At 42.9% G+C, this 121,896-nt stretch overlaps 4 protein-coding genes across 5 annotated transcripts in view; 1 reads left to right on the forward strand and 3 right to left on the reverse strand.

Annotated features, from left to right (window-relative positions):
* abca2 (ATP-binding cassette, sub-family A (ABC1), member 2) overlaps positions 1-351 on the reverse strand; it is a 150,443-nt gene extending 150,092 nt beyond the window's left edge. For both annotated transcript variants that reach the window (XM_034091098.1, XM_034091097.1), the window contains exon 1: positions 44-351. In XM_034091098.1, the coding sequence (XP_033946989.1) occupies positions 44-109 (66 nt within the window). In that variant the 5' untranslated portion in view covers positions 110-351. The remainder of the gene's footprint in view (positions 1-43) is intronic.
* Positions 352-14,083: 13,732 nt separating this feature from the next.
* On the forward strand, positions 14,084-17,371 carry LOC117452416 (alpha-(1,3)-fucosyltransferase 7). The gene is made up of 2 exons (XM_034091033.2): positions 14,084-14,214; positions 15,373-17,371. The coding sequence occupies exons 1-2, from the start codon at positions 14,136-14,138 to the stop codon at positions 16,455-16,457; spliced, it is 1,164 nt and encodes a 387-aa protein (XP_033946924.1). The 5' UTR covers positions 14,084-14,135; the 3' UTR covers positions 16,458-17,371.
* A 775-nt stretch (positions 17,372-18,146) lies between these two features.
* Positions 18,147-51,703, reverse strand: LOC117452417 (neural proliferation differentiation and control protein 1-like). The gene is given in 10 exon segments (XM_034091034.2): positions 18,147-20,749; positions 22,272-22,337; positions 22,339-22,372; positions 24,141-24,220; positions 25,281-25,362; positions 31,096-31,162; positions 38,516-38,728; positions 38,812-38,901; positions 45,765-45,923; positions 51,281-51,703. Coding segments are annotated over 10 exon segments (1,014 nt in total). The 5' UTR covers positions 51,432-51,703; the 3' UTR covers positions 18,147-20,677.
* Positions 51,704-57,593: 5,890 nt separating this feature from the next.
* Positions 57,594-121,643, reverse strand: LOC117452066 (protein Niban 2-like). The gene is made up of 14 exons (XM_034090513.2): positions 120,244-121,643; positions 96,183-96,313; positions 91,654-91,782; positions 91,473-91,581; positions 75,939-76,106; positions 73,891-74,006; positions 71,718-71,822; positions 71,022-71,184; positions 70,150-70,337; positions 69,824-69,979; positions 60,824-60,937; positions 60,357-60,464; positions 59,901-60,012; positions 57,594-59,569 (listed from the first exon to the last, which is right to left on the reverse strand). The coding sequence occupies exons 1-14, from the start codon at positions 120,296-120,298 to the stop codon at positions 58,389-58,391; spliced, it is 2,835 nt and encodes a 944-aa protein (XP_033946404.1). The 5' UTR covers positions 120,299-121,643; the 3' UTR covers positions 57,594-58,388.
* Between the last annotated feature and the right edge of the window lie 253 nt (positions 121,644-121,896).

Below are 121,896 nucleotides of genomic sequence, written 5' to 3' on the forward strand. Positions count from 1 at the left end.
CCCTCAGAACATTTCACCATCTGTGAACACATGCAGGTCTTACCGGCCCCCTCCTCTTCAGAGAGATGTTCTTCCACAGCAGGAGATGGAGCTGATGCAGGAATCCCATGTTCCACCTCTGCTTCAGGCTGTCGTTAAATGGACCAAATCAGCATAACGGTGCCGAAGGGGGCCTATGACTGTTTTAAAGAACCGGGGGATTTCTATCCCGTTCACACGCATCCCGTCCGAACCTGGAATGGTGCTCTCATGTGTGGACCTGGGCTTTTTAAAAATACTAAGTGGTTAGAAGAAATGTTTCATTAGCTAGTGGCGGCCTCTAAAGGTGCTTCGCGTTCCGCCTGTCATCCTCCGGAGCAGGAAACAAGTGGACACAGCCTGACGTGAAGTTACTGCAGTCAGGAAAAGTCCACTTCCGCCCTGGCCTTAAAAAATAAAAGCAGTTTGGTATCAGTGTAATCGCTTTAAAGGAAGCTGTTTAAAAGCTGTTTAAAAGTAACGTGCAGTGGTGGATGTAACGAAGAACATTTACTCAAGTACTGTAGTGAAGTATGATTTTGACATAGGCCTACTTGTATTTTACCTTCCAATTTGTGCTTGGTTATACTTGCACCACTACATTTTTGAGACAAATAAGTACCTAAAACTCCAACACTCAAAGTTACTTTTTACATACAAACACAGATGATGACGCTTTTATGATACAACTAATCTACTTAGTATTTAAAAAACATATACAAGTGGTTTAACATTGACAAACTCCAACATTAAAATGACATGACATGTATTGGTTGGTGATAACAACTGAATTATATCGTTATGAAATACTAAGAAAAAAGCCTAATTATATGTTTGACAATACATTTGCCGGTTACTGTATATATCCGTACTTCTACTCAAGTAACTTTTTCCATTCAGGACTTTTACTTGTAATGCACTATTATAAGATCGTTATATTGTAACTTCCACTCAAGTAAAGGATGTTAGTACTTCTTCCACCTCTGGTGACCAGTCAAAGCCCCCCGATGCACCTACTAGACCATCAGAAATGTTTGAACAGACAGTTCGTATTTATTATTTTTAGTGTTTTGACTTTTTCTATAATAGTGTTTGCTCTGTTGGATACTGAAATCACTCCTTCACACCTCTTTACATAGACAACAGATCAGATTAAATATAGATCACTGCTTTTCATTGCGTTGGCACAGAATGCACTCATTTGCAACACCTTTCAAAAATAATGAAGAGTTCTCTCAATCAAATCCAACCACCACTTTTGCAGTCATTTTTGCTCATTTATACACACCGTTGTAATGTTATTTATATAGTTTGGCCATTAAAATGCTTTTTGATTAGATTTCTGGCGAGAAGTATATTGTACTTTTAGAATCCACGTCCAGTGGATGTGTAGGATCTATAGTTTGATAGATATTACGAAGATGATTTGAGGTCTCGCCAGGAGAACGTGTATGCAGCTTCCATGTAAAGTTAGCGTGGGTGAAAACAGTTTTTCCGGTCTCGAAGTTTTCATAATGAAACCGGATGTATTCCCCTCACTGTCAAATGATTACACAGTGATATCTGCATTACTCATCCACTAAAAAACATCAGTTTATCCTGGTTAATTACACAATATTGATAGGTTTAAATTGTGTATAATGCTTTTGTGTTTTTAATCTTCGATTCGGAGAAACAAATAGTTTTTTTGGAGTTTAGACACTACAGAGTTTCCGAAGACACTATACCCAGAATCCCCAGCTATCGTTTGGGACTACAACATCAGCCTTGCTTTTCAAACCCCGTGATTTGTCATCAAGCCCTGTGATTGGATGTTGGAGTGGCAGTGCGACAAGGTTACGCTGAGCGTCAACAGCTCTTTGAAATGGAATGGAACCACGGCAGACTTTCCAAAACTGGAATTGGACGGGTCCAGCCCAAGCCCCCAGGAAGTGCGCCGGAGTCTGATGAGAATATTCGTTGTGGCCAAACGGTGGTACTACACTTCCTTTAGGTTGCTGGGCCCGGAAACACTTTTTCCCATTGACTTACATTGGGAAAGAGTGGTCTGTAACTCGTTGGATAATTTTTTTAAACTAAATAAACTATCCAGTATGAACACTTGTATAGCCCTTATTAAAAAAATTCGTTCCTCAAGTTGTAAAAATGTGCTAATAATGTTATTCTGCGAGTTATTTCCCTCAGCATTATGAACGCGGCGCATCTAACCCACGGGCCGTGCTGCCCCGGCACGTTCATGTTACGTGTTCAGCAGGATGCACAATAACAACGGACCCTTACTGCCATCCCACGGAGCTAATAATGGATATATTGCACATGTTTGCTGTAATTCATCATTTGTAAAATATTATACTACATGGGCTGTATGATGTAAATCTTGTACCGTAAATGTTGTATTAAATAAAGTTAATATTACCGACGTTAGATTAACGTCCCTGTAGTTTATTATTGCACTAAGAAGCTTATTGCACTGTATATATATATATATATATATATATATATATATACAGTGCAATAATTCTTTCATGCTAAATTAAGCTCTGTTGGATATCACTAGATCCTGTTACAGCGTAATATAAGTACATAACGATTGATGTGTACATTAGCATAATTACTAGCTAGCCGCTAGCTGCTATCTGCTGTTACGTGTACGCAAATTGTTATCCATGTTATAGCATGGACCAGCATGAAGTTCATGGTGGTCCATGCTGGTATAACGGTTTTTGCGCCAGCAGACCAGCATAATGACCAGCAGTCCATGCTGGGGGTCCATGCTGGGTCCCCATGCTAGGGGTCCATGCTGGGGTCCATGCTGGGGTCCATGCTGGTCCACCAGCATAATGACCAGCATGGACCAGCATGGCATATCACATCATAATGTATCATATATCTCCTTATCTGAATCAGCTGAGCCGTGTCCGTGCAACACTCACAGTGTCACATACTGAATGCAGAAGTATTATTTTAAGCAACACATTAAGTTGACGAAACACTCGAGTCAAATGTAATTAAAGTCAGATCGTGTTTTAGACGGGGCAGTGATATCATAAACCTGTTAATGTACGCATGCAAACACTTGTTCTGTTACCAGCTGTATTCACCTTGCAGGTGCAGCTCTGTGGCTTTGATCCTGGATCAAGTGTTTAAGTCATGGATGTTTAAAGTTTAACTTCTTCATATGTCTAATATTATAGTTCACTTTTCATTCAGGAATTATGACGCTGCGCTGTCAGTATGCTTCTCCATGTTTGTGATTGGTCGAATGCTCCAAATACCACCCCTTTCATGTGAACGTGCACCTAACTAGATAGGACACGGCTGGCTTGACTTGATAACCCGCGTCGTAGGACCATTTAGCGAGAGCGCGTATGTTTTGGATTAGGCCAACCGGCTAACTCAAACATATCCAGGTTAGGTTGAACCAGCTTCGTAATACAGGCCCCAGGACATTGAGGCTATACATGTTGTTGTTAATACTTTTTTTTTTAAATATTAAGCTTCTTCTCTATTTGTCCTTGTGATGAAGGTAACTTCGTCACTGTGGACTGACGGCTTCGGACCTTGTAATATTGCACATGTGGTTTAGTTTGAAAGTGTTTCCCCTCCCGTTTTGTCTGTTGCTGTTGATTGTGTGCACCTGGTGCCCTGTGTTGTCTCCTCCCCCCTCACCTGTGTCTTGTTAATTAGTGTGGGTATTTAGGCTCTGCGTTTCCTGTTTTGTTTGGTGTGTGAGATTCCTTGTGGCTGGTGACTGTGCTCACGTGAACAGTGAGATTGAGGCTGTGTCATGTGTCAGTGAGTAATAAATGCATTACAATATTTTATCGTGTTTTTTTCCAAAAAGTGTTTAATTTTGCACCTGTACCAGTCATATTATTTCATCCAGTAGCCTAATTAAACCTCCACCAGAAAACAGTTGAAAATGGCTTTTATGATGTTCCGAGGGATTCGGCGGCTCAGCCTATAAGGTCTAAGCCTCTCGTGCGCACGAGAAAGTTACCGGTGCGCCAAGTAGGAAGAGGAGCGTACAGGAGACAACCGTTTGATTGCAGACTGTTATGTTTATTTTGGGAAATGGCAGTGCACACATTATTTGAGATATATTTCAAACTCGGACTTCATTTTAAGGACATGTCGGCCAGGGGTGTAGAGCTATTTGTTTAAGCACCAGATTGGCAAAACAGGAGAGTCTGTGAACCAGTCTGCTTTCATCTATGAATTCATGTCCGGGACTCTCAGTATCTGATGCCCACAGATGTTTTATAGAAGGAAAACCTCCTTCCCTTCATGAAATGGCTGCAGCATCAGGAGGCAGCGGGACGTGTAACTCCGCCTCTGAGAAGTGCAGCACCAGCGAGTAAAGAGCTGTGCCTTTTTACGCATCGCCTTCACTGTGTTTACCTTCAGCTTTAGAGTGGCCCTTTCTCATTTCATCAAATCCCCCTCCTCGACTCCTCGACTCCTCGGTCCTCCGGTAGTGACCCGGAAATGAATTTCAGCGCGCCATGTTGAAGGACATCTCATTTCTCTAAATGCACTTCGAGGACCGAGGACCGAGGATCGAGCATCGAGGAGGCTCTCTGGAGGAGCTATAACCGAGGATACACTGATGGGTCCTCCACGGTCCTCCACGGCTGCTTCGTGGATGCATTTCCGGCAACAGAGATGTTTCAAAGAATCGTGACACACGGCCGGACTTATCTCAGCCAATGACAGCTCTGCATGCATCCCCTGGATATTATTTTATTAACTGCTTTCATCGCGACGCGATGTTTACAGTGAGAACAGCTGTGAGGTCCGTGCAGAAAGCAGAGCAGTGTGTATAATATATATCACTCAGTAGAACAGGCCTACTCTTTTTGCTTTAGTTTAGTAGATATCTACAAACAAAAAGTCGATATTTTTCTAAAACCATTTAGTGCTTCACAATAAAATACACCAAGGCTGTAGCCTGTTTTAGGAGCTGTGTGTGTGTGTGTGTGTGTGTGTGTGTGTGTGTGTGTGTGTGTGTGCGTGTGTGTGCGTGTGCGTGCGTGTGCGCGCGTGTGCGCGCGCGCATAGATGCAGCGGACAGACAGGTGTCAGTTGGTTTGGTGTCCTCTGCTTACTTTTAATACTTGTAAATAAAACATTTGGCCCGTAATTTATTTCCCTTATTGTAGCGACCAGAGGGGGGGGGGATATATCCAGTCTCTGATAGTGTTACGTTATTATGAGAGTGCTTTGTTTGATTCTGAAATTGTATATATTTATATAAATATATACATATGTGTGCGTGTCCGCATCTGTAGCCATTATTGTCTCATTATACCGCACTGTGAATGAATCAAAGTAAATATATAAGTCGTCATGAACACATCTGTCCATCAGACAGAGGCTGATACATGAAATCAGCCTCTGTCATCATTAATGGACGTCTCTTTAAAATGACCGCTCAGAGGAGAGGAGTTCTCATTTCTCTAACAGCCTGCTGCTTCCCCTCCTCTCTCCTCGGTTCCCCTCCTCGGCTCCTCTGCTCGCATCTCCTGTGGGCGGGACTAAGTATCGAGTATAGGAGTCGAGGAGGGGAGTTAGAGAAATGAGAAAGGGCCAGTGACTGCAGGCTGCTACGTGTTAACCACACACACACTCCCCCCCCCCCCCCCCCCACGTTTTGGTTTAAAATGAATAAGCGTTAATATGTTTTGGGTGCATATTGTTCTAGTATTTGTTCAGGCTATTACATACAATTAGCCTCTGTTGCTACCTGCTGGTTAGTACATATTAAAATCAGTTAAAATTGACAACCAGTCCGTGATTTTGTTTTCATGTATCTGCCGGTCCTTGGCACAATAAAGGTTGGGAACCCCGGCTTTAGATTATGCTCAGCAGTGTGTAGCTGGGTGGTCAAACAATCTAGTATTATGAAGTGTGTTATATTTGGTGTTAGCGATCGAGAAAAACTGTAAGTAGGATTCAAACCAATTTAGAACTGTTTCCGAAAGTCCCACCCAGTTTTAGTCGGTCTAGTAATATGTTGTGGTCAACAGTGTCAAACGCAGCACTGAGATCTAATACAGTTTTTCTCGATTGCTAACACTTTTTTTTTTAAATTGCTCAGTTTCTCAGAACACTAAACACAATTCACAAAACCACACACCCAAAGTGCAAAACACCTCATTTCTCCTGCGAAGTGAAGAACCGCACTCAAAACTACAGAAACACTTACCAAATGGAAACTTTTGCACCGAATGCACACTTCATTCATAGTAGTAGATTGTTTGACCACCCAGCTACACACTGCTGAGCATAATCTAAAGCACTTTCCTCTGTTATGGGCTGTGCTCGTACATAGAGGTTTCTGTAAAGGACAGAACAAACTTTGTTTCTATAGGTAAATAGGTGTGTGGGAGCTATGTGCAACTCAAGGCATATGCTCGAACGGGAGCTGCCTGGACGCTGCAATCATGTTACGCGCACTGTCTGTGCTGAGTGTGCTGACTGTTCGTACAATGTCCCACTGTCTGGCTTCCTGCATAAAGTCAAGTGCTCGGCGCAGTTGTGGCGAAATGTCGCTCCTCTGTTTTCATTTAAACAGCTCCTTATATCTGTTAGCGCAGCTAGCTAGCACCAGATGCTAACAACAACAATGCACGTAAGGTCTCTCTCGCTCAGGCCTCACATACACACACCCTCCCGGTCCTCCCAATAGCCAGTCGGTGCCTGCCGGTGAGCGTGGAAGTGTGGTCTGCTGTCAGCATCAGCTTGCAGATGGTATTTTAAACTCGATGCGCTCTGAAACTGAAGGTGGCAGAGGACGAAAAAGACACATGCGTTAAAATAATTAGTGGGGTCATTTTTTTTATAGGGTGCCTTTGGTGTCCCCAGTACAAAATATGTTGTTTTTTGTCTAAATCTGGACAAATACTAATTACATTTAGTTTTTAATGTGTGTTCAATTGTTAATTTATTATTAATACAATGATATGCACATCTAAGTTTTTTTATTTTATTTTAAAAGCTTTGGTTAAAGGGATATCGAGGAGTTTTTCCATGTCCCCACTGCTGGTCATTCAACTTAGATCTAAAATATAGCTATTAAAAACAAATTAATTTATAAATATGTTATTATTATTTTATTTAACTAGTCAAAATCTATGTAATCAAATGATGTTTTTATTCAAATTGTAAAAAAATAAAGTAAAAAAATAAGGTTTAATGTTCGTCCCCGCTGGTCGCTGTCCACCCTGTTGAGCTGTGTATCTGTCCCTTTAAAAAAAATACATATTTATCAGTGACATCACACCTATGAACTTAGATGACACCAGAGGTGGGAAATTCAACTGAGGTTAGCTGTGTGGGTTTCTACTGCTCTTACAACTGATTTGGATGTTTCTGTCAATTTTGTTTGATGTGTTTGAACATAACATGTCCAACCTGTTAGGCCTAAGTATGAAGGATATTAATCGAAATCTATTATTTTAAAAAGTTTCTTTAAAAAGTGATTGATTCCTCATAAAGTATCCAAGGTCATGCTAGCAAATATGCTAACACAGGCAGGGTAAAGGCTAACTTTAGCTCAAAATGTCCACCCTGTTAGTGTCCACCCTGTTAGGCTTATTCAACTAACAGGGTGGACAACATCCTAACAGGGTGGACATTTAAGTATTGTTTACTTATTACAACATGTGTTAATATTATATTAATATTATTTATTGTTATATTATTATATTACTATTATAACATTATAATACTGTTTTTATAATATAATAAATGATCACCACCATTAGATCTATAGGCACAACACAAACTGCTGCAAAAAATCCTAGGGAAACACTGATGGGTATATTATCTAGTATATTATGTACACAAGGATTATAGGTATAGTACTTAAAGTAATGGCATGCATTTGTATAGGAATGGCACCCCTGATAAGTGCAGCTGAATCACAGCGGTACTACAGAGCACGCCGTGATGCTGACCCAGAGAGAAGACAGCAATACCTTGAAAAAGAGAGAGAGAAATGGAGGAGGGACAGAGAGAAAGGCATAAAGATGGGTATTAATGAGGTCTGTGAGAGGGAGAAAAGGGCAAAAAGGAAGAAATGGAGGGGGGCAAAGAAAGCCGCGAGGGCCAACGTTTCCAGAGCCAGGGATTCCCTCAGCACTCCCCCTGCAACTCCCGAGAGTCAGTCAGAACCAGAACCAGGGCCTTCAAGGTTAGTGCAAGTTTATAGGAAATGTACTCGGCATATGGAACACAATACACAGTTTTTAACACTTTTTGAGCTGTTTATAAGGACTTATTATGTTTGCTTTCGCTGTGTGTGTGTTTGTGTTTAGGCAGCGCCTTCAAGGGGAAAAGAGGGCAAGAAATGGAAGGAGAAGACTCCAACATGAGCTAGCCTTTTTAAAGGCCAAGCTGGATAGAGAGATAAGAAAGAAAGAAAAGTATAAAAAAAGATTTTTACGGTGTAAGAAAAGCTCCTCATCCCCACGTGCATTGGTGAATAGGATGCTACATGATCAGAGGGTTTCTCCACATGTTCGTAAGAGCCTTATTCAGTCTGCCCTAGTTGCGGACATAGCTCAAACATAGCTCAAACATACAAAGCCTCAAGAAGAGAAAGGGTGAAGCAAACAATAGCCAAAGTGGCATGTGGTAGGCTATTAAAAAAGTACAGACTGCAGTCATTTGCATTCAGGGCTCTTGGATTCTCCAAGAAGAGGGGGATGTTCGACAGGGATGCAGACCTTAATACTTTTCAGAGGAAGAAGAGTTCAAGGAGTCTAGAAAGTAAAGCCAGTAGCCTATCCATACCTTCTTTCTTTCGTGATGACGTGAGTCGTATGACAACTGGGCGCAAGCAGACCATCACAGTGAGGAAGAAGAAGATGCAGAAGCGACTGCTTTCTGACACACTCAAGAACCTTCACAGGAAATGTGGATCCGAAAACTCAGACAACGTCTTTTGTCTTTTTTGTGCATGTCGGCCATTTTGGGTTGTGGTCCCTACTGATGCTGATCGGGCCACGTGCCAGTGTAAAACCCATGAAAACCTCCAGTTCATGGCTGACACCCTCTACAGCCATGGGATTGTCGTCTCCAAGAATATTGAGGAGATGGTTGACCGCACTGTCTGTGCCACATAAATGAAAGCGTGCGCCTATGGTGATTGTGTAGAGTGCCGTCTCACCACTCACCCAAACCTTAAATCAGCCACAGAGGAAATTGTACAAGTTGTATAATGGTCTACTGAAAGGACAGGTGAGGAAGAGAGGAAGACCATTACGCTTAAAAAAGAGGTCCAGAGCACTGAATCAGACCTGGTCAGCAAATTTCAAGAGAATCTATTCAAATTCCGTAAGCACCTTTTTAACATCAGGTGGCAATACAGTGCTTACAGACAGCTACGGGAAAGCCAACGAGTGCTTAATCCACATCGATTTCAGCGAGAATTACTCAACGAGTTACAAAAATGTACACTTTAAAAAATTACACTTTAAAATTATAGGGCCTGGAGAGAAGGTCCTGAAGGCCCTGACAGACTTCCACTGGTGTCCACCCTGTTAGACGTATGTCCACCCTGTTATGTTGGTATTTTTCTAGCATAGTTTAATGAAAATATCAAATATCAAGTGTATATTTGTACTTTTATAAAGAAATGAGAGAGGTTGATTATATATTCTAGAAATTTTTCGTAATTCTTATTGTATTTAAGTTTTCTCATGAAAAACAGTGGAAAAATATGCCACGTTGTCATAATCTACACTTGTTTTTCTCAATATATACTACTTAAAACTAATTGGGTATGAAATATATATCTAATTAGAGTTAGGGACATACAACTCTTGTTAAAAAGTCACTTTAATTGTAAGAATGCACTGAAAACTCATTTAAGCAGTTATGTGTATGTCCTTAACAGGGTGGACATATCCCGGGTGTCATGTGTTGTTAATATATCTATATATATATAAAGATTTAGGTGCCTGAGCTTGACCAACATGTTTTTTAGCAAATTAGATATGTCCTTTATAGAATAGAACATAAAAAAGTAGGTAAATCAACTATTTATTTCACCCAACTTGTGAAGTCCAAATGGCACCCTATAAAAAAAATGACCCAGTGGCGTTAATTTTTTTTTGCCAGCCCTAGTAAATATACATCTGAGTTGACAAATATGACATGTGGGATACCTCAAGGCTCAATCTTGGGGCCTCTTCTCTTTAACATCTACATGCTACCACTGGCTCAGATAATGAAAAACAACAAATGAAGCTTAGCGCAAGTTCAAGCAGGAAGACCAAGCTCTTCATTCATATTACACGTCACTTCTTTAGCCTCTCCTCCCTTATTAAGTGATTGGGGGCGTCACTCCCCAGCTAACCAATCACTCCTCTCTTCATTCTCACAAGCCTATCGTTGCACCCGCTAATCCCTTTATCTGCTCTTCCCTCTTGTCAGCTGTCATTTCCGGTGACAATACGCAACAGCAGCAGGGCTTCGTCCCAGCTCCAGGCATACATTCATCAGCTCCGCAGTCTCGAGGATTAAGCTACAGGCAGCGTTCCCCAGTCGGCTAGCGGTTCCAGCCGGCAAACCCGGACGCGGGAGGAAAGGACAAGGATATCGGGCTCCACGGAAGTTCCTCCGGCTAATGGAAATGTGCTACTTCACGCAAACAATTGACGCACGCCTTCAGTCTCTCGAGAGGGCATCACTGGCATCAGGGCCGCTCAAATGCGGCGCTTCCGGCCTTCACGCGGAAAGGGCCCTCATCGCATGCAAAGCTTTACCCATTTCTGGCTTCAACCACAACCCCCCTTGCAGGCAGGCAGGGAGGGCTTAAACTACACCCCATTGAAGCTACTTCTCCTCCCGGCTCAGTAGCCAGTACTGGGCTCATAGGCGGCTAGCAGGTTCATTGCACAGCCCAGGCTCTCGCCTCTTTTCCCTGCGCCTCACCCAAAACAGGCGTCAGGGTAGCGCTGGCAAGAGGCAGTTTGCAACAAATTCACGAGATGTTCGTTATGCATTACTGCTTTAGTTCAGGGTTAAGGTGAGTTCCAAGCAGTGTCGGGTGTAACGTGTTGCAGTATGGAGTTTCAGTACACGTATTACTTTGCCGTACGAAGTAACGTAACGCATTACTAATGCAGTTTGGTACTACCCGTTACAATGCTCAGTAAGTAACGCAGTTTCAAGCTTCAACACAGTCACGGATGCTGCCCCATCCGTCGGTTTTGGGGGGTTTCTTTCAGGGAGAAAGAGAGGTTCATGTAAGATGATAGAAGACAGTCTAATCACCCAATCAAGCACATCAGCATCTATGTCTCACGTGGTGTAAATAAACTGCTAATTAAGCTAGTCCTATATGATGGGTCATGTTTCAGCATTTACCTAAGCGAACATCATCTTATGCTGCGCATATTGCATTTCATTTATATTTTGGTTTCATGCTCACATGGTTTACGATAAGCCAGGTTATGATATTCATGCATCACTGTACTCATGCTAACAGCTGCATTACATTGTCTACATCTCCCTCTTCGCCCGGACATCGGCTCGCGCCGGCAATCCAAGATCTCTCCAGTTTACCTATGATAAACATGCATATAACTGGTGGTGGTGTCTTAATAGCATTTCAGGGCTTCGTTCAGGATAAGTGCAGCAACCCTGCCGCCAATCAAGGTATTTCTTCCTCATCCTTACAACAACTTGGACGGTGGTCCTCCTCTGCCGTCACATCCTACATTCGCCCGGACATCAGCGCCGTGCGGCCATCCGAAGATCTCTCTAACCTGGTATTTATGCATTCTAGTGGTAGTGTTCATTGTGTTAATGTTTAACCCTGCATCGCAGGTCATCGACCATCATGTCGGCAATGTTTAGTGGTAGTGTTCACGTAAGCCCGGCACTGATTCCGGCTCTCGGGTCAAGCATCTTATGATGCACAGTAAGCCCGGCAGCGATTCCGGCCGTTGTTTAGTGGTAGTACGTAAGCCTGGCACTGATTCCGGCCGCCGGCTCTCGGGTCAAGCATATTATGATGTACAGTAAGCCCGGCAGTGATTCCGGCCGTTGTTTAGTGGTAGTGTTCTCGTAAGTCCGGCACTGATTCCGGCCGTCGACTCTCGGGTCAAGCATCTTATGATGTACAGTAAGCCCGGCAGTGATTCCGGCCGATTGTTTAATCCACATGTTAATCTCTCATTTCATCCATAGATCACCGCAGTCAGCCCACAAGGTAAGAAACTCATTACAGCTCAGTATTTCATACTTCACTTCTTTGGGGGTTTCTTCGGAGCGGTTCTTCCCCTCCTGAATGATAATCCTGCAAACCGGGGCCTAATCGCCAAACACCATTCCATTCCATTCTCCTGTCCTAATTCTGGCAATCATTATTTCATTCATATGACATGTCCCAGTAATAAATATGTATTTCATACATCAACGTCTCTCCTGATTGAACATAAGTTACCATAGCTATGCGGATGACACACACCTTTACATAACCATTTCACAAGGGGACTATGCTCAAATTAAAATAATTGTGCTTTATGTATAATTGTAGTGTTTTAGCAATCGAGAAAAACTGTAATACTAACACTCTGCCACTGTCTGTGTTTAAGTGGATGTCATTAAAGACCTTTACAAGAGCAGTCTCAGTGCTGTGGTTTGGACGAAAGCCTGACTGGAACACATCAAAACAGTTATTTAAATGCAAGAAATTACTCAACTGTTGAAAAACAACTTTTTCAATGATTTCACCTATAAATGGGAGGTTTGATATGGGCCTGTAATTGTTCATTACTGAAGCATCTAAAGCGGCGCACGCACGCACGCACGCACGCAATAAATATTTCTGTGAGTGTTTGTGTGGCTGTGTGAGGGTGTGTGTGTATATGGGAGGGTGTGTCTTTGAGTGTGTGTGCGTGCATGTGTGTGTGTAGATTTTCATTTTGTATGTGTGAGAGATAGAGGAAGTGAGTGAGGGAGCTGACAGCGAGCGAGAGAGAGAGAGAGAGAGAGAGAGAGTTTGGCTCTCAACCTCTGACTGCAGTCAGATTAATGCCACCCCTGTCCTAAAGCATTAATCTGTTTGCATTTTAAACTTATTTATCTTAATCGTTATCACTGTGATAGCATTTAATTTTACATTCAGTTCTTGTTCATCTTATTCTATTTACATGCAAGTACAATATTTAGACTCCGACATTTTCTTGGTCACTTACAACATTCTCTGCACTATTTCGCTTAGTGTATCTTATTGTATAGTCATCTGCATTACATGCATTGATCTTGCAACATAATCTCGCACTATTGTATTTTACTATGTTTCTTCTTGCACTATTTCAATTAGTTTTATTGTCATATATCTTATATATATTATGTTGCATTGTTGGAGCCTGGGACTTAATTTCCATTGACATTTCTACACTGTAGCTTCTGTGCATTTGACGATAAAGCCTTTGAAACTTGAATCTTTGAAAACATAAACGTCAAGTAGGATTTTGAGGGCGAAGCAGATTTTTGAAACGGTGATGATGTGGTTAGTGCCCACATGATCTCTGTCACCACGGGCCCCTTTCCTCTGCAGAGTTACAAGAACAGGAAGAGGACCACCAGCTTGTGGTTTCAAAATGACAATCACGTGTGAGTGCGACTCGCTGCTGGCAGAGCTCATTCTGCAAGCAGCAGACGCATGAGCAGTTTAACACTCTTGTGTAACAGGTGGTTGTGTGGCACCCTTCTTTACCACCCTGTTTCCCGCCTAACCAGATCCGATTAAACACACCCAAATGCAATGTACCCACCAAGAGTCTGAAGTGAAAATGTATATAATAATTCCTTTTGTAAGAAAATAAAGTCATTAAAACTCATCGATTTGAAATGATGTCATGATTTGTTTTGGTTGGTTGCTGCTCACACCCGTCACCCCTGCCTTTCGGAGCTGTGTGTGTGTGTGTGTGTGTGTGTGTGTGTGTGTGTGTGTGTGTGTGTGTGTGTGTGTGTGTGTGTGTGTGTGTGTGTGTGTGTGTGTGTGTGTGTGTGTGTGTGTGTGTGTGTGTGTGTGTGTGTGTGTGTGTGTGTGTGTGTGTGTGTGTGTGTGTGTGTGTGTGTGTGTGTAGCAAGACATGTGTCCGAAATTTGAGGGAGGCGGGATTTCCTTTATATTAAGAATGTGTCGAGTCGGACCGAGCTGCACGGCAGCAGGTAAGTGCCAAGAACTCAGCCACCCTCGATTTTATTGTCCTTCTAATCCACCTGCTGATATCTAAATGTAACTAAATACTGAATACTGGCTTTGTCCTCAGGGTAAAGGAAACTGTTCAAAAATAAGATCTTACAGGAAATATATTTGAAATAGTATTTTTTTCTTTTAATCAGAAATCCTTTTTCTGTCGTGTTATATTACAAGATACTTTATCCTATATATATATATATATACACTATGTCTAGTGTTCATAGTTTGAATATCTATCAGAAAGTGACTCATTTTAAACAATACACAGATACATGTTTGTGCTTTGTTTGATTCAGAAATTACTTTTATCATTAACTATCCGTTAACTAACTTTTTTTTTTAAGCCTGCAACACTTATGATGAAACCCTGAAAACGGGACAGAAGCAGAACTCAGACACAATTGAAGATTTCTTCAAATGTTACGCAAGAGTTGTTCGATCATATTAGAGACAAACTTGATGATAAGTGCAGGGATCGGAGGGTAACTTAAACAATTGTAACCCTTTATAATTATAGTCACCTGTAACATGTTAATGCTAAATACTTTCTGTCAGGTTTTGGATTACGTCAACATCAAACGCAATGCAAATAAATCAAATAGACATATCTATAAGATGTTTTGGCTTGAGTGTATTATGTATGCGAACAGAACAATGTGACCTTAGAAAAGAATAAACCAAGATATTTAGGATAAAAAATGTGTCCTTAAATCCAGACGAAATTTACAAAAAGTGTTTTAGTTTAATATATGAATTTAAAGCAAACAGTATGTTTGTTTTAATAAATCAGTTGTCCACCCAGTCCATAGAAAAAAGTAATAGTAATTACAAATTTAACAAATCTGATTACGTATTTTCTTAATGTAACTGTAAGGGGAATACAGTTACTTCGTTTTTGTATCTTGATTACGTAATCCCGTTACATGTGATCCATTACTCCCAAGCCTGTATAGGGGTTTGTTATGTTCACTTGTAATGAACCTCTGAGCCCTCTGACACAAACATATTCAATGTCTCCCACAGTAGGAAATATGTTGTGTTATACATCCTGCCCTCTGCAGATCATGCACTGATGTGAACATTTAAAGCTTTATATACCTCAGATCTACCCTTCCTTCCTTTCTAAGAGTTGCATACCAGTAAACAGTGCCCTTTTGACCTGAAACACGCCCGGCTGGCTGCCATGAAGAGATCTGGATGCCGAGCCCTCCTGGTCCTCAGCTCCCTCTCAGCCCTGCTTTGTTACATCTTCTTGGACCTGACCCTCTACCTGCGGGACCCTCAGCCAGCTGTCCCTCAGAGAAACATCAGCATCCTGCTGTGGCGCTGGCCTTTTGGCCGCTCCTACAGTCTTGATGGAGACAAATGCCTCGAGATGTACAACATCCATCGCTGTTTCCTCACTGATAACACCTCCACCTTCTCCACTGCTGATGTGGTTGTCTTCCATCACCAGGAGCTGAAAGAAGGATTGTCGGCGCTGCCCCTGCACCTGGACCGCCCAGCCTCCCAGCACTGGGTGTGGCTGTCCATGGAGCCCCCTGTCAACAATGCAAAGCTCACTCCTCTCTCCGGCATCTTCAACTGGACGATGAGCTACAGACGTGATGCTGACATATACATCCCCTACGGAAAGACCGTGCTTGGGGGGGATGCACAGAGCTTCCAGGCTGCTCCTAATCGCTCCTGCCTCGTCAGCTGGGTGGTCAGCAGATTCCGGCCTCAGCAGGCTCGGGCTGCTGTTTACCGAAGTCTAAAGAAGTACATCCCCATACAGGTGTACGGCAAGTGGAACAAGAAACCCCTCTCGGACAAGAAGCTGTTGCCCACAATTGCAAAGTGTGCATTTTACCTTTCTTTTGAGAACTCTGAGGCAAAGGACTACATCAGTGAGAAGCTCTGGAGGAACGCTCTCCAAGCAGGGGTGGTGCCTGTCGTTCTCGGGCCCAGCAGGGCCACCTATGAGGCCATGGCCCCCCCTGGTTCCTTTATCCATGTGGCTGATTTCAAGAATACAGCAGATCTGGCTGCCTATCTGAAGCAAGTGGCTGCAGACAGGCAGGCCTACGAGGAGTTCTTCCAGTGGCACCACACTCACAGGATAAAGACCTTCACTGACTGGAGAGAGAGGCTGTGTCAGATCTGTGTGCACTTCCCCGGGCTGGCAGCCAGCAGAGTGTATCAGGACCTGGAGAGCTGGGTTCACAGCTGACATTGCACCTCTTCATGCCTTCAGGTCGCTTTTTTATTGGGACTGCTTATGATATTTGGTTATCTCATGCAATTGGGTAATACCATACAGTTGTGGTGTGTGATGAAATGTGTCAGCCATGCAGTTACGGTTAACAGAGAACAGAACACAAATATACGAAAAAGCGGAAGTGGGAACATATGGGGATGTGATAAAAGAGCAGTACAATAACAAAAACACCTAAATGTGTATTTTGAAAGCTTTGCTTTCCATTGGCCTATAAGAAGACATGTTATGGAAGAAAACAGATTGAGTGGTGCGTGAAAAAATGATGTTTTTCCTTGTGGTATTTCACCTTGTGAGGAAGCACAAACTCCTTCACTAACATTTGGACATTTTTGCAAGCCCTTTGTCTGTAAAGAAAGGTAGGCATTTTTCTTAAGAAATTCTTTATCTAATTTACTCCATTTACAAAGGCAAATAAATGAATTATGCATTTCAATAAATGTTGCTTCTTAAAATTATGTTTAAAAGACACACAATCATGATATCAATCACCATTCCCTGTGTTCAGTCCTGGGAGCCATCTTGTGTCAGCGCTCAAAGGGGGAGCACACCTCAGAAGTACTCCTGGGTTGTGGTGGAATTGTCCAAAAAAAAACGGCTCCTATCGTCTCTTCCTATCCACTATTCCTCGACCTCTGTATGTCACAGGGTTAAGGAATAGTGGTTAGGAGAATTTAAAAGGACTTCGGAGAAGACGACCGGGCTTCAAGAGAATCCGACTGCACTGACACTATCCGATGTATTAACGACGCGCCAGCAGAGGTCATAAATGTGCGTCTGCTGTCGGGAAACTACAGTTGTATATACAGAGGACTACAGTGACAATATACTCTTCATTAGGTTGGAACTGAAATAAAAAGTAAAGTGAACTTTTTGTTGTCACCCTCCGGTCCACACATGTCCATCCCAATACGTATATTTGTATGAAAGTCTTTAGATGATCCCAGCTCGTTCCCCTGCTATCAGTCCCACCAGGTGGCTTACATTGTTCCTCTGCTGTCTGCTCATGACTTCAGTGAGTTTCAGTGCTCAATGCACACACACTCACAGGCCATGCCATCGGGAGCAGCTCGGGGTTAAGTCTCGCCCAAGGATACATCAACATGTTGACTGCAGGGGCTGGGAATTGAACTACCAACCTTCTGATAGACGAGCAGTTTACCATCTCTTGAATGTAGGTTTGGTTGGGACTCCTCCCCCGTCTCTGTTGTCAGTTGCTTTTTCGTCCACAAGGAAGTGGGGGGGACTTGGGCCCATAAATATCATGAATGCCTGCAGGAGAGGTTTTTAAGTATTTACATCTCTGTATAATAACTTCACTTATTACTAACTTCATATATATTTTAAAAACTGCATTTATTAATTATGCTGACATGTCAATTATGTATTTATATAAATAGAGAGTGGTGCCCTGTAAAGGGGTTAGGGTTGAGTCCTATTGTTTAAAGGAAAATGGTAAGTTTTAATAGTTTAAGAAGAGTGCCAAAGTACAATGTTGGTTCATGGAATGGAATTTCTCACATTGCTGGAAAATGATATAAAAAGTATTTTCTTTAAGACTTGTTCCTGTTTCTCCATATGACATGCTGCCGTTTTTACTTTCTAAGGAAAAGTCGCTGCTGGCATGTGTGGGTCAATGAGCACTTAAAACATGCCTTTAAAATGTGAATAAGGAAAAGAGAGTCAAACCATTTTTCACATCAGATTACATAAATATTTATTTCAGCTCTGGTATATCGACATGCAGGCTAAACATGGTGGTAAAGAAGTTCTCCGTAGTGTGTAGAACTAATGTAGTCAAAAACAGTCTATCGGAGCGAGCATGACCAAAACAAGGCAACCGTTTGGCTCTTTGCACTCAGAGCTATAGGACATGTAGAAAAGGCAAACAGCATGAGCATTGTATCATTTCTCGTCATCCCACATGGCCCTTTGTTTTGTTCCACAAGTTCAGTATGTTTGGATAAAACTGTCTTACAACATAGTTAAATATCTCCTGACAAGCATCCGTCACTGAGGCCAAATACCAACCTGGACCTGGGGTAATATGAGCATACATACAGTACACAGAAAGATAGTTCACATCCAGTCCTAAAAGAATGTACCATGGGAATGTCTAATAATTCAATATAAATATATAGGTTTCCAAACATTTTCTCAGACAGAAGGGTGTCGCCTTGACCATTGTCAGGCAATTATCATATGGATGTTAGGGTTTGAATTACCATGCTACACTTCCCCTTCTGTCTGTTCCCGACCTTTCTTAAGGCTGTAATGTAAACGACCTCGCTGAATGAATGCTCTTCCTGTGTGGAAAGTCATTGTTTGTCTGTGTAACAGGGTCAGGTTCTTGTACTACATCAGTGGTAAAGGTTATCTGTCCTTTCCAGCTGGAAATAGATTGATTATGTTAAATGCAATAACTCTTTATTAAATAACACAACTTTGGTTTAAGCTTGTATAGTGTTCTTTTCTTACCAGAAGGTGATTAAGTCTGGCATTTCCACCACAGAGTGTTTAGGCCAGGTGAGGAGGATAGCAGCTTCAGTAAAGGTAAAAGCAGAGAATCCAAGAGGTCATATGAGTAACAGTACCATCATTTTAACATTCAGCATTTCTACTATTAATTATCAGGAATGGAAAACTTGGATTCATTTGGGGCCAAAAGTCAACGTGACCTTCTGTCAATCACCAACTGGTTAGTGGATTACAGCTTTGACTTTTGCCAACTGGTTTAAAAAAAAAAAAAAAAACACGATGTGAAAGGATTGCATTTCTAAAGTGAGAACATGGTGTTGGTGATGTTCAATCAGAAAGTTGCCCCCCAAAGCACACCCTGCTTTTTGTCTATTTACTCTGACTGGGGAAAAGATGTATGAAATCAACATCCAGCTGTATTGAAGAAGCATGAAAGCGGAGAGTGAAATGTGTACTGAGGTAATAAATCAAGTGAGAAATAGGGTCATTTTCTCATTGAGTTCTATACAATCCGACCTGTTTTTGCAGCCGCATGAGTCGCCCCCTGCTGGCCATTCAATCCGACCTGTTTTTGCAGCCGCATGAGTCGCCCCCTGCTGGCCATTAGAAATAATGCAAGTTTAAGGCACTTTTGCATTGTACCTACAAAGACCTAGTCCCTTTGTCATGTTTTATCTGGTGAAGGTAGGATTACATGTGCGGGAGCTATGCTATACAGTGTGCTGATACCTACGCTCTTATCTACAAAACTATTACACTAAAAACTAACGCACCACAGATAATAGGTGAATTATTTGTTCAAAACCTTGACATTACTTGTTTTCTGAGACATTTGCTGTCCTTTGCACAGGTGTAGGAACTCTTCAAACCCTTCATTTAACAACAAGGAAACAAACAACTGAAGATTTGACACAAACTAGCGGAACACAAGTACTAACACAAGATCTCTGTCCTGCACGTGTTGGCAGCTATTTACAGATCACAAAACCATGGAGACACGCCATGTTTGAGAGATACTGTATGTACACACTCTGTTTCAGAGTTTTAGGTAAAGAGGTTCCAAATTCTTTTGAAATCATTTTATATTATATACTTAAGAAATGTAAATGCATATTGATTTTCAGATTTCATAACACAGCGTCATCAATTCATGCATAGAGGAACTAGATACAACGGTTACATAACTAACATACTGATAAAGATCACGGTGTGTTAATAAAATATTAAAATCACATTTAAAAATGCGTGAATAAAATCAAAGCCTGCAGTGAGAACACATTCAATTAAGGATTATTTAGTTATCAATAAACATGGATATTCATGGGGACCTATCAATCTATGGACTCAGAATTTCTTAGTGGTAGCTCAGTGGTGCAGACACCTGTCTGTTACTGGACTCTGCTTTGTTATTCACTCAGGATATTTGATTCAATGTTTGGGTATGTTACCCCTCTGAAGTTATTCAGAATGTTGGAGGCATTGGTCCCTGCTTCAGTCCTGTTTCAAACAGAAACCTGCCCTGTGTCCATGAACGCCTCACTCTTGATCCTCCTCCTCCTCCTCCTCCTCCTCCTACTCTAAGGACCTTCCACTCTCCGTCCTGTCCTGAGCACAGCAGTGTACGAGGATTATGTGTAACTGTGCCTACTATTTATACACACAATGCTGCATTCAGAGTGAAGTGTCTCGAGTCAGGTTTACTTGTGGATCCTTTGAAGGTAAAGGGTGGAGTCGTCAAACAGTGGGTTCTTCACCTCCATTTCTCCAGTCTAAAGACGGAAACAGAAGAACAGATGCTGCTTTATTAGAAATCTTACTCTGCTATAATCAGTGTCATGTTTGCGCAGGAATTAGGTTTTGTGAAAAAAAGTTTCAATCTTCACGATTTTCAAAATGGATAAAAGAGTAGAGCACATTGGAATTTGGATAATGGCAACACAACTGATTTTGTTGTTTTAATTGCAATACATGAGTGGATGGTTGAAAGCAAAAAATCCAACATATTATCACATACAAAAAAAATCCCAGCCCATTTATCCTTCACAACAGACTTGTTGACTTATCATAACGGAGAAATAATATCTGAATTCCTTTAAACAAGCATTTCAAAATCTCTTTGGCCAGCAGGGGGCAGCAACACAATCTGTAAACAATACCTTTGAGCCAGTATTTTGTTTTCATAAGAAAGGCCACCTAATGTAGTCAACACACTATAAAAGACTACAATTCCCACGGCGCCTCCTCTAAAGTGACAGTGATGGGCAACCTGCTTGAAAGACACCGTAGAGGAACAAGTTATTAAGTTATATAAGCATTGTCAAGAAAGAAAGAATACCTAAGTTGTCTGTTATTTTATTTGAGTTTTGCTTATTTGTTTTGAATATTGTAAAGGCCTCTTTTCTTTGTTGCACATGTAAAAGTTTGTTATTTTATTTTGAGCAAACACATCACTTAAAAGGTAGGGTAGGTAAGAATTAAGGATGCTCCGATCAATCGGTCACCGATCGAGATCGGCCGATACTCACTCTCTACCGATCGATCGGTGCTCTCTAAACATGCCGATCGAGAGAGTCGATCACATGACGTAAAATACATGACACTTTTCTCTGTGTGCGGCAAAACAAGCTCGCCAGAATGGCTTCACCGGTCTGGCAGTTTTTGAAGGTGTCCGAAAAAGACAGTAAAATAGCGGTATGGAACGTGGGTGAAGCAGAAATCCTGCTGCTCCGCCCGCCGGACCGGTAAGCGCAGCGAAACACACACACAGGGAGAACCAGACTCTCGCGTTCATTTCCTCATATTCCAAACGAGAAATTACGGTACCAAATCACCCGGTTCTGTACGACCAGAACTATTAACGGGATACAAACCGGAGGAACCAGGCATGGAGGGAGGTGGCAGAGACAGTGGGTGAAACTGGTAGGTTTTCGCCTGTGGGGAGTTTATTTATATATATATATATATATATATATATATATATATATATATATTGCGGGAGGGGGGGGGGGGGGGGGGGGTGTCTGGTGCGGGCAATGTTCTTTAAGTGGAAGAAGGCGGTTTTTGTGACCTGGTTAACATGAGGGAGGAAAGTGAGGGCGGGGTCGAGGATGATACTAATGAGGGACATCTTTTGCTTTACATATGCCCATTTTATGATATGACTAGAAATAAATGATAGGTTATTAATATAAGTATTGTTCCTGAAATATGGTAGTTTTTTTGGATAATTATGATGACCAAATAATACACACAGTATGACTTTACGTAAAGTAACATGTAGAGTTTACTCACAGGGGCCAGTCCAGGACACTCGTACACTGTGAAGTCTCCGTCCTCGTTCTCCTCATCTGTTGATGCTTCCTGAGTCGGGAATTTCCGGCTCATCCCTGTGTCTGCAAAGGTCACACACAACCACACACACGCTTCATATGTAGGGGGGTAACAGATTGGAGGAGGCAGAGGGGGAGGGGGGGCATGTTCAGTGCATCCGGAAAGTATTCATACCCCTTCACTTTTTCCACATGTTGTTATGTTACAGCCATATTTCAAAATTGATTAAATGCATTTGTCTTCTCAACATTCTACACACAACACCCCCATGATGACAAAGTGAACAAAGTTTTTAAATAATTTTTGCAAATGAGTTAAAAATAAAACACTCAAATATCACAAACATAAGTTTACTTTACTCAATACTTTGTTGAAGCACCTTTGGCAGCCATTACAGCCTCAAGTCCTCTTGAGCATGATGCTACACGCTTGGCACACCTTTCTTTGGGCAGTTCCTCCCATTGTTCTTTGCAGATCGTCTCAAGCTCCATCAGCTCGGACGGGGAGCGTCGGTGCACAGCCATTTTCAGATCTCTCCAGAGATGTTCAATCGGGGTCAAGTCTGGGCTCTGGCTGAGGCACTCAAGGACATTCACAGACCTGTCCTGAAGCCACTCCTTTGTTATCGTGGCGGTGTGCTTAGGGTCGTTGTCCTGTTGAAGGGTGAACCTTCGCTCCAGTCTGAGGTCCAGAGCGCTCTGGAGCCGGTTTTCATCAAGGATCTCTCTGTACATTGCTGCATTCCTCTTTCGCTTGATCCTGACTAGTCTCCCAGTTCCCTGCCGCTGAGAGAAACATCCCACAGCATGAAGCTGCAGCCACCATGCTTCACTGGAGGGATGTTGTTGGCCAGGTGATGAGCCTGGGTTCCTCCAGTCCTCTAGGTCAGTGGTTCCCACCTGGGGGGCGCCAAAGATCGCAGGGGGGGGGTGCCAGGCCTCAGATGATTTGACGCCAAATATCTATCTTTTTTACATATGATTATAACGCAACTTCCAACAGGAGTCATTTGGGGGGGCTCTTGGGAAAAAAGGTTGGGAACCCCTGCTCTAGGTGCTCCATGGGGGCTTTCATGTGCCTCTTGCTGAGGAGTGGCTTCCTTCTGGCCACTCCACCATAAAGGCCTGATTGGTGGAGTGCTGCACAGATGGCTGTCCTTCTGGAAGGTTCTCCCATCTCCACAGAGGAACACTGGAGCTCTGTCAGACTGACCATCAGGTTCTTGGCCACCTCTCTGACTAAGGTCCTTCCCCCCGATGCTCAGTTTGGTTTGGGCGGCCCGCTCCAGGAAGAGCCGTGGTGGTTTCACACATCTCCATTTGCAAATGATGGAGACCACTGTGCTCGTTGGGACCTTCAATGCTCAGACATGTCTCTGTACCCTTCCCCAGATCTGTGCCGTGATACAATCCTGTCTCTGAGGTCCACAGTCAATTCCTTGGACTTCATGGTTCGGTGTGTGCTCTGATATGCACTGTCAACGGTGGGACCTCATATAGACAGGTGTGTTCCTTTCCAAGTCATGTCCAATCTATTGAGTTGACCACAGGTGGATGATCAGTGGAAACGGGATGCACCTGAGCTCAATGTTCAGTGTCATAGCAAAGGGTGTGAATACTTATGTACATGTGATATTTCATTTGATTATTTTTAACACATTTGCAAACAATTCTTTAAAAACGTTTTCTATTTGTCATGATGGGCTATTGTGTGAGGAATGTTGAGAAATAAAATGAATTGAATCCATTTTGAAATAAGGCTGTCGCATAACAACAACAATGTGAAAAAAGTGAAGGGGTATGAATACTTTCCGGATGCGCTGTAACTCACTTCTCCATAGAGAGCATCTGCTGCTTCTGATGCTGGTAGTGGTACATCTGGGCACTGTGGGCCAGCTTCCTGTCCCCAGGCTGCAACACAAGGGGCAGAGATGGTCATCCACTTCCTGTCAAATGACCTTCACTTTACATGCTGTGACCGTGGTCTCAGACTGCAGGCAGGGCAGCCATGTTTCCTCTGAGGGTTCTAAACGTATCAAACGGTCAGATAACCTTGTTAAAGGCTAACTTCTCATTAGCTGCTACATAATCTGGACCTCAATCAGAATCACAATCAGAATCCCTTGATTATTCCAGACAACAAATTAACATGAGTGAGAGTTGGAGTGTGGACATGAGTAAGTGCATTCTAAAAGAAGGTCATTGTCACAGTCAGACAATCACAAGCTCTTTATAATGAATAGATGTTGATGTGATAAGTGTGTGCGGGAAAGTGTACAGTGGGTTTCCAGAGCATTTCTTATCTGCATGGTAGTGTGGTGCCTTTCTCAAGGGCACCACGGCAGGGCCCAGGAGGTGAACAGGGACCTCTCCAAGTATAGCCAACACTCCATATGTTAGGTCTGTTCTGGGACTGCTCCAGCGACCCTACGGCTCACAGACCAAGCCCCTACTGACTGAGCCACTGCCGGTCGTTTCACTTCCAAAATAAGTTCAGTAGTTCCACTTTAAACTAAGTTGACAGTAGTAATATTGATACAAGTAGACAATAGTCTATATAAAGATAGGAGGCAAGGACTGGTCAATATTATATCAATATCAGGATATAAGATGAAATATTTAAAATTTGATTTTGGGACTTTTGTAATATAGCACATGTTGTCTTTGTCTGGTTCTTAAAGGCTGCATGACTGTAACATGATATGTTTCAGTCTGTTGTAGCTGTTCTGTCAATGACCTTCCTCCACTTCATATCGATCAAACTATTTAGGTAGAAATACGATATTTCGTCTCATTCAAATCGCCATGTAAATGTGCTAATTAGCATTTAGAATAACAACATTGATTTCAAATTTGCCAAACATGTTTTTATTTGGAAATCTAATAAATGCTTTTTCATGTTAGCCCCCATCTTTCCAACAACTCAGTGGAGGTTTCTTCCCGTGTAACACTCCCAACTTATACTACTCACCAAATTGTCGAAGGCCTGTGCTCTCATCAGTCTGTATGCAGGGTAGTCCGCCTTCGGAGTCAGACTCGCTCCTTTCTGCATTCTGAAAACAAGTTTTTAAAAGTCACTCCCTGGCAGATGTATACGCATTTTTATTTACATTTTGATATCTAATGTTAAAAAACATTTGTAATTGATTTGCATGAGTTTATTTGGATCCAAGAGTATGGGCTTAGATTTGTCTCATGAATATTTGTGTGAACATAAAAATAATTTGTGTGTAAATATGTGATTTGTAAATGTAAACCATCCACATCCACAAATGCATTTAAAAGATTTGCAAACTCACAAATAAATGTTCAAATGTTAAACAGATATACAAAATATTTTCACAAATAAAAAAGATCTGTGAATACTATAATTAATTTACAATAAACAAAAGGAATTTGTGAATATCTCTTTAACATTGACAACTTTCGATCAGGCATTTGTGAATGCATTTTGCATTTGTCGACCAAAAATGTGCTTGTGGATCTCAAGTCCCTGCTCGTGGATCTGAAATCTCTGCTCGTGGATCTCAAATCTCTGCTCGTGGATCTCAAGTCTCTGCTCGTGGATCTCAAATCTCTGCTCGTGGATCTCAAATCTCTGCTCGTGGATCTCAAATCTCTGCTCGTGGATCTCAAATCTCTGCTCGTGGATCTCAAGTCTCTGCTCGTGGATCTGAAATCTCTGCTCGTGGATCTCAAGTGTCTGCTTGTGGATCTGAAATCTCTGCTCGTGGATCTCAAGTGTCTGCTTGTGGATCTGAAATCTCTGCTCGTGGATCTGAAATCTCCGCTCGTGGATCTCAAATCTCTGCTCGTGGATCTCAAATCTCTGCTCGTGGATCTCAAATCTCTGCTCGTGGATCTCAAATCTCTGCTCGTGGATCTCAAATCTCCGCTCGTGGATCTCAAATCTCCGCTCGTGGATCTCAAATCTCTGCTCGTGGATCTCAAATCTCTGCTCGTGGATCTCAAATCTCTGCTCGTGGATCTCAAATCTCTGCTCGTGGATCTCAAATCTCCGCTCGTGGATCTCAAATCTCTGCTCGTGGATCTCAAATCTCTGCTCGTGGATCTCAAATCTCTGCTCGTGGATCTCAAATCTCTGCTTGTCTCTGCTCGTCTTTTTACAAACTTTCCGCCGGTCTCGACCGAAATCTGCTCGTGTCACTCGGTTATTTTCGGAAACCACGAGATGGCCTGCTGATGACGACATTTCCGCATTTCAAGGTTTCAAAGTAAGAGCATGATGGCTTCCCTCTGGAGTCGACGCTCGCAGCGCCGTGTCGAAGTGCACATATTCTACGTATTTAATCAGATCTTTTCGATTATAAGGAGCACAAATATCATGGAGATAACCACCGAATCGCTGGAACTGTAGCTTTCCAACGGTACCTATCGTGAGACTTTACCAGACGACTCACAGCAGCCAATAAGGCCGCTCAAAGCAGCTTGACTTTGCGTTACACTGTGTGGGATTTGGTTGTATCGTATGTCGGTCAAGTAAATCTTGGCCGGGGCAGCTGCAGCTATGCTGGTCTGAAATGACAAATGGACACTCAAGAAATCACTAAGGACCTACTGACCAAGAACAAAACCACGTGTGTCCCATCAGTTAACGTATGTGAGGAAACAAGAGAGAGACTGAGAAAATGGCTAAAAAAAACATAACAGTTACGGACGCGCTAGAGATTATTTTCGCTAGCACTCGTGAAAATTGTGTTGGTGTGGAAATCACACTGAGGAAATGTCCCTCACCATGATTTGCCTGTATCGACAACCCACCGCTAAGGTGGATTTCTATGACCAGGTAAAACTCATGCTGAATTCCTGTGACTCCAACAAAGAGCTAATTATTCTAGGAGACTTTAACATCAATTGGAATGACCAACAAAATAGAAAGAGCTTAAAACGGATCATGGATAAACACAACTTAATACAACTAATGGATCAACCGACTAGAATAACCAAAACCTCCAAGACTATGATAGATGTACTAACAAAGCTGACAGAATAGTTAAAACATACAACTTCCTGACTGGTCTTTCTGACCATAATCTTGTTCTTTTTACCAGAAAACTCACCAAAAAAAGGTTCATGGCCGCACCTAAAACCCTGCCTTGGGTTCACGCTTCATCCCCAAAAACCTGCAACAACGTTTTATGGAGGCAGTGACAATGATTGATTGGGCGGGACACTCTCTCCTCTGAAGATATTGGTGAAAACAGTGTATTTTTTGTAAAAAATGTAACGATACAATGTCTTCCTTCTCAAGGAACATCCCTGCCTTAGGGACAGGAAGGAACATCATCTCCCCTGGCTGAATCTACAGTGCAGGAATCTAATGCAATCCAGAGACCAACTACTAAAGCAGAGCTTGAAATCCGGACTATCCACTGACAGACAGAGATTCACTCATGCTCGTAACAAGGTAACAAACAATAAGACAGGCCAAAGCTAACTTTTTCATCAATATAATTGAAGGTGCGAAAGGTAATGGTAAAAACGTTTGGAAAATCCTAAATAAACTATTAGGTAAACATAAGAAACAGGAAAATAATGCTCTAGAATTAAAAATCAATGATGCCCTGATAACAGACCCTGCAGTGTTGGTCAGCTCTCTAAATGAGTGTTTCATAAATAGTGCTCTGGACATCACAAAGCTCTTCCCGCCATCTGAGGTCTCCCATAGCCCGACTGTGGATACACATCCAGTTTTTGACCTGGAGGAAGTCACAGAGGTGGAGGTAAAACATATCATCTCAGGGTTAAGAGGTTCTAAGGCTAGGGATGCAGATGATTTAGACACCAACTTTATAAAGACACATATTGACGGTCTAATAAAACCAATTAGTATGCTAGTAAATCAATCTATCAGCACGAGGGAAGTTCCATCATCCTGGAAGGTTGCCACGGTGACACCGGCCTTTAAATCTGGGCAATTATGTCCAACTGCAGACCAATCAGCATCCTCCCCTGTGTCTCTAAGATAGCTGAGAAATGGGTGTCAAAACTAATCACCAAACATTTAGACAAAGGTTTCGCTCCACTCCACCCAATGCAGTTTGGTTTCCGTGCTCACCACTCCACTGAGACAGCTAACTGTGTCTTTGTGGAAAAGGATAAATGTATGTTGGACACGAGCCCATATGTAGGTGCTGTCTTCCTTGATCTCAGGAAGGCTTTTGACACTGTTGACCACCAAGTGCTCCTACAAAGCTGACGTATTTCAATGTTTTGGCAGATTCAATACAGTGGTTTAAGTCTTACTTATCGAACAGTGTGTTTTGGTCAACGGTACCAAATCCCCCTACCTTGTCAACCCTGTTGGGTAGGGGTGTAACGGTTCACAAACATTTCGGTTCGGTACGTACCTCGGTTTTTAGGTCACGGTTCGGTTCGGTACAGCAGAATTTTTTTTCACAAAACATAACATATATATTTTTTAATTATTATTAAACTGTGAATAATGTATTCACTCAAATAAATATAATAAAATAAACATTCAGGTGCAGCATTTCGATGAACTGCAATAATCTGTATTTGAACTTTACTGTACTAGTACCTAAGCAGCCAGTTTGACATTAGGACTTGCTTGTCATTGTATTCTCATGTTGTTTTAAAGAAAGATGAACTTGTCCACATTGCTTGCTGAAAGGGCAGATCTGCTGGCACTAGCAATGTATCCTGCTGTGGAGAAAACCCTCTCGCTAGGGACAGAGGTAGCAGATACAGCCAGGTAGCGCTTTGCTAACATGGCAACATAAGGATATTTGGCGTTTGTAATAGCTTTGGCTCGGTCTGAAGTTTTTGCGAGTGGTGGAGGCTAAATGCTAGCGGGAGTTGGGTTTGCACTTCAGTCTTTTGGTACCGGTGATATTCACGTTCGGGTGATGCCTTTTCAAGAGTGTGCAAGTTTGATGTATTGCCAGCCGCGTAACCAATGTTAGTTGAACAATGCCGACAAACAGCTTTGGTTCGGTCCACCTGTCTTTGTCCGTCATCCTTGTATGTAACTGCGAAACCAAAATGTTCCCAAACCGGAGACTTCAATGATGCTGGAGGATTTTAGAGCTCAACTTTATCTGCGTTCGCCATCTCGACAGTTCCTCAAATTACTGACTACATTTGAACGCATCCCTCTGACCAGCTCGTCCAATGAAATGACTTGCTCGCTCTATGACGCGTTGAACACAATGGGAGCAAATTACTCTGAATGCTGCGACGCAGCACCTGAGAATGCTTCCAAGAAGTTGTTCACGTTCTCAATTGTTTACGTTTAACGTTATATGCGTTCGGTACACACGTGTACCGAACCGAAGGGCCCGTACCGAATAATTTCGGTACGGGTACGTGTACCGTTACACCCCTACTGTTGGGGTTCCACAAGGTTCCATTCTTGGACCATTACTGTTTTCACTATTAATTACTTGCCCTGATTTGAATGCGCAAATGTATGCCGATGATGCGGTCATCTTTGAACATGGGAAAAAGACTGAAATGATCTCATCCTGTATCTCTAATGTTTTGGACAAGGTTCAACACCGGCTGAACAACGTTTGCTTACAGTTAAACGTAAAAAAAACAGTATGCACGATGTTCAGTAAACGACCAGTCAAAATCTAAGGATCCAACGTGTTTTTAAACGGAGCAGAAATAGAACTAGTCCCCCACTTCAAGTATCTTCAAGTCATATTGGACTCGAACTTGACTTTTAAGAAACATATTAAGAAAGTATCCAATACCATTCAATTCAACTTGCAACATTTTAAACAAATGAGACCTTTCTTAGCTGTCGATGCTGCAGAGTCACAGCTCCACTGTGTGATTCTATCCACATTGAATACTGTTTGACAAACTGGTTGTTTGCTTGAGCCACAAACCTGAACCCCACAGAACAGCTGTTCAAGAGAGCGATCCAGGTGTCTGACAGAAAGCCTCATTCATACCACCTCTGTGCCATCCTGGAGAAACACCATGTCTTGAGTTTTGACAATTTTAAGTCTTTTAAAAGTATGTGTTTTATTTATAAATGTTGACATGGACTGCCCCCCCCCCCACCCCCTCCCTTAGGGGAATTCATCCACAGAAAACACCCTGGACGCTGCACTCGGTCAGAAACCAGAGGAGACTGTGAGGCCACCGCAGACGGACCACTTTTGGACAAAATGTCTTCTCCGTTAAAGACAGCTCTTTGTGGAACAGCCTCCCAGCTGAGACACGGGATCGTCCCACTCTCAATGGGTTCAAAGATCAACTCAGAGAATGGTTGAGAAACAGATGTGCGATCACCGCTAAATGCACTTTAACACACGGGTATCTCCTCGTGCACTGTATGTATCCATGCTGCTATATTGTATTGCCATGTCATACATACTTGTGTATTCTGCTCTTGCTCTTTTGCTCTTTTCTTGCATTTCATGTATTTGTAATTGCTATGTTTGTAAATTTCATTTTCTTAAATGTTTTATGTGAGGGACTGCGGATGGAAAGTAGCTCAAAGCTAAATCCGGCATATTTACGCTTGGCACATTTATTGTTTTAAGTGTTCATTAATGTGCATTGTCCCTACCAAATAAACGATTAAAATAAATAAATAATCAGAATAGAAAATATTGTTAGCTGCAACGTATTGTATAACCACCTGGATGCCTCAATCATAATATGACTATCTTTGAATATAATCAAATTAGATGTAAAAAATCGAATCCTAAAAGCGAGTGACATGATATTTGAAGCGTCTGAAGCCGTAGATTTGAAAGGCAGGAATATATATATATATATCTTACCTGAGCCAACAGGCGCCTGCTGTGATGAGAGCCATCGAAGCCACCACCATGAAGACACTGCAGAGGGCTGAGAGGACATACAGACACAGTGTGAGGGGAAATCTGTAGGCGTCAGAAAGAGACATGATTCTGACCCAAAGCCCTGGAACTGTCTTCGAAGCAGACTATAGAGCATGGGAGAGCTTGTGTCTGCTATGGCCCAGCAGGGACAGAGAAACAGCATTGAGAGGAGAAATGGAGCGAGGCACAACTAAAGGACAGAAACACACCTCTTCTGTTCGGTAGCTCCAGAGTGAATTTGAGGTCAGTCCCGAGATATCACAGCATGGAGTGCTAACATGTTGCCAGACAAAGGAGGTATTTGACTAAGTCTGAGGACTTTAAGGCGCGCGCCTGTCCCCATGAAGATAGATGACGTATTTTTTCTATTTAAAAACGGAAAAAGTTTCACTCAAACTGACTTCCGATTGGTCAACGACCTAAGCTTCATGTTCCTCAGTGCAGGTGCCTTTTCTGCTATTTACTTGCTTCTATAGCTGTTTGCTGATTTGCTGCTTTTGAGATGAAAATGCCAACCGACGCTGCTGCTGACTGGCCATCACAGAAATTGATGAAAGAGTGATTATTATTATTATTAGAGTAAGAACTAAAAGTACATGTATGGTAAATAAACGTGAGCAAACAAACATACCAGCTATCAGCATGTGAAGAGGCTCCTGTGTTTTTAGCCATTATGTAGTTTACTTTTAAAGTATGGCTTACAATTGATCCAACACAGATGTTCATTACATAAATATATGCCTTTAATCACACCATGTCTTAATAGAGAATAACATCTGTGATATGGCCTGTCGTTTTGTTTTCTTAATCAACCAACTTAATATACCGGGTAAAGTGCATTCTCTTCTGCGCTCACTGATGTTTGGGCTGAGTTAGTACTCAGAGTATTCCCACAGTTTCTGTGGATACAGGCCCTGGGCTTTGTTCCTATACATTTGCATTGAGATTGCATCGACTCTATGCAAATGCATAGTAGAGGGTGGTGTACCCGAATGAAATGAATGAAATGTTTTTACAACCTCAAAGATACAGTGCAGTGAAGGCAACTTGTCGTCACAGTTAAGATGGATGTACACTACTGGGTTATGTGTGTTTTACTCTGCCTTGTAACAACAACAGATGCCTTTTTGTTTTCTTTGTTACATCTTGTGGCTATGAGTAGTCCATGTGTTGTTGTCTCAGTGTGCAGACACTGAGTCAGTGTGAAAGGACACCCAGATTAAAGCTGAAGCCACCTGCAGTCAAATGTCTTTATTTTCTCAATAATTAATTGATAAAGGAATTTAGATGTGTGAAACAGAAATTAAATAGACACCATTGTGATGAAGTAACATCACTGTTTAGCGGCAGCCATATTTTAAATGTTACGCTGGCATCATAGAAAATATAGAGCAGCCTGTCTTTAAGAATCCTCCTCCGCTCTGATCAGAAATAAAGATTTCTGAAGGCTCATGTTTTTCTTCATTCTACAAGGAATAAGATCTGTGTGTCTAATGGAGCAGAACGGCCTCTTCAGTTTAGCACTGCGTTTAGTTCTGAGGAGCGACGTGTCTGTATGCCTAACACCAGAAAGGATTCTGAAAGTTTATTACATTTGATTGAAAATTACGTCTGACTATAAATAGCTAGCTGCAAAATGTCGGTGCAGGGGGAGAAACACTATAATTAGAATTATTAGTATGAATTATTCTTTAAAGCATTTGAAATAACATTTCAGATGTTTTAACACCTGGATGAATGAGGTTCAACAGCAGTACATTGCTTGCTTCAGTACTAGTATTCCTGTCCCCTTCCAATAGTTGGTCATATCAATTATTATATTTTTGCTCTTTATGACCTCAGCTGCTGTTATTTTTATGCTATGTCCAGCTTTGGAAATCTGGAGATTGTCCTGCTTTTCTATCTTTGGTATCATAATCGCTTGAGCACCAGGAAAAGCGCTATAAAAAAATAACATGTATTATTATTATTATTATATTAAAGTAAATCTTTAGATTTTGGAAGAAGAAATCTATTTCATTGGACTCACACAGGCTCCGCCCTCTACTGGACTCTATGGGTACTACCTCTCAACCATACTATGCAAGCATTCGTCAACTGAGATATCTAACCGTAGCCGGCCCCCGGGGCGGGCCTACCTGAATGCGTGCACAAGCCCACCGTATATAAGGCGGCCACGCCTCCCGTTCCTTCTCTCTTCAGCGAGCGAGCAACAACTGAAGCAGAGAAAGTAAAACGTTTGAAAGAAGAAGACAGAGTTGTCATACCTCCATGGAGTCGCCACCTCTAGAGACCTGGGCCTGTCCTTCGTGCCCTGGCTTAAATAGCGGGCGCCGATCCCCACCGCCTCTGCTTCGAGTGTTTGGGGGACCAATGGCCGAGGCGGTGCCATTCATGTTCGCCATTCCAGCGGGGCGGATGGCTCCGTTATTTGGCCGCAAGGCCGAATTAGTAGCTTGGTCTACTGTGTGGCCGCCGCCGCCTGCCGTGTGATGTCCCTGGGGGATCACGCCGCATGGCACTTTTCAAAAAGGAGCGTGTTGATCTCCGGGGAGCCCCTGTGTTTACGGAAGGGCTCTTTGGATCGATCTCCTTGGTCACGTGGGTGAGGAGTAGTCGCAGCGTGGCTGCTTCTTGCTCATCCCCAGAGGAAAGAGCACTGTCCCACACTCCCCGCACCGCTGTAAACTCCAGTATTTTTTCACACACAGTGACGTCACGAGCTACCCACAATGCAACACGCGCCATATATATATATATATATACGCCATTTTCCTGGAGGTGCAAATATAAACAGCGAGCTAACGTAGCCAGGCAGAGCGCACAAGGTTTTTTTTCTGAATTAACGACCGAAGAAATCGCTGCATGTCTTCGGATTACATCTCTGGACTTGAGGGGTGTGCTCTCGGTCGTTACCAGCGTAAACTAGAGCTGTGTGGGTTGTCCGAGTGCCCTTACAGACTGCCTGCAGATGTATGGAAAAACGACAGTGGCCTTCGTCGATTTTGGCTGCATCTACGTCTAATTTCTGGAAACACCAGGTGAATACCCCACTTGTCACAATAATATTATCATGCCATTGCATATGATATTTTAGAGTTGACTAGATATTGATTAAGGCAATAGACTATGATATTCAGTACAGGAAGCTTAGCAACACCTAGACGGTGTACGGCTGCTTGCACCTCGCGTAAAACGGCGGATACCGGAAGTACGGTGTCGCGCTCGGCCCAATACCCGTATGTGTGTGTGAAGGAATAGGAGCCAGAAGGACTGTGCGGGTTCAAGAGAGAGTGATGTGTGTGTGAGAAATGCATTCAGTGAAAACGATTGCATTCATCCCAGAGTAAGTCATCTCTCCACATTTCCACTTTTCACTATAACGTCCGTTTCAAAGAGACGGCATTAGGACAGAGCCGCGGCCCCACGGGAGCGTTCAAGGACCTCAGTAGAAAATCGGCCCTTTTCTGTGTCGGCCCCCATGCCAAACTTCCTTTTATGGAAGGTTTGGAAGCGGAGTAGGCCACCAGAGAGTACTACAGCTTCTTAGCTTGGGCTCCACAGCTGCTGGCATGTCCCCTGAACACAGTTGTGTGGGGAATGGAAGCCCAGCTGTGTACTGACAGAGTAGAGGGGCAGGACACTGAGACTGGGTTACTCACTCCAGCTTTGCAGCGTCCCTCCTCCATCCAGGGGCAATAGAGAGGCAAATCTACCATCCTCGGCAGAGATCCAGGCCCTGTTGCAAAAACAGGCGGTGTCTGTGTGCCAGGCGATTGGTTCACAACCATCGACCTGAAAGACGCTTACTTTCATGTCAAAATTGCTCCAAAGCACAGAAAGTATTTGCGTTTTGCCTTCCAGGGGATAGCCTACGAGTGCAACAGACTGGCGTTCGGCTACTCCCTATCCCCACGCACATTCAGCAAATATGTGGCCACAGCGCTCCAGCCGCTGTGCGCCCGTGGCATGAGGGTGTTCTTTTATCTGGACGACCTCATAGTCATGGCCAGGTCCAGGGAACGGGCAGTGTTCCACACAGCCCAGTTGATCCCACACCTAACCAAGTTGGGTTTCACGGTCAATTGGAAGAAGAGCTGCCCCATACCTCACCAGCAGGTGGGGTATCTGGGGATGGTGCTCGATGCAGGCAGGCTACGCGCCACCCTGTCAGAGAGCAGGCATCCTTGCTTCGGGCAGTTCACAGACTGCGACAGGGGGCAACGGTGACAGCACTGACCATTATGCAGACTGGGTCTCATGGCAGCTGCTCACTTCGTGGTACCGCTGGGGTTGCTGCATATGCGCCACCTGCAGCGGTGGTTTGCCGGCCTTCGTTTAGATCCCAAGAGGCACAAACAATGTCTGGTGACCATCCCCCCCCCCTCCCTCAGTGGAGGGCAACCTTTGATACTGGGGGTCCCCGAGCATCGGCGGAGGGGGAACTCCGCTGGGGCGGGTGACCTCCTACGTCACGGGATACATCCGTGACAGGATGGGGGGGACCTGCCTAGAGAGAGCTATAGGTGGTGGCTGGCCTCTGGCACAAACTCGGCACATCTACCTTCTAGATCAGGGGTCGGCAACAGGCGGACTGCGGTCCGGATCCGGACCCAGACGGACCCGGACCTATAATCAATACATTAATAGGGGATTTCTATTTTGACGGGGCAATTCTATTTTAACCGCTGCCGACAGGGGGCGAAAGAGACGAGTGAGCGATACAGGGAGAGAAACACAGAAGAAGAGATGAGAGAACGGCAGAGAGAAGCGGAGAGGAGAGTGAGTGAAGAGAATAATTAGCGATACAGGGAAAGAAGCGGAGAGGAGAGTGAACAGGCGTGTTAGCGGCAGACAGAGAGACACAAATAATGACACATGGCTCGTTGAATTTGAGTTGAATACCCCTGCTCTAGAGCTACGGGCAGTAGTACCGCTCCTCCAGCACTGCAAACCCTTACTACAGGGCAACTATGTGCTGGTGAGGAGCGACACACGCACCACAGTGGCTTGAATCCACAGGCAGGGCGGTGTCAGCTCTGTGGTTGAAGGCCCCCCCACATTCCGGGACTGGAGAACAGGGCGGCCGGCCTCATGTCAAGAGGCGGGCCCCTGCCAGGCGAATGGTGGTTCTCCCTGGCTCGGCAGGACAATCCACCTTGGGGGTGGATGCGTTTGCACACGAGCCATGGCCAAGGAAGCTGCTCTACGCCTTTCCACCGCTGCGTCTCATTCTCCCGCTCCTGGGGAGAGTGAGGCGAGAATGTCTGTCAGTCATCCTAGTGGCGCCGTGGTACTCAGAGATGGCACAGATGAAGGTGGGCCAGCCCTGGGCGGTTCCCCAGTTCTGGGGGGCGATGTCTCAAGAGGCAGGTGCAATCGGGGCGTTACCCACTCTGGGCCGTCCTCTCCAGGCTTGGCTCCTGAGAGGGACAGGCTGAGACAGGGTGGATTGTCTGACAGTGTTATTCAGTCTATCCAGGCAGCTACAGCTGGATCCACCACAGCCTGTGAGTGGCTGGGATTCCAGCGATGGTGTGAGGAGGGGAGTCTAGAGCCCCTATCTTGTACGCTGGGCTCTATTCTTACCTACTTACAGATACTGGTGGACAGGGGGCTGGCTCATTCCACAATTAACGTGTATGCAGCAGCCATCTCGTCCTGCCATGAGGGATTTGGCGGCAGGTCAGCCTTCAGTCAGCCGCTTATGTCGCAGTGTTTGCAGGGGGTCAGGAGACAGCGCCCAGTAGTGCACGCCTCCGCCCCGCAGAGGGACCTGCCGTTGGTGCTCGAGGCTCTGGTCACAGAACCATTTGGAGCTCTCCTCCCTGAAAGCACTGTCATGGAAGACATCGTTGCTACTTGCCTTGACTTCAGCCAAGAGAGTGTGCACCCAAGCTGCTTGTTGATCGTAGTGGGGCGAATTCAGTTAGGGGGCTTTAATCTTCCCCCCCATAGTGGGGCCAGGGAGACTAAATTGCACCTCCTCTGCCCGCTGCGTGTGCTAGCATGTTTTGTGGAGCGCATGGCTGCCACTAGGCACACTGAACAACTGTTTGTGTGCTTTGGGGGCGGCGTAGCCGGTAAAGCTCTGTCCAAGAAACGCCTGGCAGGATGGCTCTGCGAGTGCATCTCACATGCCTACGGACAGGCGGGGAGAGCCTGCCCCACGGGGGTCCGTGCACACTCTACACGGGCTGTGGCTGTGTCAACAGCCTTATTTAACGGAGTGAGTGTGGAGGACATATGTACGGCGGCGTCTTGGTCCACGCCAGGCCCCTTCATAAGGTTTTATCTCTTGGACATGTCTGGCTCCTTCTCATCGTCTGTGCTTGAGGAGTGTCACGGAGGCGATCTCTGGGCCCTGTTACGGGTTGTGTAGCTTCATTGTTGTTGATTGTGTGCACCTGGTGCCCTGTGTTGTCTCCTCCCCCCTCACCTGTGTCTTGTTGGGTAAATTAGTGTGGGTATTTCAAGGTTGTGTCTTCCTGGTCGAATGTACTTATTGTAAGTCGCGTCAGCTAAATGCAATGTAATGTAATTTAATAATGTAATATTTAGGCTCTGTGTCTCCTGTTTTGTTTGGTGTGTGAGACCCTTGTGGCCGGTGACTGTGCTCACGTGAACAGCAGATTGAAGCTGTGTCATGTGCCCGTGAGTAATAAATGCCCACACCGGGTTGTATTTTGGACGTTCTGCCTCCTTGCTTGGTCGGGCCGCTCAATGGTCAGCTTCACATTGAGGCAGCACAGGACTGGTGAGGGGGGGGGGGGGGCTGAGGGTCAGCAGGTATCTGGACATAGTGCCAAAAGCCGGTCAGGGGGAGTGTGGTGACTCCATGTTGTTGGACGACAGGGCGTTTAGGCATCAGAGCTTCACCCACTGTACCCATAGAATCGAGTAGAGGGCGGAGCCTGTGTGAGATATAACGGTAGGTTACGTATTGTAACCCTTGGTATATAAGCACAGGCGGAGCCCTCTACTCGGGGCCCTGTCCGTCCTATGCTGCTCGCTGAAGAGAAGTGTAGGATGACAGGAACAGGAGGCGTGGCCGCCTTATATACGGTGGGCTTGTGCACACATTCAGGTAGGCCCGCCCCGGGGGCCGGCTACGGTAATAGATATCTCAGTTGATGAATGCTCGCATAGTATGGTTGAGAGGTAGTACCCATAGAGTCCAGTAGAGGGCGGAGCCTGAATGAGATATAACATACGTAACCCACCGTTTTAACCTGAGAATATATAGTAATTAAACCAAATCTCACAGCACTCAGGTCACAATTACAGTTTCTACATCAAGCTCAAGAGGTAGAACTCCAAAAGAAAGCTTTGTCATGGCTAAAGTACAGAACAGACTTACTGATGAAGACCTGGTCATGGGGGGGGTACGGGAGGATGATGGGATCGCTGAGCAGAGCAGTGGTGTGGTTTGTGCTGGAGGTGGTTTTGGAGATAGAGAAGGTTGGCGCCGCACTGGTGGGCAGGACACTCTGGCTCCTGGGCTGCTCTGTGGTGGATGCTGTGAGGGGGGGGGCGCCGGGTGACGGTTCAGAGGCAACTTGGGAGGTTGGAGCTGAGAGAAGGAATGAAGGGTTTGGAGTCATTATGTCAGCATGGATGTTCTGTAGAGCTGAATAGGAACGGGGGGTTCAGTACCTGGCAGCCTGGACAGAGTTCTCTGTTCACTGATGATGGCAGACAGGAAGTTGATCTCCTCATCCAGCTCAGGATAGGTGCTCACCTTACCTGGAGGAACAGAAAACTACAATTAGACGCCATGAACAATTATATATTTGGATTTTCAATACAACAATACAAAGATAAGAGAAATAACAAACACGCTTCATCTGTATAATACAAGGTAATCATTTGCAAACATTATGCAGAAAAGAGAAAACAAACAATGAAACCGGCACATTCTCTTGACCATTGGATACACCCAGATCCTTGACATAATCAATGAATGGCCTCCATATGTTCTCGAACGCTGTCTTTATGGCTCTTAATATGTACAGTAGGATATCTCCTCCAATGGGAGGCCTGACAGCATTGGTCGCAACCAATGAGTGATGTTTGAGCTGTGAGCCTTGTTCCAAAACAATGCGATACAGGTTTTGGCGTAGAGCAGGCTGAGGTCTACAAATGTTAGCTCATGTTCATTAGCGGACCCATCAGAAAATACTGGGCCCAGTCAAATCTCTCGTACCTCTTCCCAGAACACTTCTGGTAACCTCAGGTAACCAAATCTGAGTATCACAATATTAAAGCAATGTAACCTGATTACTTTACTTTTGAATAACCTTAATATCAAATGCAATGAAAATAAATACAATCTTTAATCTCTAAATATCTTTTGATTAGAGGACATTAGAAAACTGGTTTACACAGGCTGTCTTCTCCTACCTCTTTTTTTGTTTTGATACAAATATAGAGAATAATATTTTGTATGTAGGTTGTTTGTGTGGAACCCAGTGACGATTAAACTGAACATCACATGTAAAATAATTTAACCTCTTCTTTCTGAAAACATCATGAGCTCATCAAGAAACACAGCTGATCGAACAAAGCCCATGCACGTGAATAGCCTTTTAACCACCTTGACCAGCAGGACTGTGACTGTATAACATCATGGAGGACCAGTGGTAACTATTCTTTCTGCTCTCTTCATAAGCATCCTGCAAGTCAAGACACAGGTTTACAGGTCTGTGAACGCACACAATTAATATAGCACATCAATTCAACACTTTACTGTCAAAACTGTCAAAGAGTATCTCAAAATAAATGGTGTGCGGCTATGCAAGGCCTGCCTGAATCGGTCTACTTTTATCGGTCTATTAAATCAGAGCACACCTTGGCACCAGTCAGTTTTAGGGGCATGCACGTGGCCTTTGTGCCGGATTGGAAAGATAATAATAATAAAGTTATAACATTATAAGATAAAAGGAAGATGTCCTCAATAAAGCCATCATTCTAAAGTCAAGTCGTAGTTCAGTTTGTTGCTATGTGCATCCTTACTGCTAGAGGCCTCTCAATCCAACACAATGTCTAACTTTCGATTGGCCGACGCTTCTGCCGAGGCTTCAAAAGTTGAACATTGCTCAACTTTTGAGCGTCGCTTCCCACAATGCAGTTCGGCCAAAAGTGATGTCGCCCCATTCAAAGTGAATGGTGAAGCGTCAACGCACGCCGCTGTGTGGACGGGCCGTTATGTTTGGGAAGAAGTCCCATAGGCACGAAGGCTTAGTTTGCCATATGTGTGTCCTGGAAGAACAGAGATATAGTACAGCATGGTCTGCAGGTGAAGCTGGGGGAGGTATGTGAGGGGCTGGAGGCGGAAGGGTTTGTTGTGAGTAGAGGGCTGGATGATGGGCAAAATGTGTCAAATCCTTTCCATCAATGCATTTTATAATTATAGTTCCATTTGGTGTGAGTGGATACATAGATGTGTTGTGTTCTGTGTGTGTATGTTATGTGTGCACGTGGAGGGCTCTGTGTCCTACTGTGTGGGTGGAAGCAGCTCAGAATCATGAAGGAAAAGCATGGGCCCAGCTACAGGGGGGAGAGGGGGGGGGAGGAACCAGACTGTCTCTTAGATTTCTGCCTCCACCTTCAAATAACAGATTGAAGAGCAACATCTCTTTCCAGAAACATCTTCCGTGTTACCCATGGTTACCCAGGGAACACTTGGTCTATGTGCTTCATCTTTCAGCTCTGCAGGCACTTCCTTTGACATCCTGCCTTGAGTTTTGCTTTAATATGTCTGGGTAGCTGGGAGACCTACAGGTGTGTGTCTTCCCACATGATGTCAAATCAATCAAATCAAGGTGTAAAGCGTCTTTTTGAGGATCAATAAATAAATAAAATGGTAGAAGTTATTCTGTCATAATGATTTTGATTTGAGCATATGGCTGCAGCATATGACACAAAGTGAAGGGGTATGAATACTTTGTGAATATCCGAGTTCCTTATCTGTGATTTAGAAAACATTTCAAACCTGACCCTTCGAGAGGAGTGAAAAGAATACAATGAAGGACGAACAGCTAGAGAGGGCTGGCAGAGTGGAGTAGGACCAAAGAGCATGGCTGTGCACGTCTACAGTCCCCTGTACAGTGGGGTCAGGGGTCCAACAGCCTTTCTGTTCTAGTGCTGATAGGAAAGGAGCTTCAATACTTCCTCTATAACCTCCTTTAGCTTAGGAAACACTGGACCTTCATTTAGGGAAGGAAAGGAGAACATGCTGTCCCACAATGCCTTGCTGCAACATTTACCACGGCACAACATTCAGTCATTCACGGAAACAACCGATCATGACCGAGAAATGCGTATCATGAACGCTAAGGTGCTTATTCAGCATTGTACAACTTATGTGGACACTTGCTAGAGTGCTTTGTTTTGAACGATGATCACTATAATAATCAAAAGGAGAAATATGAACGTTACCTTTTTACTGAAATGATCAAATAAAGTTTCACGGTGTGATGCATCCTCACAGTCCTCATCATCACCGTTCCCATCAACATCCTTTAACACCTGCCTTGAGGAGATAAAGGCTTCGATGCAACAGAACTTCCTGCAGCTAAATAGCACCAAAACCGAGGCTATTTTAGTTGTCACACCAAACCAGGTCCAGTCTCCCCCATAACCCACATCACCTTTTCTGGCCAAATCAGACCCCGCTCCACATCAGTTACCAACCTGGGTGTACGATTTGACAGACATCTAACCTTTGACACCCACATCAAACACCTGTGCAGAACCTCCTCCTTCTACCACCTCAGGAACAATGCAAAACTCCGTCCCACACTCTCCCTGTCAGATGCTGAACAACTGGTCCATGCCTTTGTCTCCTCAAGGCTCGACTACTGCAACGCTCTCCTCATCGGGACTCCTAGCGGGAACCTTCAGAAGCTCCAATACATACAGAACAGTGGGGTGATACTTTGTCAGCTTGGTTCACTGATGGTCCACAAATAAGTATTCATCAGTGTTAATGGAACTGTGCTTTTAAGCAAGGGTTATGTATCTTTCGAAAATATGTAATCCTCATGCCAATATGATATGCGTTTTATTACTAATACCAACTGCAATGCAATACTGCGAGAAAAAGCTGCAGTTCCAATACAAGGCTATCCAAAATGTCAGTTCATCATTTATCCTATTAGACATTTCTGTGAAATTGAAGATGAACATATTGCATATGTATATGAGTTGTGTAAGGTCACAGTGAACTTGATCTTTGACCTCATCTATTGAGTTCATCCTTGAGTCAAAGTGAACCCTTATGCTAAATGTAAAGGCGTTACAGAGATATCACATGAATGGGCAGACATTAGCTCACCGTGATATTTCAACCTCAAAATACAATCAGTTCATGCTAAAGTATAAGTGGACCACCCCCTTAAGGTGTTGCTAAGATATCCTGTTCATGAGAATGGGACGATTTACTCTTAGCTCTACATCCTACCTTACAGACAGAAAACAGTATACAACTCAATAACCACAAGTCCAGCTGCTCCACTGTTTCACATGGTGTCCCCCAGGGGTCAGTTTTGGGTCCACTCCTCTTCATCATTTACCTTCTCCCCCTTGGCACCATCCTCCGTCACCATGAGGTCCAATTTAACTGTTATGCTGACGACACACAGGTCTACACATCCACCAAACCCAACACTGCCCTCCCCCACCTCTCTCAGCACCTGCCTCGAGGACATCAGGAGCTGGATGAGCCGTAACTTCCTCAAGCTCAACGGGAGCAAAACGGAGGCCCTGCTCGTTGGCTCCAAATCCACCCTCTCCAAAGCTCCACCCCCCTCTGCCCCAGACCTAATTAGATGGTTTCCCTGTTCCATATTCTACCCAGGTCAAGAGCCTTGGTGTCATTCTGGACATCTCCCTCTCATTTGCACCCCACATAAAAAACATCTCCAGACTCCGCCCATCCCTGTCTCAACCCAGCACTGAAGTCCTGGTTCATGCATTCGGCACATCCCGTATTGACTATTGTAATACCATGCTCAAAGGTCTTCCCATCAAAGTCCTTAATAAACTTCAAATCATTCAGAACTCTGCTGCCCGGATCATCACGCGCACCAAATCCTCCGACCACATCACCCCTATCCTCATCCATCTGCATTAGCTACCAGTAAAATACCGGATAGACTTCAAAAACCTCCTGCTCACATTCAAAGCCCTCCACAACCTGGCCCCCACCTATCTAGCTGACCTCCTACACCCCCTCTCGCTCCCTCCGCTCCTCCTCTGCTGGCCTGCTAACCGTCCCCACCCCACGCCTAGTCACGATGGGGGCTCAGGCTTTTAGCTGCACTGCTCCCAAACTATGGAATTCTCTCCCCCCACTCATCAGACAGTCTGACACAATCGCCACATTCACGTCCCTCCTCAAAACCATGCTAAAAACCCACCTGTTCAGATCAGCCTACTCACTGTACTATCATCGTTTCCCCTGAATACCTTTTCCCAATCATGTGTGTCCACATTGTCTTCTCCATGATGGTTTGTTTGTGTTTTTATCATGTTCTGTTGCTTGTACCTCTTTGAATATTTAACAAATTGTATGGTGTCCTTGGGTGTCCTGAAAGGCGCCTTAAATAAAATGTATTATTATTATTTTACTATGTGATCAAATAATAAAAAAAGATTATGAATCTTACAATATATCTGATTCATCTGAGTGTTTATGCTTTGTTAAGTACAAATACATAAGATACAACAAAACGTTTTGAGGTTTGACATCAAGCCATAGCTATTGAATTATGTTTGGATTATTTTCATGTTGTCTTATTTGAATCAGTTCGGGTCATAGACAAAGGGTGTATCATCATGTATCATCTACCAAATAGGGATATGCCGACGGGTTGTACTGTTTCCAGCTTTATCTCATCAGTCATTTTGTCTCCAAAGACTCACTCTTGTGCTCTGGAGAAAGCAGCTATATATATTAGGGATGCACGATATTGGTTTTTTTGAAACCGATACCGATAACTTCATGCTTCTCAAGACCGATACCGATACCCGATAATAATATAATATATATACATACTAAATGTACCTGTAGTTTTTGCACACCTGGTGGTAAAAAAGAGACTAGTAGTGAGCAAATGACATGAGCATTACTACTATGAACAAAACAAAGCCAAGAACAGTTTTGACTCTTCAAAGTGACCATATTTATTTCCCCAAATAAAGTTCTTGCCTTTTTCAAAAGCCTCGTCGATAGGTAAAAGCCCCGGTGCCTTTGCAGCTGGCTTTGGATTTGCCGCTAGTTTAGCAGCGCAGGCGTCTTCGTACGCTTTGAACACACCATCGTAGCGATGGTGATGTTTCAGGTGACTAATCAGGTTGGAAGTATTATAGCTCGTTGCCTTCTTCCCTCCTCGTGGAACTTCTGCAACGCATCTGTTAATACAAATAGCAAGCGAACTATCTAACTCTGAAACTTTGAAATAGTCCCATACTATCGACGACATGTTTGTTTGCTGTCCTGGCTTCACGGCCGCACACCACTTACGTCACAGCCAGGCATGAGTTAGGGAGCGCTGGATTTGTGAAGAACTCCTCTCTTCCTAAACCACTATACCACAGTACTGGCAAAACGGGAGGAGCCGAGTGAAAAACAAGCGCCCCTCATCCCAATCCACCCACACCGCAGGATTTTTTTACCCAAAAAATATATTGTATATTATCGGGGCTATTAATACTTTTATCGGGTTTATAGGGATGACGTCATCATTCCTAATATCGGACCGATAATTATCGGGCCTGTAAGAGAAACTTCTGTTGCAATGGAAATCAGGACTCAGAGAGACACGGGGGGAGCAGGAATTCTGAATGTCAAACACTGGGATTTATTGAGAGATCCAACGGCCGAGAGCATTCACAAGATATTCACACAACTCGCATCATGTGAATTCCAAGTCAACACTGAGAAATACACAGAAAACACAGGCAATTCTACCCAGAGAATCTAGGAGGAGCCTCTGTTCGCGCCCTTTCTATCATAATTAATAAAAGATCTTCAGAGACAAAGAAAGTCTGTTAAAGTCATCTGCGCAGTTGGCCACACTTCCCCCACAGGAAGGCAGGACCTTTGACCTGTGCCCTGCTCTAAGTTGCAGGCAGACACATAGGGAAACACTAACATTTTCCCATGCACAGAATATTAATATTTCCTTCACAGGGCCGATAATTATCGTGCACCACTAATATATATGACTGATCCCATTAATATTTTCTACTTACATACATACTTGTTCTCTTTATCTCCATGGTGCTGTTGCTTAATATGATACACTTGTACTAATATAACGGGAGCTCCACTGATCTTACACATTGACAGCCAAAAGATCCAATCCAATTCAACTTCCTGTACATGTTCACAATGGCTGTGGCTCAGTGGTTAGTGCGCTTGTTTTAAAATGCAATGATGTAAACCAGGCAGGAGGCTCTAATCTTCTAAGTAAGAGATAGAGACAGGGTACAATGACTTTTTCTGATGCAGTGCTTACATTTGATGTTAAATATGTTTGCACTTTGTTGTTCAGGAATTGACACTATGCTGAGTAAGTAAGGCTTTTTGTGCTACCACATACCTTTAGTGGTGTGAGCAGCGTGCCTCCTCTGGACCACACAGCGGCCGTGGGCGTTCTCCAGTAGGGGGCGCAGGCAGGGCCCGCAGTGGGAGCCGCCCGGGGGGCAGAAGCCACGTCCTGCCCGGGCACAGTCTAAACTCCGAGGGCACAGGTGAGATCCTGTGGAGAAATCCACAATGACTTTTCAAGAAACTGAACCGTAGCACTGGGAGACATCACAGAAACAGCACAAGGCAAGTTTATATTAAAGCACCTTTCAACACAAGGCAATTCAAAGTGCTTTACAAAAATGAAAGACATTAAGAAACATATTATAAAATGATATCTAGAAACACTCATTTAAAAGGCAAAGATAAAAAGCAAAGATAATAAAATGTGGAGTACTTCGGGACCACAGAGTGTGAACGTTGTGATCAGCTGTTTTAGCGCAGTTCTCCAGTGAAGGGGGGGGGAAGAGAGGAAGTCTCCCTCCGCAGCCGGTTGGCGTAATTTGCCAACTGTCTGTGCACACGGAGACCGACTGTCGTCCGGTGATCTAACCGCCTTCTGGAAAAGCTTCACAAGTACGTCGGTACGCAAATGCGCTTTGTGACACAAGTGACGGTACGCATTTCAGATTACGCACATAACCTGCTTACCAGTTATGTGCACCCCTGTACTACAGCAAAAGTATTCTCCGTCGGGACTTCCTGCAACAACACCACGCCGTTATCAAAGATGTTCTATTGAGAAGACGATCACTACGTGACAAAAGTTTTCAAAACCGTGGCTACTGAAATCAATCTTACTAACTGCTGTCTGTGCAATTTACTCCGCGCGAGTTGGCGGACTTTATTTAGCTTACTTTAACATCATTTTTCATGGTGAGGCTAAGCCATTTCTTGGTATAGGTGTAGCCTACCCCAACCATACCCTGGCGCTGCCACCAGGGGCGGACTGGGGGGAAAAAGTGGCCCGGGGATTAATGGACAGACAGGCCCACTTAATGCGCGGCATGTATCGGCCGGCCGGCGACGAAAGTATGTTACTTAACAAAAAACCCTATGCCTTTAATGTTATTTTGGACAATTATTCATAGAGTAATCACATTACCTGAGCCCTTGAGTTGCCTAGAGCAAAAATAGTTACGGCATATATTTAGTGATTTTAATGTTAACAGATCATTGATGCAATAACATTTTGACCCAATTTGCCTGACTTGACACATGGAATAAAACATGGGCGACGTACGAAGCATCCTCAATGTGGGTGAGACAATTTAACAGGGGGTGTGGGCAGGTGATGGACCTCACCTCTTCTAGGGGGGTCCGGGGGCAAGCTCCCCCGGGAAGATTTTTTTTTAAATGTCGAAGTTAAATGCATCAATCTGGTCCATCTTGAGAGCAAAATTAGGGACTAAATCTATGGCAGTCAGTAGGGGCTTGGACTGTGAGCCGTAGGGTCGCCGGTTCAAGTCCCCGACCAGACCTATTTGGAGTGTGGACTTCTACTTGGAGAGGTCCCAGTTCACCTCCTGCCCTGCCGTGGTGCCCTTGAGCAAGAAACCAGACAAGGCGGTACCTTTAGTAATGAATATTACATGTTGTGAGGAAATCTTTCCACCAATAATTCCAATAAGTAATCCAAAATGTATTCACTTCAGGTTTACGAAAGTAACTGTAATCAGATTACTCGTTTTTCAAATGTAACACGAGCTGAATACAGTTACTTGATTTTTGTATTCTGATTACGTAACGCCGTTACATGTATTCCGTTACAACCCAACCCTGGCCACACCCCACTGGGCTGGGCTGGGCCGGAACACTTACAAATGTGGGCCGGTAGGATTTAGGCCCACACACAGCACCGGCCCACCGGGGAAACTCCCGGTATTCCCGATGGCCAGTCCGCCCCTGGCTGCCACTGGTGGCACGTATGGGGCGGGCCATTCTGCACATGCGTTAAATGCGTTAAATATTTTAACGCAATTAATTCAAACAATTAATTACCGCCGTTAACGCGATAATTTTGACAGCACTAATATATATATTTCTACACAAACTTAATACTTTTTTTAATGATGAAAATCTTTTTAAATTTTAACATTACCTTCAATCAGCAATCTTCAGAGTGAGAAAAACCCGAAATATCATAATTATTTCACCTCTTTAACGCAGCGTCCACACGGAGGCGTGCATTGAAGCTTGCCGGCGGGCGTGTCTGAAGCTCGACCAACAACCAATCATATGAATCTCCCACCCCCCGGACACACAAGCACGCGGTTTGATTGGCTAGAGCTTACTGGCATAATATTTGATTGGCTGACGCTTCCGTCGAAGCTTGAAAAGTTGAACATTGCTCAACTTTTGAAGCGAGCAACGCGAGCAAAGCAAAGTGACGCTCCCACAATGCAGTTCGGCGAAGTGTGACGTCACCCCATTCAAAGTGAATGGGCAGACGGGCCGTTACTCATATATCACTACAATATTTGGATGTGAAATTAGATCAGTTGGGTTTATTACACACCTTCAATATTTCACTGATTATCTATTGCACTTATTGTTTTGGAATGACATCCAGTCAATTTAATGGACTTTTCATCCATTTATTTTAAGTGGAACGGGACATTGCATTTCAGGAACTGGCCTTAATGATCTGCATTAAATAATGTCATCCCTGTTTCAGTGGAGGAAAGTACGGAAGTGTGACATGATGGTCTGGATTCTGTTCTGATCACCGTCATGTGTTGTAAAACAGTTTGCATCACAGTGTCCTGATGTCAAGCACTATCAAGATGGGAATGTGAGCCTCAGAATAAACTGTGTGACATCATATGATCACCCGGTCAGTAAGAGCTCTTCAGCTCTGGCAGCAGGAATGTGTTTCTGAGGACAACCAGAGCACAGCACCCACGTCTCTATGGTTACTGAGGCTCTGACACCTCAGCATGCCCACCGTCACACCCTAAGACTTCTGCTTTCATCCCCCAAATCATTTCAACTGTCTTATGACGTACTCTCTTTCATATTAGCCCCGGTCCTTCAGCAAACACAGTGTCAAACCACACAAGCCGCTTGAATATATCACCTTGGGCTTTTTGAAGTTCCATTTGACATTTCTTACTATATTCTGACATTTTCTGAATTTATCAAGAAACAAGCCTTATATCAATCACACAACATCAAATATAAATATGGCAAAAAGGGTACTTTTTACCAAAATGTTCAACAATTATAATATTCATAACAAAAGAGTTAAACAAATGTTTGTGCAGATACACTGCAGACCCTCTGAGAACATATAGACAACAGGCTAGAGACCCTAGACCAGGGGTCGGCAACAGGCGGACTGCGGTCCGGATGCCGACCTATACGGACCCGGACCTATAATCAATAGATTGATAGGGGATTTCAATTTTGACGGGGCAATTCTATTTTAACCGCCGCCGACAGGGGGCGAAAGAGACGAGTGAGCGATACAGGGAGAGAAACACAGAAGAAGAGACGAGAGAGCGGCAGAGAGGAAAGTGAGTGAAGAGAATAATTAGCGATCCAGGGAGAGAAGCGGAGAGGAGAGTGAACAGGCGAGTTAGCGGCAGACAGAGAGAGACACATTACACATGGCGCTCTCCAAGAAGAGGAAAGTGGACAGTGAGAACAGAGCTTTTCACCCTGAGTGGACTCATTCATGTTCATCCTGCCCACTGGGAGAACAGAGCCAGTGGGTCTCATTTGTTCAGAGACCGTGGCGCTCATTAAAAGTGCCAAAACGCCACTATTGCCCCTTTCACACCAACGCGTTTTCAGCTCCGGCTCGGAGTTGGAGCCTGAAAAGTACCGTTTTTTCCTGTTCACACCGCAGAGGCGGCGCCTTTTAGCTCCGGAATCCGGTTCACTTCCAGCTCCAAAAAATTGTCGGTCTAGAGGCAAGAGCTTCGGAGCTAAGAGGCGGCGTCGCTTACGTCTCTCTTACGTTGAGGCGGGTTGAAGTATGCTGAAGACCACAAAGAAGTCTTGCATTTCGCATGTGATGTTTGTAAAGTTCCAAGTAGAGTCGTCCCTTGTAAAGTCGTCCGATGCCTTCCATTTCGTTTCGTAAGAGGATAACCAAAGCGAACAGTGCTTCAATACAATCGGCCATTGTTGTTGTTGTCGATTTTACATTACATTACATTGCATTTAGCTGACGCTTTTATCCAAAGCGACTTACAATAAGTACATTCGACCAGGAAGACACAACCTTGAAGAAAACAGAATCATATAAGTACATCAGGGTAGAGCCAAACATTTCAAGTGCTACTCAACTGGCTATAGATAAGCCAGTCCTTTATTTGTATATAAATGCTCTGTTAGCAGTTCTTTGTTAGTAATTATATCGCTCGAGGTGGAGTCGAACGAGACGAGTTTTCAGTCTGCGCCGGAAGTTGTGAGGGATTTCCGCGCGGTTTGGATTTTATGAAGCAGGCACGTAAACGGTGACGTCATGACGCAGCAGCGGCAGCTCTGGGCGGTGTGAACAGAGCGGGAGCAGAAAAGGGAAACCGGAGCTGAACCAGAAAAGCTCCCGCTCGAAGCTAGAAAGGGGAAAGCGCTGGTGTGAAAGCCGCATTTGAGACAAAACATAAAGTGTTTGACCAAACATTCCCTCTCAAGTCAGAACTGAGGTCACAAAAAATAAGCAGTCTCAGAGCCCAATATGATCAGTCCACCAGGATCAACATTACAACTAAATATGGTTCCAGGGCAGGCTCACCGAGGCTAACCAATGAGCACCTGCATGTGTATGAGAATGGCCCTGACACCATTTCAGCCCAGATCTAAACTCCTGGCAGGACAAGCTCCAGCTCAATTCTCACACTGAATTAAAACAAAGTGAGTGAGGGACTGCAATATAAGAGGGAAAGAAAGAGAAACTTTAAAACTGTTCACTTGTTATGATGTGTAAAGACTGATATTGTTCTATAATCGTCTGAAACTGTTAAGTCCTGATGTGAAACGGTTAACAGAGAAAAATGGAAACTCAAGCTGCTGCTACACTTTATTTTATTTATCTAAAATTAAGCACTTTTAAGATGCACATATTTTCAAAAGCTATTTTATTTATTTTCTCTATTTTATTTTTAAATGCAGCCCGAGAGGAACATTACACATATCCACAGTATTTACTGTATATCTGTATAGTTCAATGTTAATAGACAATAAATATTGTTGTTTTTGAATTGTACTTTCTTTATTTGATTGGCAGTCAGTTGTTGATTACATGCAGACGTTGATAAAGCTACAGCTACTTCGATATATATCACACTAATTCATAAAGCAACTTAGACATTTTGATGTTCCGGACCTTTGCATGGGGAGATTTTCTCTAACTGGAACTCGTTGAATTTTAGTTGAATACCCCTGTTCTAGAGTGTGAGTGAGGGGTGATCATGAACTGCTGAAGGTGTCCACAGCAACAATATCAGATGTCATGTGAGCAAGGGTTTCCGAGCACAGAGAGGGCGGTTCGGCAGTGCTGAGGCCCACTGCAGCTTTTACCTGTCAGGCAGGAACTGAGCGCCAGCAGGGCCGCGAGCACCGCAGCCCGGGGGAGCAGGGTCCTCATCCCCGGCAGAGCTCCGGGGCCTGAGCCGGGACACGGAGCTACCGAGGAGGCGGAGGAGGACGGTCTGCGTGGATCATTCCCCATACATCCCCTAGCGAGGCAGGAGAAGACTCGAAAAAACGAAAAAATACCAACAACTGTGAAAGCAAAACTATTCAGGAGCCAGGGCCAGCAGCACGAGTCCTCCGGGGCCTCGAGAGTGTTCACCGCGGGGTCTGTGCTCCCCGCCGTGGACTGCCGACATAGATGCACCGATGACTGGAGTACTGATGGAGGCTGGTGTCTTCTGCTGAGCTGTAGCAGGGACACGTAGGTATGACGTCAGCACGCTGCGCTGCCTTCAGGTGCTGTTTATGATCAGACTGTGTATATAAAGTGTAGGATCCAATTAAAAGATCATCTTCAGCCCACCAGGCAAAACAGTAAAACTAATGATTAAGCGATTGCTATAATGGCTATATTCCCATAAAATAATCCTACCATTTTTTATTATTTTCATAGTTATGTTTGTCTGTAGTAGGCTATTGGTGTTTGAATAACATATTTATTTTAAATTGAAGACCATTTTTTTTTTGTTTACGCAAATATTGTCAGGGTATTTAAAATGCTTAACAATTTACATAAATGTGTAAACATAATTACTGGTATAGTATAAACCATGCACTAGTATTTACTGTACAACCTATAGGAATGCAAAACGACGTTGACGTAATTCTTCCGTAGGTAATAATCCGTGTATCCTACCTGCCTGCTGTATGGAAAGCCCAAAGTGCCACTATTCGCCCGTTTAAACGGGCGTTTTTGTCAGCCTTCCTTCTCGTGCACACATTTATGTCGTGCCCTCATCATTGGTCATGTGCGCGTTCGTGTGTGTTGGAGGAGGGGCTCTGTAAGGTAGTCTGAAGGAAGGGGCAGATTTTTTTCGGCTGCGTACTTTCAAATTCTAGCGCACTCAAGCTGGTTTCTTCGTTCTTCTTACCAACCCTACCTTTAAGAGAATACATTTCATAACATGTAAGAGAACATATTCGAGGGGTGATCAATAACATATCCATACAGACCCGGTGTTGTGCCGTAGATTGAAGCCTTGCCGTAGATTGAAGCCCTGTTCGCGGGGACGCGCAAACGTGACGTCATCGCCTGTATTGAGCGTTCGTCTAGTTTAATAAGCTTTTCTCTCTCCTTTGAATGATATATTTCCCATCAGATTAAACAGCAAACGGCTGAATAAATAATGTGCATACAATTGCGAGGAGGCTCGTTTTAAGGACACTTTTCAGATAGTCACAATCTTCGTATTGGAACAAACTTCCGTTTTTGAGTGCAGTCCCACTCTGTCATATTCCTCCTTCCTACAGAACAGACAATGACAAGATAATGTCATTTGTCAGTATAGTCCTATTTCTTAAAACCTTCTCTGTTGTTTAAGTGTCTGATAACCACGAATAGTAAGCAATTATATGACAGTAATGATATAAAATATGTCAGACACTGTGTTATTTTCAAGCAAGCCTAAAAGATAATGTGTTCAAACTGGCTTCACTGGCTTTAATTGCTCCTTTGAATGTAATGTTCCTCTGTGGTTTCCTACTCAACACATGTTTGTATTGTAATGCCACTCATATTTTATTTTTTATTGTATTTTAAGGTGACATTGAATGCTTTGAAAGGTGCCCTAAAATAAAGTGTATTATTGATCTTATATCTGTGCCTATATCACACTATTAATGTTCCTTATTTTAGATCTGCACTGTTCTCTAACATGTTCAGCAGAGCAGGTATTTCTCTTGCCAGATATGGCACCCCCCCCCCTACAACTTTGTCCAGGACAGTCACAACTTCACCACAATCACACTGGTGTTGCCTGTGGGGGGGGCTTCCATATCCGGCAGTGCAGTTGCTAGAGCTGCCGGATTTTGAAGCGCCCCCTGTAATTTTGGCCAGGATAGTCACAACGTCACCAAAATCACACTGGTGTTTGCTGTTCCCCTCTAGTGTGTGCTCACAAAAGCATTTCACTCTGGGCCTAGCAGGTGAAAAACTAAAGAGGGGCTTCAAAATCCGGCAGATCAGGTGTTGGTGCTGCCGGATTTGGAAGCCCCTCTTTAGTTTTGTACCTGCTAGGCCCAGAGTGAAATGCTTTTGTGAGCACAAACTAGAGGGGAACAGCAAGCACCAGTGTGGTTTTGGTGAAGTTGTGACTATCCTGGACAAAGATATAGGGGGGGTTCCAAATCCGGCAGGAGTAATACCTGCTCTGAACATGTTATGTAGAACAGTGCAGATCTTCCCTATTGACACCAGGATTAACCTAGTCTAAAATAAGGAACATTAATAGTGTGATAGAAAATTAAATGTAATGTAATAGAGGCACAGATATAAGATCAATAATACACTTTATTTTAGGGCACCTTTCAAAGCATTCAATGTCACTTTAAAATACAATTAAAAAATAAATATGAGTGGCATTACAATACAAACATGTGTTGAGTAGGAAACCACAGAGGAAAATTACATTCAAAGGAGCAATTCAAGTGAGTGAAGCCAGTTTGAACACATTATCTTTTAGGCTTGATTGAAAATAACACAGTGTCTGACATGATCATATATGTGATCATTACTGTTATATCATTGCTTACTATTCGTGGTTATCAGACACTTAAACAACAGAGAAGGTTTTAAGAAATAGGACTATACTGACAAATCACATATTATCCTGTCATTGTCTGTTCTGTAGGAAGGAGGGATATAACAGAGTGGGACTATACACTCAAAAACGGAAGTTTATTCCAATACGAAGATTGTGACAGATCTGAAAAACGTGTCCTTAAAACGAGCCTCCTCGCAATTGTATGCACATTATTTATTCAGCCGTTTGCTGTTTAATCTGATATATCATTCAAAAGAGAGAAAAAAGCTTAGAAAAGGGTGAAAAAAGCTTAGAAAACGGCGAACGCTCAATACAGGCGATGACGTCACCTTTGCACGTCCCCGCGAACAGGGCTTCAATCCACGGCAAGGCTTCAACCTACGGCATAACACCGGCGTCATGGGCGGGCCCGCCCATCCAGGACTGGGGCCCGCTGTTTTAATCAGGGCTGAATACAACATTTTAATTGTTTTATTATTATGTTCAGTGGCGGCGCCAGGGTATACTGTGGTAGGCTACAGCCATACCAATAAATGGCTTATCAACACCTTGAAAAATGATTTTAAAGTAAGCAAAATAAAGTCCGCCAACTCGCGCGGAGTAAATTGCACAGACAGCAGTAAATACCGAAGATTCGAAACGGTTTGAAAACTTTTGTCACGTAGTGATCATCTTCTCAATAGAACATCTTTGATAATGTCTTCTGACCAATCAGAATCACGATAACGACGTGGTGATCTAATTTCACTCACCTTTTGAAACTGAGATGAACACTATAGTATTACATAATTGTATACATCCAAATATTGTAGTGATATATGAGTAACGGCCTGTCTGCCCATTCACTTTGAATGGGGTGACGTCACACTTCGCCGAACTGCATTGTGGGAGCGTCACTTTACTTTGCTCGCGTTGCTCGCTTCAAAAGTTGAGCAATGTTCAACTTTTCAAGCTTCGACGGAAGCGTCAGCCAATCAAATATTATGCCAGTAAGCTCTAGCCAATCAAACCGCGTGCTTGTGTGTCCGGGGGGCGGGAGATTCATTGGTTGTTGGTCGAGCTTCAGACACGCCCGCCGGCAAGCTTCAATGCACGCCTCCGTGTGGACGCTGCGTTAAAGAGGTGAAATAATTATGATATTTTGGGTTTTTCACACTCTGAAGATTGCTGATTGAAGGTAATGTTAACATTTAAAAAGATTTTCATCATTTAAAAAAAGTATCAAGTTTATGTAGAAATATATATATTAGTGCTGTCAAAATTATCGCGTTAACAGCGGTAATTAATTTTTTGAATTAATTGCGTTCAAATATTTAACGCATTTAACGCATGTGCAGAATGGCCCGCCCCATACGTGCCACCAGTGGCAGCGCCAGGGTATGGCTGGGGTAGGCTACACCCATACCAAGAAATGGCTTAGCCCCACCATGAAAAATGATGTTAAAGTAAGCTAAATAAAGTCCGCCAACTCGCGCGGAGTAAATTGCACAGACAGCAGTTAGTAAGATTGATTTCAGTAGCCACGGTTTTGAAAACTTTTGTCACGTAGTGATCATCTTCTCAATAGAACATCTTTGATAACGGCGTGGTGTTGTTGCAGGAAGTCCCGACGGAGAATACTTTTGCTGTAGTACATCTCTATATCGATACAACATTACGTGTTGATAGAAATCAACACGTAATGAAATAAGACCCCACGGTTTGATGATTGATAGGTGTGTGGGCTGTCTTTCATTTTGACACACAGAACAATGGGGGCTATCCACCCTTATCCACAATGTAAAGTCATTCACAGCCTCTCCTCTTGTCTCTGTGAGGAGCAGCAGGTTCAGCTTTCAGAAAAAAAGTAACAAAAAACTAAAATGGCATTCATTTTTTTTTTAAATATGTCGTGTAGTAATAGATTTATTTATTTGTCTTCTCAAGAGAGGACCAGAATGTGTATTTTATGTTAGTATTTCAAAAAATCTCCTGGGGGAGAATCCCCCCAGACCTGCAGAGGTTGGGTTTTCAGCATGTCAACGCTTTCAGCTGTGGGGAAATTGCAGGATTGGCTCCAGGTCGCCCTTTTTATTTACTACAAGACAAATGTGCCTTTTTATTTCATACAGTTCAATTTGGATTGAGACAGGGAAATAATCTAAACCTCACGCGTGGCGTTTCACTGTCAAGGGGAGCGTGTATGTAATTACATTGCAAATACTGACTTGAGCCCCACCACTGCAGGGTTAGCCCTACCATAGATTACCCAACACAAACACTCTGGGGCCGCCACTGATTATGTTAATTGTTGTTATTTGTAGGGCTTTATCCTAATATTTATTTTTGTTTTAAACTATGTTGAAAGATTAGTTTAATGTCATTTTTTTAATTTTGCTATGAAATTCTGAATGAAAGGCTGCGCGCGAGACTGGTTTTTCGCTGGGTTGAGTCGTGTGGGTTTTTGAGTGAGATGCGGCACAGCAGCCTGTCAGTTTACTCTTGCTAGGCTAGTTTGGCTATTATCATTTATATTTATCTGCAACAATGGATATCAGGAAGTGGTTCAGACTTATACACTTGAAAGGAATATGGCAACTCAGCGCCACATTAGAAGACATCAGTTATACGTTACCAACGAGCTAGCAAGCCAGCCAGGGACAAGGGAGGCTGGCAATCAATTATATTTTGAAGAGAAATGGACTCAGGCCGGCTCTCTCACAAACTCCTGCTCTGTGCGCAAGCAGACCGCTGCATATGCTCTCTGCCTCGCTCAATCTCTCTCTCTCTCCCTTTATCTCCATCGCTCAACCTCCCTCCACCTCTCCACCCTGTGTGCGCTCAAGTTTGCCTGCGTGCTTGCCCAAGTTGGCACAGCGTTACAAATGTGCCACAAAACCAACCAATGGATGTAGCCTATAATAAGACCGTCAACAGCCTTATGGCAACCTAACCCCCTTGACAAATCTCGAGATTTCCCGGGAAATGTAAGTTTCGGGGTGGGCCCGCCCCCGCCCTGGTAAATCAAATGCCCGCCCAGAGACGTATGTCTGCCGCCGGGTCTGTATCCATAGTTAATTACTTTTCCATGTTATGTTGTTTGTGTGCACTCAGGAGTATCAAACGGGCGTTTGTTTAATCTTTTTAAGATCGGCTTTTATCAATTTTTGCAAATTAACTCTTCATATATGATACATGAGGTAATATTTTTGATTTATGGTATGATGTTCACACATTTCTCTCCATTGTTCTTTCTGCTAACGGTGTCGCAGTTTCTCGTCTCTCCCGTTGTTGTGCTTAGTGCGTACGCATGGGTTAGAGTTTGCGTGGAGGACCGCACATTTTCCCGTCAAGTTAGTATTTTATAAATCGCAAACATTGCGTAGAAACTGGCGTACGCCATTTTTTGAGTGTATATCCCTTTATAAATGAGGCCCCTGGACTGACTGGTGGGGCAATGAAGGCCTGGAGTATACAAGCATAAAGTATAATGTTCGTCTGAGTGAAAACTTATATTCATGTACTTTCCTCCCTAATGAGATTACTTTGTTTGTATGTCACCGATTATAATGCCATTTTTGAAATAAACAAATATAAAAAAAAAACAAGACTACTGATTATAATAAATTGATAATGATTTATTATTATCATCATTGAAAGTAATTTGAATCACACAAGAGTAAACAAATCTAAAAGTACATTGGTGAAAAAAAGGGATGCATAAATAAATGGAGGTCACTTACAAAACCATATCAAATTATGTAAAAGGAAACTTGGTTGGTCCCGGGTCCATAATATTTATACATAATATACAAAAGCTAGATTTGTCTTTTGTGTTTTTGCCACCAACACAAAAGTAATGGTCCCGTCTTTAGATGCCAGTAAGTACTTTGACACAATTAAGGAATTAATGTTCCACATTCGAGAAAAGGATTTTTTTTTTTTTTTTATTAACTCAAGAACTATATCAATTAACATATTTCACCTTAGGCACCTAAACTGGGGTGTCCCTGCAGCCTGTCACTCAACACAACACACCATAACACACCATCATACCAGGTAAAGAGAAAGTAAAGTGAGGAATTTATGTTGACCGAAAGCTCAGAATCTGCTGAGGATTTTCTGTTAGCTGGACAGGTGTGAAAATTATTCTGAAAAAGTGTGTTTAATAATATGACGATACAAACTGCGCCCTGCTTGGTGAAAAGGATGTGCCGATCTGTGATTACTGTGCCTGGAGTTAAAACCAAAAGAAGTATCATTTAATATTTGTCAAATAAAAAATAAAAACCGAACATAGCAGTATCCAGTTCAAATGGAGCTCATTCATCACTGGTCTCTCTTTCTGCGGCAACACTCATCGCCCCCCCCCCCCCCCCCCCAGGTTCCTCCTCCTCCTGTCCCTCTGCCTCCTAACTGGTGGGAGACTGGAAGCCACTGTCGTGGTGTGGAGGCAGGGGGAGGTCTGCTGGCTCCGGGGGGCCCTCTGGGTCCGTGTCCATAGCTCCAGGTAGGCTTTCCTCAGGTGGTGGGGGTAACGCCTCCTCCGCCGCCTCCTTTGAGGCCTCCTCTGGCGACGCCGCCTCCTTTGAGGCCTCCTCTGGCGACGCCGCCTCCTTTGAGGCCTCCTCTGCCGCCTCCTTTGAGGCCTCCTCTGGCGACGCCTCCTCTGGCGACGCCTCCTCTGGCGAGGCCTCCCCTGGCGAGGCCTCCCCTGGCGCCTCCTTTGGCGAGGCCTCCCCTGGCGAGGCCTCCCCTGGCGAGGCCTCCCCTGGCGCCTCCTTTGGCGCCTCCTCTGACGCCTCCTTTGACGCCTCCTTTGATGCCTCCTCTGGTGCCTCCCCTGACGCCTCCTCTGGCGCCTCCCCTGACGCCTCCTTTGACGCCTCCTCTGACGCCTCCTCTGGCGCCTCCTCTGGCGCCTCCCCCGACGCCTCCCCCGACGCCTCCCCTGACGCCTCCCCTGACGCCTCCTTTGATGCCTCCTTTGATGCCTCCTCTGGTGCCTCCCCTGACGCCTCCTTTGACGCCTCCTTTGATGCCCCCTCTGATGCCTGCCCTGGCGCCTCCTCTGGCGCCTCCTCCTGGTTGCATGGCAGTTGTGGCTCCCCCATGGGTCGGCTGTTCTCCTCTCCAGCTGATTGGAGCTTCAGTGGGACTTCTTCTCTGCCCTGCTCCTCTGGTTTAGCTTTCTCTTCACCCACAGATTGCACGTTCTCTGAAGCGCTGGGACTTGCAGATCTATCCTGGTCGTGCTCATCGGAGTTCTCCTCGAAAACTCTATCCTTCTCCTCCGCGATGTCGTCGACACTGGGCACCTCCATGCAGGACTCGCTGGGCAGCACTGGGGAGCCCTCCACCTGGATCATGGAGACCACGTGCTTCATCCTCCTCCTCTGAGACTCCCCCCCCTCCTCCTCCTCCTCAATGGCCTGGCCTGCTGGCTCCGCCTCTTCCTGGGCTCCTCCGTACTCCTCGGCCCAGTCGATGGAGGGGTTTTCTCCGAGCAGGTGCAGGCTGGAGTCGCTGTTGCCGAGGACGATGCTGTCCCTGTAGAGATTGTGTCTCCTCTGGACCGCCACCTCCTTCACGGCTGCAGACACAAGAGGTCAAAATGTGTGTCATTGTGATCATTGGTGGTCTCAAAAACATATATACAAATACTTCTTTCCTGAAAACACAACATTGAATAATTCTGCAATCCCCCACCTCAGGTCTTTTGGGGCGAGGAGACAATTCCCCTTATAATTTCACATCTGCGATTTTGAGTGTTCGACAGTATTGCAATAGTACATGTGTAATACAGTGTCTGTCCACCACCAGTTAGTCAAAACTGCTGGACCAACTGAAAGTCTGCCCAAAGATTGTAGGTCAACCCTTCGAAGCACTCATCAGACAGGAAGGAGGACGAGGAGGACACTGACCCATCATGATGTTCTTCATGACTGAATGCAGCACCACCTCTTCAAAGATGTTCTCCACCAGAATGAAACGAGAGAAGTCCTCGAAGATCAGCTCTCGGAAACGCGGCAGCTCCTGGTGTTCACAACAACAATCATGACTTTTAAAGATGTATAGAAGGACAGATACACTTTATATTATCCCAAATTGGGAATTGATAGTGTAAGAGCAGCAGCAGGTTATCAAGCATAGAGTATCTGTATGATACTCAATTTAAAGAAATAAACTAGACTTCATTATACAAAACTACTACAACTATGGGAAGCGTATATTAGTGTTTTATATTTACACTCTTACCTTATTTCTTTTTACGTTTAATTGTGTTCTCCCCCAGTCTTAAAATGTTATTCAGGATTGTATATACACACATACCAAGTGACGGCATTCATGTCTCATTAATCCTGCAGGTTGGGACTCACCGAGCCGCAGGCCGGGCCGAGCTGCTTCAGCATATAGGGGATGAAGATCTGCAGCAGAGCCTCTCGGAAGAATCGCTTCCTCACTGTGCTGCTGTCATAGTCAAATTTCTGAACCCAAAAATAATTGAACAAAACACTAAAGCATTACTAACACCAAAGGAGTTTTTTAAGAAGAAATATTTTATGAGTCAACTGCTTTGTTCCCAAACTAAATGTGATCAGGAAAAGAGGCTGCAGACGATCAAATTCTGACCTGGGTTACACACCGACTCTGGATAAATACCCCATACACCCCCACTTCAAAACATCAGTTCTTCCTTTAGGTTATTAGTAAACTGTGTGTGTGTGTGTGTGTGTGTGTGTGTGTGTGTGTGTGTGTGTGTGTGTGTGTGTGTGTGTGTGTGTGTGTGTGTGTGTGTGTGTGTGTGTGTGTGTGTGTGTGTGTGTGTGTGTGTGTGTGTGTGTACCTTAATGACTCTGTCCTGGCAGCGCTGGATGGCCTTACAGAGCTCCTCTGTACCCTGAGACTCCAGACTCTGGTGGAGAATCTGCTCAAATGTATACACGAGATGGTCCATTTGCTGGGGACACGCAGAGAGAGAGAAAGAGACCAATACATTACATTAAATAACTTGTGTGAAAATAAATCAGTACATTTGCGAAATTTGAAAAAATGTGCTGCTCTAAGATGACAGTTTGGGGAAACTAGATTTCTTCAGAAGAATGAGTGAGTGAAAGTGTGAGCGTTTGTGTTGGGTCATGGAGATGCTGGATTATAGAGGGCTTTTTAGATCATTAAAAGGACTTCAACATGGCACAGTGATGTGGACGGACGGGAAATGTGATCAGTGACAACCCTACATTGAATGAGAGAGTTAAGGTAATACATGCTGCTTGTAATATAATAAAAAGCATATATAAACTAGGCCGCCAGATCTGGGGGGGCGCTGCGCTGCGCTGGTAACTCTGGGAGGGAAAAAAATAATCATTTTTGATCGTTGGTGCTCATTCTAATTTTCAGCATAGATGTAACAACATTCATAATAAAGTAAACGTAACACCCTTTTCACCCCGGTTACACGTTTCATTTGCCATGTACGATGGGCGCTGTAAGTGATGAAAGTGGGGGATGTTGGCTTATCAGGCGCCCGCAGCTCACAGCCATCATGGCTTCCGGTTGAGAAACGTCTGCAATCTGGTGTTATCACTTTTCTAAAAAATGTCCAATTTAGCAAAAAAATACTGTATTTTTATGATCAAATAGTTTACACAAGAGATGAGCATGACCATAAGACTAGACAAGCTACATCAGGCCATCTACTGGCACCTAAACCCATCTTCTGAACTCTTCTGTGTCTTATAGAGCTATAAAGGAATGTAACTCATTGCCAAACTACCTTGCTGACAGAGTCCAGAGCCTCTTTCAAGAAGAGATTGAAGGGCCATCGACTGATGACCACGTACCCTGTGAGCTGGGAACCCTCATTGAATTTGATAGCATACTTGCACCAGCATACTGGTGGGTGTCTTGTGCACTCATCCTTGGCTGAGATTGATATTGAAAGTGGATGACATTGTTGATGATGATGGAGATTGTTGATAATATTGGTGATGTTGTTAATGTTGTTGATGATGTCAGGACTTATGTCTTGAATGTTGCTGTATTATTGTTGTATTGTTTTAAGTGTCGGACCCCATGAAGAGTAGATTTTGTCAAGAGCAAAAGCTAATGGGGATCCTTAATAAACATAAACAGCCAAAGTGCGAGTGAGCGTGGGAGCGAGCGAGGGAGAGAGAGGGTGCACCGGTACCGGCGCTGTTGTTATTAGCATCTGGTGCTAGCTGCTCTAACGGATATAAGAAGATGTTTCTACAACAAGGGTGGAGGCTGACAGGCTCAGAGAGGTAAAGGACTCCGAGTGTTTAGATAGTTCAATTTAGTCTAAGTTATCTCAGTGGGTCTCAAACGTTTTGATCACAATTTATGTAAACAAATATTTCCAACGCACTCCTTTATAATTATTGGGATAAACAGGTTTGGAATCATTTCAACATACTATAGGACAGTATTCAAATTTGAAAGTATTTAATTTTGGTATTTTCAGTTTATGCTACTCTATACTTCTACTCCACTACATAAATCCTCTTAAGCCCCACGGACCCTTTGGCGGGTCCGAAACCACAATATCTGCAAGCAACAGTGTCTGAGGGCTTCTTAAGATTTAATAAACGATGAATGTTTCATATCTATGTAACGGGAAGAAACTCAGCTAACTGCTGAGCCTCTGAATTAGCCCTGGGCTAAACAATCTTAATGCCGTTAGCACAGAACTCTAGCTATACCGATCGATATACTTATTGGATCTGCACAAACAAGCTTAGCTAACATCCTGAGAGTTCACAGATTATAGAAATATAAGTATCATCACTGAGCGATCAGAACTCGTGACAGGGGAAGCAAATACAGACAACACACAATGTAGCTTTAGGTAGCAAAACAATTTTTGGACGAACACAATAATTTACAGTTTTTTTACTATGTTCAATCTGAATTTACTTTAAAATAAATCTATATTGATTCTGACTCTTCCACATCCAACTCAGTTTTATCATTACTTTGAGAAAAAAGATTATTAATTTTCCCCTTTTAGAGTTATGGTCATTTGTTCTGGAAATGTCATTTTCGAGACAGATACCTGAAAAACAGGCTTGGGGCTTAACAGGTTAAAACTGGAGATAAAAAAAATATGCATAAATTAATGTTAACTAGCCTATGTAAAATAAGATATGAATGAACAAAAAAAAAAAAATAGGCCTAAGTTAGGCCTACATTTATTTATTATTGGCCATTAAAGAGCCTGTGACACCATCCCAACAACTGTTGTGCAATGAAATATTGGGCTACTAGTAATCTCGAACCGTCAGTTTAAAAAAGAAAAAGCGATACCGTTCCGTTAAATATCAATAATTTCGAACATCGCGGGGAAATTCCTTCTACTCATTTTGAAGTTTTGGGGGAAGCCGGAAGTGACGTCAATGCGGGAACGCTTCGAGAGCCAAACACGGACAAAGTGTCTTGTTATGCGTAGAAATGGTGAATTACTGAGTTCAGGCACGTTAATAACGTTTTAATGAAGTTGACTACAGTATATTCATATTTGTCAGTGCTTTCATGTCAATTCGGCGACATAAACATAAATGATCGTGGTGAAGATGATTACATTAGGATTAAAAATCGGGAGTGAGAGCTGCTGAATTTCCTCCTGTCGGATGTGATATAAAAACAAATCGATTATTTTTGTGGTTGTAAACTCAAGTGGATGAAACTACATTTATTAGTGCTTTCATGTCAATTCGTTGAACATATGATACATTAAATGATGAGTGAGGATGATGATTAAAAATCGTTTGTTTGAGCCGGTCTGCATTTCCTGATGAGAAAACAAACCGATGCTTTTTGTAGTTGTAGTACACCAACAACATGGATGCTGTGTGGTTTTTTTTACCACAATGTTGGGGAAATTAATGGATAAAATGCACGGATTATTATTATTATTCCCACTCCGATCGGGACACTAGGTTTACCGTTTCCCCGCAGCGAGGCTCCCCCCGTTGACAATTTACGTGGGCTGGGTGCAGTGGCGGACTGGCCATCGGGACGAATCCCGATGGGCCGGTACCGAAGTGGGCCGGTCGGATAAGTCACTAGCACATCCCCCATAGGCGGCGCGTGAGGCTCAGGTTTGAGAAGGCTAAATAACTTCTTTTACCTGACGCTGCCCGCCTCCGGCGTCTATAGAAAAGAGATCAACTCAGTGTGCGGAGTTTAAATCTCTCAAGTCATATTACAGGATAAAGGAAATAGAGTTTAAACTGCCGTATGCAGAGAAGACGCCGACGTGTCGCACTTATCATTCATATTACATCATCAATCAGATCATCGATCATATAATATCATAATATATCATATATTTCCTTATCTGAGTCAGCTTCTCCAGCCTCATCTGGCCGTGCAACACTCACAGTGTCACAGACTGTATGCAGAAGTATTATTTAACACATTATGTTGACGAAACACTCGAGACAAATGTAATTAAAGTCAGATCCACTCGTGTCTTAGACGTGAACGCGCTCTCAGCTGGAGAGAGAAACCCTGGCTTGATTTACCGAGTTGATAACCAGCATCGTAGGACCGCTTAGCGATATCTCGTTTGTTAGTTTGTTGTTGTTAGTTTGTTTGTTACTCAAACATATCCAGGGTCTGTTGAACTGGCTTCGTAGTACAGGGCACAGGTGGCTAGCAGCGCTAATGTCAAAGACACAGACATTATACATTATATTTGTATTTTACCAGGATGCAGTGACACAAATATTTACATATTTACATTTACTATCTACAGCACCCTGACATCCCCCACTCCCCCCGTTGACAATTTACTAGCGGTACCGAAGTGGGCCGGTCGAGAGTCCCGGGATGATGTGTAGTCCCATTCCACCACTGGCTACATGACCATATGATCGCCCATATTGACGCACCTCATTCCTAAACTTCTAACAGATACAACATAAACCGATCCTTCAGCCTCATATGAGCTCTCAGACACGTTCAACATTAACCTGTCATCGCTGTCTGAGCTTGCTGCTGTGTGCGCCGTCGTGCGTTTACATCTGACTGTATATATATATATATAAAGGTTTACATGCAGATGCTGGGATCCTGGACGGTGCAGCTGGAGCGCTGTGCCCGCAATGACGTCACCCATCATTTGGCGGGACTTGAAGAATCCGCGAGAAGATCCAGAAAATTGTCAACATTGAAGGCAGATTAATGGTTATCAAAGTACAAATATCCAAAATCAGTTCAGTAACGGTTTTCAAGGGGACAATATGTACTCAAATTGATGGGTTTGGATGATGGGGGAAAACCGTGTCACAGGCTCTTTAAGGGTGTAACGGTATATCCGTATTCGTCCCGTACCGTCACGGTTCGGACGTCATGGTTCGGCACATGCAGTCACACGACGAATACGCCTTTTTTTTTACGAGTGGGAAAAAGGTCTGTCATTCAGGGCAGTATCCATTACACTATTTATAATCCAGGGGGCGGTATTGCGCCTGAAAGCTGTTTGACAGCCACCCTTAAACAACAAATGAAGAACAAGAAGAAAACACAACAAAACGAACAAAATACAAGAAGAAGAAAAGTTAGTATGACGATTTCAGATAACACACAGGAGCTAGAACCCACCTGCTTCTTTTAAATCAGCTGTGGGAACATTTCGGGTTCCCTGTGGACTACAATAACGATGAAGTGCGAGTGGTGGATTGGACGAGGACGGTGTGTCGGCGTTGTTAGACAGCGGTGCGGTATGCTAATGATGACACGCCAAACATGCTAAATCACATCAGAAGGCATCACCCAGATTCGCCAATCACCGGAGCCAACAACAGCTGTTCAACAGCTGATTCCCGCTGTTTTTAAGAAGCCAATAGACATGAAAGCCGTGAGACCAAAATAAATAACGGAAACTATTGGCATATATATTTCAACGGCTATGCGCTCTTGAAACACTTTATTATTTATGATGTAATATTTTCAAGACATTCTTTTTAGTTTTACAGCTTTGTGAACCTTTTTGTTTGACATCAGCCATTATATAATCTGGGCATCTAAGTGTGATTTTGTGAGGAACAAGTATTTGTGGGATGAGCAGCAGAGCTGAGTATGTCGGGTGCGCCCATGAAAAATGTGACAAATCTCCTCTACCAATGCCAAACAGCAGCTGCCAGGAGTCTGCCATGACTGCCCTTCACCATCAGGCCCACTTGCACTTTGAAGTAAAGGAAGACAGTAACGGCCCGTCCACACAGCGGCATGCGTTGAAGCTTCAACGCTTCTGCCCATTCACTTTGAATGGGGTGACGTCACGCTTTGCCGAACTGCATTGTGGGAGCGTTGCTTCACTTTGCTTGCTTGAGCAGTTGTTGAGCAATGTTCAACTTTTGAAGCTTCGGCGGAAGCGTCAGCCAATCAAATCATATGCCAGTACAAGCTCTAGCCAATCAAACCGCGTGCTTGTGTGTCCGGGGCGGGAGATTCATGTGATTGGTTGTTGGTCAAGTTTCAGACAAGCTCACCAGCAAGCTTCAATGCACGCCGCCGTGTGGACGCTGCGTAAGGAAGCGAGGCCTCCTTTTATGCGGTGAGATGCGCACGCATTCAGGTGGGCCGCCCCAGGGCCGGCTACGTCTAGAAAGTCTCAGTGGATGAACGCTTGCATGATTGGATCAATGTGAAGTACCCATAGGGTCCAGTAGAGGGCTCCACCTGTGTTTATAGTGAAGTGAAACTTATTGTTGTCACCATCCGGTCCACATATGAATCCCAATACGTATGATTGTATGAAAATATTTTAAAATAAAATACAATTGTATTTTCAAACATGCTTAAAAGGTTTAAGAAGCCCCACACAGCTCAGTAAACACTATGAAATGTTGACTTTATTTGATCGTTTGAGTAAAAAACTAACGTTCATATTTCCTATAACTTTCCTAAGCTAAACTGACAATTCGAACCCAACCATAACCTCGGTCGTCCCACAAACATGGAGCTGAAGAACGCTTCAGTGAATCGGTCCTCTGTTTCTTTGAGGTGAACTGACTGGAATCAAATGTCACACAAGGAATTCTTCTGTTCAGCTTTTAGGATAAAATCACTCATCTGCACGTTCAACAAAATAAACTAATAAACTAGAGATAGACTCAGAGCAGCTTCAAAATATCTACATCACACAGTGGGTAGAATATCTGTTAGCATCAGAATAAGAGCAAGGGAATTTAAATAACTCTTCTGACCACTGGACCGTGGTGTGATTCTTCAAGAATAACTACGACTTTCTTTGGCAAGACATATCAACATGGACCTCTTTATTGCAACATAGTCATCTGCTGCCGCTTTAAGATCTTTCTGTAGACCCTCAACCTGAAAACTCAGTATGGTTTGGGGGCTAACTTAAAGGTTGACTGCAGTTTTAAACAACACTTGAACTATGAATGACCCTGAGGGAGTGTAGATCCCCTGCCTCGGCACCTCTTCCTTGAGACTGAGGCCCCTTTCAGAGCCTGTTCTATAAGTTAGAGACAGAATGGGGGTTAGACGCTTTTATCCAAAGTGACTTCCATACACTCAATACTGTGGCACTACACACACACACACACACACACACACACACACACACACACACACACACACACACACACACACACACACAGAGCACCGTTTGCTTCAGAGTAGAATTGGTAGATTTTTGTTTTCTTGCAGCTGTGTTTCAATACACACAAACTACCTTTTCAGAGTTCTTCAAGAGCTATGCAAGACCAAGGTCATTCCGCTTTGTTCCGAGGTGGAAAACCTCACGTATTGAGGAATCAAGTGATCTTTTTGATATGTCATCCTATTCACTCGGCACCCTGATTTTATTTGTATCTTCACGAGGAACAAAAGACAAAGGGTTGGATCCCCTTAATTCCACTGCTCAAAAACATTTAAGGAACACTTTGAAAACACATCAGATCTCAATAGGAAAGTAAATCATGGTGGATATCTATACTGATGTGGCCTGGGAAATGTGTAAGAAATGAAAGGATGCCACATCGTTTGATGGAAATGAAAGTGATCAACCTGGAGAGGGCTGAATTCAAAGACACCCCGCAAATCCAAGTGGACAAATTATTCTGCAGGCTGGTCTATTTTCCTGAAATTGCAGCAACTCAAAATGGTACTCAGTCAGTACTGTGTATTGCCCCCACGTGCTTGGGCCGACGGATGGTGTCCTGAGGGATCTCCTCCCACATCTGGACCAGGGCATCACTGAGCTCCTGAGTCTGAGCTGCAACCTGGCGGCGTCGGATGGACCGAAACATAATGTCCCAGAGGTTTCTATGGGATTTAGGTCAGGCGAGCGTGGGGGCCAGTCAATGGTGTCAATTCCTTCATCTTCCAGAAACTTCCTGCATACTCTCGCAACATGTCGTACACCAGGAGGAACCCTGGACTCACAGGGCGCCAGTGGCCGACCTGACAATGCTGGTGTTCAATGGCAAATACCAATCGAGCTCCATAGTGCCGGGCAGCGAGTACAGGGACCACTAGAGGACGTCGGGCCCATGAAGTGTGTTTGATGGTTTGGTTAGAGACATTCACACCAGTGGCCTGCTGGAGGTCATGTTGTCGGGCTCTGGCAGCGCTCATCCTGTTCCTCCTCGCACAAAGGAGCAGATACTGGTCCTGCTGATGGTTTAAGGACCTTCTACGGCCCTGTCCAGCTCTCCTAGAGTACCTGCCTGTCTCCTGGAATCTCCTCCATGCTCTCGACACAGCAAACCTTCTGGCAATGGCACGTATTGATGTTCCATCTTGACTGCCTGTGCAACCTCTGGAGGGTCCAGGTATCGCCTCATGCTAGCAGCAGTGACACTGACCCTAGCCAAATGCAAAAATAGTGAAGCAGTCAGAAAAGATGAGGGGAAAATGTCAGTGGCCTCCACCTGGAACAGCATTCCTGTTCTAGGGGTCGTCTCATTGTTGCCCCTCACCAAAGCAGCTGAAATGGATTAACAACCCCTCTGCTACTTAACTGACCAGATCACAATCCCAGAAGTTTAATTGACTTAATGCTAAACTCTGAAAAGTGTTCCTTTATTTGTTTTGAGCAGTGTATAAAAAAGGGCTAGTTGAAATGGTAAATGGTTTGTTAGATACCTACAACTCCAAATTGTGGACTGACATCAACACAATGAAGGTAAATGGAATTTAGTTTTCTAAGCACTGAAAGAACAACATCTAAAATACACTTTTTATTAACAGTGTGCATTTTACTCTGGATACACACACGTTTGAGTTTCCACCAGAGATAGAAAGTCCATACAAATCTAAATTTGACTGAATAGCAGAAGGTCTTGATTAGATGTCTTTGGCAGTGAATAATGATTGTGGCTGGTTTACTTCAAATTAACCAGAGGTAAGACTTCCAGCCAGAACATCTTAATTGTCTTAATACCGACTAAACAGTGGAGACACCGCTTCAAAAAGGGCCTAAGGACAGCTCCTGACATGCATTCATGCACATTTCAATATAACTATAATGGTAACGAGGCATATGTTGCAATGAAACTCTTGGGAAAGCTGACAAAAACGTTTCAATTATAGAAATAACTGTCGTCGCCTCAAACTGTAACTTGACCAAACACTGTCGCAACATCTATAGGCAATATATGTACATTTCCCTGCTGTGGGGCGAATGAAGGATTCGTGACTTTTGAATGTAAGAAATGTCAGTAGATAAATAAGGGCCGTGGTCTGGTCGAACTTGCTTTGTCCATATATAAAAAGTGCAGTTTTATAAACAACTAATGTTGTCGTGACATCGCTGAAAGCAACATGGGTAAGTGCAGTGCCAGGGCGTCACCTCTCTCATGAGGATCTGGGCCCTCTGGACAAACACTGAGGGGCTGGACACGTCAAACCTCTGCTGCAGACCCTCCAGACTCAGCGGCTCCATCTTCTCATAGCAGCTCTGCATCTTCACCGGGTGGAAGGCCAGCATGGAGATCTTCTCCATGTGCTTCGGGAGAGGAAGGGGGCAGAGTATTATTTTACATTTGAATTCATTAACACATCCGTTTCACAAACCATAATGGACGTACATCGTTTGTATTTCAGAGTTTGATGCTTTAATAAACCCGTCTCTCTCTCTCTCTCTCTCTCTCTCTCTCTCCCTCTCCCTCTCCTCACCTGTGCCACGGCCTCCTTGGTGCCGTTGTTCAGAGAGTTCTTGCTCATGTCCACCAGCTCTCTGAAGAACACGTCGCGGACCTCAGAGAAACCTCGGCTGGTGGGCTCCATCAGGGCGTCCAGGATGGAGCTGATGTAGGGCTGGATGCTCACCTTCAGCAGCTTCTCAGCCTTCGGGAGGACCACCTCTGTGGGGGGGATGAGGAATGTGAGAGGAAGAGAGATCTGGTCCGGGTTTCTCTATTTATCTTTGAAGGACTCTGAACCCCACACAGTCAGTCAGACATTTGAAAGTCCAAAGATTATTTCCGTTTGTCATTCACTGGCTGGGATACATGGGATCGTTGTGATGACCTTTGAGCAAAAACATGCCACTCAAACCAACGGCAGATGAAATGGCTTAAAGCAGGCTAGTGGAGCACGCTCAGGTACTGTGGAGCACGCTCAGGTACTGTGGAGCACGCTCAGGTACTGTGGAGCACGCTCAGGTACTGTGGAGCACGCTCAGGTACTGTGGAGCACGCTCAGGTACTGTGGAGCACGCTCAGGTACTGTGGAGCACGCTCAGGTACTGTGGAGCACGCTCAGGTACTGTGGAGCGCATACAGCTTAGTAGACTCTTCACAAACGAAGGATCACTTCTTCTTCAAGGCAGGGAAGGCTACGCAGTACGCAGTCTACTGTCCCGCAGCTGCTGCCTCTCTGTTGGACTCCGGTACTGCACATTACTCACGAGACGTTGTAAACAAATAAATACGTTGATGGTCACTGCTCTAGGGGGGTAAGACTAAATGCATTTCATCCATCAGTCAGAGCATCACAAACAGGCCTTGGAATGCATACAAACGGGGATTAAAGAAGAGAAGGCTGACCTCTGATCTTGTTGCTGACGTGCTCCTTGGAGGAGATGATCTGGTCCATGTCGCACCGTATGGACGCCTCCAGAGAGGAGCAGGCTGCCTCGCACTTCTGCACCACCGCCTGATACTGGGCCTGGCACTGCCCCTGCACCAGGCTGTACACGGCATCACTGATCTACACACACACAGGAACCACGTGTTGGGAACAGAACATCCTGGTCCTTCAGTCGCTCAGTCCGTGTGAATCACTGTTGCGTTTCTGTGTGTCTCTCTCCCCCTCTCCCCTGATTGTCTCCCTCCAGTGTATCTTTGTGTTTTACTTTAGTCACTTTCTTTTATAGGAAAGTTGTTCTCAATTTACCTTAAGTTTACTTTGCAAATTGGCTGGAGAGCTCCCTTTACTTTTGCTTATTAAACATCACCTTGTGGCTTCAGCAATCAGTTTTCCTCTCTCCCGGTTATTTTATATGTTGTTACTTCCCTTTGGTCCCACTAGTCCAGCAGGGAACGTAACGATCACACATGCTCTTCTGCACTACTTGTTTTTTCTGACATGAGCTGGACATCATCACACAGGCATAGACTGGCTGTTCCATCACTGCTGGGTAAGACCCATGACGTTTCCTCTGACCCATTTGCTCAACATGTCAGCGATGTTTACAACTAGACATGTTTTCTCCACACAATGTGTATGTCGTAGTCTCTCACCAGCATCCAGTTCCTCTGCCTCTCGTGTAGCTTGCCTTTGAGGCGGGGGGAGATGAGCTCCCTCAACTCCGGGAGGAGGCCCTCCATCACCAGGTTAGCCAGGATCTGCAAGACACACAGTCACAGTCACCTCACGAAGCACATACACATGTTGGACTGGATAGAGTGTCAAGTGTAAGGATATAGAAAATAGTTATCAGGACTCAATAGGGGCCCACAACTGTTCAGGTGAACCGGGCCTTCCGTAACCCACAGTGTTCTGACGGAAGCCTCTGTGTGGACCTGGTGGGGGTTGGTCGACTCGCACCTTGTTTAACAGAGCTGTTAAAGTCAGGTCTCACAGAACATATGAAGTCATGCAGCTATACTCGGACTCAGCTCGAGCGTCATGGGTCATTGGAGTTATCTCTGGTTGCTTCTGGGCCTTCGTCCCATCTCACTCATCAGAGATAATGCTTCTCTGCACTCTGAGATTCAAACACTCCGATGTGTTGTGTTTACAGGACAACACACACGTGTTTCTGTGCTTAGGACCATGTCCAGCCCCATTAAAACGTGCTTCAAATCATCGTCATCAAAAAACATACCCTAATGTTTCAAAATAACTAAATGCATGGAATAAGATTTAAGTATTACAAAAGGATGGACACATGCTGCCACAACTAAATGACTTTGGATGTCATGTGTCAGCATTTGGCACCTCATGAAACTTGGACCTGATGTTCCTTGTGTTTTTATGATGTTCATGTTATATGTGGGTTTGTGCCGTCATGGATGGTGGTGTCATTAATGTTGTTGTTATGTGATATTCCATGCATTGCGTTTCCTTGTCAAACAAATACATTACCCACGATGCAACTGCAAACAGTGCGTTATCCTCCCGTTGGCTAATTAAATCCTAGTCTGCTCTCCTTGAGATCGTCAGCGGGCTCCAGAAGTCTGCCGAGCTCACTTCTCAGACTCCTCTTCATTTACAACTTCTGGATGCAAAAAGAGTCCAGGTGATATTTAAAGGGGACCTATCATGCAAAATGCACTTTTTGATGTCCATGCCCAGTGTCCCCAGGGAACTCACAAAGTGGCAGAAAATAAAACCCTCTCTTTTTCTCCGTGCGCAAATCTCTAAAAACGGGGGTACAACGGAGCTGATCCAGATTTGCCATCCGATATGACGTGGACCCACGGCACTGTCAGAAACGTCGCTATCAGAATCAATGCCCGACGTGTTGTGGATGTAATATGGTCTCTGTTTACATTAGCAAGCATCGCTAACAGCAAGAGCTAACCTGTACTGGAGAGAGTACATGGGTGTTTCTCAATGTCGAGGATGCTTGCTTGGTAGCACATGTACCTCCGAGTGAGTTCCTTAAGAAGCGAGGCAAGAATACCTCCTAGCCTCGGAAAACCAAGAATGGAACAGGCTAGCAAGTGTGCAGGTGTGCGTCATAAGAGATGGCAATTCTTTTGATTTGTGTGTGTGGTTGAAACTGACATCTTTCAAATCACACTGATGTCAAAGTAGACACTCGAAATAATGTGTTGGTAAAAATAAATAAATGCTTAACCAATATCATACATCGGGCATTAAAGTAAGACATGTTCTTATGTCTACAACACCTATAAATCATGTCACATGATCACGTGATGTGACTGTGGATTTGAGGCAGAGGAATAGAAGCAGAGGCCTGGATGACCTTTCAGGGGTCACAAAGCACCGGATGCTCTTGAACACAGGAAACCAGGTTAGCGGGACACGTTTATATAAAAAAAAAAAAAAAAGGATTGTAGATATTGAATAGTTAACTGTTATATATTGTATATTTTACCCTTATTTTGTACATATTTGTTTTAGTACTTTTTTCTTAAAGTATATTTTTTACATTTGTATTGTTATGGTTATATATATATTTATAGTTCTTGAAATTGCTGTACTTTTAGCCCCCCTTTAAGATGAAATCCTACATGGCAATAAACCATATACTGATTCTGAAATCAGGCAGGATTAATGGAAGACCCAGGTTTACATTTAACGTGTTTTTTGTTTTCCACCCACTAATAAAAAAGAGGAACCAGGCCAGGGATATTTTGGAACTGTATTGGGTCAGTCCGACTTAAAAGTTCAGGGCAGATCCAGAGACAGAGGACAGTGTAGATGATGTACTGCCATGCTTACCTGTGATGGTGCACCACACATCATCTCCCAAGTGCCATAGTGCCCTTGAGCTTGGCGATAGAGTCGTACTGCATCAGTGAAGGCTGGAGTTTGTACTTTATCGTCCTCTGTCAAACCTGCCATGGGAATACGAGTAGCGGTTAGCATTTGAGCACACAATCCATTTGGACATGTGGAGGAATGTTTCTAGCTTAAATTAAGAAACTTCTGAATATGAAAATCAATGACTTGTTGGCACAAGCCGATAACATGCTGATGTGTCAATTAGGAAAAGCATAAGTTACCATTTGAAATACTATAAAGCTGCTTCACTGAATCATGGTTAACTTGAGATAAAACTGAGCCGTTGTTAAAGAGGCCCCGTTATTGAAATGTTCAGCTTCATATTAACGTCTCTCCTGGGACATGTCTCCATGCTCTAATGTTCAAAAGGCTCTTTATTTTTCTGCTATGATGGGTTAACCGCTTAGAGATGTCCCGCCCCTTAGCCTATGTAGTATGTACAATGTGTTGGAGCAGTAGCCAGTAGGAGCGCGAGTGTTACATAGTGATGTCACTATGTTCTCGAAATTAACAAAGGACTGCAATCAAAGCGTTTCAGGCAGGAGGGGGGGGGACACAGGGATTTAAGTCTTTGCAGACCACAAAACCCTATAGAACACACTACAGGAAAGCAGAATGGGGCCTCAAGATTATTGATAACACATTTTTCAGCTATAAGAATTCCGTATTTAGGTTGTGAAAAAGCCTATTGCTTCTATGATACAAAGGGGGTTCAGGTTTAACTTTGCCAGACTCTAAAGGTTTTGTGGCAAACAAAGAATAATACAAATCAGGAAAAAGCATGTTAACAATGAGTGCTCTGGGAAAGAATACATGCTAAAGCTGAAATTGTGTTCAGCCAGATTGGACAGAGTGTGAGAACTCCAGACTATGACAAAGCCAGGAAGTATGTGCGGGGGCGGGACTGGGGGGGCCAGATTTCTTAGTAGATGCAGAGACAGAAAGTGTGAGGACCCTCTCGAAAAGCGGGTTAGTATTTAGATGTAGCCTTAAATGGTATGAGCTGCTTTCAAACAAACCAGAAGTAGCTAGTTTCTGCTTTTATCTTACAACCCAGAGGACTACATTCAGAGTTGTGGGACTAGTGGACCTGGTGTGAGGCTGGTTTAACGGAGCTGTTAAAGTCAGGTCTCACGGAGAACATATGAAGTCATTCAGCGGTGTCTCCTTTCCAAGTGCCAGAGCACGAAACTGGTTAAAGGGGGACTGTGATGGCGCTCAGTTCCAGTGAGCAGGGGGGGTGCAGTAACACAACCTGAAGAAACACATGTTCATGTTCCGCAGCAGGCTAACCATGCTGAGCCTTATGGTCTGGTTTCGAAGGATGATAGATACACTTGTTACTTCTGTTGAGATAACAACTAATTCATATTTTTAACAATGTGTTTCTTAACTAGTGTCACATGACTGTTAATATCGACTGATGTGAAAACCGAGATGTACATCCAAATCAAACATAGTCTCAATGTTCAGTTTAAGAATTAATGAAGGGGAAGTCAGCTCAATTTAAATTACAAAATGCATCATTTCCTTTAGTCCTTTAGTTGCTTTGCTATATTTTAAAAGGGGTCCTCTTCAGATTGATTTCACTATCTCACTCCAAACTAAACAAAAACAAATATGGCATCTGCCGGAGGCCATGGGAGCAGAGAAGGGAAAAAAGACAATCGAAACAAATGCATCAGTTAAAAGGTCCTGGTGAAGGAACACAAATGTTGGTACATGCATTTCTTAAAAGTGCACATGCTGTTTGTTTGAGCCTCCTTTGAGCTGGCAGCCCTGCAGCTGCAGACGAGATCACAGAACTCCGTTCACATGTATCCTCCTTCTAGCCCTGCTGATGTGTCGGGGTGCTTCCAAGATGAAGACTAATTTGGAGCATTTGTAAAGATACTAAAAGGGTAATACGTTTTTGTTTCCCAAACGCATTCATAACCATGTGTGTCTGCAGGAATGCGTGTTGATGTTTAGCCGGCAGGACTCACCATCATTAGTGTGTCTGACGCAGTCCTGGAGCACGGCTTGCCACTTCCTCTGCTCCGCCTCCGTCACCACACAGAAGGACTGGCTCCGGGCGTACGGGTGCCAGAGGATCAGAGGGAACTGGGTGGCACACTTCAGGAAGGGGGAGCTTCCCACCTTGGCTTCCATGCCTGCAGACATGTACACAACATATTCTCACCGAGGGGGGGCATAATGAAGCTGGCTCGGCCCCTGCCAAGATCTTTTATTTGTCAATCTGCAATGTACTCTCTTTCACCTCGATTTATTTGAGTTGTACCAAGCACAAATTAACCCTCACCCATGAAAGAACCACAATTATGAGGGAAATCAAGTTAAATATAGATTGTGCGGCCCTCACCCCCTTGTTCCCCAGGTTTGAAAAATATGAAACCAAGCACAGAGGCCCTTTGGATGCCCTTATAGTAGATTCAACATTACAAAGTACTCTTCAGAGCAACCTAAACGTTTAGCCTCAAGGGGACATTTCTCTCTCATTGAGTAAAGTGACGAAGCCAGGTTAGCCTTAAGCATTCATTATCTTCAATGAATAACAGTTATAAGCTTATTGGTTTTTTTACCTGCATGTTTGCTTAAGGTAGGATGAGGGAAGGTTCTGTGAAAATAAGGCCTTACCTTGCCCTTATGTTGTGAGGGGAAAACAACGTTTAAATCCCAAACATTATTCTAAATTAAAAAACACAACTTTAGTGAAGTTTTCATCACAGCAATAAATGACATTGAGTTGGAGTCCAACTGTGTGCTTAAAAAAGGTTGCTTAAAATAAAGATGCCGTTTCAGGGTGTGAGCAGCCTCTGGCAGGTTGAAACACAGCCAGCATGCTCTCATGTTTAGAGGATTAAAGATGCCACACAGCTGGCAGACACATCACAGTGATCACATACTGAATACATCTACAGTTTAAGGAATATATAACATTGTAATGTTTGAATGGAATAGCCATTCATAATAACAGTCCAAACATAAGGAACAGGACATCTTCAAGGGGCTGCTGCCATCTTGTTTTTTTTCTATGTGATGAATCTTTACAGATGTTGCTGCAAGAAGTACGACACTGAAGTATGAAACCTAGGCTGAGGTCCAACACCCCTTTTTGCTAAGGAGGTTTCATAACGGAGTGAAATGACCCGGGGGTGACCGCCACCAGAAGAGATGTTTGTATTTTCAAAATGCTAATAAAAGGAGCTTCAATAGTTGCATAAAGACACATCCCTGAGAGCTTTATGATTCTATAAGCACTGCAGCCTCGCTTCCTAGCTGCTTATTCATTTTCCTTTCACATATTGTTTTGACCTCATTATGTTTACAAACAATATTAATGAAAGTGCTTCATTCGATTGGACTACCCCCTAATTAGTCATTCGGGACAAAAATGTCCACTTGCAAAAACGTTGATAAAAACATTATATTAAAATGTTTTTTCACCGCTTTTTTGGGTTCAATCTTTAAAGCAACTTCAGCTCCAATAAAAAAAAAAAAAATCAGGATTTTAACCCTTTAAATGCCCTAGAATAATTAAATCGCTGTTGTTTTTCATGATAAAAACAGCGAAAATGAGTTATTAGTGCGAATGCTGTTTACAGCATTCCACTATAGTTCTTCGAATCTTTAAAGGTCCCATGTTATGCTTTTCCGGTTATTACCCGTCCCCTTGTGTGTTATGAAGGTTTTTATGCATGCAAACGGTCTGCAGAGTCACAAACCCTCAAAGTACATCCTGTAGAGCAGCGGTGGGGAACCTTTTTCCTCTCAAGGGCCATTTCATTTTTTTCAACATCCTCCGAGGGCCGTACAAATTATTGACCTCTGCTTAAAAAAACAAAAATCACAGCCCATTCATTTGGCCTTTCTTTGATGCTGTGCAAAGAAAAAGCAACCTCTTAATTCAGATATTTTACCATGACTCACGCATGCACGGTTGTGGCATGACCACCAAAACAGAAAGATATGGGCACAAGATGTGTGCAAATGTATTTAGTTTCCTATCCATGTGAACATGATTTAAGTGGGGGGGGGACCTAATCTCCTCTAGGGGGGTCCGGGGGCATGCTCACCTGGGAAGATTTGTTTTTTAAATGTTGAAGTTAAAAGCATCAATCTGGTGCACTTTGAGAGCAACATTAAGAGATCTATGGAAACATCTCTCCACACGATATGAAACAGAACTGTAAGCAGATTTAATTTTTTTGTATGGACATTTTACAAATCACTCCCCTTTCAAACTGTATTCTTGTTTATTAATAACAACTTTTTTTTACTGTCATATAGTATTTTATACCCGTTTACTTTATTCTCTTGTTTTTTTATAACTAATGATCATATGATCATATGTGCCTTTACCTCACTGGTTGGAGAAAAAGCTTCTTATATTCGTTAGCATAGCTAGCTAACCAGATGCTAATAACAACAAAGTTATTGACTGTATGATCAGTATGACAGATCAACAGATCGCCACTGGGCTTTCAGCTAAAGACACAGCCACGCAAACACTGCGGCATGTGTACGGACTTATGGGTACTGCAATTTTTGGAAGTGCCAGAGTGACATTCTGGTGCTCTCCGTTAGAACTGCACCCTGTCAGACGAGACATATACCACATGATGAGACGTTAGGCTCGTGTTGTGTTCAAGGACCCTGACCAGGAAAAACAGACACTCGCTTGTTTAATTTGTTTGCGGTCTAGATTTCTTTAATTTTTTTCCTTTTTCCGGTGTTTATAAATTACCTCGAGGGCCGTACCAAATGGTCTCGCGGGCCGTATACGGCCCGGGGGCCGGAGGTTCCCCACCCCTGCTGTAGAGAGTAAAACTCTAACACAGAAAAGACTTCCCCAAAACGCCTCGTTGGAGATTTCTCACTTTCCAATGTTTTCTTCCTGGGTATCGCGACGTAGGGATACCCAGTAGCCACGCCCAGAGCTATGGCTGCACCCTCTGCCAGCCGAACATACTGTTGGAAGCTCAAGTTCAGTTCAAAACTGTATCCAGTCATGCCAACGAGGGTCTGTTTCCTGTCTTGTGAGGGGAAATCTTCAATGTATGCCTTACCGAGGGCAGAACCACGACGAAGTCAGCGGTTGACATTTCTTGTTAACACTGTTCCTTCAGATGTTCGAGCCTGTATTGCACTGTGTGCGCAGCATTTCACGGACCAAAGCTTCGCAAACATTGCAGCGATTCATGCCGACCGTGGTGAATTTAGTTTTAGGTTGGATATTCGACGGACATTTGCGGACCCGCCAGCAGCGTCAGTTTCCCCAGCTGCTGGCTGTATTACGACGGGGGTTGCGTTCCAATAGTCCATTTAGCTTAGGAACCTTCCTAACCAAGTGAAATGACCCGGAAGTCCCTCAGTGGCAGCCATGATAAGTGCCGTTCCAATTCTCTAAATGAAAGGAAAGGAGGTTTCAAACTTCCTTTATAACCTCCTTTAGCTTAGGAACCACTGGACCTCCCTTACCGAAAGGAGAGGAGAAAATGCTGCCCCACAATGCATTGCAGCCGCAGCATTTGCCGTCACTCAACAGTCGGCCGTTCACGGAAACAACCGATTATGACATCATGAAAGTTACGGTGCTTATTAAGTATTATAAAACGTATGTGGTAAGTTGCCAAAGTGCTTTTTTCTGAACGTTCATCAGTATTATAATCAAAAAGAGAAATATGAACGTTAGTTTTTACTGAAATTATCAAATAAAGTCAACATTTCTCAGTCTTTACTGAGCTGTGTGGAGTTTGTTCAACTTTTAAAAGATGTTTGAATGGTGATATACACAGTGATAGATGTTAAGGACTAACGTTTATAATAAATACATTTGTATTGATTTTAAGATATTGTCATAGTTCATACAATCATACGTATTGGGATCATTTGTATTAATGTGGACCGGAGGGAGAGGGTGACGAGCATAAGTTTCACTTTCCTTTTTTATTTCAATTCCAACTTTGGTCATGAAGAATATGTTTCTCTGTTGTCCACGTTCATAAAGCAAAGCAGCAGCATCAGAGCACGGTGCAGAGTCTCTAGATGAGTTCACAGCAGTCCCTCGTTCTTATTGAACATCCATGTTGTAGTCCGCTGTATAGAAAACTGTAGTTTCCATAGTTTCCCCACAGCAGCAGACGCACATGCATGACGTCCCCTGGCGCATCATAAACACGTCGGATAGTGAAAGTGCATTCGGATTCTCTAAAGTACCGCAGTCTCTTCTCCTAAGTAGGGTTGGGTACCGAGAGGTACCGAGTTCCAACATTTCGATTCCAACGGCATCATTTAGAAATGTGAATTTCGGTTCCGCTTTTCGATGCCTGAGGAAATGTTTCTCGCCGCTCTCCGTAGCCTACTGTATGACTGCGGCGAGGCGGGAAATGTAGCGTTGTACCTACACTTCCTACAGTGTAACCTGAGACCAGGGCCGGCCCGTCTCACTGGCGTTATAGATGTTCGTCTAGGGCGCCAGATCTGTGGAGGCGCTGCGCTGACAGCTCTAGGAGGGAAAACAAATGTTTTGACCGTTGGTGCTCATCCTAATTTTCGGCCTTGATGCAACAACATTCATAATTAAGTAAATGTAACACCCTTTTCATCCCGGTTACACGTTTCATTTGCCCTGTACGATGGGCGCTGCAAGTGATGAAAATGGGGGATGTTGGTTTATCTGGCTCCCGCAGCTCACAGCCAAAGTGCGAGTGAGCGAGGGAGAAAGGGAGGGTGCACTGGAACCGGCGTTGTTGTTATTAGCATCTGGTGCTAGCTGCTCTGACGGAAGAAGAATATGTTTCTACAATGATGTGGAGGGAGAGTCCTCTCCAGTCAGACGGAGGCTGATAACTACAGCTCAGTGAGGTAAAGGACTCTTGAGTGTTTAGATAGTTCACTTTAGTCTAAGTTATCTCAGTGGGTCTCAAACGTTTTGATCACAATTTATGTAAACACATATTTCCAAGGCACTCCTTTATAATTATTGGGATAAAACAGGTTTGAAATCATTCCAATGTATAGGCTACTATTGGACAGTAACATATCGTTTTAAACTGGAGATAAAAAAATGCATAAATAAAATAGTAAAATAAGAAATGAATGAACAACAAACATAAAATACGTTACATGTATTTGTTATTGGCTATGGGTTATTGGTTATGTTCACATACTTATTTAATTATTCAAATGTAAACCGATCTTTTTCATATGGGTGTTTATGTACCCCCTAGATCTAGTCTCTAGTAATTCTGCTTAAAGTACATCAGATTGAAGCATTTTGCTTTAAAATGTTCAAACATGTCTTCCTGGTATGCCTGAGAAGGCAGATATGCTTGTTTTTCTCAACAAGAACTTAATCTTTTTTTTTACCCTGCCCCTCAAAGAATCGGAATTGAGAAATATATTAATATTTTGATGGAAAAATGAGCCTATTTCTTCAATACCTTCCAGGTCATGTGACCGATTCGCTCAAAATCAATGTTGGGTTAGGGTTATGAAAATACACAAGAAGAGGAACAATTTCCAAAGCCTTAACCAGTGGTGTCAGCAATTATTATTACACTATGTTAAGACAGACACCAGTAGAGGAAATAATGGCTGGTAACATAAGCAGAAGCCTCACCAAAGACGTGTTAAAGAAAATATCCTCTGAAGTGAAGAAAAGTGCAAGGCTCCACGATGACATGATGCTTGAACTCATGTTGACTCAAAAAATAATCAAAGAGAGCAGCAGTCATGCATCATCAAAAGGCTATCTTCAGCACCTACAAATTGATCCGTTTGCTGTACATTTATACACAGATGCTGGAATAAAGATATTGACTGAGCACTTGAAAAAGCCAACACCTACGACTCTCTACCTTGATGCTACAGGCAGCGTGATACAGAACATTCCTGATCAAAATAAGCGGCTCTTGTATTATGCTTTGGTTTTGTTTTGCCTGGAATGGGTAAGGATAAGCCTCCCTTGCCTGTCACAGAACTGGTCACCAACAGCCATTCCATTCCATCTATTTCCCATTGGCTCATGGAATTTAAAAGAAAGTTGTCTTACATAACAAAAAGAAAGATAGCACAGGTTGAGACAGATTATAGTTGGGCTCTGATAAACAGTGTGCTTCTGTCTTTTAACCTCTTAAGCCCGAAGGTCCCCCCAGTGGACCCCTCCCACCTTTTTTTTACGAGACTATGTCTCAGGGCTTCTTAACATTTATGAAACTATTAATGTTTCATACCCTTTAAAAAGGTAAGAAACTCCGCTAACTGACAATAAGAACAATTGTTAGCTAAAAAAAACACAAGAGTAATACCAAGCCTTTGAATTAGCATTGAGCGAAAAAATGCTAACTAATGCTAACGCTTTACACAGAACTCACGGTAGAAATGCCCTTATTACTATCTTAACTGCACAAACAAGATATACGATTTAAAGCTGAGACTCCACAGATTCCACACATGTAATGTCATCACTGTACGACCTCGAATTCCTGGAGCTATCAGCCAGAAAAGAGAAAGAAAACAATATCCGGTTTCAAAAATATTACAATAATTACATCTTACCTTTTTTGATTTGTGATCAAAAGTTGTGTTCAACGGAATAAAAACGCCGCTCAAGGTTAATCCAATGTCTTTGTGTCACGTAGAATTTTTTACTGATAATCCATCATCATATTTATGGCAATATACTGGGTATAAAGTTTTGCCGCCCAGGCTTGTACTTTCAGATATGTTTAGTTTGCTTCTCTATTACGTCCGCAATGGTAATATTTACGTGGATTTGGGAACTGCCCATCGATTCTATTGGATGTAATGGTTAAGAAAAAGGTGTAAATCACCCAAATCGACCAATGGGTTCCAGAGATATGGTACTGCGTAAAGTATAAAGAATGCCAGCCAGCTTAAGTACATTACGCAGGAGACTTTACTTATTGTTTACTACGTAAGGAAGAAGGAATTGCAGGACCCAGAGCGCATGGAGCACAGAGCGGACAGCAGATAACGGAATTGCAGTTGTATTGCTTATAGATTATCAGAACATTTCAAAGGGGACACAGCCACATTGGATATTAACCTATGGATTAACTACATCATCGTTTTTATCGTTTTAATGCCATTGAAGACCAGTTTATACCAGACAAAGAGGAAGGTGAGCCATGTTAGCCTAGCGCATTAGCGCTAGCGCCACTTGTTTTGATGTACGTTTTTGTTGATAACGTCGCGAGTTTGTATCTTTCAGTGTTGAAGTGGGCACCGTTAGATTCTGTGTCTTTACGATCATAAACGATGTGTTGGATGTGCAGCTAGGATAAGTAATAAGGGAGCTAGGAGTGATTTTCGGTGCAGTAATAGGTTAGCATTTTTCGCTCGGGGCTAATTCAGAGGCTCAGAGGATAACAGAGTAGGACTGTTTTTTGTTTTTTGTTTTTCACAACAGTTGTATTTGGATGGAATGAATACCTATAGTGATAATTCAAAGTAATACAATGATTTTTACAGTGAAAAAGTTCAAATGGAACTGATGGTTCCCAAATTACCCAGGGGAACCTGGGTAATTAATCTCTAAAAAGGTCAAATTTCACTTGTTTTGCATCAATCTTGATACAGGGTACTTATTATATGTTATAGTTTGGATTCCTAAAGCTTTTAGTCTACTAGCCCATCATTCAAGGGTGGTTTTCACTAGAAGTAATGGTTTTATTGAGGCGGACATTAGAATGTACATGTTTTTACTGTGTTCCATCTGAATTTACTTTAAAATAAAAACATCTATATTGATTCTGACACTTCTACATCTAACTCACAGATGTAACCTTGCTTTGAGTGAAAAGATTATTAATTTACCCATTTTAGAAGTGAAGATATAGTCTTTGTTGTGTTAGTGGCATTTTCAAGCCTGAAACCTGAAAAACAGGCTCAGGGCTTAAGAGGTTAACAGGGAAAATATGTCAGTGTACCTTGACAGAGCATTTGAGATAGTGTCTGGACAAACTGAACTGATTCCTAACTTCACTGTGCTGCATCTGTGCTCTGCTCATATCATGAAGGCTGCGGCACAAGGAATATGCAACATTCTGTTTTGAGTACATCCTGAACTGCACAAGTATGCAAGAAGACCTTGATGTTTTTTATCATATGCGTGTGCTTTTTGATGCAGAGGAGTACACTCATTCGGTGAAACAGAGCAAAATGTACCTCGACGAGTGCATTTTGCAAACTCGGGACTTGAAACTGGAGGAAAGTGGACATGTGGAGAAGGAGGAAGAGAGGAGAGGAGGAAAGCAAAATGGAAACAAATGCTCATAGCATTATTGGAAAGTCCCCTTTTACACAAGCTTTTCAAGTCAGACGGGACCAAGCAGAGGGTGACATTCTCTCTGACGATGCTGGTCATGTAAAAAACCACTACCTCTGTCCTGGTGTCATTGATGCACTGTTAAAAAACTACATGGGGATCTTCCCATTGTGGAGTGGTTTGTTGCTTGGGGATCTGTCGCGACATAGAAAAGGTACCTCTAAAAAAGATGGAAGTCATAAAACCAGGGATACCAACTGCCATGTTGAGCTCTGGTTTGGGTTGGTCAAACCCTCCATCCTTTTTTTAAAAAAAGTACCTGAGACCAGCTGAGTTTGTCTCTAAAAAATGTATGCCTCAATACAAGGAAGATATATAGAGCACATTGAGCAACACAATCTGCCAATGCATATTCTGGACAAAAACTTTGGACATCCTAGCAGGCCAGATGATGACCATGAGGAACAGTGGAACAAGCGGGAAAGTTCTGCTGGTCACATCAAGTCCAAGTACTTCAATCCACCAAAAAACACTACCCAACCCCAAGAGCCCACCTGCCACAAAGGTGAAGAAAAGAAAAGTGGACCAACAGGAAAAAGACGCACAGTGAAATGTGAGTTTCTCCAAGACTTACTATTCAAAGTGTGCAAATTGTTCTCCAGCATTTTAATTGTAACAATGGAATAAGTAAATATTGTCAGAAAGTAAAGGATGGACTAAATTGGTAAAGAGTGAGGTGAAGGACAAAGGACATGAAGTATATCCCAAGATTATTAGGTGCATGTTGTAGGGGGAGAATATGAAGATGAAAAATGTAAATACAGCTTACAAACTTATAACAGAAACTATATTTCCAAATCAGACTTTAACTGCAATTACAGTTTCTGTTCCTGAGCAGCCTGTTTAATGTCATTTAGTGAAAACTCTAAAAGGGACTGAGGTTAAATGCATAAATGTGAGTGATAAAATGCAATAAAAAAAGAGGTGTCCTATGTAGCCAGTGTAGTTATTTGACCCAACATTGATTTTGAGTGAATCGGTCACATGACCTGGAAGGTATTGAAGAAATAAGCTCATTTTTCCATCAAAATATTAATATAAAATATTTAGAATGTTCAAATGCAATAAAAATAGGTGTGTCCTATTCAGCCAGTGTAGTTCTTTGACCCAGCATTGATGTTGAGTCATTAGGTTACATGACCTGGAAGGTATTGAAGAAATAAGCAAATGTTTCCATCAAAAATATTAATAAAACGTATTTAAAGTATTAAAATGCAATAAAAAGAGGTGTGTTCAGTAAATGTATGCTCTAGAGTGAATTTGCTTCACATTCACACGATCGAGAAGCTGTCGATTTATTAAAAAGAACATTTTTCTTGTCTAATTGTAAAAGTAATTTGTTGATGGTCCCCAAGTGAAAAGCCTCGTTTCACGGAGAAGATCTCCCCGTTAAACTGACGCTGCTGGCGGGTCCGCAAATGTCCGTCGAATATTCAACCTAAAACTAAATTCACCGCGGTTTCATGTCGGATATGCACAGCGTAGGACAGTGGTTCCCAAACTTAAGTAAAAACTTAAGTAAAAATTTCAAGGCACACCTATTGTGCAAAAATAGCCCTTATAACACGTGTTATCACTCATATCATGTCAAATATCTGTAAATGTGCATAATTATTTACTAATGCCAAATAAAATGTGACAAAGACAACTATATTACTCTATATTTAATAATATTTATTAACGAAATATTTCAGAAATTAATTTGAAACTGTATCAAATTAGGCTTCATCAAAGCAGCAACACACTCATTTAAACCAGACGGGTCACAACATTAAAAACGAGGCAAAGGAAACTCAGCAGAAATTCAGTACAGAGAACTGTCAATGCAAGGAAGCTGCATTGTCCATGGTCCTGAACTACAAATTATAAATGGAACATTTCAGCAATCAGCATTGAAACCTGTGCTATTGTAAATATTTTTGCCGACTTACAAATTAGTGAGATACATGTGCCTGTCGGGGCGCGCAGAATTTTGTAATCCTTGGTGGCACTGAGGAGAGGGCCACTCGCAAGTCCTGTTCAACAGAGAGCTGTGACCTCCTGTTGTTCTTCTTCATGTAAACTAGAGTAGAGAACGCCAACTCCAGAGATGGGGTCGTTACTAAAAAAAATGTAATATATTACATATTACTTTAAAAAAAACAAGTACTATATTACACTACTCCGTTACTATCTATCTACATAAAGTAACTCGTTACTTTACTCGCCAAGCAAGTACGAACTGCGCATGCGTGAGTGGCAATAACTTTCCTTACCAGCAGGCGGCGGTAGTGTGTATTTGTCATTCAAAACAGGCAACAACCGGAAGACAGAGAAGAAGAACTACGTGATATAAACAAAACAACAAATAGCGTGTGCGGTTGCTTCACCTTAGCATGTGTTCTTTGCAGGTGCTTGTTGAGGTTTGACGTGGTGTTTCCAGCAGTGGATAACAGCTTCTGGCCTGGACACAGTTTGCACCTCACCGTCACATTCCTGTCTATTCCTCGGACGAACTCAAAAATAATGGGCATACCTCCACCCCTCGAAAGTTATCGCTGACTCAGCCATGTTTATGCAGCACTGCACGTGGAGATGTGGACGCGCAAGTCGCGCAGATTACGTACATATAAACCTACAGAGTACTGATATAGTAAATAAAAAAAATATTATTTCTGTGTAGTTGTATATTGCAATAATAACGTATGGCACACCTGGACTTGCGCCTCGAGGCACACCCGGACTTGCGCCTCGAGGCACACCCGGACTTGCGCCTCGAGGCACACCCGGACTTGCGCCTCGAGGCACACCCGGACTTGCGCCTCGAGGCACACCCGGACTTGCGCCTCGAGGCACACCCGGACTTGCGCCTCGCGGCACACCCGGACTTGCGCCTCGAGGCACACCCGGGACTTGCGCCTCGAGGCACACCCGGACTTGCCTCGCGGCACACCCGGACTTGCGTAGTACGGCAAAGTACTTGGTGTGAAAGCGGCTATTGGGAGGAACCTTCAAATCCTCTTTTACCTACAGCTTAGCCGATCTCCATTTAGAAAACACGCATTTTTAAAGGGTTTTCGCCTGCCGTCTGTAGACTTGTCGAAGCATTAATTCATGGTTTTTACTAACCGGTATCAGTATGTTGTTACTTCGGCATCATTTTGAAACGTTTATTACAATTAAATCACGGTCAAATATGTTCATCTTGTTGTAGTTGTAGCCCCCTTGCCAGCGATTCTCTCTCTAGTTTAGCATACTCAGCCCGACTCAGCCTGGTTGTTGGCCCGGAAAGAACCTCGATTTTATGGGGCCAGAAAAACTGTGAAATAGTACCCGCTAGACCAGACCTGGGCATTGTACGGCCCGCAGGATGATTCTGACCGGCCCGCGAAAGATTACATGATAATTAGAAAATAAAACATATTTTCTAATTATCTTATGGGTGGACTAAAACCGCATTGTTTTTATTTTGAAGCCCATTTATTCTCAGTGCACGCAATCGTACACGTCAACTGTGCACGTGAAATGCGTGTCTACCTTCCTTGTCACGCCTGAAAAATGCGAAAATGTCGGCTCATGCCAAAAAGAGGAAAGTGGATGCCGAAAGCAGAACTTTCAAACAAATATGGACTACTAATTTTTTCTTTACTGAAGTCAAGGGTAAACCTGTGTGTTTGGTTTGTGGGGAGCATGTCGCCGTGTTTAAAGAGTACAATTTGAAACGGCATTACGAGACGAAACATGCCGCGAAATACAAAAACTTGACTGATGCCGAACCAGCGCGGACATCAACGGATTTACTAGCAAAGCTAGAAAAACAACAAGGCTGTTTTACAAAGCTGCATGCAGACAGAGATGCAGCGACCAGAACCAGCTTTGTGATAGCCCACAAAATCGCCCAGAACAGTAAGCCATTCTCGGAGGGGGAGTTTGTGAAAGAGTGCATGGTCGAGTCTGCAGCACTGCTATGCCCAGAGAAAAAAGAAGCGTTTGAAAAAAGAAGCGTTTGAAAACATCGCGCTGCGATCTGGAGTTTCAGCTGCAAAGTGAAGTGGGAAGCTTCGACTTTTTTTCTTTGGCTTTGGATGAGAGCTGTGACGTCCGTGACACAGCCCAGCTGCTCATATTTATCCGGGGGATAACGCGCGACTTCAAGCTTACGGAGGAGCCGATAGCAATGCGGCCAATGAAAGGAACCACAACGGGGAGTGATCTGTTCACCGAGGTAAACGCATGCATGGACAAACTGGGACTCGAATGGGACAGACTGGCAGGTGTCACTACGGATGGATGTCTGAATTTGACAGGGAAAAATGTTGGGCTTTTGAAAAGAATGCAAGATAAAGTGAGTGAACTCAACGCAGAGCAGAAATTGGTGTTTATACATTGTATTATTCATCAGCAAGCGTTGTGCAAGTCAGTGCTAAAACTTAGCCATGTGGTTGATGTTGTTACTACAACAGTTAATTTCATCAGAGCGCGAGCATTAAATCACAGGCAGCGAACATGGTGATGTCAGATACCACACAGCTGTCAGATGGCTCAGCCTGGGCAAAGTGCTAAAAAGGTTTTGGGTTCTGAAATCAGAGATAAAAGAGTTTTGTGAGATGAAAGGCAAAACCATCCCAGAGCTGTCTGATAAGGACTGGATGGCAGATTTAACATGTGCTGTTGATGTGACTGCAATGATGAATGCACTGAACACACAACTGCAGGGCAAGGGCCTTGTTGCTCATGAAATGCAGAGCCATGTGAAAGCCTTCATGACAACGTTGCAATTAATTTCAAGGCAACTAGGCAGCAACAATCTGGAACACATGAAAACCCTGAAAGAAGTCAAACCATCAGCTGATCACCGGCACAGGTACTCCTCCATGTTAGGAGCACTGCATGATGAATTTAAGGCGTTTTCAAGATTTCAAAAAGGTTGAGGATGAAGTGCAGCTGGTTTCCTCTCCCTTTACCTGCAGTGTTGATAGTGCACCCACTGAGGTTCAGCTTGAACTCATTGACCTGCAGTCTGATTCACTACTGAAAGAGCACTTTAAGTCAGCATCACTGCTAGAGTTCTACTCTGCTCTCAAGGAGGAGAACTTTCCAAACATGAGGAGACATGCTCAGAAGATGTTGGTTCTCTTTGCATCCACCTACACATGTGAACAGACATTCTCAGTCATGAAGTTTACCAAATCCAGGTACAGATCCTCTCTCACTGATGAACATCTGTCAGCTGTGCTTCGCATCTCCACCTCAGACATTCAACCTGCCTTTGATGGACTTGTTAAAGCTCAACAGAGACTGGATTTCTCACACTGAATGAAAAAATAGAACTGAAGAACACTAAAATGTGGGAATATAACAAGTGAAATGGGACACTTGATCTTTTTTTTTTTTTTTTGCACAGTTCTGAAAACATTAAATGTTTAATATAGGCATGTAAAGTCAAAAAGGCTACACAACTGGGACACTTTTCTTTACACAGTTACACAGTTCAGTGACATGTCTTGTTTATTTTGGCTACAAAGATGATGTGATGTCTTTAGAAAGCTAAGAAAATCCTTGTTTCAATAGTATATGAAACTCAAAATGCCCTTTGTTATTAATGTGACTGAAAATGAGTCAAATGTTTCACATTTTTTGTTTATCATTTTGGAAATTCTATTTGAATAAATGATATTTTTGAAAGCTAACCTCACCTTTTAATTGCCAAATAATAACATACACTCTTACCAGCGGTCAAAACAATGCCATTTACTGCTTTTTATATAGAAATAAAATGTATATTATGCATAATTGAGTTCGGCATTTTGGCCCGGCCCTCCAAAATATTTTCAGTTGCTCATTTGGCCCCCTGGGAAATATAATTGCCCACCCCTGCGCTAGACGGAACTACGCCAAGTGGAAACGCAACCAAAAACGGGCCGGGCACGGCACGCTTAAAGCGAGCTCCGCGCTGTAGTGGAAATGCGCCATTAGAGTGTAGAGGGTCTTAAAAATCTTTAAAACTGGCCCAATAGTGATCTGATTGACGAAAGGTCCACCTTGCTCCCATTAGACTCCCATGTTAAAACATTTCGGATCTTTCTTCAGAACAGAGAGAAGTAAACTTTAGACAAACTGCTCCCATCTCCACATTTGACACACAAAACATATAGCAGTTCATTGGGGTTCCCTGATGCTCACGGTCTGGTCATCTTTTTTTATATGAGCCATAGTTTTTGAACAGGTGGCAAAATTGTCAGATATCATTCTGGACTCAGTGCTGCAGTTGGTTACCATGGTGTTGCTGGGCAGATTGGACACACACACACCTTTTTCCCTCCAAAATAAACCCCTGACATTACAAAATGCATGAGTATATACCGGTATGGCTGAGAGATCAAAAGATGTGGTTATAATGAGAGTGAATGGGACATTTGTCCGTGAGGGGCCAATTAGGGATTTTTTTTAGAGATCCGATTCTGTGCAAAAACTATTAATGCACCAAAATCAATGTAGCTAATCTTTGAAATATCCAAGACTGTGATAAAAAAAAAAAGAACTTGACCCCTCCAACATTTATTATATGGAAAATAACTCTTTTTGAGCACATTTTTCTTAAAAAACACGACATGTTTTCAAACTGGCAGTTAAAGGATTAAAATCCTGAAAATAATAAAAATGTTGGTATTTTTACTAGGGCTGAAGTTGCTTTAAAGATTGAACCCAAAAAAGTTGAGAAAAAAACATTTTAATATAATGTTTTTATCAGTTTTTGGCAGTGGACATTTTTATCCCGAATGATCGATTAGGGTAGTCGATTTTTTTACACAGTAAATAATAGACCCATTTAAAAAATTGAAAATTCCAAAATATATCGAGAAAATAGCCGTGTTACAAAAAAATCATGCCATTTGCAGTAACACAACCAAAGTTATTGCCAAATGAAATGGGAACAATTAGTGATACCGGAGGATTAGGAAATATACAGGCCATCACTTTTTTGTTGGCAGCCCTAGTATTATCAAATCCAAGTTATGAAGAATTAACACCTGGCAAATGCATAAACCAACACAAGGTGATAATGCGTCTGTTGAATACATATGAAAACTGTTTGTTTATTCTAACCTGAAATAGAAAAACATCTCAATAAAATGATCATCATAACATGTCTCCTCTGTCCCCCGACCCCTCACCCTCCTCTCACCAGGCAGGCTGCTGCTGCTGAACAGATCCAGGTACTGCTCCATGGAGGTCAGCACTTTGTAGCCGGCACAGTTGATGGTTCCTTTGGGGTGGAGGTGTCTGTCGTGGGCCTGGGCAGAATAGTTAACATGTTAGAAAGTGAGTCAAAGAAGAATAATGTAAACCAGATTTGAGAGACTCACTGCTTTGCTGTCATAATAGTTGAGGTTGTAGGAGTCTGGAACAAAGACGAAGCGGTTCCTCCATTTCTTGTTCTCCTCCAGATAGTGAAAGAGCGAGCCAGAGAAAATGGATTTGTTTTCCAAAGGAATCTGTGAATGACCACAAACCTTATAGAAGCAAACATATTTTCATGACAGTTAACTGCACAGGAGGAGGCCTTCGGAGCTTTTGTTATTGCCAGAGAAGCAGGAAAAAGACAGTGTTTATATTTTATAGAAATACACTTCGAAAATGTGCCATTAGAAGTGGTTTCTTAATCCCCAAACTAATAATGTTTTCCTCAAGCAAGATGACTGCATTTCTCACTACACTCGTATGTATTATCTTTTCAATTTACACACGGCATCTATTGCACGTCTGTCCGTCCTGGGAGAGGGATCCCTCCTCTGTTGCTCTCCCTGAGGTTTCTCCCATTTTTCCCTTTAAACTGGGTTTTCTTTGGAAGTTTTTCCTTGTACGATGTGAGGGTCTTAGGACAGAGGGTGTCGTATTGTCATACTGATATTCTGTACACACTGTGAAGACCACTGAGACAAATGTAACATTTGTGATATTGGGCTATATAAATAAACATTGATTGATTGATTGATTGACTCGTAGGACATAATCAGTCTCCAGACAGTAAAAAGCAGACAAAGATATAAAGGGGACCTATCATGCAAAATGCACTTTTTGATGTATTATATATATAATATGTGTCCCCGGTGTGTCAGGGAACTCACGCAGCGTTAGAAAATAAAACCCTCTCTTTTCCTCCGTACCCAAATCTCTAAAAACGGGGAACAACGGAGCTGATCCAGATTTGCGGCCGATATGACGTAATATCGGCGGACCCACGGCACTATCAGAAAGTTGCTATCAGAAACAATGCCCGACTGTTTTGGACATAATATGGTCGGTGTTTACATTAGCATCGCTAACACTCAGAGCTAACCTGTATTGGAGAGCATGTGTGTGAAGAAGCAGGAAATACAAAGGAACTCACCTTGTCGTATAACCGGCAAGAGAGAAAGCCTTTGAGCTCCATACTGTTTCAGAAATAATCCTTGATCTAATAATCCTTGCGTTTCATCACCGCAGCATTTTAGACAGTATCTGCCTGGTCCAGCATAAGCTCCGCCCCCACTTATTTTTTTCAGTTAACAAAAAAAAAGGAGCTTTTTAAAAAAATATTGTATTTAGCCTTTATTTATACAGGTGACAATCTCATTGAGACACAGGGTCTCATTCTCAAGATAAACCTGTTTATACCCAGAATCAGCACTTTTGTAACAGGAAGAGAAATAGAGGGACATGAGGCTAGAATGGGTGATCCGTTTGGTTTTTTGACCAAAACACTTCATAGATATGTTTTTTATATATTGCCTAAAAATAGCACGATAGATGATCTTTAACATTGTATGTAACTTTTTTTCAATAACATATTAAAGTCTCCCAGTCCGTGACTTTTCCTGAAAGTGTGTTATGTAGCACCCTCTGTTGTTAACAATTGTCAATATGAAGTCCGATTGAAAAAATCACCAATTTTTTTTCCCATTTATACCCATATCCGCCAGCGGGTAAAATTTACCTCATAGAAAATACAGCGTAAACATGACGTGTTGCTATAGCAACGCCTTTTGTCTACTGCGGTTCCTTATAGATAGAGAGATGGATAGATTGAGAGAGAGATAGATGTATTGATAGATGGATAGAGATAGACAGACAGACAGTTATAGATAGTGTAACATCTTGGAGAATACAAGATCTTGGATGACTGAGCTCACGTTGAGGATGTAATGCATGTGTGCAGGTTACGTGCCAGTTGAATAAAGATGGACACTCAGAATGAGAGAAGTAGTCCGCGTCGTCTGTTTATGTAGACAATTATATGTCCATAGAACAGAACATTACAGATAGATCGATAGATAGTTATAGATAGAGAGAGATAGAGAGAGATTTGTACCTAAACAAAACACAAGTCTAACACCAAGCGTTTAAATCAGCACTGGTAGCGATATTTTATACTTCATGCCATCTACACAAACGATATCATATGAAAAGCTGAGAGTCCACAGATTCTATTGGTATAAGTTTCATCCCTGTGTGATCAAAACTCACTGTTCTGTATGATAAATAAAAGAACATTGTACCTTGAAAATCAATAGCGGGTACATTTGACCCGTTGGCGGTTTTAGGTATACCGCGACCTCTGGCGGTTCTCGTGTTGAGTTAAGCCAGTGGTTCTCAAAGTGGGGGGCGCAGAGGCATGACGGGGGGGGGGGGGGGGGGGGGGGGGGCGCAAGAGACCAGGGGGAAAATGGTTAATAAAAAAAATATATATATATTTTGAAAAATTATTGATTGAAAATAATATGATACAGTACAGTACTATTACGTCTGGGTCTCTGTTGCCCCTTTCACACCAGCGCCTTTTCAGCTCCGGCTCGGAGCTAGAGCCTGAAAAGCGCTGGGTTTTCCAGTTCACACCGGAGCTGCGCCGGCTCTTATCTCCGGAATCCGCTTCATTTCCAGCTCCAAAAAATTGTCGGTCCAGAGGCAAGAGCTTTGGAGCTAAGAGGTGACGTCGCTTACGTCTCTCTTACGTCGAGGCGTGCAGGAAACTAAACCCACCTCCCATGGGTCGACTGTTATGCCTGCCTACAAGCAGTAGTGCCTATAAACACACTTTATAAAGTCAGGCAACACTAACCAGGCTTCGTATGATTCTGTTTATTTGTACCTTACTTTGACCATCCGTTCACTGTTATCGATCATTGTGGAGAGAGGCAGACGTGTTGTTTTGTATTATTGCAGCTATCGGATGCAAGTAGTCAGTTTAGCTTCGGTTGCTATGCTAACATCACCCGTTTTATACCAGAGAAACTTTCATAACAGCGTTGTGATACCAAACAGTGTCAATTCGGACTGACACACATTCACTTAGGCTAAGGGGAACTGGGGATATGCATCAGCTGCTTGTGTGAGTCGGACAGTGAATACTTTAGAGCGGCCGCTGCAGTGTGAGCTAACCGGGAGCTAACGGGAGAATAAACTCCTGTGGAAGAGCAGCACTGCAGCGGTCGGTAAATGCTGCAGAAACACATTAATAAACAATGAACCACGGCACTCTGGAGCAAAGTATAAGGTTGGAGAAGTCGTTATTCAATTTATTCTGGCTTCGTGTGATTAAAAGCAACACGATCATCGACCCGACGCAGTTGTTGTTGTTGTGAGCTGCCGTTGGGGGGCAAATCAGCGATGTAAACGGTGACGTCATGACGCAGCAAGGGCAGCTCTGGGGCGCAAGTGGGCGGTGTGCACAGAGCGGGAGCTGAAAAGGGAAACTGGAGCTGAACCAGAAAAGCTCCCGCTCTGAGCTAGAAACTGAAAAGCGCTGGTGTGAAAGCCGCATGTGTTTCATTAAAGCTTAGCTCTGTGTGTGTGTGGAATGAGCCATTTTGTGTGCGTGCGCGAGCGAGAGCGCACCGGTACCGGAGATTGTTGTTGTTAGCTTCTGGTGCTAGCGAGCTACGCTAACGGATATAAGGAGTTTTTTCAACAACAAAGTGGAGGAGAGTCCTCTTCTGTCAGACTGAGAGACTCAGTGAGCTAAAGGACTCTGTGTTATCTCAGTGGGTCTCAAACGTTTTGGTCACCATTAAAGTAAACAATTATTTCCGAGGCACACGTTTATATGATCATTATAAAAAAATATGGTGGTGTGTGGACCCCCCTATGTGAGGTCCACACACCACCTATAAAAATAGCACTTTACCTATAGTACACCTATATGCCGTGAGCTGATTATCGAGCCTTCATTGTAACACTGTCGCGGGTACATTGTGTATTTGCGTGGGGAGTTTTGCAGTAGAATATTCCACTGTATCGACCGGTACATTAATGGGAAACCCTAAATGTTTGAGCACCCTCTATGAAACGTCAAGCTACCACACAGCACCCCCAAAATAAATCTCTGGCGCCGCCACTGAGCCTAACTATTTGTGTTGGGGGGGTCCCGACTTTTTTTTTTCTCCAAAGGGGGGGGCCTGACAGAAAAAGAACCACCGAGTAAAGCTAAATGTTGAAACATGACTAAAACGCAAAAGCCCTACATGCAATTTCCCTTAAAAAAATGCCAAAATTATTCGAGTGTTATCCTCTCTGCAGGGATCACTGGCCTCACCACACCTACACTGATGGCTTCCACAAGTTCACCTGGAACTCCAAAACAGCAAGTATAGGAAGTCTGTTTGTCTCGCAAAGAGCTGGGCTGGTTAAAGTTAGACATTAACGGACGGTCTGGCAGCGTGCGGGATCTGGCACTGATTTAACTCAACCAGCTAATGTGACCAACACTGGCAGAATGAGTTGTGTGTTAATGAATTGCTGATGAACTTGTAAAGCTGTTGATGTGCTTTGGATGAAAAGTTAGGGAATATAAACATATGTAATACTATAGCGAGTGTGTGGAGGACATGGTCTTGCAGAGAGATGGAAGAGGTCTTACCTTGCGGTGTAGCAGCTGAGGTTGTGGGCCAGCTCCTCCTTCTATGTCAAAGCGAACTTTGTTGAAGAGAGCCACGGCATACTGCTGCTCATACAGACGGCCAAACTCCCCCATGACCTCCCTGGTCTGAGCTGAAACACACAGGCACAGATTTTAAATCACAGTACTGACAGTGTTCTAGAAAGGAGTACAAATTATTATTTTATAATTAACACAATAATTGTGGAAGTGTTTGCACTCGGTAATGCCCATTGGCTTGACATTGTGTCTCAAAGAATGAGCATTACAGTTTCAGGGTTTGCTTACATGGCTAAATGGTAAACTTTGTCAACACTCATCTTAAAAGGTTTTTGTTATCAATGGTATAAGATCAACAAAGCTAATACAACAAGTTTGAAAAGAACAAACACTCGCAGTGCAGGTCAAATGTCCATCATCTTTGTACTTGTGTGATCATGATGTTACGCTACCAATCGCAGCTGTGGAGACATTGGTATAGTTGTCTCTTTGTAGGACACTGATTTAAATTATTCTTAAACTATGAATTCTTTTTATGCTATGTATGTAATTTATTATATCTAATGCCTTGTCTTTTATCTATGTAATGTCGTGTCTTTTATCTGGACCCTGAGTCTGTAATAAAGTTTTCATTCATTCATTCATTATGTGGAATTGTTTGAAAAGTTATGCAAAATCTTCTTTTCCATGTATTTTATACAAAAATGTGTCCCCTCTGTTTTCAGAGATTGGGAAAGTATCAGGAACAAACGTGTTCGTCCTGATCAATCTATATAAAAACCTGTCTGAGAATAAGCTGAGATGTCGGACACTTTTTGATGTCACGAGCCTCATCCCAATACCCCTCCTCGACTCCTCCTTTCCCTCGCTCGCCTCCCTTCCTTGCATCTTAGCTCCGCCTCCGTACGATGCGAGGACAGAGGAGTGCTCAGGTATTCATTGGGATGTCCTCGTTCACTCAAACGTCACTCTTAAACGACGTCTGTTAATGATGACATGTGCACAGCTGTATCCCCTCTCATCGGGCTTAACTGAATAACCCTTTAGAACCGGCCCATTTGTTGTTAAATATTTATTTAAATGAAATGAATTTCTCTCGTTAGTCAAGGAATTCAAAGTAATGATGGTTGGTCCTGCTTTTGTGTTCCGTTGTGTAATATGTAGCCTACATTTAATACAAATATAATGATAGTAATGTGAAAGCCTTTACTCTGAAATGTGTGTCCTGTAGATCCCCACATTCACCACAAACCCACTTCAGGATTGTGCATTTTAAATAATTGAACTCCTGAATATCTCAGCACAAAAACAATACAAATAATTGTTATTTATCGAGATCTAGGCCATTTATGAAATAGCTTTCTTTAATAGCAATGTTTTAGTGACGTTCAAGATCATTAAACATGATTTAAATTGTGCAATTCATTTTCTTAAGGTATATATATATATATAACCTTAAGAAAATGCATTGCACATAATAATTCCCACGGAGGCTGTGAGCACTTGTACATTTATGTGACGCTTTCCACTCATCTTCCAGTTGTCGGTTTTCCTCTGAAATCGACCAGCTGTGAAGGTGGGGCTGGCGGGGCTTCTTTATACGCGAGTAGTGAACACTTCCGCGTAGTCTGCTTGCGTGTATCCTCCCTTTCGTCTCCTCCCTCACCCCCTCCTCGACTCCCTCCGTGTGCATTTTCAGCTATTGGGACGTCCTTCAAAATGGAGTGTCTTGATTGATTTCCGGGTCAAGTCCCGGAGGAGGGGAAGAGAGGAGTCAAGGAGGGGTATTGGGTAGAGGTACTATGTTTTTTGGGTTGGGCAACCATTAGCCAATCACCAACCAAGGTAACACCCGCCCCCACCTTATCACCTATAATCTCCTCCTAGAACAGTGGTTCTCAAACATTCCTTAATGTACCCACTTTGAAAAACAATGTCAGCCAAGTACTCCCCTGATCAGCGCAAACAATATTGTAACTGAGAAACACTTAAATGCTACATTTCAAATGTTTACAATCCATAACTAAATTCATGCCAAACCCTTTTTAGCATCATGCAATACCACTAAGACGACATTAGTTGCATTGAACTGATCTTCTTAATAAGTTGTACAATGTAGTGTTTCACTGGAGGACCTTTATCATTCTGACAGGGAGGCACCCCGCAGTTATTACACTTCGCGTTGGGAAATATGTACAACTCAAATTAAATAAATCAAAACAACTGTACATTAAATACATTTGACATTAAGTTGAGCTGGCTTTAATACTTTCTTCATGGTATTCAAATTGGGCTCAAGTAGAACCTTTACCCATGTATTCAGCTAGTTCTGAAAGAATAATCAACATTGTGCATAACAAGAGAAAGCACCATAACACCTCTATCAGCTGACGCCAACAGGCAGGAGCAGGGAGACACAACACTGAGGGCACAGCAGCCCAAGGTTGCAGGCTACTCTGAAACATATAAATCATATACTGCTTTGTTTAACACCTTTGTGTTCCATGTGTTCATTCCATATTATGTTTTCTCAGAGTTTTGATGTCTTCTGTATTAATCTACAAAATAATATAAATAAATCAAAACCTTCGAATGAGAAGGTGTGTCCAAACTGTTGACTGGTACTGTGTGTGATCAAAGGTTGTCAAATGCTGCAGCAACTGTCATGGGGGGGGGGGGGGGGGGCAGTGTGTGTGTGTTGTACATTCCTGCTTGTTTTTTTAACTTCTTGCACCACAATTCTCTCTCAATGTTCTTCCAATGAAATGGTCCCCCTGTCAGGGTGTGTGACTTCCACAGAACTGATAAAAACACTCACACCCATAAAACACACATGATGTGTGGACTCATTTGGCTTGGCTTTTAATTGAACTATTCATATCTTAGACTGCACTGTAACTTTTATCCATGTATTTTTTCTTAATGTCTTTCATTTTTGTTTTTCTTTCAATGTTTCTTTTATTATCTTTTACTGATTTTAAATGCCTTTATCTGAATGTCTTTCATTTTTGTAAAGCACCTTGAATTGCCTGGTGCTGAAAGGTGCTATATAAATAAACTTGCCTTGCCTTTGGTGATTGTTTTTGCATGAATTCAGTATCATTTTCCTTGGAACATGACTCCTCCCAAGTAATGATTGCACAATGACCCACAGCATCTTTGTTCTCTATAAGCAGCAGTAGGGCTGTGCGATTATGGCAACAATCATAATCACGATTATTTGGGTCAATAATTGATATCACGATTATTTTGACGATTATTCATTGAACTTTAAAACAAATAATATTTTACCAATAAACAAGATCAACAAATATGTTGGAGCGCACTTCCAAAACCATACTAAACATATTATTAATATGATAAATACAAATAAATTAGACCAAAATAAATTAAATCAAATATGATGCAGTGCACTGTCACAACCTGCTGAAAACTCCTTAACATATAGCCAACATTTTGGTAAAACATATTCAACATATTCCACTCAGTTAAACGTTGAAGGCTGGCCAACCGTCATGGTCCAGAAGTAACAGGAAATAAATGTTGAACTACAATTTAAGACCAAATAAAAATGTTTAGGCCACCATGGCAAATGCTGGTAGGGCTGCTCATGTCATCTCTTAAAGATGTTTTGCCAGAAACACCAGCCTGTTTACATAGTCTGGTTTCAGAGATGAGCGCAGGCAGGTGACAAGCCACCTGTACTGAAGACCCTCAGCCACGCCCGACACATGGGGTGACGCCGGCCAATCACAAAGCTTTGATGCGTTCAAGTCAGTGTTGTAGTCAAGTCACCAATTCACGAGTCCAAGTCACCCTCGAGTCACCACTCTTCGAGTCCGAGTCCAAGTCCGAGTCACCAAGGGAGAGTCGTAGTCGAGTCCGAGTCCAAGTCCGAGTCACCCAAGGAGTGTCCAAGTCGAGTCCGAGTCCGAGTCATCATTACCTGTGTTCGAGTCCGAGTCCAATTCCGAGTCACTTAAGAAGAGTCCAAGTCAAGTCCGAGTCACAAGTCTTCATGTATTAATCTTCGTGGATATATGTTTTGAAATGTAGCTGCCCCTCTACATTGCTGTTATCCTGTCTATTGAACTGCTGTGAAGCGAGTTTGGCTACAATTCTTGTAATAGGTGCTATACAAATATAAAGCTTATTTCTAATATTAATATTATTATTATATATAAATAAACTATATTTAAAATGAGTTACCTTTTAGAGAAGTGATTATATCTGTATGCCAATATTTTCGTTTTGCACTTTTATTTTGATAGTAATAAGATCGGGACTCTTATTTTGAAGGAACTTTTACGGGTTAAATCAGTTTACCGATAAAGATTTATTCCCAGAAAGCACGTCATTCTGCATGTTAAGTAGCCATGTGCTTTCGTTATCGGCTGAATCTTTATTTATTGATTAGATCACGTTGCTCTGATGATAGTGTTCAAGACAGCCTATATGTCTGAACTCGATCCTTAGAGTAATGTGTTACGGAGCCTTCTCTTCTATATTGTTTCCACATAACGAGCATTGTGCGCTGCTCTTTTCCAATGTGGAAGCAGCATGTGTGAAAGCATACAGCATGATGCGGGGTGTGTCTGTAGACATTTCTAGACTGGAACAGCAGGGCCCAGTACGTGAACTCGCCATACAGGATAGAGGACATCAGACTCCAGAGAAAATGTGCTCGAGTCCGAGTCCAAGTCGGAGCGTCAATGTACGGGTCGAGTCCAAGTCATCGTGGGGGGGGGGAATTCACGAGTCCGAGTCCGAGTCCAAGTCATCCTGTGCGAGAATTCACGAGTCCAAGTCCGAGTCGCGTCAATCAGTGCGCGAGTCCGAGTCGAGTCACGAGTCCCGAAAATCGGCACTCAAGTCCGACTCGAGTCCGAGTCCAGGACTCGAGTACTCCATCTCTGGTTCAAGTGCATTATTCTGGCACAGGAAGATTATGTTACAGGACATTAACGATAACAGATTATTGTTGTTCTATTTTTAGACACATCTCGCGATCGACTGGTTGGGCACCCCTGGGCTAGACCATAGGTCTGTTGTGGTAGCAAAGTAGTCAGCTAAAGCCACATCTCTCTCAACTTCCGCACGGCATTTGTCATATAGTGCAGGCAGCGCAGACCTGCTGAAATAATACCGAGACGGCATCGCGTAACGCTTGTCCAACGTGGACAAGTTGCTTAAAGCCCTGGTTGCTAACAGTGCTAACTGGGCACATATCTTTAGCGATGTGAAAACTATCTCCAGGTCTCCCTTAAAAAAGAGATAATTGATCTCAATGGGATTTTACCTGGATTTTTTTTTTTAAATTGTAAAGATAAAGTACTTGCAAATAGTGGAAATAGTTTTACCCTTCTTTTTAACGAGTTGCTGCTCTTGTTCCGACATCTTCGCTCGCGCTTAACACTCACAACACATGTCACTCCCACGTGGCCGAGTGGGCTTTTAGAGAGGGGCGAAAGCGCACCCAGCAAAATAATCGTATTTTGTCAATTATACTGTTTTCATAATCGTCGCAAGCCATAATCGTAATCTCGATTAAAATACGATTAATTGCACAGCCCTAAGCAGCAGTGTTTTTTTAAAACCAATCATCTCTCGGAGAGGCGTGGCCAGCAGCAGCTCATTAGCATTTAAAGCTACAGACACAGAATCAGCACTTTTGGAACAGGGCTGAAACAGAGGGGTTTATAGGATGCTGCAATAATCAGTTTGGTGTTTCAGCCAAACACTTCAGAGACATTTTCTGTATATATTTGAGACCTATGATATATTGTTACAAAAAAGAAGAGTATAATAGGGGACCTTTAAGGTTAAAGTCCAATAGAAAGTTGAGGAAGGTTAAAGAATGGTATCATACACTGCACTCTTTTTCTTTATCAGTATGAGCTCTGGGCAGCCTTCACATATCTAGCAGCTAACATATTACACTTCTAAAAAGGAGAGATTTGCATTGCCTTTTTGCCCAAAGTTATTCCTGGAAATGCAAGTTAACTGATCCCAATGAAATTAGGGATGCTCCGATCGCCAATTTCGGGGGCCGATCGCCGATCGCCGGAATCAGTATCGGCCGATACCGATCGCCGATCCGATCGAGTGGGCGGGGCCTAAATGGAAGATTTAAACATCACTTTAAATCTTCCATTTAAAGTGATGTTTAAACTCAGTTAATGGGGCTCATTCAATGGAGCTTCCACAAACAACAATCAACTTAATTATTACATTCAAATTATGTACATTATTCAAGTTAACATTCACTTTGGATAATAACACGGGAGAAATGAGCGGAAGCGCTCTCTTTTCCTCTCTATCTCCCCCTCTCCTGACAGCCAGTCAGTATCTCATGCAGCTCACTGATCTAGTAATGAGTGACCCGACAGTGAAGAATAAATATATTTATAACTAGTTTAGCTTGTTCCAGAGGTAGATAAAATAGCTAAGTGTGTTAGGTCTAACTCTTGTGTGTTTCGCTCCGCTTACCGGTCTGGCAGGCGGAGCTGCAGGATTTCTGCTTCACACACACACGTTGCATTCCCCTATTTGACTGTCTTTTTCAGACACCTTAAAATAATGCCAGACCGGTGAAGCCATTTTGGCGAGCTTGTTTTGCCGCACACAGAGAAAAGTGTCATGTATTTTACTTCATTCGATCGGCTCTCGCGATCGGCATGTTTAGAGAGCACCGATCGATCGGTATAGAGTGAGTATCGGCCGGTAAAGAGTGAGTATCGGCCGATATCGATCGGTGACCGATCGATCGGAGCATCCCTAAATGAAACCATTATCTATTATCCAGATCTAGCAAGTCTGTTTATATGAACAATGAACCACTACACTCTGGAAAACAGTATAACGTTGGAGAAGTGGTTCTTTCAGGAAAGAATGCATAAGAAAGGGGGTGGAGTTGCTATTCTGTTCAATGATTCCCTTCAATGCAGGAAGACATCGTATGGAAACTTTGATTCTTTTGAATATGTGGCCCTTCAGCTGAAATGCTCCTCTCGAGCTCGGTTCCTAAATATCTATAGACCACCCAAATACTGTGCAAGCTTTTTTGATGACTTTACTGAACTGCTGTCTATAGTGTGTATTGACTTTGACCGTCTAGTCATTGTTGGTGATTTTAACATCCATGTTGACAACCCCCAGGACAGAGGGGCTAAAGAACTGTTTTGTGTTCTTGATAACTATGGACTGACTCAGCATGTGACGGAGCCCACGCACAATAAGGGGCACACTCTGGACTTAATTATCTCAAAGGGTCTGAATATCTCTAAGGTTGTGGTGACTGATGTTGCAATCTGATCATTCCTGTGTTTTCTTTGAGAGCTCTATTTCTGTTCACAAATGTTTTCAAAAAGAGGTAACCACAAAGCGATATTTAACTGAAAATACTAGGGAAATGTTTACTCGGAATTTTTCTTCCACACTTGCCCCTGCTAACATCTCAGTAAATGAGCTAGTAGCTCATTTTAATTCAAAAATTAAAAATGTTATAGATGCCATTGCTCCAACTAAGGTAAAGGAAGTGACTGGGAAGAAAATATCTCCATGGAGAAAGGCCAAGACCGTGAGAGCAGAAAAAAGAGAGTGTCGAAAAGCTGAACGAAACAAATCTCCAGGTCCAATTTGAAATCTATAAAGAGAGACTTGGCCTTTATAATTTGGAATTGAAAAACGCACGACAGTCTTTCTTCTCCGACATCATTACCAAAAACAAAAACAATGCACGTGCCTTGTTTGCTACCGTCGACAGACTAACTAACCCCCCAGTGTCAGTAGCCTTTGAATTTCCACCAGGGCATGCAATGATTTTGCCTCCTTCACTGACACCATTCAGAAAATCAGACAAGCAGTCAGTGCCTCTGCATCAGGAACAGCAAATGTGTTGTCCCTATGTCCACCTAATATAAATTCAAACACCATGACACAATTCCATCAGATTAATGATAAAAACCTACAGGACATTATTAAACTTCTGAAATCCTCCTCCTGCTGAATTGATATTATTCCAACAGGATTTTTCAAAGATGTTTTTCGTTGCATGGCCTCAGATCTACTTCATATAGTAAACAAATCTCTTCACTCAGGTATTTTTCCACAGGCCCTGAAAACTGCAGTCATTAAACCGCTCTTAAAAAAGAATAATCTAGATGCTTCAGTAATGAACAATTACAGGCCCATATCAAACCTTCCATTTCTAGGTAAAATCATTGAAAAGTTGTTTTTCAACAGTTGAGTAATTTCTTGCATTTAAATAACTGTTTGGATGTGTTCCAGTCAGGCTTTCGTCCAAACCACCGCACTGAGACTGCTCTTGTAAAGGTCTTCAATGACATCCACTTAAACACAGACAGTGGCAGAACTTCAGTGTTAGTATTATTAGATCTCAGTGCTGCGTTTGACACTGTTGACCACAACATATTACTCGACCGACTAGAAAACTGGGTGGGACTTTCGGAAACAGTTCTAAATTGGTTTGAATCCTACTTAAAGGACATAACAAACTTTGTTTCTATAGGTAAATACACATCTGAGTTGACAAATATGACATGTGGGGTACTTCAAGGCTCCATCTTGGGGCCTCTTCTCTTTAACATCTACATCAGGGGTGGGGAACCTCCGGCCCCTGGGCCGTATACGGCCCGCGAGACCATTTGGTATGGCCCTCGAGGTAATTTATAAACACACGCAAAAAAGAAAAAAATTAAAGAAATCTAGACTGCAAAATAATTAAACAAGCGAGTGCCTGTTTTTCCTGGCAACGGTCATGGTCCTTGAACACAACACGAGCCTAACGTGTCATCACATGGTATATGTCTCGTCTGACAGGGGTGCAATTCTGATGGAGAGGAGAGCACCAGAACGCCACTCCGGGACTTCAAAAAATGGCAGTACCCATAAGTCCGTACACATGCTGCAGTGTTTGCGTGGCTGTGTCTTTAGCTGAAAGCCCAGTGGCGATCTGTGATACTGATCATACAGACAATAACTTTGTTGTTATTAGCATCTGGTTAGCTAGCTATGCTAACGAATATAAGAAGCCGTTTCTCCAACTAGTGAGGTAAAGGCACATCTTTATATGATCATTATAGTTATCAAAAAACAAGAGAATAAAGTAAACGGGTATAAAATACTATATGACAGTAAAAAAAGTTATTAATAAACAAGAATACAGTTTGAAAGGAGAGTGCTTTGTAAAGTATCCATAAAGAAAAAGTAAATCTGCTACAGTTCTGTTTCATATGGGTGTTGAGAGATGTATCCATTAGAGATGTTAAGATTCACCGATTCGCATCGGTGCACCGGCATAAACGTTCAAGATGCGAGTGCACCGGTTGAAAGAGTGCACATCGGCTACAGTTTGGGTTGAACCGGGTTGAACTCGCGATGCATCGATTGCGTAGCGTCTTTCCATCGGTAAAAAAACGATTCATTCATATAAAATCCCCTCATCTTGTCAACGCTCAGCAGAGACGATCTTTGATATTTGCTTCGCCACTACGGAGGCCGAGAGTCTCAGTTATCAACACACACGGAAGTTGAGGAGAAAGAGAAACACAGCGCACCGAAAAAATACCTACAAATCAAACGTTTAGCAACACTTCGGATTGTTCAAGAAAGACGGTGTAATAATCCTTTATGCTATATAGCTGACCGCAGGTCATGGAGAGTAATAAGGTATCCGTAGACCTTTGTATGAGGTATCTTTATTACTTAACAGGTCTACAGCCATGATACATAGATCCGTCCTAGATGCGGGCTTGCATACACACAGTATCACTCCGCAGCCGCACTCCATCAGTAACGTCCTGATGGTATATGTGCGCGGCACTATATACTACAGACGGTCAACTTGAAAAATCGCTCGCAAATTGTTAACGATGCCGAGCCACTTTAAAGTACACAAGTAGTACGAGGAACTTGGCGACGCACATAAAGAGGCGACATGGGGTCTGCGGCTGAAAAGAGAAACCTGAAAGTTAGACATATGAGTTAAATCACTCAGTGAGGTGATCTGTCAGAGAGAGTGGTGTTTAGTTTACAGCAGCCTGTGACGGCCAATAATAATTTAAATGTCTTCCTCACTGTAAGCAGTTATGAAAGAGCTGTTTGTGAAAGGTTATTTGTATTCTTTATTGTTCATATAGAACCCACTGCTTTCTGCTCTCTGGTGAGTCAGCCTCTGGATGAGTGTTAAGCACATCAGGCTGGCAGCTGTATGGGCATTGCACTATGGTAGCTGTTATTTGCACATTGTTAATCATGAGCAATGCATCCTTACATTGTTTAACTTTTGGGTGTTATACAATTGTACTGTAGCCTACTATGGAGAGCTTTTAAAGGTAAAAATATAAACGGCATGATGGGATGTGCAGTACCAAATATGTAAAGCACTTTTTTGTTAATGTATGATTTGCTGCATATAAGGAATAGAACAAAAATCCTCGTACCATATTGAAGTATCATTATTTTTGCATAGTGTTGAATCGCACCAAATCGCATAATGTTGAATCAAATCGTATCGAACTGTATCGCAACAGGGGTGTATCGTATCGCATCGCCTGGTGTTTCAAATGTATCGTTAATGTATCGTATCGTGGCAACGTATCGAGATGCGCATCGCATCGGCCTCAGTGATGGAGATGCACATCCCTAGTATCCATAGATCTCTTCATTTTGCTCTCAAAGTGCACCAGATTGATGCTTTCAACTTCAATATTTAAAAATAAATCTGCCCGGGGGAGCATGCCCCCCTGGACCGCCCTAGAGGAGGTTAGGTCCCCTCCCCCCCCACTTAAATCATGTCCACATGGATAGGAAACTAAAGACATTTGCACACATCTTGTGTCCATATATTTGTTTGGTGATCATGCCACAACCGTGCACCAGGGTTTCCGCTAGGATTTTTTCTCGCCGGTCAAATGTCCGGGCAGAATTTATTTTACCGGACTAATTTGAAACTTACCGGTCATATTTCAATAATAATAATAGTTGTGTAGCAGAGTTTCCATTAGCAGGTAATTACCGGACTATGAGCAGATATGCTTCAGTTTAAAACTCAGTTCACAGGTCTCATTTTTATATTGCTTCAGTTTATAATCGTAACAGATCGAAAAATTCAGATTCATTTTTCAATAAATGATTCCACAAACAACAAACAACATAATTATTACATTCAAACAAACTACTTGTAGTAGATAACGTACATTATTCAGAAGTTTACATCAACTTTGAATAATAACACGGGAGAAACGGATCCTCTCCCTCCCTCTCTCTCTCCTGACAGCTCGCTAAACAGAGGGCGGGGCTTCAGGTGATCCTGCAGAGCTGCGTGTCTCGGTCAGACTCAGCAGCTGATCTGATCTCTCTCTCGCTCCGGTTACACTTCACTCGCGTTTATGTCCATATCGATCAGATCCAGCTCTCCTGATCGGCCTTCATAGAGAGCACCGATCAAACTATTAAGAGTGAATATCGGCCGATAATGACCGGCGGCCGATCGATCGGAGCCTCCCTAATTATTACCAGACATTTTGACCGTCAGGTTTTGAATTTACCGGTTTTTTATCAATTTTACCAGCTAAAAACCGGTAATTACCGGCTAACGGAAACCCTGCCGTGCACGTGCATGCATGCGCGAGTCATGGTGAGATATCTGGATTAAGAGGTTGCTTTTTATTTGCACAGCATGAAAGAAAGGCCAAATAAATGGGCTGTGATTTTTAAGCAGAGGTCAATAATTTGTGCAGCCACCACTGGCTCAGATAATGAAAAACAACAAAAGTTACCATAGCTATGCGGATGACACACATTTACGTAACAATTTCACCAGGAGACTATGCTCCAATTCAAACACTGAGTAAGTGCATTGAACAAATCAATGACTGGATGTGTCAGAACTTTCTCCAATTAAACAAAGATAAAACTGAGGTAATGGTTTTTGGAGCAAAGGCAGAACGTTTAAAACTTAGCGCTGAGCTTCAGTCTGCAATGTTCAAAACAACAGATAGAGCCAGAAATCTAGGTGTAGTCATGGACTCTGACCTGAGTTTCAACAGTCACATTAAAACAGTTACTAAATCAGCCTACTATCACCTAAAGAATATATCTAGGATTAAAAGACTAATGTCACAGCAGGATTTGGAAAAACTTGTCCATGCCTTTATCTTCAGTAGACTCAACTACTGCAATGCTGTCTTCACAGGTCTCACTAAAACATCCATTAGGAAGCTGCAGCTGATTCAGAACGCTGCTGCTCGAGTCCTCACTAACACTAAGAAAGTGGATCACATCACTCCTGTTCTGAAGTCTTTACACTGGCTTCCTGTGTGTCAAAGAATAGATTTCAAAATACAGCTGCTGGGTTATAAAGCACTGAATGGTTTAGGCCCAAAATACATTTCTGACCTCCTGCTAAATGATGAACCATCCAGATCTCTCAGGTCTTGAGGGACTGGTCAGCTTTCTGTCCCCAGAGTCAGAACTAAACATGGAGAAGCAGCGTTCAGTTATTATGCTCCAAATATCTGGAACAAACTCCCAGAAACCTGCAGGTCCGCTGCAACTCGGACTACTTTTAAATCCAGGCTGAAGACTTTTCTTTTTGCCGCTGCTTTTAATTGAACTATTCACATCTTAAACTGCACTGTAACTTTTAACTTGTATTTTTTCTTTTAATGTTTATTTTATTATCTTTTCTTTTTAATGACTGATTTTAAATGCCATTTTCTTAATGTCTTTCGTTTTTTGTAAAGCACTTTGAATTGCCTTGTGTTGAAAAGTGCTATATAAATAAACTCTCCTTGCCTTGCCTTCTTACGAGTAAAAGCAACGAGAGTTATCCCGACGTAGCCCGCCATTGTTGCTGTTGTGTGCGACTCCCCAGATGAGCGGAACTCTTTTTAAACACTCCACCATCGTTCCTGTCCCCAAAAAGACAAAACCCACCATCCTCAACGACTACCGCCCACCCAGTAGCACTCACCTCCATCATCATGAAGTGCTTTGAGCGGTTAGTCAAAACCTTCATCACCTCCTCCCTCCCTGACTCTCTGGACCCCCTGCAGTTTGCCTACAGAGCAGGTCCACAGACGACGCCATAGCCCTCACCATCCACACTGCCCTCTCACACCTGGACCAGAGGAACACTTATGTGAGAATGCTGTTCATTGATTACAGTTCAGCCTTCAATACCATTGTGCCCTCCAAGCTGGTCATCAAGCTCAGAGACCTCGGGCTCAACAGCGCCCTCTGTGACTGGATCCTGAACTTCCTGACGGGCAAACCCCAGGCAGTGCGGGTGGGAAACATCACATCCTCCACCCTGATCCTCAACACCGGAGCAACTCAAGGCTGCGTGCTCAGCCCTCTCCTCCCTGTTCAAACTGTCTGACAGCTTTGGAAATAGTGTTTTCACGTCAAGCCCCTACAATGTATAGCAATAGACAAGCATGCTGCATGATTATTGGCTCAGGAACACTGATGAGATTTTCGCCTCACTTATTGAAAGTTGGTGTTTTTACTCAATAGTTCAGTAGCCAGCCCTACTCACACCGTCTGCTAGCGGCTTCTGTCCATTGAAATATAAATCAGCACTTATTTGTGAAATTAGTCATCTGGTTTTTGCTGAAACAGCATGAGTGATAAGCTTCTTTTATAAATTCACGATCACATGACCTAGACTGCAACGCACAACTGAGGGGAAATCAAAGACCTTATATATTTAAAACAATAGAAGACGACAGGAGAAACATTTAAAGATGATATTCACCTTAGTTGAGTGTGCTAGCTACATTAGAACAGTACAGCAAACGTTTTAATATATTTCAACTAACCATCGACTTCCCTACTGAGCATATCCCTGATCATGCAGATTTCAAGGCCTGCCAGGAAACCCAAAGCAGAAGAAGAAGTGACGTCAGCGGCTCCCTCAGAGACTTATTCCGGTGTGAACGCAATCTACTAGATAGTTCCGGAACTAAACATTTCTAGGGAACTAAGATACGGGAACTATTCCTGGGAAAAGTACTTGGTGTGAAAGCGCCTATTCTCACGTTCACTATGCTTTAAGATTTTGACCTCTGAAATAGAGGGGCAATCGCTTTGTTTTCTGACATAGGACAACGAGCCACACTGGGAATAACATTACATAAACTTTTAAGTAGACACCCATAGCTAACAAACGTTCACATCTTAACCATAAACTGTATACCAGTCCATTATTTCAACCCACATTTAATAATCACTCAAAACACTTTTACCGGTATTGTGCTAAAGAGAGTGTGTTAACCTTGAGCATGTGTGTTCACAAAATCCCAATATCCATGTGTTCGCAGGATGTGAAACTGCTGACTGATCAAACCAGTACCGCCGCCCCCACTCCACTCACCAACATTTTGAGAACTCTCTCTAAATGTAAATGCAAAGAGAAGGACAGAGAGAGAAAGAGCCAGATGGATTATGTTAGTTAACAAAGCATGGACCATCAGTTCTGTCATGTTATTATATCCTGTCCATAATTATTGATTTTGTGGACACTGTTGTATACAGTATTATCACTACTTTGTGAATAAAAAGAAGACAGATAATTACACTTTCTGCAAGACATACACAGCAGCACCTACAATGGTTGAGACAATATCTGACAAGGGGAACGATTGTTCTGTTACACTGCTTCATTTAACTCAACACGTACTGCTGAATCTACAAATGCAATGGGAGGCATCTTAGATGGCTGAGCGGCACTGAGCAGCTCCGGTTGGGGGTCCAGAGGTTATGTCCTGCACAGATCTGTGTGAGGATGGACATGAAACTGTTCAGGCTGAATCATCAGTACAAAAATATGAGCAACTGTGTTACACCAGATTTAATTATTTGGCAAAAGTTAAAGCGAAAAGCCTTTTAACAAAAAAATGTAAAAAGGAGAAAAGTAAAGCAAAGTTCCCAGAGAACATTCATGCTTATCATTGTTAGGGGTGGAAGTATTAAATGGTAATTTAAATAAAGTACCATCAAATAAATCATATAAATAAAGTGGAGTAAAAAGTATGTTATTTCTCCCAAACATTTACTTAAAGTGGACACATCATGCTATATTTGAAACCTATATTGTAGGGCCATACCTATATAAATATATATATTTTTTCAAAATACCAAACAGATCCTGCATTTTAGCCATGCCTCATTTCGCTCCATTTGCTCTTTCCAGCCCTGTTTTTGCAGGGGGCTGATTCTGTGAGCTGCAGCTGACCACGCCCCCCTGCAGGAGAGGGGAGTTGCCAGTTACTTTGGCATTAGGGCAGGGATATCTAGATACATCCCAAGGTTTGACATAATGAATTGCGCTACTTTTAAAGCAAGCAACAATGTTTTCAAATCTGTAATCAAAAAGCGCCTCAAAAACACTATCGAAGCAGTTCCTGCCGTTGCTACGTTAGTTCAAACAGTAACAATGGACTATTTTTCTTAGCGGATGCATGTCAATTTAAATCAATACAACTATTTTTTAAATCAATAAAATCCTTTTATAAATCCATAAAAGCATTTCAATTAATATTGGGAGTCACGTTGTTACTTTGTTGAGAATGTGGCCGTGTAATAGGCGGGATAATGTGCAGCGACGTGGTCATTATGGGGAAAAGAACACCGACAGGCTGATCAGGAGACCAGCGCGAAGCGGAGGGATCTAGATCGGCATGATTATAGAGTCATTATTCATTTGTTTTAAAGCAGGAGGCGCAAAACCTTGCCTCGGGGAGGGAGAAAAAGAGCCACAGCGGAGAATAAACAGAAGGGCAACCATGGAACCATGCAAGGGAAGTCTTCTTTGCTGCTTTTGTGGCAGACTACAGCGCCACTTACAGGCCTGGCATATGTTCTACAGCGTCTCCAGCGCTTTCGAGCAGCAATGGCCGGCCGTGGCCCAACCTCTCATTCCCCTGATAGGTGGAGAATTGACCAATAGCCGTAACGCCACCGTCCTGACGTCAGGACAGTGCTCAAATCTGGATCAGTTTGTATCAGATCCGTTAAAGCCCCGTTTTTAGAGATTAGGGTATGGAGGAAAATAGAGAGGGTTGTGTTTTCTGACACTTGGTGAGTTCCCTGGAACACCGGGGACACATATTCATGTATAAAAGATGTACAAAAGTACATTTTGCATGATAGGTTCCCTTTAAGTACAGTCAAGTAGTACATCTACTTTTACCTTCCATCAGTGTTAATGAAGTATTTAGAGCTAACTACCAAACCAAACTGCAGAAGAAAAAAACATGCTCTTCAGGGCTCAACGCTAACTTTTTTAAGTGGTTGCCAACCAGGCATCAGCTTTTGGCTGCCAAAACTGAAAATACGGTTGCCATTTTTAGTCACCTTATATTTTAAATAATTAAGATACTATACAGTTATACATCAACTTAATAATGAACATGTGACACAAAAGAATGTTCAAATGCTTTACAATAAGTAATTAACAATTATTTGAAACTTAAGTGGTAGTAAACTTGTCCACCTTCAATTGCTGGTATACTAAATACCAGGAGTGCAGCTGCTGTCATGTTCTTCACAGATCCACAAATGAATTGAGCAAGTCACTAGTTTTTTGGTAATCCGTTGTCTCCCTTTCAAATGTGGGTTTTATTGACCTTTGTGTTGACCCCCACCATAGATCCACTGGCCCTTCAGTATTGAAGTCTTGACCTTTGTGCTGACCCCCACCATATATCCACTGGCCCTTCAGCATTTAAGTCTTGGATTGGCCAGACTAATACATTTCTAATGTTAAATAAATGAAAACCATTCACAGTTAAGAATTAGATATTCATTATTAATGCTGTAAATTAATATGTCTAACTGTATTTAAAATGGGTTACCTTTTTATAGAAGTGATTATATTTGTATGCCAATATTTTCCGATGGTAAAGTTTTGTTTAGCACTTTCATTTTGGTAGAAATAAGATCGGGACTCTTATTTTGAAGGAACTTTTACCGGAAGTGAATGGACAACGGAGCAGAATGTACATATATATTTCGCCTCTCAATAAATCAATGTTTATTTATATAGCCCAATATCACAAATGTTACATTTGTCACAGTGGACTCCCAAGACTTTACACATTTCCTCTTTGCTTTTCGTTCGGGTTCACCTTGCGCTTTATCAGTTCAATAATTTTGAACATTCGTTTGAGATGTTGACGGGTGGGCCGAACTTTTTACCCCACAGTTAAACAACTTAATTTGCTTCGCCATTTTTTGTAAAACAAACACACGGCGCACGCGACTAAACGTGCATCGCTTTCTGGCTCCGTAAACACACCAATGCACGTTCAATTTAAAGTGGACCTATCATGCTATATTTGAATAATATATTGTAGGGCCATACCTATATAAAACATGTCTTCGAAGTTTTTTTTTCAAAATACCAAACAGATCATGCATTTTAGCCATGCCTCATTTCGCTCCATTTGCTCTTTTTTAGCCCTGTTTTTGCAAGGGCTGATTCTGAGAAGTCTTCTTCGCTGCTTTTGTGGCAGACTACAGCACCACCTACAGGCCTGGCATATGTACTACAGCGTCTCCAGCGCTTTCATACGGCAACGGCCGTGGCCGTCTCCTCCTGATAGGTGGAGAGTTGGCCATATAGGCGGAGCTCCTCGTTCCTGACGTCAGAGATAATTAAAATCTGGATCAGTCAGTATCAGATACGTTGCAGCCCCGTTTTTAGAGATTTGGGTATGGAGGAAAAGAGAGAGGGTTGTGTTTTCTGACACACATCTTCATGTATAAAAGACGTACAAAGGTGCATTTTGCATGATAGGTCCCCTTGAAGTATCAGGTTCTGACTGGTCACAACAATAATTAAATATCACTCTTAATACAACAAACAATGAACATTTATCTCTTTTGGGATGCACATTTTGCTGTCCTTATTTCTTCATGTTAAAAAGTGGTTGCCACTGATGGCAACCAAAGGCCAAGAAGTGGTTGACATTTTTTCTGAATGGTTGCCAATGGCAACCGTTACTGTCGAGCCCTGCTCTTTCAGAAACGATGGAATATTAAAACTGAGTAACATTAACCAGTTGTGTGGTTAAATCAAAGTTCCTTTAGTAAACACCATTTCTCTGTGAGGGCACCAACACTCTGGAACACAATACCGATAGAGATAAGGAATAACACCTCCCATCATACATTTAACCACTATCAAAAGAGCTGGCTTTTAAGCAATCAAAATGTGAACACTTTTAACTGTATCATAGTATGATAGTATTTCATCTGTTTGCATGTTTGTCTGTTCCCATTTATTGTTGTACTGCCGTTGTCTGTATTCTATTTAATTTAATGTGCCCGTTGGCTAATACTGGCTCATTTACAGCAATGTGGATTAATGTGCACTGTCCTTTAAATAAATAAATAATCTCGGACATTGAGAATTTAAATGTAACTAGGGATGTCCCGATCACCTTTTTTTGCTCCCGATCTGATTCCGATCATTTGATTTTGACAATCTGCCGATACCGATTTTTCCCGATACAATCTTTTTGCAATGCATTAAGAGAAAAAAAAAGGTAACAGATAACGGCTGGTCATCCAACGCGATGAATTCAGCTATCTTGGCTGTTATTGTGTTGGCCTTTTCACTGTTCTGGGGCAGTTTCTCTTTCCTTTTAAAAGTCTCTGAAAGTGTCGGTTGTTTCAGTGCCGTTACCTGAGTGGCCGCTGTGTACTCGTCGTGTTGTTGTTTGTTTCTCAGGTAGCGTATTAGATTGGTCGTGTTGAACGTAGCTCTGTTCTTTCCACCACGCGGAACCTCCGCCTTGCAAACATTGCACCTGGCTGTTACACTGCCTTTGCTTTCAATTTTATAATACTTCCAAACTCCTGACATTTTCTCTGTCCCGACTCCCGAGTCACCAGCTGAACGTAGCCTCTCGTTAGCTTACTGCTACTATTAGACACTGCGCCCACTCTGTTGCCAGATTTCAGAGAAATAAGCAACCAGGTCTGAAAACAAGCCCAAAGAATGCAACACATACATGATGTTGTGTCATTTTAAACCAAAACTAAGTCCTCAGGATGACTTTAAGACGTGAACATGGTCATTTTTGTTTTGTAACATTAAATAAAATAAAAATATTTTATAAAAAAAAAAAAAAAAAATGTATTCCCGATCCCCGATTTTTTTCTCCCGATTCCGATCTTTTGAAAATCACGTGATCGGAACATCACTAAATGTAACCCATTAATGAATGAAACTTAAAAACAGTAACTGAAATCAAATGGTATCTGGGCCAACGTCTCCCAATCACAGTTTAATGTTTTACCGTGTCACATTGCAGAAGGTTTCTTTACAAAGTACATGACAGCGTTAGAGGTAAGAAGATATCGGAGGCGCTGTGAGCAGCTGCTTCGTGTGTACTGTTGTTCTGCAGCTGGATACACTAACCACACTAACTACAGCTTTCTGCTCCGATAATGCCACCATGTGCCCTTCATCACTGTGGCAACATCATCTAATCAAAGCTGCAGCCCACGGATCATCCCATCACTGACGGCAGGTCTACTGCTTGAGCCCGTGTTGATCATAGAGATCTGAGCTGAGACCAGACTGCTATTTAAAAGACTCACAAGACAGCCCCCCCCGCCCCCCAGTCCTTAACAAAAACATTCCACTGAGATAGACCCATAGGCTGACTCATAAATTCAGACTGTGTTCCCATTAGAGCTGAAAGAAGACGGCTGTGCTTGTGAAAGGATGTGGTGGAGCACCAAGTGAGTTCACATTTAGGCATGTTTACCAGGGGAATTAGATGGCAGCTTTAATTCAAACATTTCCCTGCAGCAGCTGTTCAAAGTGCAAGGCTTTACCTGCAGATTATGGTGCAGATATGACAGTTTCTTGATTTTACAGGTTTAGAAAAATGGCTGACTAAACTTGATACTTATAATCTGGATTCATTCATTTAAACTTAAAGGTGTGTTTACCCGTCTCCCTGTGTCTGGGAGTCCCTGTGTAATAACCTGAGCAGAAACATTCTGTGGCTGTTTGGTAAAGTTGACCTCATGAGAGCATTCCGGAGCTGCTCCGTCTCAATCAGAGCAGTGTGTGTTCTGTGGGGTCCCAGGTACTTCCTCTATCTGAGCCCGTTCAACACACACCCGGCTCCGCACAGAGAGGCTTGTTTTAAGGTGAGGGCTACAGAGCCGGCCTGTTGGGCCCCCAACACTCCCTCCAGAACTTTAGGGTTTAACAGGGGCAGAAAACACACACCACATTAGGATTTCCTGTTTCCTGGCCCCTCACCCACTACTCTATGCATTATATGAAGTTTGGGATCCCTGCTTTCAACAAAAATAGTTGTGTATTTTTTTTTTTACTGTTTTTGTTGTGGTGTCATTCTAGATTTTGTAGTTTTGTTTGTTATCTTCCAGGCAATGATTCCCATAATTAGGAAACACATGTTTCTTTTAACAACAACCATAATGAAGCTGCTCAGAGCAGTGGGTCCCAGAGCAGTGTGTCCCAATCCATGGGTCAGGACCCCCAAATAAAAATCTGAGGGGTCACAAGATCATTAAAGGAATGGTCTACCCATTAGATAATTAATCAAAACTTCAGTATTTAGTGAAACATTATGTTTAAACCATACCCTGAAGAAATCAGCGATATTCCCGGTAAATAATGATTTTATAGCTCTTTTTTATCAAAACCTGTATATTCCGTCTGGCCGCCGCCATGTTTGCCATTTTCAGTAGTCACGTGATGGTCGTGACGTCATCCATGCGTTCACTTTGTCAACACACGGAAACATGGCGGAGTATTTGAGTTCGGACTCGTCAGCAGAGGAACAAGTTTTGACCAATGTGAAGAGATTGGATGGGGGAATTCAGCCATACATATCAGTATGACAATACGACACCCTCTGTCCTTAGACCCTCACATCGTACAAGGAAAAACTTCCGAAGAAAACCCACAGTTTAAAGGGAACATGGGAGAAACCTCAGGGAGAGCAACAGAGGAGGGATCCCTCTCCCAGGACGGACAGACGTGCAATAGATGCCGTGTGTAAATTGAAAAGATAATACATTTGCAACATAGGTAGTCCAAATGTTTGGAAATGCATGTGTGTATAATAGGAAGATGATATAAGATACTATATGTATGCATGTAGTACCACCCTTGCTAGCGATACCCTCTCTAGTTTAGCATACTCAGCTTCGTTGTCCCTGGCCATAGAATCACGATTTTATGGGGCCGGAAAAAACTGGGGGAAAATACACACTAGCCGGTACTACGCTATATGGAAAGGCCACCAAAAACTGTCCTGGCCTGGACGCTAAAGGACGTTAAAACGGGGCTAGCCGCTGCAATGGAAATGCGCTATAACATACCTTATTCTTACTCCGAGCACTACTTCTGCTCCTCCGTCGCTTCACACTTGCAGAGGGCGATTTCTCTACTGGCCGAACTGGTGTCCTGGTCGGTGATGACACCAGAAAGACCGATGGTACTGCATCTCCATTGAGTAATGGTTGTTCTTTAAATCCCATGTTATGTTTGATCATACTCTCAGAGTAGTCGTCCGGAAATTTGAAATGTTCGCTGCATACATGAGCCTGTGAATCTTTCGGTTCGGGCCGGCCACATTTCGCTAGCCACTGCCTCTGAATGTACTTCTTACGCTTACCTTTTGGCAACAGATGGAACCGAGCATTCTGTGGATTGTTCCTATCAGAATTGTGGCAATATTTCGCGATACAGTGAGGCATATTTGAAGAGAGAAACTACAGTAAATAACATGGAGATCAACGTGTCTTCGAAAACCAAACGCATGGATTACGTCACGTCCGGAAAATGGCGGCGCCCACAGTGTTGATGTTATTTCGGTATATAATCAGTTTAAAATCACTGATAATGTCATCGGATTAAAAAAAAAAAAAAAAAGAGACTGGGAGAGACTGGTCTGTTTTATCGGATGATAATTATTTAAAAATGAGTGTCATGAGCATACCATTCCTTTAAAAGAGAACATCAACGTGTGTATTTACTCGTGTAAAAATCTAAATAAATATGAGTGTAAAGTAGTGTCCAGTAAACGGTTAGCATCGAGAGCAGGACGGCTGATAGATAATGTTGATATGTTGTTGGTTTATGTCTTGTTTTATGCATCTGATAATATTATTATCTGCAGGTAAATCCTGGATCAGCGCCTTGCACTTTGAACAGCTGCTGCAGGGAAATGTTTGAATTAAAGCTGCCATCTAATTCCCCTGGTAAACATGCCTAAATGTGAACTCCACCACATCCTTTCACAAGCACAGCAGTCTTCTTTCAGGTCCAATGGGAACACAGTCTGAATTTATGATATATTGTCAGTACTATCTAAACAGTTTCAGTGCACAGCATTTATCAGAGAACAAAAACATACAAAATGGAAATACACAAATAAGTAAATTAGAGAAAGTGTGTCTTTTTGCGTTCATGTGCATTTGATGTGTCTTGGTTTTCAACAAACAGCAAATAAACAAGCAATAATACATCTGCTTTCCATGTAACTGTGTGTAGTGCATACGCCTGACTAGAGTACCCAGTACAACACATGTGAGCGCATGCCAGTTTCAAGAGAGGAAATGAGAGGTTAGCCATGTGATCTGCGCCCACTACACCCCCCCCCCCCCCAACTCCCTCCCACGCTCAATTGACTTTGAGTGAAAGTGTGAATGTGTGTGTGTCAATGATAAATCCAGGCACTTCCCCTAAACGCCAGCCAGACCCTGTCCTTGTCTCGGCAGCAGAGACTGTGTGGCTGCAGCTCAAGGACTGGAGGACACACACAGAATCACGCACGCTTTTTCATGCATACCTCAGATTCCGAATCTGACGCGTACGTGTGTACTCAGTTGGCTTGTAACATTACTTTTTTTCTCTTTCTCCTGAGGAGGTAGTTCGCTGCATGTGTTCTAAAGTTGAATGCAGAAATGAAGAATGGAAACTCAATGCAACACAGAAAGGTCATTGGAGGAGGTGAACATATCCTCAGATGATAAGAAAAGGAAAGGTAAATAATACAGACATGTACAGAAACGAGAGCTGAGCTTTGTTCCAGACGTCACTTTGAAGAGATATTCCAGTTAGTGGCCAGCTTTAACCATTGCATAGAAATGGACAAACATTTACATAGTTTCCTTTTTTGGAGTTGAATTTGTGTAAAGTAACGGAAAGTAATCAGTTCAATTACTTGTATACAGTGGTGTAAAGTTACTAAGAACATTAACTTAAGTAGTACTACTTGAGGGACATTTGTTGCTACTGTGTACTTCTACTCCACTTTAGAGGTAAATGGTGTACTTTTACTACACTACATTTATTTAATACCTTTAGTTACTTAGTTAGATTTTGACTAATAATGTGAAATATATACGACACATAAAAGGATACCTGGACGATATTCACATTCTACCCTGCAGTATACAAAGTAATTAGCCTAGTAATTAGTAGCCTATTAGTAATATAATATTCTGGAATGGGCCAATCTGTATAACGACTACTTTTACTTTATATAATAAGTAGATTTTGATGATACAACTTTTGTACTTTTATATGATTAACATTTTGAATGCAGGACTTTTACTTGTAACAGAGTATTCCTACACTCTGGTACTTCTACTTTTACTCAAGTACAATATCTGAGTACTTCCCCCACCTCTGCTTTTATAGTATGATACTTAGATGACCCCCAACTCTGCTGTGAGTCAGATATGACACGGTGTTACCGTGATGTCCTCGCGATATCTCGCGTTAACTGACGCTACCACAGCGATTAGAAGACAAACTCAAATGTATGTCGGTAAGTAAGCAAACAGTAAAGAGAACCAGTCACACACACACACACACACACACACACACACACACACACACACACACACACACATCCTGCTCAGATTACAGTCTTTTCATTTTTCCTAGCTTCAGTAGAAACGTGTCAAACCGCCACCCAGCCGAGCCAGGGCTCCAGAATCCGCGCAGACTCACCTGAGATCAGCTCGCGCCTGCCCTCATCCAGGTGACTGGAGATCACGTCCCCCATGCTGGAGGGAACTCAGAACCCCAGGTGGACTCCTGGTCTGTGCAGTGTTTAAAGAAGGGAACCGAGCCGGAAAAACTGAGCTGTCACCGGCTGACCAACATCACCGGGCGCGGGGCCTGCAGTCAGCGGGTCGGGAACGACTGAAGCAGACGGTGAGGGAGGACACAGTGAGCGGAGGGACACACTGGCGGAGCTGTGGGAGAGGGACACACCCTCCTTTAAACCACCCCCCCCCCTTCCCAGCGGCGCTGCGTTCAAGTCATGTGGGGGAATTTACCTCTCCCCTTCAATCTCTCAGGATAAAATATGTTAGAACTATTAGGATTTGACCGCACTGTGAACGCTGAACGTTCAACAGTGTGTTCAAACCTTCTCCACACTGCCAGGAGAAATACGTCTGTTTGAGGAGCACTGAACAAGAGCCTGAAACAGAAGCACCTGAATGTGTCAAACATTCTGGACATAATCAGCCTGCGTATTTCAAACATAGGTCTATTGTAAAACGTAGGGGTTGGCACAAAACAGCTCTGAGAGGACAATGTGCAAAAAGTTTGGGATGACATCTTTATTCCCCACCACTTGATATGCTGTTCCTCTGCTGCCCTCTCGTGGATTTAGCATTTGGTGCCATTACTATGGGATTAGTTTTGTATCATAAAGATAAAGCAACACTTTCTCAGAATAAAGCAAAACCATGAGTTTAAAAGAAAAAAACACTGAGTCAAGCAAAATAAAATACATTTCAAAAATGAAACTAAACATTGCAAACAAATCATTCGTGTAATCATGTAAACTATAAGTATGTTTTCTTTGTTTTAACATAGGTTTTTGTTTGCAGTCCTTGTTGCTACTTTCTGAATGATCAGACTTTTGCTCTCGCTGCAGCTCTCTCGTTTGCGCTCCTTCACTTTTTGTTTGAGATTCAACAGAAACAGAAACCTCCCAGGTGAGCGGGACTTTCAGGGGTTAAAAGCATCAATCTGGTGCACTTTGAGAGCAACATGAAGAGATCTATGGATACATCTCTCAACACCCAGATGAAACACAACTGTAAGCAGATGTTCTTTTTCTTTATGGAGATTTTACTAATCACTCCCCTTTCAAACTGTATTCTTTTTTTACTGCCATAGAGTATTTCATAACTGTTTTTCATTTATTTTCTTATTGTTTGTACAACTATAATGATCATATGAAGGTGTGCCGCGGAAATAATCTTTTGAATAATTTGTGAGAAAACCGTTCTAAACACTCAGAGAGTCCGTTAGCTCACCTGAGCCCCTCAGTCTGACAGGGGAGGACTCTCCTCCAGCTTGTTGTGGAACAAACAGCTCCTTATGTCCGACCACTGCTTTAAACAATACAAATGAATAAATAAAACAGAATTTGTTTGATTGCTTTTTTTATATCTGTTATGGAAGTTGAGCAAACATGACTTGGGACACGGCACTTTGGCCTATTTGTGCTAAAAGAGTCATTATTTAGAATTTTGAATATCCTGAGAATATAACATAGGGGATTACACACATGTAAATGTTATCAACAGGGTTCAAGAAACAGAACAAACAGTAGAATAGTAGGCTACACTTAGCCGAGTATTT

Source organism: Pseudochaenichthys georgianus, chromosome 9 (genome assembly GCF_902827115.2).
Source record: "Pseudochaenichthys georgianus chromosome 9, fPseGeo1.2, whole genome shotgun sequence".
In the NCBI taxonomy this organism is placed as follows: domain Eukaryota; kingdom Metazoa; phylum Chordata; class Actinopteri; order Perciformes; family Channichthyidae; genus Pseudochaenichthys; species Pseudochaenichthys georgianus.

Bases quoted from the DNA above. Each gene is read 5' to 3' on its own strand.
- LOC117452416 (XM_034091033.2), top strand. From the start codon at position 14,136: ATGTGTCCGAAATTTGAGGGAGGCGGGATTTCCTTTATATTAAGAATG. The intron at 14,215-15,372 runs GTAAGTGCCAAG...TTCCTTTCTAAG, and splicing joins ACCGAGCTGCACGGCAGCAG to AGTTGCATACCAGTAAACAG.
- LOC117452066 (XM_034090513.2), bottom strand. From the start codon at position 120,298: ATGGGGGACGTGATCTCCAGTCACCTGGATGAGGGCAGGCGCGAGCTG. The intron at 60,938-69,823 runs GTGACGCCCTGG...GCGTGTCCCCAG, and splicing joins CCCAGATCCTCATGAGAGAG to CAAATGGACCATCTCGTGTA. The intron at 60,013-60,356 runs GTGAGTCCCAAC...TGTGAACACCAG, and splicing joins TCGGCCCGGCCTGCGGCTCG to GAGCTGCCGCGTTTCCGAGA.